At 38.0% G+C, this 124,767-nt stretch overlaps 4 protein-coding genes across 6 annotated transcripts; 2 read left to right on the plus strand and 2 right to left on the minus strand.

The window, feature by feature from the left end:
* The first annotated feature begins 42,977 nt into the window (after nucleotides 1-42,977).
* On the plus strand, nucleotides 42,978-74,367 carry rpgrip1l (RPGRIP1 like). Of its 2 annotated transcripts, XM_051951886.1 has the most exons (26): nucleotides 42,978-43,098; nucleotides 43,916-44,011; nucleotides 44,712-44,856; nucleotides 46,216-46,529; nucleotides 49,140-49,239; nucleotides 50,063-50,206; nucleotides 52,239-52,344; nucleotides 53,484-53,630; nucleotides 53,817-53,890; nucleotides 55,099-55,238; nucleotides 55,413-55,519; nucleotides 57,220-57,270; nucleotides 57,355-57,531; nucleotides 57,959-58,076; nucleotides 59,872-60,324; nucleotides 61,184-61,314; nucleotides 61,900-62,236; nucleotides 63,422-63,699; nucleotides 65,054-65,149; nucleotides 65,291-65,362; nucleotides 66,156-66,300; nucleotides 68,527-68,624; nucleotides 70,033-70,219; nucleotides 70,482-70,566; nucleotides 71,392-71,525; nucleotides 71,855-74,367. In XM_051951886.1, the coding sequence occupies exons 2-26, from the start codon at nucleotides 43,924-43,926 to the stop codon at nucleotides 71,956-71,958; spliced, it is 3,831 nt and encodes a 1,276-aa protein (XP_051807846.1). In that variant the 5' UTR covers nucleotides 42,978-43,098; nucleotides 43,916-43,923; the 3' UTR covers nucleotides 71,959-74,367. The 2 variants fall into 2 exon arrangements, 1 of the variants encoding a protein (XP_051807846.1); XR_007943698.1 differs by lacking the exon at nucleotides 71,855-74,367 and having other exon boundaries at nucleotides 70,482-70,626; nucleotides 71,392-71,515.
* Nucleotides 74,368-75,088: 721 nt separating this feature from the next.
* nox5 (NADPH oxidase, EF-hand calcium binding domain 5) lies at nucleotides 75,089-101,629 on the plus strand. Its single transcript, XM_051951887.1, has 17 exons — nucleotides 75,089-76,196; nucleotides 82,207-82,348; nucleotides 83,917-84,067; nucleotides 85,106-85,316; nucleotides 87,062-87,299; nucleotides 88,592-88,745; nucleotides 90,047-90,219; nucleotides 90,292-90,474; nucleotides 91,154-91,286; nucleotides 92,510-92,652; nucleotides 92,733-92,918; nucleotides 94,548-94,592; nucleotides 95,218-95,342; nucleotides 95,440-95,524; nucleotides 95,609-95,708; nucleotides 98,918-99,084; nucleotides 100,505-101,629. Exons 2-17 carry the CDS (start codon nucleotides 82,229-82,231, stop codon nucleotides 100,634-100,636), a joined length of 2,346 nt encoding a protein of 781 aa, XP_051807847.1. The 5' UTR covers nucleotides 75,089-76,196; nucleotides 82,207-82,228; the 3' UTR covers nucleotides 100,637-101,629.
* Nucleotides 101,630-101,654: 25 nt separating this feature from the next.
* On the minus strand, nucleotides 101,655-110,901 carry dnaaf4 (dynein axonemal assembly factor 4). Of its 2 annotated transcripts, none has more exons than XM_051951888.1 (9): nucleotides 110,651-110,901; nucleotides 109,625-109,769; nucleotides 107,431-107,564; nucleotides 107,193-107,349; nucleotides 106,937-107,082; nucleotides 105,823-105,935; nucleotides 105,579-105,732; nucleotides 105,230-105,335; nucleotides 101,655-104,345 (listed from the first exon to the last, which is right to left on the minus strand). In XM_051951888.1, the coding sequence occupies exons 1-9, from the start codon at nucleotides 110,771-110,773 to the stop codon at nucleotides 104,203-104,205; spliced, it is 1,221 nt and encodes a 406-aa protein (XP_051807848.1). In that variant the 5' UTR covers nucleotides 110,774-110,901; the 3' UTR covers nucleotides 101,655-104,202. The 2 variants fall into 2 exon arrangements, with proteins under 2 accessions (XP_051807848.1, XP_022071792.2); XM_022216100.2 differs by having other exon boundaries at nucleotides 107,154-107,349.
* A 3,398-nt stretch (nucleotides 110,902-114,299) lies between these two features.
* Nucleotides 114,300-121,477, minus strand: sycp3 (synaptonemal complex protein 3). Its single transcript, XM_022216101.2, has 8 exons — nucleotides 121,292-121,477; nucleotides 120,259-120,340; nucleotides 119,929-119,963; nucleotides 118,842-118,959; nucleotides 118,416-118,515; nucleotides 116,590-116,688; nucleotides 115,838-115,942; nucleotides 114,300-114,756 (listed from the first exon to the last, which is right to left on the minus strand). Exons 1-8 carry the CDS (start codon nucleotides 121,416-121,418, stop codon nucleotides 114,703-114,705), a joined length of 720 nt encoding a protein of 239 aa, XP_022071793.1. The 5' UTR covers nucleotides 121,419-121,477; the 3' UTR covers nucleotides 114,300-114,702.
* Nucleotides 121,478-124,767: the final 3,290 nt, after the last annotated feature.

Genomic DNA, 124,767 nt, shown 5'->3' on the forward strand with positions numbered 1-124,767 from the left:
TGTCTTCCTGCTTTATGTCTGCAGTCAAACATTTCCTCTGCTTCTCTTCACTGAACCGGGTTTGGTTCTGCTTTAGTTTGTTCTTCAGGCTTTGGCTTGCAGCTTCCAGCAGTAAAATCCTCTTTAATGTGTTTCTTGGTGTGTTTTAGGGCTTTGTACTGGATAGTTGTCTTGGTAAATGTAGTTCTTTAGCCACAGTTAGCACATGGTGCTGATGTGTGCAGTGATTAGTGGATTTGGTGCAGCTGAGTTGTGTCTTTATCTTGGCTGTAGTGAGTCTTTAGAGGTTTTTGGTCAGACACAGGGGCCGTTTATACGAGGACCATCCTAACAGAAAACGCAAAAGTGGCGTCTTGTCATTTCACGTTTAGACGAGCGGTTTTGAAGGAAATCTGCGTATATACGGTGACTCTATAGTGTGTGGAATTCGATTGGATATGCATGCCAGGCAGCTGAGTGGCGCTGTGATAAAACTCTGCCATGTCTACGCGCATGCTTACTATCTCCCTTTTCGGATCTCCGCTGCAGTAAATGTTCATGAATGGAATCTGTACAGATTCTGTACGTTTGTTGGTACGACTCCTGTAGTGTACATAGAGCTGCCAGAGTTGCTTGAAGGTAGGAAGGATGGAAATAATCACACATCTTTGTTTACGTCCTTGTACCGGCCGGCAAACCAAAGCACGTATGTGACGTAATCGCGTACGCGACGTGGTCAGATCTCGGCAAAGTTTTGCGTTTTGCTGTTTAGACGGAAACGTAGCAGCGGAGCGTTTTCTACTTTTCCACTCTGAGGCTGGTTTCAAATTTTTGCGTTTTCAATCCCCCAAAACGCCGTCCTCGTATAAACGGTAGGGTGTTTTGTTGAAATATTTTGCCGTGTTCACCTGCAAGCGTCCTCGTGTAAACGGCCCCACATTCTGTATTCTTGTTTGTGAACTATTGTTGGTTGTCCAGAAGGTAAGAGTTCCTGTCCCAATTCTCTGTTTAAAGAGCTTCTCTGGTAGGCTGTAGGAGACTTTAGACTTTCGGTTGTGCTAGTTTGGTTTTTGTACGGTTTCATTTGGACGACTATCTTGAGGCCCCTCCAAGTGGTTTAGTGAGGTTTTCTGGAACAGTTCTACAAAACAACAAGGCAGAAGAGACTTTGAGAGTTTTTAGGAAGTTCTGGAGACCAGACTTTAGAGCAGCAGAAACATTTGTCAGCAGTTTGAGAAGGTGAAGGTGAGCTTCAGAGTAGAAATGAGAAGGAAACCTTCTTGACCTGTGTGGTGAGGTCCTGTACCAAGAGTTTGAGCAGGTTGTGAAGAGTCTGTAGTTCTTTGGTCTGAAAGCACCAGAAGAGTCTACTTATTAAAGGAGAAAACAGGAGATATTGTTGGTTCTTCTGTCGCTCTGCAGTTTCCTTGGACTGAATATCAAGTTTCTATTTTAAATGATTTACTGTGAGCCCAAGAAGACTTCAATAAACTCCCTCCATCCCCTGAACACAACACATTTTATTACCATGATAGACCTTTTTATGTCTTTGAGTTTTATAATAGTTTTAGCATAGTTTTTTTCCCCCTCTTTGCTTGTTTAGTTTTGTCATGTGTGTGAAAGCTGCTAAACAAATAAAGTTGAATTGATAAACTGAATAACTGACTAACTCATGATTGTAACAACAGAAGTATTTTCATTGTGATTTAAGGGTTTGTTTCATTTCTAAGGTTGGGGTTAAAATCTTGACAAAAGATTAAAGAAATAAACTACATTAAAAAACAATTAAATCAAAGGAAAAAACATTTAATACAATAAAACTTTTAAAAAGAAAATTAAACAAAATACAATTAAATTATATTAAACAGACAATATTTAATTAGATAATTAAACAGAAGATATGAAACATGTAATTATGAAATTAAACATTTTAAACAAAAATATTAAACATTAAAGATTACATTTTTTAGATAATTAAACATGTACAAATACAATAAAACAAAAAGATTAAACATTAAAAAAATACAAAACATTTCATTCAAAAATTAAATGTTTAATTAGAAAATTAAATCTTAAGACAATAAAACTTTAAATAGGAATTAAACAGAAAACACAATGAAGCATTCAAAAAGAAAATTAAACATTAAAAGGTAATAAAACATTTAAAAAGAAAAACCTTAAAGATTTAATCAGAAAATTAAGCATTGGGAAAGAAAAGGAAATTTTTCAAACAAGCCGATAAAACATTTGAAAAAACAACAAACATTAAAAAGACAAAACATTTCAAAATCAAATCAGACATTAGAAAAAAATAAAAGGTGAGAAAAGAACAAAACTAAACATTTAAGAAGAATCAAACTAAATACAAAAAATTTGAAAAGACACCAGTTAGGCTCTAGAAGATCAAATTAAACAGAAGAGATGTTAAAATAATCAAAAAGAGCAAAAACAGATAAAGGTCTTAAAGCGTTTTCTAGTCTGAAATGAAAACATCAAGTTGTTTCTTCAAACATTTCCTCTTTCTATGTTCTTGGTTTGATTGTAGACAGATTTACTAAGAACTCATTTCAGAAAACTGCTTTCCAGATAAAGTCTAGTAGTAGTTGAAGGCATCGATCAAACTGTTACCTTCTGATCTCCACAAACTTTACTGTTCAGTGAAGAGAATCAAAGTTTGTTCAGGATTTCTAAAGAACCCACAGGTGAAGGTCTGAAAAGAACTCAGATGGATGGTCTAAATGTGAAATCAAGACTCATGGTCACAAGTTTTAAGGCTTCTGTTAACCACAAAGTTCAAACTAACACAGAAGTACAGAGAAACTTTTAAAACTTCAGTCCTCAGACTGTCTGAAGGTTCAAACTAACAGAGAACTGCTCAGAAACTTAGAAGATTTTAGTCCTTGGACTGTCTGAAAGTTGAATCTAACAGAGATCTACTGTGGGACTTAGAAAATTTCAGCTCTCAGACTGTGTGAAAGCTCAGGTCCTGAGGACTCGGGAGGTGTGGAGGCTTTGGAAAGTCTTGGAACTGAGGGTTCAACCCTCCAGCACAGGGGTGTCAAACTCAGTTCCTGGAGGGTCACTGTCCTGCATGTTTTAGATGTTTCCCTCTTCCAACACACCTGATTCAAATGATCAGCTTATCATCAAGCTCAGCAGAAGCCTGATAACGAGCCTGATCATTTCAATCAGGTGTGTTGGAAGAGGGAAACATCTAAAACATGCAGGATAGTGGCCCTCCAGGAACGGATCTTGACACCCCTGCTCCAGCACAAAGGCTGAAATCCAACCTGTTCAGAAAAATAAACCTCGAAAACAACAAAAAATCAATGATAAATGTGCAAGTGAGTAGCTCAGGTGATAAGAAGAAAGACTACCAAGTGGAAGGTAGCAGGTTCAAGACCCACCATTGGCATTTTTCTTTCTATGTCTAAGTTTTTCAAAAAATTTAAGAAGGGTCTGGTCTGTGAACCAGCAATCTGCAGCTCCATAGGTAAACCCTTAACTCACTGACCTACAGATGAGATAAAAAGAAATAAACTCGCCGTCCCTTTGACATCATAGTTTCTGTTCCTAATAAAGTGACCACATGGGTGGAGCCAAGGCAGAGTCTGGGTGGAGTCAGGGTGGAGAGTAGGTGGGGAGGTGGGTGGCGGCCTCCCCCCTCTACTCCCCCACCTTCCCCCCACCACCGACCACACCTTCCCCCACCCTGTTTTTGCTGTAGGTTTATCTGTTCATTTAGCTGCTTTATATGACTCTCACTGCATACTAAGGTCTCTCCAGGACTAGCTGCATCACTAACTCTCTCTATGACTAGCTGCGTAGTTAGCTCTCTTTATGACTTTAGCTGTGTAGTCAGCTTTTTGCTATAAGGTTAGCTGTGTCATTAGCAATCTTTTATTGACTTGACCGTGTAGTCAGCTTCTTCAGTGACTTTAGCCATATAGTTAGCATCTTTATGTGAGCATAGCTGTGCCATTAGATCATTTCTTTGACTTTAGCTGCATATTTAGCTGTGTTTATGTAAGCTGCAGAGTTAGCTCTGTTACGTGACTTTAGCTGTGTCGTTTGCCGTGGTTCTATGTCTTCAGCTGCATAGTTTGTTTTTCAGTACCTTTTGTTGTTTCTCTATGATTATGTAGTGAACTGTCATTCTGTGACAGAATTTTTTCACATAGTACAACAGATGTCTAATGTCAGATACAGGTGAGTTCTGGACACATATTTCCTTTAATTCTGTGTTTTGTCTCTGTGCAGAGACAGCAGAGTTAGTGTCTGACTAGGCAGGTACTGTAGCGGCTGAAAAAGACAGGAAATGTGCCAAAAAATCAAAATGAGCAGTGAAAAGAGGCTAAAATGATCATAATTGTCTGAGAGTTGGTGACTGTGAGCGACATTTTTCACATCAGATGTCTCAGTCTGCAGTCATCCTGCCTCCTGGTTATTCTCTGCCGGTTTTAATGTCAGTCACTGCTGGTGACATTCTGCAGCTCCATCAGTGAGCTGAACTCCGGCTGGCTGTCAGTCAGCTGCAGTCATACAGCGATATGTTTGCCAGTGTAAAGGTGTGCCCAGCAGGCCTGCAGAGAGCCAGGAGTGAGGCTCTTAATGAGCCCCAGGCAACGTCCTGACAGGCAGCGCTGATTAAAGAGGACGGCTGGGCCTGGACACCGTCGGCGCTCAATGTGACGCTCTCAGCTGCTGCCAGACGGGAGGAAATCAGCTCGCAGAGAACCGTCATCAGGCGCTGTCAGAGAAAATAACACTTCCAGAAAATAATTTGTTTTCTCACCGTGGAACAAACTCAGCTGAGGAAGCCGGAGCAAGAGGTGTGACGGGATATTATAAACAAGAATATAGAGTGAGATGCAGTAGGGGACACACCAAATTCAGAATAATGATACACTTGGAATCACTTTTGGTGGTTTTGAGTAAAATTAGAACCTCAGAGTGCATGTTATAATGGACATAGAGAGTTAGGATGCCACTCATGGACTTGAAAGGGTTTTAGGAAATGGAAAGAGTTCAGGAGACAGAATAAATTCTGATGACAAGTTAAGTTCAAGTCCAAGAGACTGGATGAGTCAAGTTCAGGAAAGTGGACATTTCTTGAAATGGGACAAGTCCACGAGACCCAATGAGTTCAGGATGAGTTCTGGAGACCTGACAAATTCAAGAAACCAAACAAGTGTACGGGGTGGGATGAGTGAGATGAAATTCTGGAGACAGTAACAGTTCAGGATGAGTTCAGAAGATGGGACAAGTTTAAGAATTAGATCAAGTTCAGGAGACAAGATGAGTTCAGAACCAGTTCAAGAGACAGGGCAAGTTGAGGAGAAAAGATTTCAAAAGAGTTCAAGAGATGGGACAAGGTCAGGAGACAGGTCAAATTTACAAGATCAGTGATGAGTTCAGAACCAGTTCAGGAGATGGGGCAAGTTCAAAAAACTGATCAAGTTCAGAAGCAGAGACAAGTTCAGGACAAATTCAAGAGATCCAGTGAGTTCAGGATGAGTTCTGGACACCAGATGTGTTGAGGACAATTTCTGGAGACAGAACCACTTCAAGACAGGACAAGTTCAAGAAACCTAACAAGTGTAAGGGATGGGATGAGTTCCAGACAAATTCTGGACACAGGTTCAGGACCAGTTCTATGACGGGACAAGTTCAGAAGACCAGACTAGTTGAGGTTAAGTTCTGGAGACAGGACCAGTTTAGGATGAGCTCAGAAGACACAACAAGTTCAAAAATTCAAACAAGTTCAGGAGACAAGGTGAGTACAGAATCAGTTCAAGAGACAGGACAAGTTCAAGAGAAAAGATAAATTCAAGAGATGGAACAAGTTACAGAGCAATACCTGAGTTAAGTGATTGATTCAAGACCATTTCAGGATGGGCTCATGAGCTGTGACAACTTCAAGAAACAGAACAAGTTCATCAAACAACATGAGTTCAGGACAATATCAGGAGACAGAATCAGTTCAGAACGAGTTCAGAGGACCAGACAAGTACAAGAAACCTAATTCATGCAAGGATTCAGAATGAGTTCAAGGGAAAGGACAAGGTCAGAGCCAGCTTAGGACCAGCTCAGGAGAAGTTCAAGAGATAGAACAAGTTCAGGAGACAAGACGAGTTCAGAATAAATTCAAAAGACAAGACAAGTTCAGGACAAGTTCTGGAAATAGGACAAGTTCAAGGAACTAAACGAGCTGAGAAAACAGGATAAGTTCAGGACATGAGATGAGTTCAAGAGAAGTTGAGATCAAGTTCTGGAGATGAGTCCAAGAAATGGAACTAATTCAGGAGACAGGACATATTGTGGAAAAAGAACAGATTGAGGATGAGTTCAGACGACAGGAGAAGTCTAGGACGACTTCTGAAAACAGGAATTTATAACAAAGAATTTTTACAGGGAGTGGTGCTTTGTAAAATGACCTTCAGCATCATGTGACCAAAATGCAAACACACATCGAGGCAATATTTTGCAAAGATTAGACAGGTCAAGGTGTCTGAGGTCCTGACAGGTCCTTGTCCGTCCTTTTCTGGTTTAGCATTGATGGATCAGAAGTCAGGTTTGCCGCACATTTGTCGTCGTCACAGAGGAACTGTTTCCACAGCAGCTCATCCTCTAATAGTTTCCCAAAGCCTGCTGCTGTACTCGACGATCACAGAAACCTCCAACATGCAGTAAAGGTTTATGAGAGATGACAGGCGAAAATGAAAGCGTTTACATCCTCAATAGGAAAGTAATCAGAGCTCCATTATGCGCCGCTCTGCCTCTGCGGTTAATGCTCGCTGAAATACCTCCAGATTTATATGAGAGCTGCGCATTGCCATTTGCTTTCTGTTGTTGGGAAGATTAATGCACAAAAGCAGCCATGCACATAGAAATGGTTTTTATGTAAGCAGAAGAAATGCAGCGCTGTGGTTTCAGCAGCTGACTGACAGACGGAGGCTGATCTGATACTGCAGACAGCAGCAACATGACCGTCCACCATCTTCATCACAGCTAAACCTCCATCTGTGAGAATAAAAGCAAGAAATAATCTGTAGCAAGCATCCAGACCTCAGGATCTGATTATCTGATCTCAGATTAGAAGCTCATACAGCCACAAGAATGCAAGATGGAGGTGATTTTCTGAATCCCAGTCTCTTCGCTGTCAAAATCTCTGCTCTCAAAAAGTTGTAAACAGAAGAGAGTAAACAAAGAAACATGCTGTTTGTAAGCAAGATTAATCAAATCTGGATGCTTATTGCAGTAGATATTTTAAACCTTCTTTATAGAGCTCTACTTCAAAGAGTCAGAAAGGCTACAAAAGATGTAAAATGTCTACAAGACCCAATGGTGCAATGGCTACAAAGAGACTAAAATGGCCACAAAGACACAGAAACATTTCAAAGAGACACAAATTAGCTACCAAAATGCTCGTATCTGCTACAGGCAGAAAAAAGATAGAAAAAAAGGACAGCAAAATTACTACAGAGATTCAAATGACTACAAAGAGACAAAGTATAGCTACAAAGAGATGTAAAATCTACAAAAAGACAAAAAAATACCTGAAAAGATACATAATGCAACTACAAAAAGACACAATCGACTGAGCAAAAACCCAACCTTAAATGACACATGTAGAATGAAGTTATTTTGATGAAATATCACCATTTAACTTGAGGCTTGGTTCATTTTCCTGATGGAACGGTACATCATGTGACAAGTGATACATTTAAAGACTAATGGAAAGTTGAAAATTTGACTATTCTTCATATTTTTATCATTTCTGGCTGATAAATGAAATCATTTTGTTAAATTTAAAAAAAAAGAGAGAGAGAGAACATGACTTCATTCTGTGTGTTTTTTTGGGTTCAGAAGGTTAAATCTAATTACTGACAGTGATCTGATAAAAGGTCATCGGTGAAAGCAGCCTGAAAGCGTTCCCACATTCCTGCAGAGGGACGTTAGAAAACACAGGAGTATTTCCTGCTCTGTCCTGAGCTGGTTAAAGATCAATTAAACTTGGCAGCTCTGCTTTGTTTTCCAGCAAACTGTGGCTCAGTCGAGCATGTGATTGCTGAGCGGCGTCCAGGCCAACACTCTGCTGATAAATATCCCCATCCAATTACAAGATGTAATAATTTTGCACTCAGGTTGGTAATGAGGTCTAATGCCGGGCCTGAATGATAATTCCCCCGCCGGATGCCGGCCTGATCAGATGTTGAGCTTTGTAATTAGACTGGCAGAAAATCATTATTTGGTGTTCAAATAGAAAATGAGGTTGGTGGAAGTCAATTTGGTGCGGCTCTGTGAAGCGTAGACAAGAATTTAATGATTTAATTACAGTTGTAAGCTCCTTGGATGAGAGTGGAGTGGAGCCGAGGCTTTGGCCGGGCTGCTGCTCTGAGCCTGGAGGCTGAACTAACCGAGCTCCTGACATCAGTTTAGAAATGACACGGAGCTCCGACTGCAGACCGACCACATGAGATCCATCAGAGAGCAAATTCAGTCTGCCGCTCAGAGCTTTAAATATCGCCGTCCATCTGCAGGGGGTCAGATAAACCTTGGAAATATGTAATATTTAATGTAATATAAGGATGTTCAGATTTAATTCAGATATTTAAAGAGCAAATTCAACTTTAGATTCCACCACTAGACTACAAAAAACACAAAATATGCTGTTAATCAGTGAAATCTGCTCATTTCAAGCAAAACAAACTGGAAATCTGCAGGATCTTTTAATCAGCAAAAAAAAGCAATTTAAAATGTAAGTAAAAACCAAAGAACACCTAAAAACAAGAAAAAAATATATCTGCCCAGTAAGTAGATTTATATAAGAAAATCAAAACTGAAATTCAGGTTAAAAACATTTAAAAATGGATTTTCTGTCTTTACAGTCATCTCAGTTTAAGAGTTTAGATCTTGAAATAAGAAAGTAACTCTTAAACATGACATTATTTGACAGTTGGTCTATCAGAAGAAGAAACTTGGCCACTGCAATGCATTCTGGGAGTTGTAGTTCATTTGCTTCCTTCAGTTTTTCAATACAGTTTAATTTTTAGCAAATAATCAGACTTTTTCTGATTGAACTGGTCACAAAAACTGTTGGTTCCGTCATTGAAAAGCATTAAACTCCAAATTTGTCTGATTTTCCAGCAGGGGTTTGTGGGTAATGTAGTTGTCGCTGGATCAGCCTCATTAAGATGATCAATACTAAACTTGATCTAAATGATCAAATCTGTCCCAAACTTGTATTTCTTGATTGAACATTGATTTTTCGCTGTAAGTCTTCAGCTGCTGGAATAAACTCGAGGCCAGACGCAGAATCTGAGACTTGTACCAACAAAAGACTGTTTGTGAAAACCGATGCGACTTTCATGTGATTTTCAAAGAGTGCGTTGACATATTGTTGCCGGTCCACCGTCTGCTGGTTGGCTCCCGTTGGCTCCACTGAAGTTATTTTCTGCCGAAACTCTCAGATTCTCAGCCTCCGTCCATATGCTGTTCCTGCCGAATGCAGGACACAATATGTCGCCGCTCATTGGTGTCGCATTCAAAGCGCCATTTTTTTGGAAATCATGTCTCAGCAGCTTTTATATCCGGCTCAGACTCGGGGCAAACATCCAGACACAACACTGTAGGTTTGAAATAGCTGTCCTGAGATTACTTTAGTGAGACACATAAGCTCATAATTCATACTTTAATTTGTGGTTTGAACATGTACAATTTTTGTCTCTTTAAGGGAATTGCAGTTCAGTTATTCCAGTCTAACCTTTTCATGATTCTGATTGGTTGTGGTTGTCACATGATGGCGAGAACCAGGAAGTGTTGTTTTTAAGTAGCTGAACAGTAAATTGTGGTGCTAAAGTCAGCCATTGTGCTTTTTCTCCTCAGAAAATGGATCTAAACACAACTCGACGAGCCCTCAGTAGAGGGCAGAACCACGCCCTCTACTGGCGAAAACCCTGCAATGCATGATACTCTATCAATTTTGATAATCCTATGTATATCCCTTCCTACTTGATCTGCTGACCTGTAACTCCATAAGTGAGCAGGGGACCTTAGACTGATCTTCAGTGCCAAGTTTGATTATCCTGACTTCAGCACGTGCAGAGATATCTGACCGGACATACACACACACAAACATACTTACCCAGCCAGCCAGACACCGAAGCAAATGCAGTAACCCCGCTGACGTACGTTAGGCGTGGTTAACAAATTCACAATTCATAATACTCTTTCATTGATCAGACCTGCAATCAGACAGTAAAAAGACTTTAATTTACAGTTTCCATCATTTCAGACTGTCATAACTCTTGTAGTTTAGTCGATTAGAGCCTCTTGCTGCTGTTTATTAACACATGGAAAGACTTAATGGGAAAATACTGAAGAAAGGACAAATCAAAAAGTGACTGAGTGAACAGAAAGGCCAAAGTAACAGATAGATGGTTGAAATAATTAGCTAAAACTAAAGAAAAGAAAACATCACTTCTGTGTTGCGAAGCAGAGAATGTTGTAGGGGTTTAGCTAGCAATGGGCCACCATGACAAAGACTTATGTGATGCTTAATGACCTCCAGCAAGAGCTCATTGTTATATGCTGATGGCATTTGTAACAGAGCTGCATATTTGGCCGAAATTATATGTCTATTATAATAAATTTATTATTATTATATGTCTGTTGACTAAAATACAACACTAATATGTGTTTTAGACTCTCACAGCTCTTATAGTTTGATAGATTAGTGCATCCTGCTGCTGTTTAGGGATACATGTAAGGCTGGGAAGCAAAAATACAAAATAAACGTCAAATGGAAAGTGACTGAATGAGCACTGAGGCCTAAGTAACAGACTGTTGAAATAGTTAGATAAAACTAAAGGCATTCAAACGTCACTTCTGTGTCACCAAGCAGAGGGCGTTGTGAGGGTGCAGCTACCAATGGGACACCATGACAAAGACTTATGTAAAGCTTAATGAGGTTTAAGTAATGGATGAGTTGTTGAAACAGTTAGCTAAATCTAACGAATATCAAACAGCTCCAAACCTGTCAAACACTGTAGTGACCAGAGGAAGCACTAATATGGACTACAAGCAGTTTCCTGTTGGCAAGCAGAGAGCATTGTGGGGATATAGCTAGCAATGGGCCACCATGACAAAGACTCATGTGATGCTTAATGACCTTCAGCAAGACCTCATTTAGGTGCTTCAGTGGTCACATGTGGAAATGAACACAGGTTTTTTGTTAAGCCACAACAACACAATCATCGCTCTCCATCCACTTTACACACCAGATTTGACTCCTTGTGACTAAATCCTCTTCCCTAAAATTAAATTCAGGTAAAAGGATCAATACTTTGACACAGTTTAGGAGATCATGTCAGGGCAGGACTTCCAGCATTAGAAGCACTGCAGGAGCACTTGGAGCAGAGTGTTGCAGCACAAGGACCTATTTCGTTTGTGATGGACGCCAAATTTAATCAGGTTTTGGATTTTTATAGACAGTCTGAACTTTTTGATCACAACTCATAAGTAGAACTCAGTGGATTAAAATGTGCTGCCAAGAAACAAAAAATGGCTTTTAGACAGGCCAAGCTTTTGATTAACTGAGCATCAATATCTGATGTAGTCTCTGTCATGAAGCTGAATTTAGTTCCATGGACCAGAACATTCAAAGAATAACACATTAAGAACACAATAATCTTAACATTTGTCAGTAAACAGCAAAAACTACACATAAAACCAAGCAAACGTCAAGCTTCGGCTCTTATTGTTGTGATTTCAAGCAGAGCCGTGTCAAACTGTGAAGATTCAGAGATTACACATCTGATTAAAATTTTGCGCGTTCTTAAATGCGACCGTATGCAGTAGTGTGTCTGTTTGTGTACCTATATGTAAGTGTGTGTGTTACAGAGTGTGTGAGCTCAGTGTAAATGGACTGTAAAGCAGAAATGCACCGTGAGATCCTGAGAGAGTCCATATCTAATGCTGTTTCCATGCAGCTGCACGCCTCCATCACTGCGTAATTACTGGAATTAAAGGAGCCGTTTGCTGGATCCTCTGCTGCTCTGAGGTTCAGGGGCTAATTTGTTAGATTTGTGTTGTTTATTTAGTGAGTTTGTGCTGTTCACAGTGGATCTATTTACTCCTCCCCAGTGTTGATGCCTCATGTGGGAGGAGCTTCACCCACCTGCTGCATCACCTGATCCTCACTGTTCATCCTACAGGTGTCTTCTCCAGATTGTTCCGTGTTTTACAGCCGTGATTTTTAATGACCTGTTTGTTTTGTGGACACGAATGAACCATGTTGGGAACAGAGCTGACAGATGTGTTAATTTTGTATTCATAAGTTGTAATAGTTCTTTAACCCTCTGTACTCTGAGCAGTTTCTGTCACATATTTCCTCACCGTGGGTTCATTTTTCATTACAATCTAAAGTCCTGTATCTCTATGGAAACAGCACAACCAGGACTAGAACTCAGAAATGTTTTCTGTGCAGTATGACACAGCTAGAACGACATAAATAATACAAATTTAAAAAATAAAGTTGATTATCTATTACACAAATTGTTAAATACATGGTATCAACATGTGCAACATTGCAGTGTCTGCAGGTGTTACCAACATGACAAAAATGGTGAGTCCAAATGCTACAGACATTTAAATATTTACATTTTTCAACCTCTGTGTTTTTCTCTTTAATCTGCTTATCCGCTGTAGAAAGATGTTTCTCCATGCTGAATGTATCTCCAGCAACTTGCTCCTGTGTTCACTGTTTCTGAGCCATGCTGCATTTACTTTATTGATCCACTATGTTTTCCCTCTAAGTCTAATATTGTCCAAAATGATGAAAAACATCTCCAAAGTAACAGAAAATTTCCAAAAATTAAGTAGAAATTTGTCCAAAATGACTTGAAAGCTCTCCAAAGTCACATAAAACTCTCCAAATTGAGGAAGATCAAAGCTACTGGATGAATAAATAAATGCAGCATGGCTCAGAAACAGTGAACAGAGGAGCAAGTTGTTGGAAGATACATTCAGCATGGAGAAACATCTTTCTACTGATGATGAGAAGAGTCTACAGAGGTTGTAAAAATATAAATAGCTAAGTATCAGGTATTTGTAACACATGTGGAACTCAAAATTGACCAAAACATGTCCAAGATGACTTGAAAGCTGTCATTTTAAACAAATTTTGAGTCATTTTGAATAAGTTAAAAGCAGTTTTGGACATTTTTAAAGATATCTTGGGCATTTTTGAGTTAGAGTGAGTTTTATTTTTTCACAAAACTATTTAAAAAAAAGCCACAAAATGGCACAAACAAGACAAAACAAAACATAATAGTGGATCAATAAAATAAATGCAGCATGGCTCAAAAACAGTGAACAGAGGAGCAGGTTGTTGGAAGATACATTCAGCATGGAGAAACATCTTTCTACAGATGATGAACAGAGTAGAGAGAAAATGTTTGTAGGGGCTGGAAATATGTAAGTAGTTAAATATAGATAAATGTGGAAACAAAACCACAGCAAAAAGACACAAGATGACATAAATAAGACACAAAATGACATAAAAGGAAGACAAAATGACAAAAACAAGAGACAAAGGAACAAAAATGAGACACAAAATGACAAAAACAAGATAGAAAACTACAAAAAAATCTAGAGATAAAACAACACAAAACAAAACAGACATGAAACTAAGATGACAAGAGAGAAACTGAGAGAAAAATCACAGCTATTGGATAAATAAAGTAAATGCAGCATGGCTCAGAAACAGTGAACAGAGGAGCAAGATGTTGGAAGATACATTCAGCATGGAGAAACATCTTTCTACTGATGATGAGCAGAGTTTGTAGAGGTTGTAAAAATATAAATAGTTAAATATCCATAGTATGTGGAGCCCATTTGGATTCCAGTCTTTGTGCTAAGCTAAGCTAACTGCAGCTTCATATTTACACTATTAATCTGAACACGTGGCTCCAGTTTCGTCAGAGTCAGCTTCCAGATGTTGTATTATTATGAGCGAACTACGAGGTTAAAAATGACACTTAGAGGTGAAGAACAGGAGAACATTCAGTGGGAAACAGACTTTCATGAACTGTTTATCAGAAATACCGTGGTGTTTTGTTCTGCGGTCGCCTTATCACGGCCGATGTTAGCGACTGATAGAGGAGATAAAGGAAACAATGGCTCAGAGGATTAGTGGAGGATCAGTGCAGTGAGGAGATGCTCAGAGCTGATAGGCGAAGAGCTTCAGGCTGCTGCTCATTTAAATATTAAACCTCCGTCACCTGCTCTGGATTCTTACCGTTCATTTACTGGCAGTTTTCAGGGTTTCGTTTGGTGTTTTATGTCATGAAGAATCTGGAATCAGTGCATTTTTAAGTCTTTATCTCAAAATTCTCCCTTTCTATTTTTAATTATGTTTGACTTAAATTGGAATTTTATTTAAAAGAAAATTTTCATATCTCAGAAGTTTAGTGTTTTTTCTCAGAAATTTGGCTTTGACAGTTTTAACTACTATTTGAACTATTCAGGTTGAATTTATGAAAGGTTTACAGTGTAAAGCACATTTAAAGTGTTTTTAGGGTGTATAGAATAGAATAGACATTTTATTGTCAAGCAGAACATACACTAGCTTTTGCACATTTCAATAAAATTCCATTGCAAAAACTTGCCATCGGACTGGTTAAAAAAACAAACAAAAAAAAATTTAAGGGTGAGATTAAGATGTGTTTAAGGGATACCAAAGGGCGTTTTAAGGTGTAGTTAAGGTGTATTTAAAGCATTTTAAAGGTGTATCTAAGCCATATTAAAGGAGTATTTAAGGCAAATCTAAGGTCTATCTAAGGCGCATTAAAGGTGTATCTAAGGCACATCTAGGGTGTATCAAAGGCATATTATAGGTGTTTTTAAGGCATATTTAAGGAGTGTTTCAGGCATATTGTAGGTGATTTAAAGAAGTATTTATGGTATATGTAAGGCATAGTAAATGTATATTTATGGTGTACTTTGATGTATTAAATGTGTATTTAAGGCATATCTAAGGTGTTTTTTAGGTGTATGTGGAACACGTTTAAGATGTTTTTACGGCACATTAAAGCTGTTTTTGGCAAATATTAAAGGTATAATAAAGGTTTATCTAAGGCATATTAAAGGTGTATTTAACACTAGTTTAGGTGTATTAAATGTTTATGAAAGGTGTGTTTAAGACATTAAATGTGTAGTAAATGTGTATTTACTATGTACTTTTGATGCGTTTAAGGTGTATTGAAGGTGTATTTAAGGTGTTTTTAGGTGTATTTGGAACGTGCTTAAGGTGTTTTTGCAGCACATTAAAGTTGTTTTTGGGGCACACATTAAAGGTGTAATAAAGGTATGTCGAAGGTGTATTAGAGGCGTATTTAAGGCTCTGTTGGCTGTCTAAGGTGATGTATGCAGACGGTGGAGGATCCTGATGGAGGTAGAGATCTAACTGGTCCAGAATCAGCTCCAGCAGCAGCAGCAGCTAATGTGGCACGGTGGCGGTGTTGTCATCATGTGGCATCAGGCTGTTATTTACTGTTTAGATTAATGCATCTGAAGGCTCGTTTCCACTCGTTACCACGTCAGGCGGAGCGACTCCAGCGGCTCCACCTCGCTGCCTCTAACAGCTAAATTATCCCTGGTCTGATTTATGGACTGGTGGCTTCAAAACGCTGCTTCCTAATGTCACTCTGGAGCAGTTAACCAGCAGATCTGCTCAGTCTGCAGACGATTAGTGGAATCTGACTAATGATCAGGAAAACATTGGAGCATGCTGAACTGAGCAGAGCGTGGAGGATGTCGGGCCTCGGTCGGGTCAGCGGACGAAGCTCCAGGCGTCAAAACATCTCAGAGAGAGAGATGGGAGATAATAAAAACACAAACAGCTGAATATTAATGCTGATTCTTCCTCTGGCTCAGAGATGGACTGTTATCAGGACATCAGGAGTTTGTGTTGGAGCTTCACTCTTTTCATTTAGTGATTTCAAATAGAACAATGTGTAGAAAAAAGAGCAGAAGTTTCCTTTATTTATATATACAGACGCAATAACAGAGTTTAGAGTCACAAGTCAAGTTTTCTCAGCTTCCTGTTCAAATATCAGCAGTAAAAATAAGTTAAAACATATTTCTGGTATATTTAAGGTATTTAGGGTGTATTATTAGAGTATTTTAAGCTTAATTAAAGCATATTAAAGATGAGTTTAAAGTTTTTTTACAACCTTAGAGCATATTCAAGATATATTTAAAGCATATTACATACTTCAAGTGTATTTAAGATTCATTTAAAGTGTAGTTCAAGTGAATTACAAAAATTGTCATAATTTCTGACTTATTGACACTGTTTTTATGATACATTTTAAATCTAACTTAAGGAATATTTAAAATGTATTTAAGGCATTTTTAAAACTTAATTTAGGACATATTTAAACTTTTTTAAGGTATATTTACACCTTGTTTAAAGCACATTTAAGACATATTTAAAGCTTATTTAAGGCATATATTATACTGTATTTATGGCATATTTAACCCTAACGTATGGGATATTTAATGCATATTTTAACCTTTTTTTACAGTACATTTTAAAACCTCATTTAAGGCATACTGATGCATATCTAAACCTCACTTAAAGCTCATTTAAACTTAAGGCATATTTAAGACATTTTTAAATCTTATTTAAGGCACATATTCTATTTTATTTATGGGATTTTTTTAACAACTTAGGGTGTATTTAATGTATATTTAAACCTTATTTACGGTATATTTTAAAACCGCATTTAAAGCATATTTAGGACATATTTAACCCTTAATCAAGGCACATTTTCACATTTTGGGAATTTTAAAATTTTATTTAAAATTTAAAGCCGTGATTTAAAGCATATTTGAACCTAACTTAAAGGATATTTAATGCATATTTAAACCTTATGTACCATATATTTTAAAATCTAATATAAGGCACATTTAAGGACTATTTAAACCTTAATTAAAACAGATTTAAGGCATATTTACACCTTATTTAAGGCATACATTATAATTTATTTAAAGCATATTTCAACCTAACATATGGGATATTTAATGAATATTCAAACCTTATTTACTGTATATATTACAACTTAATTTAGGGCATATTAAAAGCATATTTAAATATCATTTCAGGCACATATAAAACATATTTAAACCTCATTTAGGGCATATATTATATTTTAATTAAGGCATATTTTAACCTAACTTAGGGGAACTGAAGGTATATTTACACCTTATGTAATGCGCATTAAAGGCATATTTAAACCTTATTTAAGGCATATTTAAATCTTTTTTACGGCATATTTTAAAACCTCACTTAAGGCAAATTGAACTCATATTTAAACTTTACTTAAGTCACATTTAAGGCATGCATAAACCTTACTTAAGGCAAATTTAAACTTTAAAACACATTTAGGGCATATTAACAACTTATTTAAGGCATATTTAAACATCTTTAAACCTTAGTTAGGGCATATTTACACCTTAATTAGTTAATATTTAGGCCAGTTAAAGTGTATTGAGTTGCTGTTTAATGTGTATTAAAAGTACTAAATAAATATTGCAAATAATTATAAATAGTAAATTTTATTTGCTTCATGATGCATCATAAGTAAAGTATGACCCATGTGTCAAACATAAAATTATTCTGATATTTATACTGTGTATCTGAATCTCTACAACAGAAGGTGAATAATACAAAGTTAACACGATCCATAGAGACACATTAATGGTAAATACATCAGGTTTAAATACAGCAGAATGATCCTTTAATGTTAGATTTGTGTTACTGTGGCTCTTCTCCTATTGAAATGTGACAAACACATTAACCTCCTACGGTAATGAGTGACGAGTCTTTTTAAACGGAGACAGACCTGCTGTCACGCCACTAAATCAATCTGACTGCTAATTAATCAAAGGAGATAAACAACGCGGAGCTCAAATATCAAACACAATGAAGCGTCCTGTCGGCTCGTCTCTCTTTATCTAACAGGAATAAAGACGCAGAATTCGTTTGCTTCCTGCTCTGGCAGCTCGTCAAGGCCTTCTGGGGCCAAACATGGGGAAAAAAACTCTCAAACACAATGAAGGTGGAGGCAGGAAGGCGGCGTTTGGCTCAGAGCGACGGCCGACTCAGACGGTTATCGCAGTGAGGCAGAGACGATGAGAAAAGACAAAGACGAGCTCTGATTTATCGATGGAGGCGGTAGAGAGGGCGGCCATTTAGGGAGGTAAGGTGTGAGGAAATGTGAGAATAAAGGAATTACTGAGGAGGAGTGACGGCAGGTGGAGGATAGAAGTCTGCTGAGGTTCACCGACGATAGAAATTAGCTTCAGATTGCAGCTTTTACATAAACAGGGCCTTTATTTATCACTTCAGCAACCTACAGGGATGAAAAATTAAACACAAGTGTCCCGATGTAGCTGGTGCCTTTAGCCTTTCTGCTACATTTATGTAGCCCTGTTTTGCTCTTGAAGACTTACTAACAGTGCTTTAGGTTCGTTACTACCTTCTGTGGGAGTCCTGCGACCCCTAATGATTACAGTGACTGTGGGACATTTCAGAGGAATTCACACGTACACACGAATCATGCTTTAACAACCTGCTGCCGTTTATTAAACACAGCATCAACACGCAGTTAAACTGTAAAGTGGGCCCACGTTTAATTAATACCTCTAACAAAACAAAGAAAAGAAAAAGCCGGCTAATATAAAAGTCACCCGGGGAGGGTGTATGTGAGGGGAGTGCAATGGCGGACTTTCCGTGCAGCCAAAGATAAGATGGCAGTTACATGATCAGGCGTAGCCTACTCACTCACAGTAAAAGTTAAGATGGCAGTTACATGAGCAGGCATACTCACTCCTTTCCACGCACAAATTCATAGGAAGATGGGTCCGACCTGGTGAGGTGACGGTCTCCTCCGCTCTGTGCAGAAATATCGCTGTGACGAGCTAAACAGACTTTAGCTCGTAGCTAGCTCGTAGCTAGTTCCTCGATGGAGGCAGGCGTGGCCAGTTTCCTCCTCAAAACTCTTCCATTGCGGGTAGCGTCTCTTCCGCACCCGGAACCAACCCCATGTGCTGCTGGGCTCACAAAAGCGTGCTGCTCAGCTCACAAAGCGCAGGTCGCGATCCGGATCGTCGCCGCCATCTCCTGCCTCATACACGTCCCTCTCTCTTCCGTTCAGCCCCGGAATACGTCATTCCCTTGCCTTTCATCCCGCATCAGGAGTGCATGTGTCGCTTCCAGTGGCCAATCCACTCGAGTTAAAGTTAAAACAGGTTAGGATGTCCTCATTTCTCATTCTCCACACCATAGATTAGACAGTCCAGAAAAACGCGATTATGCGATCGCATGAATTCCCGCATTAATCACCAAAATGCCGCTGATTATGCGGGGGTCAATTATTTCCCAAAAGGCCACATAATCCCCGCAAAACAGCGCATAATTCCCACAAGAATCTCACATTTCCACGAATAAAAACAGAAATATGTGGGTCCCGCTTGATTTCACAATTTCCGCATGAAATGAGAAAACTATAACCAATATAAATGGAGTTGTCAGTGAGTTTTTATGTGACGCCCGGGCATTCACACACACACACACACTAGAAGCACGAGCTGATGCGGAGCACGGCGCCAGTGTTGACAACTTAGCGACTTTCTCGCTAAATCTAGCGACTTTCCAAAGTGTCCTCGCGACTTTTTTTGTCAAAAGCGACTAGCCACAAATCTAGCGACTTTTTTTTGCCATTTTGGAGACTGACAGGAAAACTCGGATCATTCTGCATTTACAGTTTTCAACAAGCAGCAGGTGCTGCTGTGAGCTTCTCCCCCTCCCAAAGCACAGGCTGTCAGTCCAGTAACCCCGCAGCAGTTCCAGTGTCTGATTAGAGGACACATCCCTCCACGAATCGCGCATATTTTTGCATATTTCACAACTATTCGCATACTTTTCAACTTTCCGCAATTTCCCCGCATAAAATGGCATAAAAAGCCTGCATATTTATTCACATAATCAAGGATTTTAGCCCGCATTTTCCTGGAGGGTCTAATAGATATCTATGCTCCACACTCTCGAGGTGCATTCAAGGTAAACAGGAAAAAATATTATTCACCAATACCTACATTCTAAGTAATACATATTACTGGATCTTAAAGTCAGCACAGGAATACAAAAAGTGCAGTAGATATACTAAGTCAACTGAATGTTTACATGAGGAAATAAACAAAAATACTACTTGGTTAAATGAACATTTACATGAAGAAATTAAATAAAAATAATAACCCAGGGGCTATATTTAGTTAGCTTTGACTAGCCACACATAGGTCATGTGAGGTCAAGACAAAAACCTTTAGCACTTTTTTCTACTCCCCATGTCTCCTATTGGCACCTGTCAGTAATCAAAAGCTCTCATTAGCTCCAGTTAGCTCAGTCATGCTTAAGAAGCATCTGTTAGCTTGTAATAGCTGTTATTAGCAACAGAAAGCCCCTGTTAGCTTTAGTTAGCTCACTTGTCGTCCAGATAGCTCATGTTAGCTTGTAATGGCTGCTATTAGCAACACAAAGTGCCTGTTAGAGATAGTTAGCTCAATTGGGCTCCAGAAAGCTACTGCTAGCTTTTAATAACTCCTGTTTCCTCCTATTAGCAACAGGAAGCTCCCTGTACCTGTTCTATTTACCTCATTTGGCCCCCTAATGGCTGCTATTAACAACAGAAAGCCCCTGTTAGTGACAGTTAGCTCAACTGTGCTCCAGAAAGCTACTGTTAGCTTTTAATAACTCCTGTTTTCTCTTATAAGCAACAGGAAGCTGCATTTAGCTGCTCTACTTAGCTCATTTGGATCCCAGATTGCTGCTGTTAGCTCCCAATAGCTCCTGTTTGCTCCTATTAGCACCATGTTAGCTCCAGTTAGCTTATTTGGACTCCAAATAGCTCCTCTTTGCTCCACTTAGCACCTTTAGGGTCCAGATAGCTCCTATTAGCTCATAATAACTCCTATTAGCAAGGGGAAGCTCTCATTTGCTCTAGTTAGCTTTTTTGATAGATCTTTTTAGCTTCTGTTTGCTTCTGTTGCTAAGCGAAAGCTACTGTTAGCTTTAGTTAGCTAATTTAAGCTCCAGATAGACTGTTAGCCTCTAATAACTCCTGTTTCCTCTAAATAGCAATAGAAAGCTCCCTTTTGCTGCTCTAGTTAGCGCATTTGGGCCTCAGATTGCTGTTGTTAGTTGCTAGTAACTGCTGTTTGTTCCTCCTTATGGTCAATTTGTGTCATTTTGTGTCTTGTGGTTGTTTTGTGTCTCTTTATAGTCACTGCATTTTTTGTAGTCATTTTGCATCTCTTTGTGGTCATTTTATGTCTTTATGCAATCGTTAGTGTCTCTAAGGAGTACTTTTGCGTCACTTTTGGTCAATTTCTGTTTCCCTGTGGTTGTTTTGCATCTCTTTGTCATTTTGGGTCTTTAGGTGGACGCTTTGCATGTCATTGTGGAATTTTAGCATCTGTTTTTTGTTGTTTAGTATCTTTTAACACATGCTTTTTCTTTTCATCTGGTCATTTTGCACCTCTTCATGGTCATTTTACATCTTTATGCAGTTGTTTTGTGTCTCTTTGTGGTCAATCTGTGTCTCGTTGTAGTCATTCTGCATTTTTTGTAGTCATTTTGCATCTCTTTGTGGTAATTTTATGTCTTTAGGCAATCGCTAGTGTCTCTAAGGAGTACTTTTGCATCTCTTTTTGGTCAATATCTTTCTATGTGTTTGTTTTGCATCTCTTTGTGGTCATTTTGGGTCTTTGTGTGGACGTTTTGCATGTCATTGTGGAATTTTAGCATCTGTTTTTTGTTGTATAGTATCTCGTTACAGATGCTTTTTCTGTCCATCTGGTCATTTTGCACCTCCTTCTGGTCATTTTATGTCTTCATGCGGTTGTTTTGTGTCTCTTGGTGGTCAATTTGTGTCTCGTTGTAGTCATTCTGCATTTTTTGTAGTAATTTTGCATCTCTTTGTGGTGATTTTATGTCTTAATGTAGTCGATGACTGTGTCTCTGGAGCACTTTTTCATCTCTCATTGGTCAATTTCTTTCTATGTCGTTTGCGTCTCTTTGTGGTAATTTTGGTACTTTATGTGAAATTGTTTTTGTTGTTTTTGATTTTTTTTGTTGTTTAGTATCTCTTAACAGATGCTTTTTCTTTCCATCTGTTCATTTTGTGGCTCTTTGTAGTTTCGCCTAAACATTTCTGAGGTTAAGGCTGCTCTGGACACATTCAGGTGGACAAACTGGAACCAAAGACGTGAATAATCAGTCATCCTGACACTGATGTTTGTCAGGTGAGCTGAACACGGCCGGTCCGGAGCTGTTAACACGCTGCCACCGCTGCTGCCGTTGCCGCCTTGCTCAATTCCTGTCACCACCTGGGCTGTCTAATTACTTCTCCTCCTCCCCCCCGACGGGCAGCTAATATCTGGAGGCCTCCCCTGCTCTCGTTAGTGGCCCAGTGACGGGAACTGACAACGGATATAATCAGGACGGCCACACGGCGCCAAGCCTCCATGCCCCACTGATCACTACCTTTACCGCCATAAATTATTAATGCTGCCGTCCAGAGCAGGTGTGATTTTATTTGTAGTGGCAGTAATAAGTGGAGGCGGCGGAGATGCGGTTAGAAGTTCATCACAGCAGAGAAACAAACAGCAGCTGTCAGCGGCCGCTAATGAAATGCTTGATTTGTTTGTTTTCCCTGCCGACACACCTCACGTGTCACATCCGGCCAAACAACCGGCTCCCCATTAGCGGGGCTAATTAACTCTGCAACTGTCAAGCTAGCCGCGGCTAACGAAAGTGACAGCGAGGAGCGGCGGCGCTGAAGGCTGCTAATAACTCAGGAGGCTAACAATGGCTGACACCGCCGGGGAGAAGAAAGGGACGCCGTCGACATCAAACCCAGTTATCTTCCCCGCTGGAGGGGGGAGGCAGGGGGGAGGAGGAGCAGCCAGGCTCCCTCTTTAATGCTAGTTTTTGGCGGCGGCGAGCAGCTTCGTTCCCTCCTCCGCCGATGATGAATGGTGGCCTGGCAAGGAGGACAGATTACTCCCCTGAGAGCCTCCATGATTCATGACATATTTATCTGACGGAGGTGTCGGACCCCAGAAATATGAGCCTGTAATTGTCAATCATGGAGGAGACTGAGGGCCACCGAGAGCCAAGGAGGTTCCCCTAATGATTGTATGTAGGTTCAGACCTCCCAGTCCTCACTGAGAATCTAATTTATAGCACAGACTGATGCGATAATAATGTCCTGACAGGTGAATCTTTGTGGTCCTCTTGAGGGTTCATTTTGTGTGTTTTTGTGGTTGTTTTCTGTGTCTTTGTCATAATTTTGGTTGTTTTGTGGCCCTTTTTGGTCAGTTTTTGACTCTTTGTGGTCATTTTGAATCTCTCTGCGGTCATTTGGTGGTAAAATGTGGTCAATTTTGTCTCTTTGTAATCATTTTGTGTGTTTTTGTGGTTGTTTTGTGTCTCTGTGATTGTGTTTTGTCATGTAGTCATTTTGTGTTATTTTGTAGTCATTTTGTAGCCATATATAAGGAGCACCGTATCTTTGGGCGCATGCTAAAACAAGGAAATGGAAGCAAAACAGTGAGTTTGGTTGAACTTTATTCTACTACGTATTTAAAAATACACTCACATTATTTTTTGATTAATCTTTTGTCACAAATCCATCAAACTCCTCATCTTCTGTATCTGAATTGAACAATGTCGATTTTTGAGAAAATTCAAGGCTTAGTGTGCCTTATACTGCGGCAAATACGGTACTTATTTTGTGTCATTTTGTGGTCATTTTGAGTGTTATTGGGGTTGTTTTGTGTCTCTTTGTAGTAATTTTGGTTGTTTTTCACCCCTCTGTGGTCATTTTGTGTCTGTGTGTGGTTGTTTTGTGTCTTATTGTGGTAATTTTGTGTGTTGCTGTGGTCATTTTGTGTCTCTGTAGTAGTTTTGCTTGTTTTACATCCCTTTGTGGTCATTTTTTCTTCTATTTCTGGTCAACATTTTGCATCTTCTTGGTGATTTTGTGTGTCTCCGACAATTTTACATTTCTTTGTGGTTGTTTTGCATCATTTTGTGGTCATTGTTTCATTTTTGTCATTATTTTTGGCCCCTTTGCGTTTATTTTCTCTCTCATTTTAATCATTTTCCATCTCTATGCAGTTATTTTGCAGAACTTTCATGTCTCCTTTGGTCTCTTTGCACTTACAACCCCAATCTTTCATTGTATTTCATGTTCTCATGAAACCAAATTCATCAGATCCAGATGTCAGAGTCTCTGCCAGCTCTGAAGAATGAAGAAGACCTTTCTATAGGAACCATTAAAGAGGCTTAGAGATGTAACGTGGGCTCACTGACATCTGCACCTGCTGGTCTCCTCCCACATTTATGGATGTTAACATGTTCAGGAGAATCCACAGACAGCAGAATAAAAACTGTATTTTACTCCTTTTATTTCATATTTACAGCCGTCATCTGTGTGTTAATGCTGCTCATGTATCTGGCTAAATGACAGACAGGATTTAAATGACATGTCGTCCTCAGAGAGCCAAATAAACAGCGTTAAATAAAAGACAAATCCTGGAACAACGATCTGATCTGAGCGCACAAACGATGCAATCACGAGTTTGCAGAATGAGCGCATTAGTCTTTTTAAAGTTAGAGTAAACTGCTCCATTGATTCCTCCACATATGAGGGCGAGAGACACCGAGACAAACAGCAGGAACCAGAGAGAGAGGAGCTGGCAGAGAGCCTGATTAGAGGCAGAGCAGTGGAGTGGAAAACTCATTAAACAATGTATAAGCCTCTTAATCAAATCAATAGCTAAAGTAACTCCAAACTGATAACTGTTATCAAAGCTGCAGCCTCGTTGCATTTTAATTACAGCCGAGGAGACGGACTTAAGGCTGGAAAACAACTCAGGATGAACATGTTTGTCTTCTTCTGCTTCAGAGGAGAAATAAGTCATTTTATTCCAAAACAACTTGTCCAACAAAGACAAACACTGTCCTTATAAACACGAGAGTCATACGAGACACTAAACAACCACAAAGAGATGCAAAACCACAAGAAAGAGTCACAAAACCACCGTAAAAGACACAAAATCACAACAAAGAAACATTAAAAGAGGCAAAACCACCTCAAATAGGCAACAAACAACTAGGAGGACATACCAGAAACTAAACCACGCCAAAGACCTCAAAACCATCTAACTAGACACACAATAACTACAAAGCAACAAAAAAGTACCATGTTTTTCAATGGTTTAATGTTGTGAAGCACTTTGTGGTGCGATTTCATCGAATGAAAAGTGCTGTACAAATAAAGATTGATTGATTGATTGATTGAGACAGTATGCCACCATAAAGAGGAATAAAACCTCCTCACAAATGGACACAAAATCACCACAAAGAGACACAATAATACACAAAAGAACCAGGAAAAGACACAACTACACATAACAATACCCCAAAGAGACAGAAATTATATCTATAACTTGTCATAAAACCATCATAAAGAGACATACATCAAGAAGAAGAGACAAAAAGGCACAAAACCACCACAGAGAGACACAAAACCATCATAAAGAGACACCAAACACGACAAAACCACCTAACAAGACACAAGATAACAACAAAGCAACAAAAACCACCATAAAGAGACACAAAACCATCATAAAGACATACAAAAGAACAGGAAATGGCACAAAATAACAACAATGCAATAAAACAGTACCACAAAGAGACACAAAACCATCATAAAGACACACCAAACCACCACAAAACAACACAAAAACACCTCAAAGAGACACAAAACAACTACAAAATGAAACAAAACAACCACAAAGAGACAAAACAGCCACAGACACAAAACATACACAGACACAAAACATCCACAAAGAGACACAAATCAACCATAAAGAGACATAAAACCACCACAAAGCCACAAATGAACCAGCGACCAGTATCAGTTTGTGATTCTATTGTTATTGTGTTTGTTGAACTGGTGTTGGTGAACTGGGAGAACTGGTAATGAACTCACTGAATCTGCAAATGTTTTGTGAGGACACCCCCCCCCCACACACACACATGTTTGTTTATCTATGCCGGTGGGGACCTACCATTGACTAGCATTCATATCTAACCCCTAACCCTAACCTTAACCAAGACCAAAACAATGCCTAACCCTAAAACTTTTTTGCACATTTTTTAGTAACAACAACATGGCCAAGAAAATGCTGTTGCCACCCGTGGGGACCTCATTTTAGGTCCCCACCGTAAGACGAGTCCCCACCTATATAGCACAGAGTCAGGTCAAAGTCCCCACCGGTATAGCAGAAACAAGTACACACGCACACACACACACACACACTTGAGCTGTGAGCTTTAATTAATGGAGTCAGATTACACGGTCGTCCAGCCGTGCAGTCAGTCATCAGCAGCCATTACACAGCCATCAGACGCCTCTCCACGCTGTCGGCTGCAATCTGAGGACGGCTGCAGGCGGAGGGTGTGAAGATTTAGAGCTGGGGGGCAGCGGGGCAATTACAGGAGGGCTGAGGGGTATTTATAGCAGCTGGATAGACGAGTTCGTGTTCACCGGCAGCTGGACGACAATAATCCCAGTTAATCTGCACATCTGGACCAACTGAACTCTGCTCTCCTGTTTTTCTGTTTCTGCCTCCATCAGATCTTTGTTTTTTAAAGCGGAATTAGACATTTTGCAGCAGCTGTTTCAGACCTAATTTCTCCATTTAATGCCCTGAACTGTTTTTTTCTTTAGCTCCTGTCACGTTTTTACTCACTGCCGGTTCATTTTTCTCTGCAGTATAAAGTCCTGAACCTCCATGGAAACAGAAGAGCCGGGACTAGAAGAACACTTTTAAACACGAATATCAGTTTTACCTCTATTTTTTTATTTTTTTAATTATTATTTACTCTAATTTTACAGATTTTCTACTATTTTGTTAACACTTGATAAAATCACAGAAAAAATAGACGTATTAATTGAAAAAAAAACAAAAAAACAAAGCACCCAGAAAACAAAGAACCGTTTGAATAACCACATGAAAAATCAGTATTTTTAGGGATAATATTTTTTTTAAATTGACATTAAAGTTACACTGTTTTAAATGTATTTAAATTAGAAGAAAACTATTTATATTTTTTTTCATTTTACATATTTATTTTTGTTTCATGTGTACTTGCTTTCATTTGAAAGAAAAAAGTGCATTAATTAAGGAGTAGGTAATGTATTTTTTGAAACTGCTAATTTACTGATTTTCCTTTCTTTTTTACAAAGAATAATACGATGACAAATATATTTATATTTTTTTGTGATTAATGAGTAAATTTTTTTAAAGTGAAACAAACAGGAAAAATATGTAAAATTACAATTTAAAAAATTATTTGCCATTTTTCAGTAATTAATATAGATTTCCTTCCAAATTACCAACTAATATCTTTAAATTATTCCTTTTTTTGCTGATTTTAACTAGTGTAATTTAGTGTAATACACTGTAAATAAATATTTAGCAACTCTTTTGATGACTATTTTACAGATTGTAGCCAATAACTTGAAAAATGACCGGTAGAATTATTAAATTACATGTTAACTTAAAAAAGAAAACAGACCAATACTGTAAATAGCAAAAATCTTTATTTTTCAAAATAGTAGTTAATTAATTTGCAATATTTTTATGTAAAATAGTTTTATTTTACAACCAAAATTTTAATTAATTTGATAATTTTTTTCTGTTGTTTTTCTGCAAATATACATAATTTTTTTTAACCCCAAAACAGTTAGATAAAGGATTTACCATTTTTCAATTCTTAGTATATAAAGTTTTCCTTTCAGATATTGGCAAATATCAGTAAAATAATGATGGTTTTACTATTTTTAATCGACTAAAACGTGGCTAAATTAATTCCAGTGTGCGATTGAAGATGCATCTAAGACTAAACTGAGATGTGACAGAAACGATTTCAAACCCAAACCTGTTTTCTTCTATTTTATCAATGAAGGCACTGAACAGGATGAAGAGCAGAAACAATAAATCCAGTGTTCGTGTGTGAAAAACGTCCATCTTGAAGCTCTGATATGATCTAAATAATTAGCGACAGCTGAGTGAAGCCTGAAGGAGGCTGAAGAAAGCGGAGATGTTTATCAGGATGTAACGCTTTATTATCCACGCGCCGCTGAAAACTGTGTGACAACAAAGAAACACAACAACACAGGAGAGGAAACAAAGACGCTGCTGCCGGTGACACATTTACTCTCTAATGAGGTGATCGACCCTCTGAAGGCTCCGGATTATTGCAGTGAAACTCGTCAGAAACCAGCAGAATAAAGAGATTTAATGCAGGGAAATCAGACCTGTGGTGGATTTAATGGTGAATTATTAATCAATCGATATATACACAAACATTAATACTACTTTTAGTGCTGATAAATAAATGATCAGTAACAAAGAGTTTAACAGTTAATGAATAAAACAAGCAAAACACACAGCAGATGGTTTTTTCCACCACAATAAAAGTTTCACTACAATTAAGCTGCACTCCGTGAACAATAAAATGAAAACAATTTTTACTCCGCCAAGGAAAAGAGTTATGTGACGATTGCTGTATGTTTGTCTGTCCGTCTGTCAACTGATAAGATTTTGGCAGCGATGCGAAATTTCTAAAAAAATTATTTAAATTTGTCCAAAATAACTTAAAATTTCCCCAAAGTCACGTAAAATTCTCCAAAGTGACTTGCAACTTGAACAAACTAACTCAAGAATTGTCCTAAACAACCCGAAAAAATATCCAAAATTACTTTAAACTTATTCAAAATGACTCAAAATTAGTTTGAAATGCTGACTTTCATGTCATCTTGGACAGTTTTGAGTTCCACAGGTGTAACAAATACTCTGCTCATCATCAGTAGAAAGATGTTTCTCCATGCTGAATGGATCTCCAACAGCTCTCTCCTCTGTTCACTGTTTTAGAGCCATGCTACATTTACTTTATTGATCCAGTAGCTTTGATTTTCCTCTCAGTCTCTCTTGTCGTCTCAGTTTTGTGTCTTATTTGTGATTTTGTCTCATTTGTGTTTCTCATTTTTTTGTAGTTTTGCATCCTTTTTTTTCAGCAAGGAGTATGATCGGTGTACGTTTCTCTGTCTGTCTGTCTGTTCGCAACATTACTCAAAAAGAGACTAACAGATTTGGATGAAATTTCAAGAAAAGGTCAGAAATTACACAAGGACCAAGTTATTAGACTTTGGCAGTGATGCAGCTTATAGTCTGGATCCATAGATTTGTTAAAGATTTCTGTATCATTGCCAGATAGTGGCATCACTGTAACCATGACAACAAGTGAACACTACACCAGCTGCCTGCTGACGATCACATGATTGCGATCCTACTACAAATCCACCGCTGTGGACTTATCATGACTTATCCATCAGATATGATACAAGGAACAAATGATTAAATTGTGGGGGCGTTTCTGAGTCCCATCAACTCCCGTCATCCGCTACATATTTAGGTGACATGATTCGGTATCCGTACATAACGTACACATGTTTAACACACACTTGTGCTCATCGCAAGATCATTTTGTTTGACACTCTCAACCTACAGCGATTCATCGTTGCATCGTTCGTATTCATAGGCGGATACTTGGTTTACAACGCACGGCGTTTCGGCGTTCTGTCAGAACTGGTTACATGGAACTAGTTGGAGAGCAGAGAAGACGAACATGTCGTCACGTGGCGCTATGAGACGGCTTTGTTTACATTCACCGGTTGTGCGTCACCTTGGATTGTGTGGTAATTATGACTTTTCTGAAGAACTGATTGATATCGTGATGACCATAGCGCCTTTGTTTACCTTTTCGTTGGTGAAAATGTCGATTCCCAGAACTCCAACGTAAGTCGAAGTCCCCCTGTATTATCAGATGCTGTGTTTTAGAGGTTTTTCAGGAGGTCTAGTTAAAGATTTATGATCTCATGTATAAAACAAAAGGCTCTGCAGGGTTAATTTGTTGTTTTTGCGTAGTGGAAGAGACAATCAGCAAACTGAGAACAAAAATATTGACGACCAACGTGTTTGTTATCTCTTTACGGCCGACTGTGACACAAATATCAGCCTTTAAACACAACGTTCAGACTTTATCGGTCCAACAGTGTCAGTAAACAATTTTGTAACCCGACAAAGCAGCAGAGATAATTGCAGCTGAGTCCGTCAGTCTGTCTGTTTCCTGACGTTCGTGTTTTAAAAGCATCCTGACAGAAACATGGCGGCTTGGCGTTGACAGCGGCGGTAAATAAACACCACTTGTCTGTCCTGTTAGCGCGACGCAGAACGAAGCCGCTGCACTCCGGCGACCTTTTTCATGGAGAAGACAATTCAGCGGGGAGCGTTTTAACAGATCTCAAAGTTTAATCGCCTCCATTTTGAAGTTTTTTCCTTTAATTGACACCCTAGTCGTCGCTAAAACGCTCCTCCCTGATCCCCAGAGGAGCAGATTAAACACCGTTTCAGCTGCAGCTCCTCTTTGAGGAGTTCGACTGCGATCTTGAAAGCAGATTAGAGTTTAGAAGTGAGAGTAACCCGCCGACTTCTTCTCCCAACTTGAAAGGTAAAATAGTTTCCTCGGTAACTTGCTGAAATGACAGAACGTCTGTCGTTTTGTAGTTTTTTTTGGGAGGATTCAGAACCCTCGGCATGATTTGAGGTTTGTGTTTTCACGACGGCGACATATTTGTGTCACCGCTGCTCTGACTGTCACAGTTTTAGACGTCAACGTGTTAAAATATTCACTTAGCTTCCATTCTTCTGGGCCAGACGGTCACTTTGAGGCCCCGAAGACATCAGCAGACTGTAAATGAGCATTTAAAACACATAATATGAGGTGATGAGCCACATTTACACCATTTCCAACCAAAACTTACAGAAATAACATCTTTAACTAGATGCATTTTCAACTAATGGAAGTTTTTATTTTGATTTGAGTGTTACTGATCAATTAGAGCTCAGAAACCTGCACCAAAAATCTAGTTTAAACTCCTAATAACTCAATAAACAACTATTTTGATCCTCGATTAATCAGTTTGAGTCATTTTTAAATATAAAAATGTATAAATTCTCTGTGTTTGGCTTCTTAAATGTGAATGTTTTCTACTTTCTTTCCTCCCCTGTGACAGTAAACTAAACAGGAAGTAAACAGTGAACATAATTAATGATGAAAATGATGGTTAATTTAATTTCAGCATGTTTAATTTCTCTTTACACTTGATTAGAAATCAAATATCATCTTTTAAACACACATCGGTGTGACTTTATTGTCCCAAATTGTTGTTTGGTTGCCGACGAAACAAGATATTGACCAACATTTTGACAATTTATTGACCAAACAACTCGTCGAGACACTAATCAACAAGGAAAATAACTAATATTTGCAATCTTATTGTCATTGTAGGGGCTCTTAGATCATCAAATCTTTCATTAGAATCAATATTGAGTTTGTAAGTTGATGATTTAACACTAATAGCAACTTTATAACTTTATTCTGTAATATAAAGTTTAATGGCACAAGAATGTGTGAACGTTTAATATTTTAAGGTGCAAGACAAAAAATATGTGGCTACCTGTTATTCTTTATTTAACCATTTGCAGGATTACGTTCTGTTTGTTTTATTTTTTTTATTTCACAGATTTTTAATAATTAATATTTATTTTATTCACTGTTATTTGAAATTAAAAATGTGTTAAGGATTAAATTATGTAAATTATTTAACCTTTTTATTTTTACATATCTTTAGTCATTATTTATTTTAAATTTTAAAATAAAAAATTTACTAAGGATTAAATGATGTTCATTTTTTAACCATTACTTTACAGATTTTTTCTGTTTTGTCAAATTACACAAAACGTCTACTAAAATCACACAAAAAACAAAATCAATTTCCACCTTAATCTTAAAAGAAGGTTGTTGCTACAGGTACGGACCCGTACCTGTAGCCTGTGGACTACGGATACGGCACTTGCCATTTGCCAATCAGATACGCGAGATCTGGTCACGTGACTCCCGGTAGACTCTAGCGGTACGGACCCGTAGCATCGGTACGACAGGTACGGACCCTAACACTAACCCTTACCTTAACCTTTGCTTACCTTTCAACAGTTTGCAGTGGTTAGCAGCTTCTTGACTCGCGAGACTCGCGTACGGGTCCGTATCTGTCTGGCAAATGGAAAGTGCCGTACCTGTAGCCTGTGGGCTAGGGATACGGACCCGTATCCATAGACACTACCTTAAAAGAAAAAAAATTAGAATACTTATTTTACAGTTTGTGACCATAAAATTACCTTGTTGTGCTGCATTTAAATCCACTTAAAACATTATTTTACAGATAATTACTGTTATTTTCATCTGTTTTTTGGATGTTGCAGTGTTCCATCATTTTTAAGATATTTTTCCTGAACGTTGCTGCCAGATTTTCACCATTTTTTAATGTAGTTTTTCTTTTTTTACAGCATAAATAATGAAAGAAATCCAGTGTTCTTATGATTTAGTGCATTCTAACTGAGTTCTCTCTCCTTGGTCATGGTTGTTCTGTTTCCATAGAGGTCCAGGACTTATACAGGACCAGAGTGCAGAGAAAATGAGCCCACAGTGAGTAAAAATGAGACCTTTCTGAGATTTTGCAGCTGAAGTTTTGTGAATTGTTCTTTTTTTCTGCTGGTTTTCTGCTCGGCTAAATAAAGAAAAGACGACAGGCGGAGTGTCGAGTCTGAAGCTCATCAGAGTCCCATCATTAGTTGACTCTGAGCTGATTACTTTCCGTTAGCGGAGGTCGGCTGAGTCACGGCGGTGTAATTAAAGAAAATCAGAGCGCTGCTGCACACAGATGGCAGACTGACCGACTGATCCAACGTCAACCCACATGAACCTGCAGAGTCCAGCCGCAGGTTTCTGAGGATTTACACCTTCAGTCAGATGACAGGATGGCGATTTACACAGAAACGCACAGAAAAATAGAATAAAAATCACTCTGAAGCACAGAATCACCGCTGAGTGAGAGTAAAGTTCAGGTTGTTTCATGTGATCGTTTATCATGTTTGCAGCAGAGACGTCATCTAAAAACAAAAAGAAAGGCAGAAAAACTCTGAGAATTGCTGTTTGCTGTTTTAAGTGGATGTAAATACAGTAAAACTGTAAATTCACACTTTGCAAAAGAATACGTTACTGTTTGCAAAAATACAGTTTTAAAAATATGAACAGTTTTTACAGTGTTGTCTGTTTTTCTTTCTTCAGAGTTCATGAGTAAATGGATACTTTATTTCTGTAATTTTACTAGATATTATCAGTAAAATAACAAAAGAGAGAAAATCTGTAGAATAACCGTGAAACTGTTTTCAGTCTTTATTACAGATCATCATCCTTTTAAATATGACCAATTTTTGTGAAAAATTGTTAAATTGCAAACAAAAAAATGTAAAATTGTTGATTTAAATACAGTAAAAATAGTTACATTTTATGGTCAAATATATATATATATATATATATATATATACATAAACGTGTCTATTAATGGTTTCGTTATTAGTAATTTGATAAAAAATGGAAAAATCTGTAGAAGACATTGTATCCTTTTTATGGGTAATTAGTGATATTTTTTCTTTTAAATAATGAAAAATATTTATGCAACATATTAAAATTGAAAACAAAAATTGGTAAATAAATAGGGCTGCTCAGTGAAGTAGTGGTTAGCACTTTCACCTTGCAGCAAGAAGATCACTGGTTCAAATCCCGGCCTGGGCCTGGGATCTTTCTGCATGGAGTTTGCATGTTCTCCCTGTGCATGTGTGGGTTTTCTCCGAGCACTCCGGCTTCCTCCCACAGTCCAAAAATATGCTGAGGTTAATTGGTTACTCTAAATTGCCCGTAGGTGTGAATGTGAGTGTGATTGTTTGTCTGTATATGTAGCCCTGAGACAGACCGGTGACCTGTCCAGGGTGTCCCCTGCCTTCGCCTGAGTCAGCTGGGATAGGCTCCAGCACCCCCCATGACCCTAATGAGGATAAAGCGGTGTATAGAGGATGGATGGATGGTAAATAAATAAAAATGTTGAATTAAAATACAGTAAAAATACTCTAATTTTACAAATTATCATTTGTAAAAATCACACCTTAATATTTAAGGTTAACATATAAATTCATTTTTTCTGTGATTTTATTAGTTATCTGTAATTTTGCAAAACGAGCACAATTGATGAAATATAAGTAAACTGTTCCAGAAATTACAGTCAGCTGTTCATGTTTTTACAGTGTGTGTACTCAGAGGTTTGCTTTATTTATACTTCATTTACTGTATATTATCTCTGTTTCTGTCTAACGGAGGTAAAAGTTTCCCTGCAGACCTTCAGCTTGGATCACATGAGTCTGATTATCATAAACTAAATATTTTCCGTCCAACAGGAAGCTCAGTTTTCCCGCTGCAGTCATGGCGTCGTCGTGGTAACCGCCATCAGCTCTGGGCTCTAATTGGCTCGGCGGCGCTGCCAGCAGCGATCACCTGTCACAGGAAACCACGGCTGCACCTGTTTACACGTCTGTCGCTGGAGGTCGCCCCGACAACCAAGGTCACATGTCCTCAGAGGAAGGTCCTGAGGGGCGTCAGGAACAGGAGGGACGGACTCATGACCCGTTAATCCATTTAAATCAGAAAAACAAACAGCTGACCTGCTCAGCATCAGATGGTTTTATGTTATCTCAGTTAATTTAATGAAGCCATGTAAACTTTTGCCTTCATGCTATTTTAAGTTATATTTATATTAATATATAGTTAATATTTGAAGTTACAGAGGAGGATCTGAACTGATGGTTAATCTTTGTGTCCAACGGTTCTAAATGAACCTGGAGTCACATTTTCATACCAGTTATTTATAATTTAACAAAACACAGGAAAATCTGTAAAATAACAGTTTATTTCCCTAAAATACATAATATTTCTTTTGAAGAATGATAATTTAAACTGGATGGAAATACAGGAAAATTGTTGATTTGATGATCAAAAGCTGCAAAAATGACAAATTATTATTTGTAAAAATACATATTTTTGATTTATTTACAATTGTAGACATTTTCTAAATGATTAACATATAAATAACATAAAAAGTATTTTATTTACTTTTTATTATTATTTTGTTGTTTCCACACGTTATCAGCTGCGTAACAAAACAGGAACATGTATTTTAATCCTTAACATTTCATCCTATTTAATACACTTGCTTTTTTATTTTTGACGTGAGAGCAAAAAAGAATTAAAAAATTATTCTTTTTTGCTAATTTGACTACAGTACAAAATGGTGTAATTCTGTGGTCACAAATTATACAAGAACAAATTATTGTTGTAAAAATCTAGATTTTTGATGTGGACTTTTTAACAGACTTTTTCTGTAGCCGTAAAATAGCTGTCAGAACAGTTGGTAATTGTTTGAAAAAATACAGTGTAATTTACTAAATTGTATATATATAAAATCTATATGGATATAATAAAATTTAAATCATGTAAATTGTAAACTGAAAATTTTAAAAATAGAAATTTGTAAATTGTCAACAAAAATATGAAATAAAAAATGTAAATTTGATATTGAAAATTGTAAAAAAAAAAAATTATAAAATATATGCCAATTGTAAACTGAAAATTATTTTAAAAAAATGTAAATTGTAAGCTTAAAATTGAAAAAGAAGAGGAATGTAAATTGTAAACAGAAAATTGTAAAAATAAAAATAATTGAACTTAGCTGTCAAATTTGAAAGAACAAATTCGGTTTTGTAAAAAAAGATTTCGTGTGAACATTCTGTAAGTATGTAAATGAATCCTTTTTTCTACAATTTTTCTAGTTAATATGTGGAATCTGAAAAATCTATAAAATTGATGTTTCTGTTGTTAATATACTACATTTTTTTCAAAATAACTGCAAATTGTAAGCAGCATAATTTCTAAGTTAAATACAGTAAAATCTAATGTAATTCCACTGTCCAACGCTGTAACTAAAGACAATCCAGAGGCGGCTGAGTCGTTCTGAGCTGAATATTTACATTTATCGGGCCTGATGTGTCGCTTTTCTCCTGTTTTTGTAATATTTTCTGCCCAGATAAACCCCAGAGCGTCCTGTTTCCTCCCTCTGACCCCCCATCCTCTGACAGGACCAGCTGTTCCCCAGCGCTCCTCCAAACCCCCAAAACTCTCCAGATTGATGAAATTTTCATAACCTTCAACATAATTAATGAGCAGCTCCGGTGTTTCATCTGATCCAGTCCAACAATCTGAGCTGCAGACTAAATCCTCCGGTGAATCTTTGTTTAATCAGAACTCCACACTGACACTAAAACAACTCAACAAGCTACGACAACAGTTGTAAAAAAAAAAAGTTGAATAATACAGTTTGAAAAGCTCCGAGAGGTTTTCCATGTAAAGCCACTTCTGGATAAAGAATTGTTTTTGTGGTCAATTTGTATTCCTTTTAGTGTTTCTGTCTATTGGTGGTGTTTGTGTCTTTTTCAAGTTGTTTTGTGACTTTTTCTAGTTGTTTTGAGTCTCTTTTGTATCAATTTGTGTCCCTCTAGTTCTTTTTTGTCTCTTTGTAGTTGTTTTGTGTCTGTTTGTAGATGTTTTGCAACTTTTCTGCTTGCTTTGGGTCTCATTGTGATCTTTTCCTGTCTATTTGTGGTCTTTTTGTGTCTCTTTGTGGCCATTTTCTGCCCCTTATTTATTTTCTTTGTCTTTTTGTGGTTAGTTGCATCTTTTTATAGATGTTTTTAGCAACTTTTTCTGGTTGTTTTGTGTCTTCTTGTGGTCATTTGGTGCCTCTTTGTTTTTTGTTTGTTTATTTGTGCCTGTGTTGTGGTTCTTTTGTGACTTTTGTGATTGTTTGTGTCTCTTGTAGGTCATTTTGTGATGCTGTGCTTCATTTTATGTCTCCTTGTGGTTATTTTCTGTCTTTTTGTAGTTGTTTTGTGCATTTTTTTGTGGTTTTGTGTCTCTTTTGTATCAGTTTGTGTCCCTCTGGTTATTTTTTTGTCTCTTTGTAGTTATTTTGTCTCTTTTTGTAGATGTTTTGCAACTTTTCTACTTGCTTTGAGTCTCATTGTGATAATTTCCTGTCTCTTTGTGGTCTTTTTGTGTCTCTTTGTGGCCATTTTCTGCCCCTTATTTATTTTCTTTGTCTTTTTATGGTTAGTTGCATCTTTTTATAGATGTTTTGCAACTTTTTCTGGTTGTTTTGTGTCTTCTTGTGGTCACTTGGTGCATGTTTGGTTCTTTTTTGTTTGTTTGTGGCTGTGTTGTGGTTCTTTTGTGACTTTTTGTGATTGTTTGTGTCTCTTGTGGATCATTTTGTGACGCTTTGCTTCATTTTTTGTCTCTTTGTGTCTGTTTTCTGTCTTTTTGTTGTTGTTTTGTGACTTTTTTGGTGATTTTTTTGTCTCTGTAGTTTGTTAGTTTTGTGTCTCTTGTGGGTCATTTTGTGACACTTTGCTTCATTTTTTTTAGTCTCTTTGTGGTTGTTTTCTGTCTTTTTCTAGTTGTTTTCTGACTTTTTGTGGTAATTTTTTTTCTCTCTTTGTAGTTGTTTTGTGTCTCTGTTGGGTCATTTTGTGTCCCTTTGCTTCTATTTTAGTCTCTTTGTGGTGGTTTTGTGACTTTTTGTACATATTTTGTGCTTGCTTTGGGTCTCATTGTTAATGAGGTGCAGCAGAGCATTCTTCAGGTGTGGCTTGCAGCCCATATTTCCTGTCTGTCTGTTCACTGTTTAATAAGAAATAAATAAATCTTTAGAAGAATCAAACCCAGAGAACAGAGACTCTGCTGCTCTCTGAAGTGAAACTGAACACTGGAGTTGTCTGATGTTTGAGGAAACGCTTCATTCATCGCTGTCAAACTTCAAAAAGTCTCTGACCGAAATCCACAACCTGAAGGAAAACCGAGCAGCAGCCAGAAGGTTTAAAACATACTATATCCTGGATCTTTGTTTAATCAGTGAGAGTTACAGGAAATTAACCATTAGCACAGTGGTGACATGAAAGATGTTTTATCTTATTGTGGTTACTTTGTGTCTCTTGGTTTCTTTTTTTTTTGTCTCTGTCTGTCTTTCTTTTTGTCCATCTTTGTGGTAATTTTATGTCCCTTTGGTCCTTTTTTGTCTCTTTGTGTCTGTTTTGGGTCTCTTTTATATCTTTTTCTAGTGTTTTCTTTTTCTTTTTTGTGTCTTCATGGTTGTTTTGGTTCTATTTGAGCTTTTTTCCCCCTTTTTGTTCTGTTTTTGCATCTCATTTAGTTTACTTAGGTCTTGTTATAGTGGTTTTGTGCATTTTCGGCATCTTTTTTTGTCTCTCTGTGGTCATTTTATATTTCAATAGTTTGTTTTTAGTCTCTCCATCGTTGTTTTGTGTCCCTTTGTGGCCCTTTTTGTATTTCTTCATGGTTGTTTTGCATCTATTTTTGCTATTTTTGTGCTTGTTTTGCATCTCTTTAGGTGGTTTTGAGCCTTTACAGGTTGCATTGTTTGCCTTATTGTGTTTTGTTGTTGTCTCTTGGTTTCTTTTTGTCTCTTAGTGGTTGTTTTCTGTCTATTTTTGGTCTTTTGTGTATCTTTGTGGTCATTTTCTGTCCCCTCAGCTGTTTATTTGTCTCTTTTTAGTTGTTTCATCTCTGTTTTATCTTTTTTATCTTTTTTCTTATCTTATTTGGTGGTTTTGTGTGTTTTGGTGTTTGTTTTTTTGTCTTTTATACCAATATTATGTCTTTTTATGGTTCAGTTTTTATCTTATTGTCTCTTTTGATTTCTTTTTTTGTCTTTTTCTGTTTGTTTGGTGTCTCTTGACTTTCTTTGTCCCTTTGTGGTCATTTTGTGTCTCTGTTGTTTGTTTGTTTGTTTTTTGTCTCTCCATCGCTGTTTTGTGTCTCTTTGTGGGCAGTTTCTCCCTCTGCATATTGATTTTGTTTCCTCTTTGCGTATGTATCTTTTTGGTTTTCCCTGGACAACATAAGTTTAAATTAAATCCCAAAAATGTGTTAAACGGTTTTAAACCAACAACAACTCTGCTGCTTTTCCATGTGTGTCGTCTGATTACCTGAGAGATGAAGCGGTTCTCCACCTTCATCACTGTAATGCAGCCGTCAGAGGATCCGATCAGCTGCTCAGACGTGTCGACCAGCTGCCACCTAGTGTCACATCTGGACATTCACTGAAAAGCATCACACATTCTACACACCATTTGTTTTTTTAATTGTTTAGAGGACACCTGTTTTTTTCTGTCGTGAGCTTTTATGTATGAATCTACACACTTTTGTTGCCTGTTTTAATGTTTAACTATGCTGGTATTCCTCTGTTTTAAATGATTTTACTGTGAAGTTTTGGTATTTTCTGTTGTAAGTTTGTGTCTTTTTGTATTCTTCAGGGTAACTTCATGGTTGTTTTGTGTATTTTTGTGGTCAGGTTGAGTCTTTTTGTGGTTGCTCTGCATCATTTTTGTCTCATTGTATCTGCTTTGTGTTGTGCTGTGTAGTTTTGTGGTTGTTTTGTGTTGCTGGGGCTGATTTGATTTCTTTTGTGGTCATTTTTCGTCTATTTGTGGTTGTTTTGTGTTTCTTTGTTGTCATCTTTTGTCACTCTTTGATCATTTTATGTGTCTTTACAGTAATTTTGTGTCTCCTTTTTGTTGTTTTGTGTCTCTTTATACTTGTTTTGTGGGTCTTTGTAGTATTTTTGCATCATTTTGTGATCATGTTGTGTTTCTTTACAATGTTTTGTTTCTGTGGTTGTTTTGTGTCTTTTGTCATTATTTTATGTCACTTTATGGTTATTTTTTGTTTCTGTGTATGTTTTGTGTCTGTATTTTGTTATTTTGATTCTCTTTATAATTCTTTTGAGTGATTTTGTTTTTACTTGTATTTATTTTGTGGTCAGGTCGTGTTTTTCTGTCAATATTTTGTGTTTCTATGGTCATTTTGTGTCTGTTTGTGGTCATTTGGTGCCTCTTTTTAGTTCTTGTGTGTCTTTTTATGGTCATTTTGTGTGTCTTTTTTGTAATTTTAAAAATCTTTTTATAGCTATTTGTTCCTCTTTGTGGCCATTCTTTTTGGTCATTTTGTATCTGTTGCCATTTTGTGTATTTTTATTGTCATTTTGTGCCTTTGTTTTGGTCATTTTGTGTCTTTTTATGGTCATTTAGCGTTTTTAATGTCGCTTTGTGGTTTGTGTACTTTTCTTTATTGTCAGTTTGTGCCTCTTTTTGGTAATTTGGTGTCTGTTTATGATTATTTTGTGTCTGTTTTTGGTCATATTGTGACTATTTATGGCCATTTTGAGTAATTTTTTTGTAATTTTGTGTCTATTTGTGGCCATTTTGTGTATTGGTATTGCCATTTTATGCCTCCTTCTGGTCATTTAGCGTCTTTTTATGGTCATTTAGTGTTTTTAAGGTCGCTTTGGGGTCAGTGAACATTTCTTTATTGTCATTTTGTGTCTCTTTGTTTCCATTTCGTCTCTTTTTACGGTTGTTTTTTCTTTTTGGTATTCTTTTGTCTTCTAATGGTAGTTTTTTGTTTCCTTTTGGTCATTTTTTGCCTCGTTCTGGCCATTTAGTGTTTTTAATGACACTTTGTGGTTGTTGTGCTTTTATATCATTTTTTGTCTCTTTGTGGCTATTTTGTGTCTCTATTTGGCCATTTTGTGTCATTTTATGGTCATTTTGTGTCTCTATTTGGCCATTTTGTGTCTTTTTATGGTCATTTTGTGTCTCTATTTGACCATTTTGTGTCTTTTTATGGTCATTTTGTGTCTCTGTTTGACCATTTTGTGTCTTTTTATGGTCATTTAGTGTCTATTAATGGTCATTTTATGTTGCTTTTTAGTCATTTAGTGTTCTTTAATGTCCCTTTGTGTTCATTCTGTGTGTCTGAGCAGTGATTTTGTACTAATTAGCATTCATTTGTGCTTGCTTGGTATATTTTTATGTCACTTTCTGGTTGTTCTGCATGTCTTTGTGTTTGCTCTGAATCAGTTTGTTGCCGTTTTAAAGTCTGATGCAGGGAACTCTTGACACTTCGGGCCCAGTCGGTCCCTCAGTAATCCCACAGTAACGGTGATCTAACAGATGTGTGCTGGTGTCGTGTCAGACGTCTGTATATATTCAGATTAAACTGACAGAACTGTGATTCCAGACTCTGGCCTGCCCCCCTCAGCGGCTCTCATCTGAATACAGCGAATAAAAGTCGTGACAGGGGATGTTCTGGGGGAAATCTGCCTATATTACAATAAGAGGGGAGAAGGGCCTCTATGCTGGTCCGATCATGCGCTTGACAGTTGTTGCTCGGCTGTGGGTTACGGCCTGCTGAGCAGAAGGTCGGCAGGCATCATGGGCTTCACCGACAGGCTGACTCGCTGACAGATCGCCGCTCGCCTCGGCCTGGAGAGACGACGGCGAGGAGGAGGAGGGTCAGAGGTCACGGCTGGGCGAAGCGGCAGTGATGGGAGACTGTCACGGCCCGGCGGTCTGCGTGAAGACGGTGAACTCATTCTGTCCGGCTCATCTCAGGGTGCTCAATTAGACCCGCTGCAGATTCATGAGCGGCAGACGTCTGACAGCAGCCTGACAGCAGCGTCTCAGCGCCGCTCATAAATACGCCTACATGTAAAGTCAGATTGGTCAAACAGCTGATGGGTTTACACCAGGGACATGAGGGGGAACTGAAACAGACACATTCATTTCTGATCAATTTATGTCTCTCTCAAGTAATTGTCTCTTTTTGGTCATTTGCTGTTTGTTTGTGGTTGTTTTGTGTCTCTTTGTGGTCATTCGTTGTCTCTTTTTAGTTGTTTTGTGCCTCATTTGGCCATTTTGTGTCTCTTTACACTAATTTTGTGTCTCTGTTGGCCATTTTATGTCTCTTTAAAGTAATTTTATGTCTCTTTTAGGTCATTTCTTGTCTCTTTGTGGTGTTTTGCGCCACTTTTGGCCACTTGTCTCTTTTCGGTCATTTGTTGTCTCTCTTTAGTTGTTTTGTGTCTCATTTGGCAATTTTGTGTCTCTTTACAGTAATTTTGTGTCTTGTTGTGTCTCATTTTAGTCAATTCTTGTCTGTTTTTAGTTGTTTTGTTTCTCTTTATAGTTGTTTTAAGTCTCTTTTTGGTCAGCTTTTGTCTGTTTTCAGTTGTTTTGTGTCTCTTTATGGTAATTTTTATGTGTCTGTTCGGTCGCTTGTTGTCTCTTTGTGGTTGTTTTGTGTCACTCTTTGGTCATTTTATGAGTTTTTTGGTCTTTTTGTGTCTTTTTTGTTGTTGTCTGATTTGTTTTGTGTCTGTTTGTGGTAATTTTGTGTCTCTGTGGTATTTTTTTAGTTCTTTCCTGTCTCTGGAGTAATTTTAGAACTCTTTTGGTTGTTCTGTGTCTCTTTGCGGTTATTGTGTGTCATTTTGGGAAAATTTTTGTCTGAAATCATTTTGTGTGTCTTTGCTGCCTCTCTGTTTGGTCATTTTGTGTCTATTTTTTTGTAATTTTTTGTTGTTTGCCTCGCTTTGTCATTTTTTGTGGGTCTTCACAGCAATTTTATGCAGTTGTTTTGTGTCTATTTTTAGTCACTATGTTTCTCTGTCATAATGTTCTCCTCATTTTGAGTCTCTGTGGTTGGTTCATCTATTTGTGCTTCTTTCATGTCTCTTTTTAGTTGTGTCTTTTCTGTTGTGATGTGCCCCATTGTCATATTTTTATGTTTGGTTTTGATTATTTTGTTTTTATTTTTGCTTGTTTTGTGTCTCTTTAAAGCAATAAATAATTCTGCCTTATTAGAGGGAAAGTACAACGCGTTTAGAGTAGAAAACAAACAAGGTGAATCACCTAAAGCTGCCAGTTCAAAGAAAACTACAAATCCCACAAATCTCTTGGCACAGCGCATGCGTTGTTGTACCATAACGACATGACGAGCGGTTGTTTTCAGTAGCAACCGTAATTCCGAACTGACTAAAGTTGGCGTAATAGGTAAGAAATGATTCACAACTAAGCTTTAAAGGGCAGTTTGATAAAATACGGAGCTTCCGGTGTCACAGCTGTCTCATAATAACTTCATTAGAAGGCTAAGCTAACCTGTTAGCCGGGTCAAGATGCTAACTACAGCTACTAACTCAGTTTGAAATTTGGATGGAGATATACTAAGCCAACTATTAGTGCTTTTCAACCACATGTCTTTAATTACCTCAATATGATGTTTTCTTTTCTCTTATTGCGAATATTTTCAAAAAATAAGTGTACAGGAAGTGACGCCAGACTCCGTTTAAATTCTGCAGTTTTTCGTTTTTTCTGCTGAAAGAAACACTACACACAATTTCAGGCATACAATTAATAAAACCGAAGAATTGGAAATAGGCAGTTTTCATTTCGGCACGTTTTCAACACACCAAACAGATTGTAGTTCAGTGAAATTCCAAATTGTTGAAGCTGCTTGCGTCAGGTTGCTGGCTTTTGTACCAAGTGATGACAGCCAAATATAAAGCTATAAAACTATAAATAATATTAAAATTGCGCTCTGTTGACGTGTCACATGTATGCCGAATACATCACAAGACCCGAGCCTTTACTTAAATGCGATAAGTGTTGTTCTGCTTTGTGTGTTTTTAACCCCACACGGAGAAAAGTTTATATTAGTGGACTTTTAAAATGAAGTTTGGCAAGAGGTTGTTCAGAACGGTTTACATTAATGTACTGTCCCAGGACTGATCACTAAACCTATTCTCAGCATCTGACGGGTGAAAATAGATGTTAAAGCCTTTGGATTTAACTAAAGAGCTCTATTTTTCAGATTGAAATATGTCCTCTGTACTGGATGAGACAGCAGCAGATATACCGGTCAAAGACATCACAGTCACCCTGTCCAGACTTACAGCTGCTGCACAAGGTTTGTTAAAATATGTGACCCACTGTTATCGTGCTTTTCTGTGAAACAGATGTCAAACTGAATACACCTCTGTGTAATATTAATTAGATATTAAAGGATCCAAAACTGACTTTACAGTAATTGCACCGATTCTAAGATGACCAGTAAGGTATTTATTGGTAGATACTGATATTTTATTGCTGCATATCAGCTTGAAATTATGCCATGTAATAATAAATGAGCCTTCCTAGCTGTATTTGTGCATTTGCTGTTGACAGTAGAACTACAATTTGATATTTAACGATCATAAAATGCCCTCAAAGTCGTATTTTTTTTTACCGTAAAAGTTCCTAAATTTTAAACTGATGCCTTTTTTTAAAATTAGAAATCGCATCAGTAAGTGTATATTTTATGCTATAAGCATATTTTACTCTGCTTTTCTGTTCCTAAGTTAGCAAACCTTACCTTGAAACAAATATTGGTTCCGTAGAGTTTAGTTTCAGACGTGTGTGTTGTTTTGACAGATTTAAATGGGATTTTGCATGTTGGTCAGGTGGAAATACAGATCAGTATCAGAAGTAAATAAACGTTGATATCAGTGTTGATTTAAAATAGCTTCTCAGCTACAGAAAGTTTATTAAGTCATCCTTGTTTAAATCCTTCAAAGCTGTGATTTTGGCATGGCATTAGGTCTTCATGCTTTTAAATGTGTTGTTTTCAGACTCGTCGGTGTACCAGCATGCTCGGGCGCGACAGGACATCTCCCGGGTGTCCAGGGAAGAGCTGGAGGATCGATTCCTGCGTGTCAACGAAGAGACGCTGCTCCTCAAACAGCACATTAACAAACAGGACGACAAGATTAAGAAGTGAGACAAACATTGTGACACAGAGCTGAAACAAACAAATACAGGAGGTTTTATTTCCTGACTTCATCAACAGCATTTGAAATACACTTTTCAGAAAGTCTAAAGGTGTTTGACAGACTTTATTTAATTTACACAGGGTTTTAAATATATTTTCATGCTTGTTTCTGACACCAACATGAGCTACTCAAATGCTTGTTGACACATAGTGCTGCTTTTAGTGAAAACCCTTATTATTATACATTTTAAAAATTTGATTAAACAGTACATCATCTCTCTGTGTCTCTTTAAGGTTGTCTTGTGGTATTTTTTTGTTATTTTGTGTCTTGTTTTGGTAATTTTTTGTATGTTGCCATGTTCCTTCTTGTAGTAGTCATATTGTGTCTTTTTTTGGTTGCTTTGTGTCTCTTTTTAAATATTTTACATCTCTTTGTTGCCATTTGGTGTCTCTTTGTGGTTATTTTGTGTCTCTTATTGGTCATGTTGTATCTCTTCTAGTTGTTTTGTGTCTCTTTTTTAAATGGTTTGTGTCTCTTTGTTGTCATTTTGTTTGTCTTTGTGATCATTGCTGTCTACTTGTGGTCATGTTGTGTCTGTTTTGGTTCTTTTGTGTCTCTTTTTGGATGTTTTGCACCTCTTTGTTGGCAATATATTTCCTTTTGTGATAGTTTTTGTGTATTTGTGGTCATTTTGTGTCTCTTTGTTGTCATTTTGTGTCCTTTTGTGATAGTTTTTTTGTCTGTTTGTGGTGGTTTTGTGTCTCTTACTGGCTATATTGTGGTTCTTTGTGTTCATATTGTATCTCTTTTGGTTGATTTTTGTGTTGCTTTGTGTCTCTTTGTGATTGTTTTGTGTAACCTTGTGCTGGGTTTATGTCTCTTTGTTGTTGCTCTGCATCTCTTGTTGGTCCTGTTATGCATCTTTCTCGTTAGTTTGTGTCTCTTACTGGTTATATTGTGGTTCTTTGTGTTCATATTGTATCTCTTTTGGTTGATTTTTGTTCCTTTGTGTTGCTTTGTGTCTCTTTGTGATCGTTTTATGTAACCTTGTGCTGGGTTTATGTCTCTTTGTTGTTGCTCTGCATCTCTTGTTGGTCCTGTTATGTATCTTTCTCGTTAGTTTGTGTCTCTTTATTTTAGTTTTGTGTCTGTTTTGTGTCATATTTTTGTCTCTTTGGGTTCTTTCACAGATTGATAGTTTCTTTAATTAGACCAAACTAAACTTTTAGAGCTCCCAGCAGTTTGTTTTCCCAAATTGTGCAACATACCACTCCTGATGAACTTAATGTATAACTTTCCAAATGTCCTTTTTACTTCCACACATTCGCACTGTAACTCTGCTTTAATCCTGCGTCTCCTCCAGACTGGGCACCAAGCTGATGAGGCTGGTGAAGGACCGAGGCCGGATGGAGCAGCTGGCAGCCGGAGGAGCTCAGCCGCTGTCCAGGGTTCGAGACGTGGAGATGGAGGAGATGATAGAGGAGCTGCAGGATAAAGTTCGGCGGCTACAAACCGAGAACGAAGGACTGAAGCAGCGCCTCCTACTGGCCAAGCAGCAGCTGATCAACTCTCAGAGCCACAGGCCGACGCCGTACGGACACGTCCAGCCACGAGTCAACTCTGGACTGAAGAGGTTAGGAGACGGCGCCTCGTCTCCTTCTCAGGCTCGACCGAAAAGTCAGTATTTTTTCAATATAAAGCAACTACTTGGACTGTTTATTAATTAGTTAGTCGTCTTAAAAATGTCAGAAAATTTATAATGACCTCCTAGTTTCCTAGTTTTTACTCTGTCTACCGAAGAAAACAGAGAATAATTGCATTTGTGCGGCTGAAAACACACAAATTTTACTGTTTTCTTAAAAAGTTACTCTCAGCGATTCATCAGTGTCAGGCTGGGTGACTTGGTTATTGAGTTACATGACCTACAGTTTCTTTTTTCTCTCTCTCTCTCTCTACATCAGGGGTGTCAAACTCATTTTAGTTCAGGGGCCACATTCAGCCCAGTTTGATCTCAAATGGGCTGGACCAATAAAATTACAGCATAATAACCTATAAATAACACCAACTCCAAATATTTTCCTTTGTTTTAGTGCAAAAATGTTCACATTTAAGGAATGATCTTTTTACTAAACATTATGAACAACCTGAAATTTCTTAAGGAAAATAAATTCCAGTTTATCATTTTCACGTTACAAGCTACAGATGAGAGTGTCAACAAAGGCACAACACATTTAGTCCCAGGTATCTGGAACTGAACGATACAGTATTTTACTTTATGATGAAAATGACAATTCAGAAAAAAAAAAAAAAAACAGGACAAAATGTTACACAAATGAGATACAAAATGACAAAAAGCGACAAACAAAACGACAAAAAATGAGACAAACGACACGTATCAAAGCATAAATTTGGACAAAACCGTTACATAGCGACAAAAAAATGTACAAACGACGACAAGACAAAAAAATTACACAAATGGCACAAAAGAGACCAAAAATGACAAAAATGAGAAACAAAAAAAATAAATTAAAGCTGCAAGCGGGTCCTCGCATCTTTGCTGGTCAGCGAATCCACACATGTCCAATAGGGGGCGCTGCGACCGAGAGTGCATTTGGGCCCATTGATGTCATCAGGACTGGACTCTGATCACACATGTAAAGGTTCAGGCAGATCGGCGCATGTACAGCTAGTTATACAGCATTTCCTGTCCATCCACCAGGTGGCGCTATGACTTTGGCTGTATATCTGCATGTGACTGTCATCAGGGCAGGTCTCTGATCATACATGTAAAGTTTCATACAGATTGAAGCATGTTCAGGGCAGTTACACAGCATTTCCTGTTTCATGGTGAATTGTAAATCTCCAGGCGTCGCCATTTCTACGCCCTGAGACTTTTACGAAGCATTCTGATAACTTTTGATCAGCTATGCCTGCTGTACATTCTGACCAAATTTCAGCTCTCTGTGTTACCCTGTTTGAGTATAGCTTTTGAAAATAGTCAAAAATGACCCAAAATTGTCAAAAATATGACCCATAATTCAAAATGGCCGACTTCCTGTTGGGTTCTGGGCATGGGTGTCAATTACACTTTTGTGCCTTTTAACCAGTTACTTATATCTACCAAATTTCATAGCTGTAGGTGACAGGTACTGACCATAGTAAATGTTTGAAATTTTTCAGGCGGCGCTATGGAGTTGTTTTTCCACACACATATGCAGTTCATTTAAAATATCAAATCTTCAGCAGTCCTGATGTGTGTGGTAATTTTGGCGAGCATTTGAGGGTTCCAAACCTGTCAAAATGTACTTTGTCATGGAATAGCACACATCATGAAACAATTCCCTTGGTGTCTGCATGCATTCACGTTCAATGGTTGCTCTCAGTTCAGTGACTGTTGCAGGTCTCATTGTGTAGACTTTGTCTTTTAGGTATCCCCATAAAAAGAAGTCTAGTGGTGTGAGGTTAGTTAGTTATCAGCTGCTAAAAGATGTATACATTTTTTTGTGGGACACCCTGTGTGTATATGTGTATGTCTATATTTATATATAATGTCATATATATTTTATTCTATATTATTAAGTTTTAAATATTATTTAATTAAATGTAAATTTTACCTGTAATGACTTTAAGAGCCAGCAGGTGTCAATGTGGAGCGTGTCAGCACCTGTACCTCACCCACAGATACTGTTGCCTGTACAAAACAACAAAAGAGCAATGAACAATCTAGTATTTTACTTTATGACCAAAACAACTTGTCATGGTCCATAAATTATTTTAAATTTATAGTTTTACCAGTGTACAGATGGCAGTTAATGTCTTCTCTGTAATTTTTACACTTTACAAAGTCAGGTCATATTGGACTCTTGAGCAGAGTGATTTTGGCCTGTGGGCCGCATGTTTGACACCCCTGATCTACATGAACCCAAGACATGTTCCACAATGAGTTTTCTGTTTAAAACTAACCATCGTGCTGGTTTCCATGTCTGCAGGGATGCACATAAATTTAGTCACTAGAACTCTGATTTGTGATTTGAAACACTCCTGTTTTCACTGTTCGTGTCGATGTGTTCATTCTTCTGCCACCAGAGTTACTGCAGTCTCTTCTCTGCCACTAAATCTAGTTTTACTTCCCCGTCTCCTGCATCTTCCTCACTGACCCTAATTACTTCATGTTCATCCTTCATTTGTTTGTCTTTTTCCTGCAGTGTTCTCTTAACCAAGTGTCTCCACATTACTGGTGAAAGTCGTGCTGTTTTATCAAATGGTCTGTGAATCTGCCTCCTGCAGGTACGAGGAGTTTGGAGGGAGGCGGCAGACCTCCGATCGGTCAGCTGCCTCGGTATGGACACAGTCTGCTGGAGGAGGCGAGGGCTGAAATACGAAACCTGTGAGTCCCGAATAATGTCGTCAGGTAGCTGTGCTTCACAGCTGGGTGATAGTGACTGGTTTGTGGTCACTGAGAAGAAAGAAACCAGAAAATATTCATATTTAAGACGCTGGAACCAGAATTTAGATGGTGCTTCTTAGAAAAATTACTCCATTAGATATCAGCTTAGGTGTTTCCTGTGAACCCGTTAGCTTCACTTTGTAGCCGTCTTTGCTTGTTTTTCTTTCCTGTCGTCTTGTATCTGTCTGGTCTTTTTTTGCATTTCATCTTATGTTCCTTGGTGATGTTTTGCATCTCTGTTGTTTCTCCATCACTTGTGGCTGTTTTCTGTCTCTTTATAGTTGTTTTACGTCACTTTTTGGTGGTTTTACATCTTGCTTCCAAGTCTTCGTAGTTGTTTTGCATCTCTAAAGTTACTGTGAATCTCCGCTGTCCATTGTAGTTCTGTATCTTTGTGGCCGTTGTCCTTTCCTGTTGCATTGTATCTAATTTTGTGTCACTCATTGGTCTTTGCTGTTGTTCTAACTGAACAAAAATTTAAAGAAAGTGTGTTATTTCTCAAAAACCAAGATGACAAAAGTTGAGTTTTTTCCACAACCCAAAGATGTTCAGTTTACTGCCACAGAGGAAGAAAGAAACTGGAAAATATTCACGTTTAAGAAGCTGGAATTACAGAATTTACTCTGTGTTTCTTCAGAAAATCAATCAAATCATTTATCCACATCACTGCCGTTTAATTAAATAGCCGTGAGCTAATCATTTCATTCTAGCTCCCTTTGTAATGAGGGTAAATAACTGCAGAATTGTGACTTTGTGTGTCCAGAGAAAACGTGATCGAGTCCCAGCGGAGCCACATGGAGGAGCAGGAAGGAATCTCAGAGCTGCTGAGGGAGGAACTGAGGAAGAAGGAGGCCGAGTACGAAGAGAAACTCCTGCAGGTTCGACAGCAGCAAACCTCCAAACTCAGGTAACGTGTTGGTTTGTAATGAGGGCAAACTGACCCTTTAATTAAAGCTGTTCTGTGAGCAGAAATGCTGCCAGTGGGGGAGCAGTGTGAACGTTAATTTACTGTGTGTGTCTGATTTTCTACATAAGTAAAAATATGTCCAAGACCAGAAATTCTACTTATGGAAGAATCTGTGCATTATTGTTATTTTCCACATCCAGAATATTTTTTTTCTGATTAGCCCCATATGGAAGAATTAGTACTTTGTATATTTTTGGTTTATTGCTATTTTCTGCTGATTTTCTTCACACATTTGCTTTATCCCCTTTGCAGCTGTAACACTGCAAATTTGGGATTAAATTGAGAAAAAAAAAAAACCCAAACGTTTCTTCTTCTAGAAATGTTACTAGAAGTGGGAGAGTTCAGTGTTTGTCCGGGTCATCTTAAATGTGCTTCTTTGCACAGAGAAGTCTGTAAGAAAGTAGGTTTTCGTGAAGAAAATTCTTCAGTGGAATACTGTTTGCTCAAAAGAACATTCACAGTCGTCTCTCAAGTCAAAGCGAATATTTTACTTGCGACAAGGAATCAACGTGAACAAGTGACTGGCAATATAAAGAAACAGTTTAGCTTTTATACAGGCGCATAAATAAGTTACATAACCATGATTTACAGGATGTTTCAACCAGCTGCTTGCAAGACCAACTTAGTAAATTTTCATGATTAACTCTGGCCATGAAAATATAACGAGTACATTGTTTTATGAGTTCACAGTCACACAGTTATGCAGTAATTTGAAATCATAAAGAGCATTTAATCATAAAATTCTTACCATTTCATAACAGTTTTAGATTTAGAAAACAGCTTTTGTTGGTTTTACTTGTATCTGACAAACTTTAAAAGCTTTAAACATTGCCCCCAAATGTTGTGCAGTTTAGGGCTCATAGTCCAACAGTGAAGCAAGTCTGCCCCTGTTTGCCTACATTTATGACAAATTCAGAACCTTTCCTATTATTGATAAATGAAATGCTTTATTTCAGGTCTGATGCAGCCCCCTCTCTGTCTGTCGTCTCAGAAATATCTCTCAAGCAGCAAAAACTGAGCAAGAAACACAGACCAGGAAATTTAGCTTCACTCACTCGCTAAAGGCAATGCTAATGCTAATGCTGGCGGCTAAGTTAGAAGGCAGTGGTAGATTTACTTCAAACACAGTCTGGAAAACGATAATAATAATTTAAGATCTGGACCTTAGCGGACAATAAAAGTGATAAAACAGTGAAATATTAAGAAAATAGAGAAGAACACCAGGAGACAAACTGGTCAGTTGATCCCATAGACACAAGATTGACCATGAAATGACAAAAAGCAAAACAAATGAGAAACAAAACAACCAAAAACGAGACACAGGACAACCAAAAGGAGAGACAAAGTGACCACAAAGAGACAAAAACGTGCCAAAGACAAAAAAATGACCAAAATGAGATAGAAAATGACAAAATTAGCCAAGAAATGACAAAAGACAACAACAAACGAGACACAGAACAGCACAAATGAATAACAAAATGACCACTCATATTTCTATTTTACATATTCAATTATGCTCACCCTTATTAATATAGAAATGTAGATATGAATGATGGGTTCTCTGCTGTCACATGCTGTCAAAAACACTTCATTTAATCTGTATTGCTTTCAAATATCAGTTATCGGGATTTCTCGATTGCCTATTATCGCCATTAGTATTAGCGGAAAACAAATCAGTTGTTCCGTGTCAGGAATATGCAGTATTTCTGGGAAGATTTTGTGGAGTTTTGCCTTTGAATAATGCCGTCTGTGTAGGACTTTAACTGTATTAGGAGGCGCTGAGAGTTTTATTATCTCAGCTTTTGTCCTTCATTCATCAGCACATAGAAAATGGAGAATCTGCAATTTTGTCTCAGTTTGACTTCAGCCTGAATGTGATCCGCGCCGACTGTGTTCGGTTCAACCTCTTCATTAAACAGACAGAGGAGACTCCATGTTTTCTGAGCTGTAAACAAACCTCTCCTCCTCCCAGGTCTCACGTCAGCAGCAACGTGACGATGATCAAACTGCAGAAGCAGCTGGAAGACAGATCCAACGCCGTGGCTGAGCTGGAGGGTCGATTCCTCCAACTGCAGGAGGTGAGGCGCTTCCTCCTCGCCGGAATCAACTCACAGGGAAAAATAATGAGTCCAGCAAATCAATTTCACCTGTTGTCTCCCAGATAACAAATCAGCAAACAGTCTGAGGCGAGTCGACATCATGTTATGGTGCTGATTTTCCCATCAGGCTCAGTTTTCTCTGTAACCGCTCGGGTTCAGGGGATCAATAATCCAGCATCAGATCCTCTTATCACATCCAAACACTTTAAATCTCCTGTCAAATCTCATTAATTCTAGATTTATTTCTGTTTTTAAGAAACTAGAGTCTCAGATTCGACTCAGTTCAGTCATCAGCTGTTTATTTACAGCTGCTAAATGAATGAACACAAACATTATTGGATTCACATCAACAGACCTGAGCAGCAGGAAAATAAAACGCCTGCTGACATTTTTACAAACCAGATCACAGAGGTCCTGGTTCTCAGCTCTGAGCCTAATGAGCTCCACATATCGATCTGCTGGACAAACAGTGGAAGCTCCTTTTACATAAATACAGCCGGGAAGAAGACGTGATGAACGGCGAGAGGAGGCATCAACAAACAAAGTGTCAGGGTTTATTGTCACTGATTGCTGATGAGATGAAGAATAGAAGACCCTCTGAGCCAAAATGCATTGATTTATCCGTGCATATTAATAAAACATCTGTTTGTAATAAAGAATTTAGAATACTTAGAATCAGGAAACCTCTAAAATCGGATGCTCTTTCATTAATAAGATGTGTGACAGTTATTATTTTTTCATCTTTAGGGACTCAAATGAGTATTTGAGCATCATAATAGGACAAAGAGTTCTTGTGCACTAATAAATTAATTAAATAATCACTGAAGCCGCAAACTAAATGTTCTCTTAAGTGAACAAATTTATGCCACAAATTCTAAAAACGAAGTTCTGTACACGTCGTAAGATAGGCAAGAGCAAAAATATGTGCAGAAAGCCCAATTAAAATGCATGAAGTCAATTTCTAAATAAAAAAAACCTATAAAATGCTAAAAAAAATTCAGACATAAATGACAACAGAGAAGAAAAAATGTCGAGTTCCACATCACAGTGACCTGCATCTGCTGTCCTGAGGTTTGCAGTCGGTAAATGAGTTGAGAAAGTGAATCTGTGGTTTCCAGAGTCAGCAGACACTGAAGGCCAGTCATGAAGCGGCGATGGCGAAGGTGGACGAGCTGTCGGCTCAGCTGAAAGACGAGCGCCTCAAGAGTGTGGATCTGGAGAAGCAGCTGCAGAGCTCGAGCATTTCCAGGCTGAGGGTGGAGCAGGTGAACGTTTTGTGAAACATCTCAGTCAGTCTAGTTTTAATCGTTTTATGCCTTCAGAATGCAGTCAGGCTCTAGCAGCGGCCGTGTTTGTTGTGTACGGTTACCGTGGTTACAGGTTAATACTCACCTGTCGATACCTGCAGGACGGCTGAGTTCTTACTTTTCTTTCCTTTGTTGTTGTTGCAGCTGCAGGAGAGAATCGGCGAGCTGGAGCAGGAGAGAGACCTGCTGAAGGACAACTATGACAAACTGGTCAGCAGGTGAACAGCACATCTTTATGTTACCTGGTTTGGTTTACCTGAACAACTGCAGACAGGCCACACAAAGCTGGTTGTCTACTCGATAAGTTTTGCAGGGCTTCTGAACTTGGTTTTGAGCACACTGGACAGGTTCACAGACATGCAGATCTAGAGCTGCAGATTTATCACAGGAAGAACAAAATACAATCCTAAACCAATGTGAGGAGTTTACAACTAACAAACTGCTGCGGCAAAGTCAGGAAAGAAAGCTGCAATAAACTGCAGACTGTGTAAAAGCAGAACTTATACACTTTTGAATGTCACTGTCCTTTTGTATATAAGTTACTTAGATGTAGTTTTTTTTTTTTAATTAAGATTTATAATTCTGCATTACAAGACCAGATAGTGAAGCTGCTGATTGAGTCACTTTATAGCTCTCACAAAGAAGACAAATTGCTTAAAGAATCAATAATCAAGTAATGAAAATAAAGCTGTTTCCATGTTGATATTGAGGATGAATTCAATAAACTCAGATTCAGTCTCATTCTTATGGCGTCTAAGATAGTTTTAGCCTTATTCTTTCAGATGCTTGTTCAACTGGAGCAAGTAAAGAACAAATCTGAAGAGTAATTCAAGCTGGTGAGCAGACTTCCACTAGGGACGCCCTCGAGTTTCTTTGATTGACTGATTTTTTTCTCAACTTATCAGTTTCTGCAGGAACCTAAAACCATCTAAGACAGATTATTTATTTACATCTACTGTCACACAGGTTTCCCATTCTTAATAAATCTTTTAATGCGTTATCTTTGAATGTGGTGCAAAGAAAGAAGAAAATATAAAGAAGCTGCTTTAATGTGAACATTTTAGACTATTTAGAATTTAAAAAGTTACTTCTACAGACAAATTGATTATCAGAATAATAGAATATGCTTTATTATGCAGTGTATAACAAGATTGGAGAGCTTCTCCTTTTCAGTGCAAATGAATCTTAAGATAGTGCAAACAGTCTGTTTACAAATATGAATATAAATATCAGAGTGAATGAGGCAGTGGTGTGTATTGTACTTTTCACATTGTGTTGTTGGCTGAGTATGAGACATAGTCACATAATTGACAACTATTCCATTCATTTCTGCAGCTCTAATCTGCACTCGGCTGTCACTCCCTGCATATTCACCGTCGATGCTTGTGAATCAGATATTTACGCCCTCAGTTTTGTGTGTCTGCAGCGCCTTCGATGTATCTCAGCAGCAAAAATGGCAGATTCAGGAGCAGCAGCTGAAGTTACAGATCTCTCAGCTGGAGACGGCGCTGAAGGCCGACCTTGTCGACAAAAACGAAATCCTGGATAAAATCAAGGCTGAGAGAGGTACGTTTAGATGTTTAAGTCTTCTATTTCCAACGTACAACCTATGATTAGGAGATTTACCTCCAGTAACATGAAGCGTATGCTCCTCCTGCAGAGTGGAGCGTAAATCATGATATTTATCAGAAGTAATAAGAAATAGTAATAATATGGATTAGCCTCCGATTCTTTCTTCAGATACAAATGAGAAGCTGATGGAAGAAAATAAGAAACTTCAGATCCAGTTTCTGGAACAGAAGCAGCAGCTGGAGGAGCTGAACGGACGGATGAAGTTCTACGACAGAGTGAGATGAACTGAGTTTACAATAAATACCCCGATCACAGAGTTAATACAAATCAATAATAATTAATATGTCCTGCACAGTGTCACATTTTTCACGTTTGCTTTTGTACCTTTAGATCAATCATTAAAACCAATTAGAATATGTTGTAAATGTAGAAGCTACAGCCATGGCCATAAGTTTGGACACAACATGACTTATGTCTGTTTTGATGTCTATTACAGAACATAACTAATATTTTTTGACAGCACCAGTTTAATTAGTCAACAAATCAACAAGGGATATAATATTATCAATAAATTCCAACAACTGGAAGAACTTTGTTCCCAAAACATAATATTAGAAGAAAATAACAAAAAAAATGCAGTACTTTCGCAACCGAATTTGGTAAGAATAACAAAATGACACCAAACTCTTTTGATGTTTTTTTAAATATGAAACTTAATATAGTTCTCAGGAGTTGTGTACTGTATTGTAAGTGACAATTTTGTGGTATTTTCTAAGATTCACAAGCGTCATGGTACTTGTGTCCAAACTTATGGCCATGGCTGTGCAGCTGTCATTTTAGTTTGTCAGATACATGTTTAGTCTACAATTAAGTATCAGATCAGTCTCAGTATCAGAGATGTTAAAGGACAACGTTCACACTGGAAAAAATGCCCCTCTTAAAACAAGTGAAAGTGAAAAATGTTTTGGTAAGATTTCTTGAAATAAGATATGATATGTAGAATATTGAGATCTTAAAATTAGCTGGAAAAACCTATTTTAAGCAATTTTTTTTTACCAGGATTGTCAAGCTTAGGTGTCTGAAAATAAGTCAGATATACTAAAAAAAAGTAGTTTTTTACTCGAAAACTGAAAATTTTTGCTTTCATGTAATCTCCTAATTTGAGATGTTTTAATCCTCCTCTTGTCTTCATTTACAAGCACCAAAAAATATTGTTTCCTTGTCTGAAAAAAAAAAAAAAAAATCAGCAAAACAATCGCCAAATTTCTGAAATTTAGCAAAAACTTTCAGGAAGAAAACTCCAATAATTCCTTAAAAATTTGTCTAAAAGTTTTATCTTTAAAAAATCCATTGAATTCAGCAAGAAAATTCTTGTAAATATTTTCAAAAAATTAGTAAAAATCTTCCAAAAAAATCCTAAAAATATCTAAAGTGATTCCATATATATCAGTCAAACTTCCTAATATTTTCTTTAAGAACATTCACATAAAAATCTGCCAAAATCCTGCAAAATTCGCTGGATTTCGGTTGATTTTTTTGTGTGAATGTTCTTAAGAAACATTTTTACCATTTCTTTTTTTTCACCAAAAAATGTTCAAAAATTTCCCAAAAATGTTGAAAATGTGGACATTAGAAGTTTTACTGTGAAAATATTTATTTATCACATTTTCAAACATTAAAACGGGTCAATTTTGACCCACAGGACGACACGAGAGTTAAACTTATTTTGAGTTTTCTTGTAAAGTACAACTCAAAACAAGATAATTTCAAGATTGTTTGACTTAAGAAGATATTTAAGATGCATTGTCTTAAAACAAGTCCCTCTATCTTGCTGAAATGTTATTTGTTAAGTGAATTTGTCTTAAATCAAGTGGGATGAGACATTTTGACTAAAAATAAGACAACTAGACTTGGTAAGATGTTGAGTTTTTCAGTGCATCGCTGTTTCTGACATTCATCGCTGTTTTCGTTAAAGGAGGGAGATTACGACGTGGCTGAACTCACTGAGGCTCTGCTGCTGATTAAAGTAAGTGGAACGTCTTTGTTTTTGTTCCCTCACAATGAGTTATCTCATGTCTTCTTCCATAACGTCACCACGTCTCCTCCTCAGACCCGTAAATCCCAGAAGAATGGAGATCTGGGCTTTCTGAAGGAGGTGGAGGAGGAGGCGAACGGCACCGAGAGCTCCGTCAGAGAGCTGAGAGCCGCTCATGCTGAAACCATCCAGGAGCTGGAGAAGACCAGAAGCCTGCTGAACGTGGAGAACAGGATCAGCAAAGACTACAAGGTGGAGGGAGAACATGTGGAGCCGCAGTGTTTAGGCCTAATCCCAGTCTGCACTCTCATATAGCAGCTGCTTTAGGATTAAATAGCTGAAGTTTGCTCTCAGGAATTCAGATCACAGCAGCAGTTATCAATAACATCATTATGACTAGTTAGACTTTTTATTACAGATATCTATAATGTCTGTCTGACCAGTGAAAACAAGCCACAGTAATTCAGTTTGAGCTAGTCAGAATATCAGGATGTTTGTGGATAAGATTGTTATAAAATGCTGTGAAATAGAAGGAGCTCATCAGCCAGGAATTTGTTGCAGAATGTGACCTTAGTACCTCAGTTTCTTAATACGACTTTGTTCTAATAAGAGTCTCGGCTCGCTACCTGAAATGTAAGCATGCTCAGTGAAGTCTGTTTTGTGTTGTCATGGTAACGAGGCGGAGCTGGACGCGGCGCTACGGAAGAAGGAAAGTGATAAAGTCGAGTACGAACAGAAGCTGGAACGTCAGGCTCAGCTGCTGGACACCAGGGCGGCAAAGATCAGGAAGCTGGAAGGTATCCTCATTTGAACAGAACTACTGAGGAATCAGGTTCAAGTTTAGTCAAACTTTTGATATTTCCTCTCATAAATTCAGATTTTTGTTTGTAATTTTCACTCAGTAAATCAAAGTTGCACTACCAGTCAGAAGTTTGGAAACACCTTCTCATTCAGCGGTTTTTATTTCATTATTTTCTACATTGTAGATTAATCCTGGAGACATCACAACTGGAAAAGAACACATGTGGAATTATGTTGTAAAGAAAGAAGTTTTGATCTTCAGTATTAATCTGCAATGTAGAAAATAATACAAATAAATACAAAGCATTGAATGAGAAGGTGTGTCCAAACTTTTGACTGGTAGTTTTTGTTCTCGAGCTCATATTTTTCGTCGCTTCATATTTCTGCAGGTTAATTGACAACACTCCTGCAGAGCCCTACAAGGGTCACAGGGAGAGGTTTTTGTTTTGTGTTTCCTTGGAACACTTTTATGTGACTTTGTAATCTGCTTTACATTTCGTCGCATCCATATAAAGTTGTGTGTCGGTTCAGTCCAGTCATAACGCTCTTCCAGCTTAGAGAAACACTTTGCAGATACAGACAGGAGACATGATGTGACGCTTAATGCATTTAGTGATTAATATTCATTTTAAAAGTTGATCTCCAGCAGTGTCCACCTGCTGGTTGTGAACGCAGCTGTTCAAAACCGGGACTGGAGATGTAGCAAAAATGTTGTGAGGGAACACAAAACCATTGTAAAATAACAGAAATGTACTTCAATGGAACACAAAACTTACCGCAAGATAACGCTCAAGTACTCCTCAAAAATTCTCCGCCTTGCCTTCAGATGGCCACTGAAGTGTCTGATTAAGCCTCAGTGAGCAGAGTTATTGTTTTTGGAGTGTTGTTTTCAAGAATTTGATCATGAACTTTAAATCTTACTCATTTTTTGCAGCTGCAGTTGTGCTGTTTAACAGCTGCACTGTTTTGTTCATCCATTGTTGTCTGGTGTTTCCACAAACCACCAATCTTAGATGAGCAATTCTTTTATGCCGACAAAGTGAGTAAGGGTGAGTTCTTTACCTTGCTGACTTGTTTCGACTACGTCTGCAGTCTTCCTCAGAGCATCATCTGACGTGTGATGATGTCTTTTTTATCATGTGGCCGGTCTGACAGATCTGTCAGGCCGCCGTCTGATGGTTTCCGGAGGAGGGCGTCCCAGGTGTGTGAGAGGGTGTAAGCCTCTTCTACACAGGATTCAGATCATGCAAGAAAACATTCATAGGCGAAACAGGAAGAGCATTCAGTATAAGATAAAAGGAACACCAGACAGAATGTGAAAATAGAGACGACTGACAAGAACACTAAAAGAAAAAGCTGATCAAGAAAACAAAAAATCAGCCGTCACAGACCACTGCATGAGAAACAAACACATTATGGACTGGGATAAGAGCAAACTTTTAACATTGAAGACCGACAAGCATAAGAGGTGGATAAAGGAGGCCATTCAAATCAGAAAGCAGAACAATAATTCCATGAACCGGGACGAAGGTAAAAAGTCACCTTTACTAACTTTGTCAGCAAAAAAGAATCACTAATCTAATCTAAGAAAACGACAAAATGAAGATAATCAGCCACCAATCTTAAACAGACGGCAGCAGTATACTGTGTCCAACATGTTATCACAAATGATCTTAAATGTTTGAATTGATGTGGTTAGTTTTGATCATTTATTGCTTTTTCTGTCTTGATTGGTCGTTTGTAGTTTTGATTATCCATCACCTGAAGCTCTTTTCTGTCGCTGCTCCTCAGCTCAGCTCAGAGAAATCGCCTACGGCACCAAAACCTACGTCTTTAAACCGGACGTCACTGATGAAGACGAAGCAGGCGAGTTCAACGAGACTCTGCATCTAGAACGAGGAGAAAACCTGCTGGAGCTTCAGATCGTCAGCGCCGCTCTGTCTCCGTCCGCCCTACAGGTTCTGGAAGATGCCGAACCCACCACCTTCTGCACGTATTCCTTCTACCTGTTCGACCTTCACTCCACTCCGGTGGTGACGGGACGCCAGCCCAGATACGGCTTCACCTCCAGGTACGTGGTGAACATGGACGACAGCTTCCTGGACTACCTGCACAGGTACTCGGTCACGGTGGAGCTGCATCAGGCGCTCGGTCTGGACTGGAGGACGCTGGCGAGCGGACAGCTGAGGCTGCAGCAGCTGCTGGAGCAGGACGGGAAGATCCACGGCAGCATACCGCTGGTCGGTGAGTGGAATCGGATAGATAATTATAACGGTGGTGGTAAATAATAAAGTCAAACAGTATAAGAGCTGTAGATCATGGAGACACAAAGTTTAAACCTGCACTAAAAAGTCCTGCACCTCTGTGGAAACAGAACAACCAGGATGAGAAGGAGAGAGAGCTCCACTATGTTTTCTATGTAGTATAAAATGTTAGAATAGCATAAATCATACAAAAACAAAAAATAAAAGTTTAATTTCTTTTATTATTTATTATACAAAAAAAATAAAAACATGGAATTAACAATTGTCTACAGGAGTTAATAGTGCTGGAAAAAATGGCTTCTTCACATACTATAGATAAATAACAATTTACATTTTTACAACCTCTACAAACTCTGTTCATCGTCAGTAGAAAGATGTTTCTCCATGCTGAATGTATCTTCTAACAAGTTGCTCCTCTGTTCACTGTTTCTGAGCCATGCTGCATTTATTTCATTGATCCAGGAGCTTTGATTGTTGTCCTCTGTCTCTCTGTGGCAACACTGCCAGCAGTTCAACCTCAAAACCCTGAATTTTTGTAGCGTGACTGTTGGTGACAGCTGAGTCAGTCATGGCTTCATGGTTGTGCAAATACTTTATTTTTGGCTTTTTTTTTTTTTTTTTTTTACACTTTCTAGCTCATGAATTGCATTGTTTGTTTGTTTTTTTTTCCCCTTTTTTCTGTGATGAAATAAAGATAACGTGCCTTTTAGACCAGTCGGCAGGTGTCTGGGTTGGGAGTGTCAAAGATCTATTTTAATGGCGATAATTGATTTTGATGTCTTTTCTCAGTTTATTTTGGTATGCAATGACAGACACACGTGCATGTAATTCCTTCTTAGGAACAAGTGAGGGGTGTCGGTCCTTTGGTTCAGTGGATTATTGGCTGAGGCTGAGGATCCCCATGACAGAAACCATCCAGCTGTTTAAGGAGAAGCTGAAGGCTGTAGGATACATCAGTCAACCTGCACAGGTACCTGAGAGTTAAAGGACATCTACAGCTTATTATTTATCAGTTGTATTAGTTGTAATAAACTGGGCTACAGCTAAACATTCTCATTATTCTGAGTTCACATGCAAAATATAAATTGACTGAAAAAATGCTCTTCCCATGTTCAAAGCTAACAAATTCAGACTGGCATTAAAAAAAATGAAATCAGGTTAATATTTGGCATTTCTGCGTGGGAAAATAACAATATTACCTTTCAATGAGCAAGAATACATTGAACCTGCTACATGTTTAATCAGACAGTAAACTCATGTTGTAATTAACTGTAGTTTTAATTTAAAGTGTCACTTTGCCTCTTAAAACAGACTTTTAACGGAGAGCCTTTGCTGATTTTCTTCACTTTTACCTTCTTTTAACCTGTCTTTCATTACTTTTTGACTTCTTGTTGCCATTTCTTGCACTGTTTTGGTGTTCACAAACTGAATTGTGTTTTTATTTTGCTGCTTCGTGAAGCACTCAGGTTTTGTAAAGTGTTGTCTAAAACAGCTCCACATCTGACGGTTCGGTTTTGTATTTTTTTTGTCTTGTTTCTGTTTCGTTGCCTCCCAGCTGCAGCCGTCCAGCAGCAGCAACAACGAACTCTTCATCACCGTCCAGCGCTGCTCAGACCTCCAGTCCAGAGGCTCTCAGCTGCCAAGTCCCTACATCGTCTACAAGTTCTTCGACTTCCCTGACTACCCGACCTCCACCGTCCATGACCGCTGTGATCCGACCTTCAACGACATGAAGTCCTACGCAGTCCTGATGGACGTGGATCTGGACCGGTACCTGCAGTCTGACCTCCTGCAGTTCTACGTGTTTGACTACAAGGAGGAGCAGATGGATACCTACCTAGGGAAGGCCAGAGTTCCTCTACTGGGACTGGTCCACAACCAGAGCGTCACTGGTGAGGAGTTTACTGTTTATGTGTGAAAACACAGTCAGCAACAGCGGCATTAAACGTTGTTATTCAGTCAGTTGTTCATAAAAACAGGCAGTTATATTCAAGTCCAAGACTGGAAACAGTTAGCTTAGCAAAAGACTGGAAATAAGGAAAACAGCTAGCTTAGCATAAAAACTGAAAGCATTAGAAACAGCTAACTTAGCTTAGCATAAAAGCTGGAAATAGCAGACACAGTTAAGATAGCATAGCATAACGTCTGGAAACAGAAGAAATGGTAAACTCAATTAAGCATAAAGATTGGAAATAATGAAAACAACTAGCTTAGCTTATTATAAAGGCTGGTAAAACAGGGTTGAACAGTTAGCTTAGCATAAAGGCTGGAAATAGCCGACACAGTTAAGATAGCTTAGCATAAAGTCTGGAAACACAAGAAATGGTTAACTTAGTTTAGCATAAAGACTGCAAATAAGAAAAACCGCTAGCTTGGCTTAGTATAAAGACTGGAAACAAGATTAAATGGTTAAGTTCGTGTTGTATAAAGACTGGAAATAAGGGAAAATGCCTAGCCCAACTTAGCCTAAAGACTGGAAGCAAGGTTAAGCAGTTAATTAACTTGGCATAAAGTGTGGAAACAGGTTTAAACAGTTAACTTAGCTTTGCATAGAGACCGGAAATAAGGAAAATGACTATCTTACCTTAGCATTGAGACTGGAAACAGAAGAAATAGTTACCTTAGCCTAAAGACTGGAAATAAGGTTGAATGGTAAACTTAGTTTTCCATAAAGACTAGAAGCAAGGTTAAGCAGTTAATTAGCTTAGCATAAAGTGTGAAAGCAGAGTTACACAGTTAATTTACCTTTGCAATAAGACTAGAAGCAGACAAAACAGTTAGCTTAGCATGAAGACTGGGAAATATGGAAAACAGCTAGCTTAGCATAAAGACTGGAAACGGGGTTAGATGATTAACTTAGCTTTGCATAAAGACTGGCAAGAAGGAAAACAACTGGCTTAGCTTAGCATAAAGACTGGAAATGGGGTTAAATGGTTAACTTAGCTTTGCATAAAGACTGGCAAGAAGGAAAACAGCTAGCTTCGCTTAGCGTAAAGACTGAAAACAGGGTTAAACAGAGACATGGAAACAGTTACAGTCAAGTCCAAGACAAGTCATTCTCCTGTTTTCTCTCTCAGGTGTGTTTGAACTGGTCGATGCCACTGGTCTGCCTGCCGGCCACATAGAAATCACACTGAAGTGGAAATCCACTTACCTCTGTCCACCAGAATCTATCATGGCTACTGAAGAACCCAGATTTATTCCAGAGGAGATAACTGTAGAGGAAACATCAGGTCGAGAGCAGAAGAAAGAGACAGTGGAGGAACAGAAGAACCAGTCACATCCGAAAGATGTCAAGGAGAAAGACAAAGACCTCGATCAATCCACTTCTCAACCTCAAGCAGCTGCTGTTAAGGTCAAGGCCATTCATTCATACTAATAAAGACTGGAAACGGCTCGTTTAGCTTCTGGGAAAGGGTTAATTTATCTTTGTATAAAGACGGGGCACACATTAAACATCTAGCTTAACATAAAAGACTAAAAAAACAGATAAAAGCAAGCTTACATTAGTTTAAAGACTGGCAACAAGGGAAATGGCAAGCTAAGGTTGGTGTAAAGGCTGGACACAAATGAAACAGCTAGCTTAGCTTAGCATGAAGAATGGACGCATGGAAAATGGTTAGATTAGCTCTGCATAAATACAAGACACAAGGGAAACAGCTTGTTTAGCTTAGCATAAAGACTATAAACAGGAGAAACTGCTGGCTTAGCACAAAGACTGGATGTAAGAGAAATTGCTAGCTTAGCCTAGCATAACAAATGGAGGCAGGGAAAATGGTTAGATTAGCTGGGCATAAATACTAGAAACAAGGGAAACAGCCAACTTAGCCTAGCATAAAGACTGTAAACATGGTCAAACTGTCAACTTAGGCCAGACCAGAGACATGCAAACAGTTAGCTTAGCACAAAGACTGGAAATAAGGGCTAGCTAAACTTTGCAAAAAAATGGAAAAGAGGTTAGGCATAATGATTGGAAATCAGCTAGCTTAGCTTAACATAAAGGCTCAACACAGTTATCTTAACTTTGGATAAAGACTGGAAACAAGGGAAACTGATAGTTTTTCTTAGCATGAAGACTAGACACAGGAGAAACGGCTAGCTTAGGTTTGCATAAAGACTGGAAACAGGGCTAAATGGCTAGTCTTGCTTTGTCCAAATTAAACTAAATCCACCTTCCAGCTCCTCTGAAGTTCTGATTAAAGTATCCAGTCTGGTTTATTTAACTGGCAAATAAACCAAAGTGGGAAATTAAAATGTTCACATTGAGTTTTTCAAATAGTGTTGGAAAAAATCCTCTGATCCTTTGCTATTAGTAAATCTAGAAATGTAAAACACACGAAGGTGCAAGTAAAAGTCCTACATTTCAACTTCTACTGAAGAAAGAAAGTAGGTATTTAAGTAACTACAACCAACAAACGTTCTTGCAGAATCAATGCAAAATAGTCCTCCTTCTATGTGTTAAAATATGGAAAACTTCAAGACTGTAAAGGATATTTTTTAAACAATTTTTCAAAGAGTAAAGCAAGTTATACTTTTATTAAATGTGCTCAGAAAGTCACTCCTTACCAATACAAGGAGACTTCATTATCCAACCTCAGCAGCTCTGACTGGCCTCATATCTGAAACACTTGCTTAGTTTTATTCTCAGGAGCTTTAACCTGTAATATTTCTTCATATTTTATAACCTCTGACTGTTTTGTGACCATCAGGCTCCGCTTCCCAAACTCAGAATGAAGACACTAGTAAAGGAAACACCGGCTGCCAAAAGAGTCACATTTGTAGAAACGGCATCTTCAGACAAACAGGTGGGATTTCTGATTGAGACGTTAATTACTGTGACCTGATCCACCACGTCAGCTTCACTCCAACTTTATCTACTGAAACAAATAAGAAGTGGGAACATTTTCCAGCTGATCTAAACCAGTTTCTGTGTTTTTCTTGCGTAGCTGGAAGAACGAAGCTCAGCAGCTTTTATTAAGTCTGCAGAGAAGAGAGAAACATCACCACCTGCTGTCAAGGTAAGCCTAACGTGTTTTATTTATAGAGATTCTTCTCTTCACCCAGAAATTAAACCAACATTAATAAGCATCATTTAACAGCAGGTTGTTGTGGAAAGGTCTCTTTAATAATTGATTTTACTCTGAACCAAAGTCGAAGCAAATTGGATGCAAAATGCCCACGGAAAAAGGAAAATAATAACTGGATACAAGACAACCACAAATAAATGTAAAATGACCAAAATGTGGTTTGAAATGACAGTAAAAAAATGTAAAACTACCCAAATATCATGCAAATGACAACAAAAATGTCTAAAAAGACCAAAACTAGATGCAAAATGTCCACGAATTACCAAATGGAAAGCAAAACAAACACAAGAAGATGCAAAGTGACCTAAATGTGACTCAAAACAACAACATGAAGACGTAAAAGGTCCAAAATGTGACACAAAATGGCAACAAAAAGGTATAGAAATACCAAAATTGGACGTAGAATGTCTATGAATGATCAAAATGAAAAGCAAAACGAAAAGAGGATACAAAATGGCCCAAATGCGACTCAAAACGACAGCATAAAGAAATAAAACGTCCAAAATGTGATGCAAAAGAACCAAAATGCAATGAAGGATGACCACAAATTGTCAAAAGGGAACACGAAATGGGATGAAAATCACAACAAGAAGATGTAAGAAGACCAAAACGTGGCCCAAAACGACTTCAAAATATGCAAAACGACCAAAATAATTGTTTACACTCTGGAATGAAGTTGTCTCCTGCGACATTTCTTTGTGAAACGTTTTTTTTGTGTTTGCAGGTTTTGTCTAAAGCTCCTCAAAGCGCCACAGAGAAAGACGATGATGATGAAGAGGAAGAATCCCACGTCTCTGAGGGACAGCTGGTCCCAGCGAGCGCTCAGTCCGACTCTGACGACTCAGAGATCTCTGAGGAAATAGCTGAAGGTCGGAAGATGCTGATCAGAGTCTCACACTAATTTAATTTTAACAGATAAAATATACTCACACGCAAAAGAAACGCAAGTTTCTTTTACCCAATGAAAAATTAAATTTGGTTTCCCAAAACAAAAATGCATTTGGTACTTTGTGGTGCATGGTGTGTTCTTAACATTTTCTGTTGCGTTTTGTAAGGCTGGTGTGAAAACGGAAAACGAATCGTCGCAATACACCAATGCATTGATGATGTGGACATGATTCACACTTTGCACGTGCAATTGAGTATGCATGATTTATCGACACCTTCAGTGGGTATAAATTTCATTCAAGATCATAGGCATTTCACTTGCTGTTTAACTATGCCACGCTTAAACCAAATTGAGAGGAACCAAGCCATCGGACGTCTGCAAGCTGGAGAGTCTGTCCGAGACATTGCCCGTCACTTTAATGTCAACATCACCACCATTTACCGTCTCCAGCGTCGATACAACACCACACAGAGCACCGATGACCTTCCCCGAAGCGGACAGACTCTCCAGCTTGCAGACGTCCGATGGCTTGGTTCCTCTCAATTTGGTTTAAGCGTGGCATAGTTAAACAGCAAGTGAAATGCCTATGATCTTGAATGAAATTTATACCCACTGAAGGTGTCGATAAATCATGCATATTCAGTTGCACGTGCAAAGTGTGAATCACGTCCACATCATCAATGCATTGGTGTATTGCGACGATTCGTTTTCCGTTTTCCGTTTTCACACCAACCTTACAAAACGCAACAGAAAATGTTAAGAACACACCATGCACCACAAAGTACCAAATGCATTTTTGTTTTGGGAAACCAAATTTAATTTTTCATTGGGTAAAAGAAACTTGCGTTTCTTTTGCGTGTGAGTATATGTTTTCTTCTTCAAAGTTTTCAGCTTCTGTCATTTTCTTTTCTCTTTACAAAACTACGCATCCCATTTAAGGCGGACAAATAAACAAGAGAAGTTCATTGATGTTAGTGTGAGAATGTCGTTAAGCTACTGATTAAAATCACTCATCATAAGATTAAAAGGTTCATTACATTAAAAGATATAAAACTGAATTGGGTGACAAACTTTAAATTATGAGATAAAAACTCAAAATTGAGATAAAATGTGAAAATTCTTGGAGAAAAAATTAAAATCATGACATGAACACACAAAATTATGAGATTAACACTGAAATTCTAAAATAATAACCTACAATTATGAGATAAAACCCATTAAAAAGTGTCAAAATTAAACTAAGAAAATTGAATTGAAGTGATAAAAATCCAATTTTAAGCTAAAAAGTTAAAATTGTGATTTAAAAAGTTGTGGTTAAAATAGAACAGGTGCGGATTTCAAGACCAAAACTCCAAGTCATTAATTAAAAAGTAAAAATTCTGAAACAAAAATACTAACTTCTGTGATTTAAAAGATGAAATTATGAGAAAAAAATCAGTTATTTATGAAAATTTAAAATTATGAGCTAAAAACGCAAAACTAAAGCTAAAAGGCAAAACTTTCAGATTAGAAATGCAATTATGGATAAAAGGTTAAAATTCACAATTGAGATAAAAGCTAAGTCATTAAATAAAATGTAAATATGGAATAAAATGTTAAAATTCTGGCATTTAAACATTGAAATTGTTAGATAAGTTATGAATTTGTATGATGAGATAAATACATATTGTTGGTTTCAGTTTCATAATGTGGACTTTTGTCTCATAATTTTATCAAAATTCACTTTATTTTGTTGTTTGACTGTGACTTTTCTTCTTTGTCTCATCTCTTACTGGTGTAGAGGAGCTTCCAGACAAACCCGGTGCTCTGCTTGTTATCAGATTTGTCTGTGGAGAGAAAACCGGCATCGACTCTGTTGGTTTTTAATCACAGGTCGATCTGCAGCTCCCTGAACGCCTCCCTGAACCCTGCTGTTGTTTTAGCCTCCGACTTAAAGCTGCTAATGTTATTGTTTTCCTGCAATGTTTCCTGAGCAGAGCCGTCGTAAATATTTAATGCTGCTGCCAATAACGCTCAGATCAGACTTCATAAATGTTAATGACGCCAAACATCTTGTTGTTACCGAGCATCAGCGGGGGGCGATGTGTTCAAATCATCTGTTTTGTTTTTTTCTTTTGCTTCTCAAACAGCAGAACCACATTTTTTTTTGCATCCTTCATTGTCTCTCTTTGCTGTTTGTTTGTGTTCGTCTCCTGCTTCCATCCAGATGTTGAGGAGGCTCCAGCAGCTGCAGAGGATCAGAGCGAATCGACTCAGTCCGACAGCGATGACTGCATCGTTCACGGTCAGGCCACAGGGAGGAAGGTCAGTGAACGCCTCGCTCTGTTTACCTTCCTCACAGCAGACTTCGGTCGGTGTTGTGTTGTCGGTTACAGAGACTTCATGTCCAGCTGTGGGGGGGGGGAAAGCTCATCTCGGCTCATGTTTTCACCGTGGAGTCATTTGTGAAGGTGTTTTGTTTTTGTTTCGATTTTATTTTTTCTCAATCCTGACTGAGTCTGTTTGTTAAAAACACAAACTTCCACATGAAGTCTGTTTTTTTTTTTTTTGTGATTCTACGTAGAAGGCGGCATCAAGTCGAACCAGTCAACAGTTAAATCTGGAGAGACGATGATGGAGGCTGCAGCTAACGGCTAACTTCTGTATTACTAAATCATTAGGCCGATGTTTCGATGAGGATTCTGCTGTTCTTCATCTGATTTAAATTTAATCCAGAGTGTTTGTTTCCAAATTACCGAGGTTTGACAGTTTGAGTGAGAGTCTCTTTGTAATTTCAAGGTGCCCAGTTCACCAGTTCACACCTAATGAGCCATGTTATACCAGCGTGAGCAAACAACCATAAAATGTTGCAAAGCAGCCACAGAAACATGTAAAACTACCAAAATGTGACACAAAGCTAAAACAAGATGCACATGACAGAAAATGACTGCAGAAAGATCTAAAAACAACCAAAACGAGATGTGAAATGAAAACAAAAAGATGCAAAACACCCAAAATGAACACCTTCAAACAGATGTACAACGATCAACATGTTACTCCAAATCACTCAAAATTACCTCTAAAAGATGTAAAGCGACCAAAGTGTAACTCACATTGACCACAAAAAGATGTAAAATGATGAAATTTGATGCCAAACTACCAAAAGCATACGTAAAAGGACCAAAACTGGATGCAAAGTGACCTCAAATAAATGTAAAATGATCAAAATGTGATTTGAAATGACAACAAAGAGGTGTAAAATGACCCAAATATGATGCAAAATGACAACAAAGCAGTGTGATAAGACCAAAATTGGACACAAAATGTCCACAAATGACAAAAACAGAAAGCAAAACAACCACAGAAAGATGCAAAATGACCCAAATGGGACTCAAAACAACAGCATAGAGGAGTTAAAGGTCCAAAGTATGATGCAAAAGAATGAAAATGCCATGAAAATTGACTGCAAATGACCAAAATAGGGCCCAAAATGACCTCAATGTGATGGAAAATGAGCACAAAAAATAAAACGATAATAACTGGATGCAAAACGGCCACAGATAAATGTAAAATGACCCAAATATAATGTAAAATGACCCAAATGTGACTTAAGACGACAACATAAAGAAGTAAAAGGTCCAAAATGTGATGCAAAAGAACCAAATAATGATCCCATTGTGACACAAAATGAACCAAACACTGTTTGATAACTTGTGGTCCGGTGCTGTTTCAGCCGTCGGAGCGTCTGCGGGTGGAGATCGTCTCTCTGAGCCTGAAGCCGGACTCTCGGGTGTCTCAGGACGTCAGCGTGGTTCGTCTGTTTGTCGAATACTCCATCCTGGACCAGCCCACTGAGGAGACCCCCCTCTCTCTGCCCAAACCTCCACCGGGACGGAGCATCAACTACAACTACAGCAAAGGTACCAAAAGTCTGTGATGCAGCGTTAATGCTTGATAGATCATTCAAAATGTCAGGTAAGATGCTCCTGGTGGATGTAACCAAATCCTGGACCTTAAACTCCCTCGAGCATCATAAAGAAGCAGCTGTGTCTCTATGAAGTGTTATGAAAACATCTGTGAAGGTGACAAAGTTTTACCGGCTTACGTCACGTCTCACAGAGAGTCTTTCTGTTTCCTACAGAACCTCAGCATTAAGATCAGTGTCTGTGTTTGTTTGTTCAGTGATTCCTGTCGACGCTGAAACCAACGAGGCGAGGCGGCGTCTGCTGAGGGGAGTCCTACAGGGTCGAAACCCTCAGATGGAGAGGTGAGGACAGGAAGACGTGGGCTAGTCTGTTGGAACACAAAATGAGACGACCAGATCAGTGTACGACAACGGATGACCCGAAAATCAATGTAGAACAAGTCATTTTTGTTTTATTTAAGCATCTTTTTCTGTCGTTTTTGTGTTATTTTAGCATCATTTTGTGTCTTTTTCATTTAAGCGTCTTTGTGCATCATTTTTGTGTTATTTTTGTGTTTTTTTTAAAGCATCTTTTGGGTCATGTTTTGTCTTTTTGTGTTATTTAAGCACCCTTTTGCGTCATTTTTTTTGTCATTTTGTCTTTTTTGTTTTATTTTCGGCGTCTTTTTGTCTCATTCTGTCATTTTGTGTGTTTTTGTTTCATTTTTGTGTTATTTTAGCTTTCTTTTGTCATTTTCTTTGTCTTTTTGTGTTGTTTAAGCACCATTTTGCCCCATTTTTGTTTGTGTCATTTGTGATATTTTAGCATCCTTTTGGCATCATTTTGTCTTTTTGTGTTATTTAAGCACCGTTTTACGTCATTTGTGTCTTTTTGTTTCATTTTTGTGTTATTTTAGCATCCTTTTGTGTCATTTTTGTGTCTTTTTTGTTTTATTTAAGCATCTCTGTTATGTCATTTTTGTGTCTTTGTGTCATTTTTGTGTTATTTTTGTTTTATTTAAGCATCTCTGTTATTTTTTGTGTCTTTGTGTCATTTTTGTGTTATTTTAGCATCCTTTCTCCTGTTCTGCATTAATAATTCTAACAAAACCAATATTCAGTGTGACAAAGGATTGAAATAAACTAAGACCGAGTTTAAGTGAAGAAACTCTGACTTGTTCCCGACAGGATCCGGTTCACGGTGGTCAGCGATCCTCCAGAGGAGGAGCAGGAGAAGGAGTGTGAAGACGTCGGCGTCGCCTTTCTGAGGATCCCTGAGATCCTGGAGAAACAACGAGACCCGATGGAGGCCAGTCTGGACGGTCAGCAAACACACAAACACTAGGATTAAACTATGTCCAGTTTTACAAAGATAATAAAAACGATGAGGCTTTTTACAAACGCCCTTAAACAATCACTTTTATCAGGAATTTCTGTCAGTTTTCTACTTGTATGAAGCACCACAGGCTGAAGTTGAAGCTTTCTTTACTTCACCAAGGAATGTGTGATGATCGCCATACGTTTGTACGTCTGTTTGCAACATTTCTCAAAAACAGACTAACAGATGTGGATGAAATTTTCAGTGAAGGTTAGAAATGTCACAAGGACCTCTTTAGTGCACATTTTTTATTTGTGTGTCTTTCTGCTGCAGTGTTGGACATTGAGGACAGCCGTCAGCTGATCGGATGTCTGACCGTCTCTGTTGAAGGACTGGAGGCTCTGAGATCCATCATGGAGGCCGACGACAGTGACTGAAGCTCCGCCTCCTCACCGTTTACATCACTGCGAGGCAACAACAGTCAGATCTCACCTCACAGTCAGGCAGCTGAGGCTTTAACACTTTTTATCAAACACCGGTTCAGACTTTACAGTGTTTGTATTTTGTAGATATTTAGAAAACAGTTGGAACATTTTACACTCAAAGACTTTTATTGTTTGCTAAAATAAACACAGATAAAACTGTTCAGACTGAAATATCTCAACACCTGCTGGATGGGTTGTCAAAAATCAGGTTTTTAAATTTAGTTTCCACCAAAACAAGACTGGAAGAAGTTTGATTAAAAGAAGGTGCTAAACCCCAAAACCTCCTGTCAGTTTTAAAAGTGTATTTATTGGAGAGTATCACCAAAATGACGCCATCTACCCGTCAGAAACTGTAGGAATAGAAATAATCTCCAACTTTCTGATTGTCCTTGAACTGATCGTCACATGGGACGCACAATTCCTCGAGAAAAATTAACCAAATCTCAGTTTGAAATTATAAGATTTCATCAAAATCACTTTATTCTACATGGTTTATTCAAAAATTCTCCAAAAAAAAAGATTTAGCACCAGATCCCCTAAAAACACAAAAATTCTGAGCTCTTCGGAGCAACAAGATGAGCATAACTGTGACGAACAGACAAAAATCAAAGCTGCTGGATCAATAAATAAATGCAGCATGGCTCAGAAACGGTGAACAGAGGAGCAAGTTGATGGAGATACATTCAGCATGGAGAAACATCTTTCTACTGATGATGAGCAGAGTAGAGAGCAAAAGTCTGGAGAGGCTAATTCATATTCAGAATGACTCAAATTTGGTCCAAAATTACATAAAGTTGTGCAAAAATGACCTGAAAAGTGTCTGAAATGACACAAACTCGCATGAAATGACCCAAAAATGGTCTAAAATGGCAAAAAAAACAAAACAACCCAGTGTAGAATTCTTGGAAACAATATTAAAAAAAATGCCTCAAAACTTGTCCAAAAGATCACAAGAGAAAAATGAAAGCTACTGGATGAATAAATAAATGCAGCATGGCTCAGAAACAGTGAACAGAGGAGCAGGTTGATGGAGATACATTCAGCATGGAGAAACATCTTTCTACTGATGATGAGCAGAGACTCAAAACTGGACTAAAACTTGTCCAAAATTACAAAAAAAAACTCCACAATGATCAGAAGTTGTAGTTTTGAACAATTTTAAGTCATTTTGAAGTGGTTGGAAGTAATTTTGGGCATTTTTCAACTTATTTTGGGCAATTCTTGAGACAATTTAGACCTTTTTTGGTAAAATTCTGTTACTTTCACTCAACAGTGAACAGAGGAGGAAGTTGTGGGAAGATACATTCAGCATGGAGAAACATCTTTCTAAAGATGATGAGCAGAGTTTGTAGAGGTTGTAAAATGTAAATAGTTAAATGTCAAGTATATGGAGCCACCACAGCTGTAGGAACATAAATAAGTTTTTGTGTTTTTATTTTTTTAAATGATTTGTGGTGTTTTGACGGCATCATTCTGCACAGACAACACTTCTGAATCCTCTCTACTTCTAGTCCTGAGTGTTCTGTTTCCATAGAGGTGCAGGACTTTAGATTGTAGTGAAAAATGAATCGACAGTGAGGAACAATGTGACAGAAACTGCTTGGAGTTCAGAGGGTTAAACTTGAACCATCACTAGGTCACCTGCAGAACAAAATACTTTGACCAGAATCAGCTGCATTTACTGATAATTATCTGACGTTAGCATGATGGACGATGATAAACAAGACACCTGCTAACGTTAGCGTGTTAGCATTTAGCTTACAGCGCTGTTGATTCTGCAGGAGATTCTTTCAGAAATCAAGGTTTCTTATTACATGTTTCAGCAGCATTTCACTGGATTTTGTTTAGATTTATTTAAACAAAAAAATAGCCTCAATGTGAAACCATTCTGACTAAGAAAACTTTACATTCTCACCTAATTTCACCCGTTTATATCGTCTTTTAATCAAATCAGTTATCTGCTGGAGGCTGAGACAAGACGGTAAAGGTGTCGTCTGTCTGTGGATAAACTTATTTAAGGGGCTAATCTGTGATCAAATACATCTGCTGAGGTCTGTATTGAATGTAAATTAAGTTATTTATTTTGTAGAGCTTTGTATGAAGACTTGGAGTGGCAGGTTTGTAGTTAAACTGTACAGCAGTGATCTGTGTTTAAGGTGATTTAAAGTGTTTAACGTGTTTCAGGTTTTAGTTTCACCTGCAGGTGATGAATTAATCGTCTGACAGGTGAGAAACTCTGAACCAGGTGAGTCGACTCTAGAGGCAGTCAGATGTTTTAAATGACACAAACAGAAATGTGCCTTAAATTTGATATTTCCTGTATGATGTTTTGTATTGTGCTCTAATAAAGAGTTGTTTTTACGTGTTTGGTTCATAAATACTATTTAATGTTGGTTCATTTCTTCTCAGTTTGTGTCCATCAGTGGAGGAAAACCAAAAGAAGAGAAGCCAAGTCATGAGATTTAGGAATAATTTGCTCAGTTTTTAGGGTTTTACTATTTCATCTCAACATTTAGAGAGTTTAATGTTGTAATTTTGACTGAAATCAGACAAAATTGCAACTGAGAAGTTCAAAATGTGTTAAAGTCTAAATTATCTGTAATAAAAATTCAAAGTCTAAATATTTAACTTTCCTTCACAATGTTTCCTCTTTTCTCTAATATTTTTTCTGTTATCTAATTATTTTTCTAGTATTTATTTTTTAGTAGTTTTCATATTTATTTAATAATCTTTAACTCATATTTTTTGCCTTTTTATCTCCTGATTTCTACTTTCTTCATTTTTATTTTATTTCCTTTATCTCTTATTTATTTTTCTTTATTTCATATTTTGTGTTAAATGTTTTAAAAAGTCTAAATTATCTGTAATAAAAATTCAGTCTGAATCTTTTCAATTTACTTTTTGTGTTATCTATTTTTTCATATTTTTTATTGTCTCTTTTTATTTAATATTTTTCCTTTTTATTTGGTGATCTTTAACTCATATTTATTGCCTTTTCATCTCTTAATTATTTTTTCATTATCTTTAATTTTTGTCTCCTGTATACTTTTATAGCTTCATTTTTTAAATATTACTTTCCTTTTTATCTTTTTTATTTTTCCTTTGTTTCATATTTTGTCTCATTATTTTGCATTTTTACTTCCTTATTTTGACTTTTTAATTTCTTAATTTTTTAAAGAAATATTTAGTGTAATTTTTAGTTTTTCTTTTTATAGTCATAATTTGCATCTAACATTTTTGCATTCTCTAATTTTTTTCCATTGTACTCTTAATTTTTATTTCACTGTTTTCTCTTCATTTTTCTTTTTTTCTCAGAATCTTTATCTAGTAATATTTGTCTTGTAAATTTCTCTTTTTTATTTTAGATTTTCCTTTTCAATCTCTTCATTTTTGTCTCATATCTTCTTTTTCGAATTGACATTTTTCTTTCCTTATTTTTCTTTATGTCTCTTAATTTTTTTATCTTATAATCTTTCTTGTAATATTGCCTTGTTATATGTTTTTTATTATTTTCAAATTTTTCCTTTTCTTATCTCTTCATTTTTATCTGTTAATCTTTCATATTTAAATAGACATTTTCATTCATTATTTTTTCTTTATATCATAGATTTTTTATCTCATATTTCCGTGTTATTCTTGATTTTTTTTTCCTTTTTATCTCATAGTTTATTATGTTTAAATAATAATATTTCATTGATTTTTTTTGTTTGTGTCTGTAATGAGCCTTCAAACAGTCCAGCGGTAAGACTTTAACTTCTGGATGATCTTTGATGTAAATAGTTTGAAGAATCCGTACTACAGTAATAACATTAAAATCTGTATTAATAGAAGGTTCATTAAACAGAATGTGAACCGTAAATTACAGTTCTTCCTGAATTTAAATCCAGAACTGGTCTCCAGCTGAGGATGTGACCTGATCCAGTGCTCCTCCTGGATAATAAAACTGTGATTTTAGGTTAAAACTGTTGATTTCTAACAGAGGTTTCCTGTTTCTGCTGCAGACTGAGGTTCAGCTTCACTCTGGGTCTGTGTTCGTTGTGTGTCTCTGCTTCCTCGGCGTCCCGGTGAGTGTGGAGGTTTGGGTGGACGAGGTTTGATGTCAGATCCAGCTGACGGAGCTCAGAACAAGAGGAGGACGAGACGGAACAGATTCACAGCAGCTGAGGACGGACGGAGCGCCACTCCTTCAGGTAAAACTCTCATTACTGCTTCTGATTACAGCCTGTTTACTCTGTGGTATCATTAAAAAGTCGTTAAAACTCAGAGTTCAGATTGTAAAAGTATTTTTCCTTCCCTGCTGTAGACTTTGACATTAACTTTAAATATTTCTTTATGTGGTTTTGGGCTCTCAGGAGACTTTCTGAGAGAAATCTGAAAACACTTTCACAGAAATTTAAAGATTTATTTTCCGTTTTTTTCTAAATTCTCAGCAAAACTACTCCAACTTCACAAAATTCACACTTTGTCACAAATAAACAACATGTTATAAGCCTCTCATTAGTGAATACAGTCATTAATCTTCAACCTAATTCTTAATTTTCTCATCATCTCTCACTATTTTTGTTCAAATTACAAGACTTCAGAGGCAAATCCAAAATGAAAATGATGTTTTATGTACAGATGCTGCTGTGTGGAGGATAAAAACATGACTTAGGCATGCTAAAGAATTATTAAATAAATATTGCGTAGTTTAACACTCTGGAATCCAAGTGGTTTTCTGCTCCTGTGCATTTCATTTTTCTCACTCTTTGCTCATTTTTCACTACAACGTAAAGTCCTGGAAGTAGAGAGAACTCAGAAATGTCTTCTCTTGCACCATGACACAGTTATAATTACACACATCATACAAAAAAATAAGGAACATTTTGTTAATTATTTATTTAACTAAATGTAAAAACCTGGAATCAACATGTACAGTTTTCCAAGTGCCCACAGGAGGCACCAATACTGGAAAAAAAGGCAACTCTACTGACTAGAGATGTTTTAATAGTGACATATTTTTCCAGCTTCTTCTCTCTCCTCTGTTCATCATCTGTAGAAAGATGTTTCTCCATGCTGCATGTATCTTCTAACAAGTTGCTCCTCTGTTCACTGTTTCTGAGCCATGCTGCATTTATTTTATTCATGCAGTAGCTTTGAATTTTCTCTTAGTTTCTTTTGTCGTCTCACTTTTGTGTCTTTTTTTGTCATTTTGTCTCGTCTGTATGGGTTTTTTCTTGTTTTTTTTGTTGTTTTCTGTCTTCTTTTTCTCATTTTGTGTCTCATTTTTGTTACTTTTTTCTGGCTTTTGTCACTTTTGTCCGCTTTTTATGTCATCTTGTGTCTTATTTTCTTTGTTTTGTGTCTCTTTGTGGTGGTTTTGTCTCCACATTCTATTAATATTTATCTATTTTCATGTTTACAATCTATAAAACTGTTTCTGTCTGCTCATACTCAGTAGAAAGATGTTTCTCCATGCTGAATGTATCTCCAACATCTTGCTCCTCTCTTCACGGTTTCTGAGCCATGCTGCATTCATTTTATTCATCCAGTAGCTTTGATTTCCTTCTCACTGTCTTATGTTGTCTCAGTTTTTTGTCATTTTGTCTCGTTTGTGTTGTTTTATTTCTTGTTTTTTTTGTCGTTTTGGTCGTTTTGTGTCTATTTTTTCTCAGTTTGTGTCTCGTTTTTGCTGCTTTGTTTCTTGTTTTTGTAATTTTGGTGCCTTTTATGTCATTTTGCATCTTATTTTTGTTGTTTTGTGTCCTATTTATGTCATTTTGTGTCTCTCTGTGGTGGTTTTGTCTCCACATTCTATAGATATTTAACTATTTCCAGCCTCTACAGACTTTTCCTCTCTGCTCTGCTCGTCATCTGTAGAAAGATGTTTCCCCATGCTGAATGTATCTTCCAACATAATGAGAATTCTAAATGGATATGTAGTTTGGATGTTTTCTTGTGTTTTACATTCTTCACTGCTTCCTCGTATTTCATTATTTAGAGAATAATCAACAAATGAGCTGTAATGATGGATCTGCTCAATCTGTTTGATTAAATCACTAAAACTGAACCTTAACAAACAGCAGCAGAGACTCAAAAACAGGAAACTCTTCACTCTATTTTCGTTGATTTTGGTTCTTGTCTAGACTCTGAGCTTGAATCATTTCTCATCTCAGAACTTTCAGCTTCAGCGTGTTTGTTGTTTGTGTCTCGTTCTGCGACTGACATCGCCATGGCGACGTCCTGAATGATCAATAGCCGTCGTCGTGTCGGAAAACAGCAGGACGTTCGTTCAGGAGTTCAGCTGTTCATGAAGGCTGGATGTTCCTCTGAGCCGCACAGCAGCTTCTCTCTGTGGCTCATAAGTAATATTGATGATCAATCAGTATGTGAGTAATTTAGTAAATCAGCTGCTTAATCGATTAGAAAAATGTTTATTTTTCATCACCGACTCTCTGAGGTGTTTGAAAGTGAATCCAGAGATTCAGCCACTGTGACAGAACATGAGGAACTGCAAAACACACATAAAAAACACCATTTTAAAATGTATATATTCTAGACTAAAAAAATGAAATAGAATAAACAGACTGAAACAGCTTTATTATACAGTCATGGAAAAAATGATTAGACCACCCTTGTTTTCTTCATTTTTTTGTTCATTTTAATGCCTGGTACCACTAAAGGTATATTACCTGAAGGATACAATGAACACAACAGGAAATGCAGCTGATTTATGTTCTATTTGACATGCTTCAGCTTCATTGTATTCCCAAAGTATAGAAGAGGACCTTTCAAAGGTCTAGAGTGATTTCCTGCTGACATTCAAGCTGTAACAACTCAGAAGTTGTCAGCTCTCACATAACGCCTAAAACTGAAGAATTATGTGAAGCCACAAAGGCAGCCATCTTGGCACTGCTGGAAATTGCCATGAGTGAGAGACAGGTAGTGAAAACACTGAAGATCTCCAAGACAGCCGTTCGTTACAACAAGAAAAAAACAAGCCCAACATGGTTCTACCAAATTGCTAGCTGGTCGTGGCAGGAAACGTCTTTCTACCCATCAGATGACCGTCACTCATCCGTTCCTGTGGCAGGAATCATCGTCAGACCTACAGGGACATTAAAATAAGTGGGCACTGTGGAGAAATGTGACTTGTTTGGCAAGGACAGTTGGAAACCGACTTCTTGAAACTGGTCTGAAGTCCCACAGGGCAGGAAGAAGCCCTTCATCAAGGAAAGGCAGAGGAAAGCCGGCTACTCTTTGCTGGGATCACAAGGATTGGACTGTTGATGATTGGGCTAAGGTTCTCTTCAGGGATGAATCCAGTTTTCAGTTGATGTCCACTCCAGCCAACTTATTGTTTAGGAGGAAGCCTGGAGAAGCTACAAACCAGACTGTCTGCCCCTACAGTAAAACATGGGGGTGGATCAGTGACCATCTGGGGTTGTTTCAGTCTGGGTGGAACAGGGCCAATGAACCAGGTCATGTACAGGACTACTCTTGAAAACAGTCTTCTTCCATCAGCTGGAAAACTCTTTCCTGCTTCCAATGACTGGATTTTCCAACAAGACAAGGTCAGTTAAAGCCTGGATGGAGAACCAGAACATTGGAACCATGCCTTGGCTGCTCAATCACCAGATCTAAATCCAATTAAAAACCTGTGGAAAATCATCAAATGCAAAATGGAGAACCACAGGCCCAAAAACAAAGCAAATTTGTTTGAATTAGTGCAACAGTAATGGGTTGCTGTATCAGCAGAACAATGTCAGAAGCTGGTGGAGAGCATGCCAAGACGCATGGCTGCAGTCATCAATGACAATAGTTATGGATCAGTACTAACTCCTGTGTGGATCATGGGACTAAAACAGACAGAAAAGAAAACATGGAATCCTAAAAGCTGTTTTTGGCAATACAGTGCCATAGACAGAAAAGAAAACATGAAATCCTAAAAGCTGTTTTTGGCTTAAGTGATTTTGGTTATTGTCAAGAAAATCATGGAAAATGGTGAGATATCAGCTCTTAAACTCTTATGAACTATTTTTGTTGTTTTCATTATGTTTGTCCAAACAAATGTACCTTTAGTTGTACCAGGCATTAAAATGAACAAGAAATTAAAGAAAAGGGCGAATCGTAATTTTTTCCATGACTATATATAATAATTATTCAATTTAAATGACAACTGACGTCTAAAGGTTGGATTGTTTTTAGACAAAATGGAAGAAAAATGTCACAAGAGCATGTAAAATTGCACAAATCTTAATTGATAATCAGTCTAAATGTGTCTGAAATATAATATTTCACAACTAAATACACGAAGTTGAATACAGACTGTTAACACATACATTTTCATCATTTTGTTTTTGTTTACCTAAAAATCACCACATTAACGTATCACAAATTAAACATGATCTGCCTTTTCAGCAGTGAATAGACAGATGATTAACGGACTAAAGCAGAGAACATGTTGATGTAGGACTGTGATTTACAGATAAACCAGAAAGAGATTAAAAAAGACAAGAGTAAAATTAATTAAAGTTACATATTCATTTAAACCCAACAGACATATTTTATCTCCTGATTCTGTGCAGGATTACAGGACGTCTGAGATTTCCGCTTCCAAAAAAACTGACCACAAAGTATTTAGTTTTCAGAAACAATAGAGGCAGAAACCCAAACCGAAGTTGTCTCAATACCAGCAAAGAAAGAAAACAAATATTATACTAGTCATTTGAGGTTGACTGACCCTTAAAACCTCAGTGGGACATCTGGGCGTCGACTGAATTTGGGTTCTCAGGACGAAGCTGGTTTATCTTGGAAATGATTCCAGTTTTAAGAAGAGTTCGCGTGAGAAATCTTTGTTCTGAAGACATTGAAAAGAAAATTAGGTGCAGCTGTGTTTCTATTGAACAAAGAGCTTCACATCTGGACTTTTCAGCTCAGACATATGTTCAATGAGTCATTAAAACAGCAATAACATGAAATATGTAAAGTCAAGGCAGGTTCACTAATCAGGACTTTAGGTTTTTCTGTTTCACAGTTCCTTTCAAATAAATTACATTTAATTTTTATTTTTTCAGTTTAATGTACTTTATTTGAATTTTTTTATCTTGTATTTTTGTCATTTTTGTTGTTTTATTAACATGTGTTTCTGTTCTTAATTCCTTGTATGCTGTAGTAGACAATGTGTTCATGTTCTTTTACTGTACTTTTACTACTAAGTAAAAGTACAATAACACTTTATTTTACTTGTTTTGCATTTTTCAGTTTATTTTCCCCATAAATTCTTTAAAAATCAGCAGCTGTTCAGCAGTAAATTACAGCATGTTTCAAGCAAAATCTGGCACAGTTTGGTAATAAATTGTAAGGAAATGTTGGAAATTTTATCCCACTCATTCATTTTAAGCAAAACTAAATTCATTTAGAAACCCGAATAAAGGAGTTGGGATTTTTCAGAATCAGAAAATGTCAATAAATTAGTCTTAACCTAAATTCTTCACTGAAATGTGTTATTAGATAATTGAAGATGTTAAATAAACTTACATCATATGATTCTTCTAATCAAATATAGAGGTAAATAAATGACAAATTTGAGAGAAAAGTGTTTTAATAAAAGTTTTTTATTTGTCTACAAATAAATCTTTTTTAGGTTGACGAAACATTTTAAAACATGAACTGAAACCTGTTATTTCAAGAATCTGTATTCTATTTGTATGGATTGTTGGGTAGTTTCACTCATTAAAAAGAGTTTAGTATTTAAAATCTCTCTGTATGTTTTGTAAAAATATTAACTATAAAGTCAAACAACTTTAGTGACATAAATGATATAAAGTATAAAATGGCATGAAAATAAAGATTCAGGTACATACATGCAGTGATGGAATGCAATTAAGTACTTTGAATCATCTTTTTACTAAAAGATGCTCTACAGCTAAGTTTGTGATTTGAACTTTGATTTTTCGTAACTTAATCAGAAAACTATGAGAATCTAAGAACCAATCAGTTTACGACAGCTTTTACCTGAACATAAAACCAAGCATCATCACCGTAGAAACGAATAACGACAAACTGCGGCCCAAAGACAACATCTAGAGAATAAACCAGGACCAAGAATTGATCCCTGAGGAACTCCACACCTTAGAGGAGCTCAGAAACAAATATTCTGCTACTGCCAGAAATCAATAAGATATTCCAATCAGTAACTCTGTTGGTTTTGTCCTCTAGTTGCAGCACCAGAACCAGAATCATGAGTCTGGACGAGGATGCCCGATGGCTGGAGTGGGTCACCAAACAGTTCGAGACAATCGCCGGAGATGACAAAGAGATCGACATCGATGAGTTTAAGACGGCTCTCAAGGTCAAAGAGGTGAGAAGACAGTTGAAATGAAGTTTTCAGGTCTTGTTTGGAGATGATTTTCATGCAGAGTTGACAGAGATGATTTGAACTTAAGCTAAAGATGAACAACTATAGGCCTCGATAAACAAATCATCCAAAACGTGCCCTCAAAGATCAATACTTAAATTATCAGTGTAAAATTTGACACTAGAAAGGACAACAGATTCCATCAAAGTGAACCTGATATTTTCTCTGATAGAATTTAGTTGTTATGTTAAGTACAGTTTAAATGTAGGGTTGACGGATACAGTGTACGGGCTACACAGTGTAAGACTTTCTGAGGTTTTATTTACTGTAGCAGTGAAAACCTTGGACACAGCTTTGTTTTCTTATACTTAACTTGTTCTACAGTGTAGAAGACATCAGAGCTGTGACATAACATAAATTTATATAGTAAACAAAAAAGTGTAGAAAAAAACAAAAACATAATGTTTTTAATATGTTGAATTCTTACAGTAGCCTCTGTTTGGAATAATGGTATCTTAGCTTAGCTTAACTGTCTCAAGATGAAACTTGAAAATTTCTAAAACATTTTGAGTGTTCCAGTGCTGCTACTGCCATTATGCTGTTATCTCATATGGATGTCAGTGAGGTCCAGTTAGCTTCTTTTAGCTCCCGATAGCTCCTGTTCGCTCCTAATTGTGCTGCTAGCTCATGTAAGCTATATAACATTACACTTAGCTGCTGTTAGCTCCTAATAGCTTCTGTTTTCCTCTAATTGCAATGCTAGCTCATGTTAGCTATAGAAAGTTACACTTAGCTGATGTTAGCGCCTAATCGCTCCAGAAATCTTCTGTTTGCTCCTCATCGCTCCAGTGATCTCTTACGTTAGCTACAGAAAGCTGCAGTTAGCAGCTGTTAGCTCTAAATGTTTCCTATTAGTTCCTAATTGCTCATTTTAGCCCATGGTAGCTACAGAACGCTCCAGTTAGCCGCTGGTGGTTCCAGATATCTCCTATTTGCTCCTAATTGCCTACTCTCAGATGTACGCCACTTTGGATAAAAGCGTCTGCTAAATGAAATTGTTGAATTGTAGAAGTGTAATTGCTACTTTTCGCTCAAGCCTGTTACAGGAATCTCCTGATGTTAGCTCCAGATAGATCCGGCTAGCTTCTAATCACTCCTGTTTGCTCAGGTTAATCACTGAAAACTCCAGGTAGCTGCTGTTAGCTCCAGATATTTCCTGTTCACTCCTATCAACTCATGTTAGCTACTGCAAGCTCCAGTTAGCTACTGTCATCACCACATAGTTGTGTAATTGTGATGGTTCCTGTCAGTTCCTCTAAGTGTCTGTTAGCTTAATTTTGCTACAGCAGGCTCCAGTTAGGTCCTTTCAGCATCTTTGAGCTCCAGCTAGCTCTTGTTAGTTCCTATTAGCTTCAAATAACTCCACTTGGCACATGCATGTATCAAATGTTTCCATAATCCAAGAATAATGGAAAAGTTCCCTCATTAAGTTTCATGCTGCTTTACGTGATTGTTGTACAGGATAGGATAGGAGCTAAATGAAAATAATTTAACGTGTATGTTGTGTGCAGTCTTTCTTCGCCGAGCGTTTCTTCGCTCTGTTCGACTCAGACGGCAGCAGCTCCATCAGTCTGGATGAGCTGCTCGAAGCTCTGGACCTCCTAATCCACGGCAGCGAAACCGACAAGCTGAGATTCCTGTTCCAGGTCTACGATGTGGACGGTCGGTACTCACCGTGCAGAAACACGTCTTCCAGTATATCCTCAACCTGCTTCATGTTTCTACAAACTGTTCAGATCTTTTTTGATGAATGATGTTTTTGGTTCGTAAAAGTTACAAAAAAATTTTAGTTTTATCCGGCCAAATCCCAACCTCCAAATTGATTTTTTAAAAATATCTAGTAATTCAAATAATTACAAAGAAAATACAGAAAATTTGCAGTTTTTGAAAAATTTCAAAGATGTGAATGTTTGATGTCTAAGTTGTTTTTCCATCCAAAGGAGTTTCAGCACTATTTAGTTTGGAACATATTCCTAAAATATCAGCCATACGTGTTCTACACGAGAGATCTCAATTCGAATCCCGGATAAGCCTCCATTTGTCACAGCCTAGCTCAAAGATCTTGAAAAATTACTAGACTTAGATAGTGGCTAAGAAAAGTTATTTACCTCCTGAAAAACAAAACAACAACAAATGTGTACAAATCTGTGGTTTAATCTGATCTATAATTGAGGCCGATGGCAATCAGTAGCATTCAGAGTTTTAATTCATTATAAAGCATCAGGTGTTTTCAGCTTTTCAAAGAGCTTTTTTATGTGAAAACAGTGCAGTAAAAGTCCAGTATTTCCTTCTGAAATCAAATGACTCATATAAGTGCAAGTACCTGTACAATGCAGTAATTCAGTAGGTGTATTTCTTGGTATCTTTTGTCATATTAATTAACTTTCTATCTGGTTCTTAGAGGCTCACCATGTTTGCTACTGCTGTGTGGTTCTTTTCTAAACTCACTGATTCTGCTTCTTCTACTGAACTCTCACATGTTTTCTGGAAGGTTTGTTCATGTAAAATAACTACTGAATAGGATTTATGTGATAATAGACAGCTGTTTAGGGTTCAGGTTGAGGTAAGGGGATTTCAGGACTTCACTTCCATGAATCTCCTCCTGAAATTTGGACTACATGAAGTCATCATGTTCTTCACCAGATTTCTTCTTATGTTTGCTTTTGGTTTCACTTTCTTCCTGGTTGTTTCTCTTTGCAGGCAGCGGTTCCATCGATCCAGACGAACTCAGGACGGTTCTGAAGTCCTGCCTGCGAGAGAGCGCCATCTCCCTGCCGGAGGAGAAGCTGGACGACCTGACGCTGGCGCTGTTCGAGTCGGCCGACAAAGACAACAGCGGCTCCATCACCTTCGAGGAGCTCAAGGCTGAGCTGGAGAACTTCCCAGAGGTGATGGAGAACCTCACCATAAGGTAGAACCACCCACCTGTCCTCTGTTATCGTCTGTATGTTTTGTTATTAAAAAACAGGAGGGTCATTCTGTCTCAGTTCACAGAATGCTCCACTGACCATTGTTTATAAAGTGGTGAATGTTGAGGGAGTTGACCATATGTGAAATCTGGGCTCATAGGTAACATTAGTTTTGACCAAAGTTGGTTGACCAAATTTAAACCATCATATAACTGGTTTGTATTATTCTATCAAAGTAGGGTTGTACGTAGGGCTGGGCGATATGGCCAGAAAATAAAATCTCGATTTTTATTTTTTTATTTATTTTTTTAGTCATCTTGGACAATTACGATTTTAATCAATTTTTGTTGTTTCTTTGCGGTCTGTTTGCTATGGCTAATGCTAGCCATGCCGCACTCCCGTAGCTGCGAGCCCTCTTCCCATTCTTTAGGATGACTCTGCCGGAGGTGCTGAAAGAGGCTAGTTGTGCTGCTACTCTTCGTTTTCACAGTACTTTTGCAAACGTTGCCCATGACTGTAGTTTGCTCTGTGTCAGTCTTGTCAAAGCCGAACCACTTCAATATAATCAATGTAACATGAGGCCCTTTTCTCGTGACCAACTCTTCATCTGCTGTTGTGTCCGCCATGACGGGGGTGTGACTGTTTTGGCGGAAGGAGATGAGAGGCGGAAGAAAACGCCAGTGCACAAGTCGTGAAAGGCAGAAGAAGAATCTGTATTGTTATATATTTAAGCTCGCCTCAATTTTACGATTTGGCAAATTTTCAAATCGTCCAGTTTATAAAAGGTGAATTAATCAAATTAATTTGATTTATCGCCCAGCCCTAGCTGTACCACTAAAGATCATATGTACATATCAATGACTCTGCTAAATTACAGGACTCAAGCTGCATTATTTGTCAAGTTATGGCACTTTAAACATTGATCCACAGCATGGTACTGCCACCACCATGCTTGGCAAAAATCAACATGACCACACCTTAAATACTAATGTTACTTATGACCCCAGATTTTACACAGGTTTTACTAAATAACACATGTATAAATGTGAAAAAAAATCAGACAAATACGAGATGGTCAGATGTGAACTTTTTTTAAAGTTTGGTAAACTGAGATTAAATGACCATAAATGCAAAAAAATGTAATTTTAATATTTTCTCATAAAGTATGCTTCTGACTGGCATGATACTCTGCATTTTTAAAGCTCCTATTGGTTTCAATCACCAGAAAAAAAATCAGCATCGTAGGGTGAATAATACAGGTTTTAGTGGTTGGTGGAATATCGGTGTAGACAGAAACATGGAGATCTTTTGACCAAATTTGCGCCATCATATAACTGGTTTGTATTATTCTATCACAGCAGGGTTGTACTACTGAATATCAGATGTATATATCAATGAGCCTCCCACATTTCAGGACTCTAGCTACATAGTTTCTCAAGTTATGGCACTTTATCATTGATCCACAGCATGATACTGCCACCACCATGCTTTGCAAAAATGAACATGACCCACCTTCTTTAAGAATATTTAACTCAGAAACTAATGTTACCAATGAGTCCAGATTTTACACGTTTTACTAAATAACATACGACAAATCTGACAAATGTGAGACGATCAGGTGTAAACTTTTTTTTAGAATTTGGTGACTCGACGTAAAAACGACCCAGGAGGCAGATGATCATAAAGGAAACGTGACTGAAAGGTTAATTCCAGCATATTCACCCGGCTTTAACCGTCTCCTCCTCAGTGCTGCTAACTGGCTGAAGCCTCCAGAAGTGGACCAGAAGAAGCGTCAGACCCCTCGGTACCTGACCCGGGTCTACTGGCAGAACAACAGCCGGAAGCTGCTGTTCCTGTGCGTCTACGCCCTCCTCAGCCTGCTGCTGTTTGTGGGTGCCATGCTGCAGAACAGCCACGGCGGGGCCTGGTTCATGGTGGCCAAAGGCTGCGGACAGTGTCTCAACTTCAACTGCACCTTCGTCATGGTACGACCGCAGCCGGCCCCTAAATACTCTACAAAATAATACCGCAGTACTTCACAGAATAATATTTTAGAAACAAAACGTCTGATTAGTTTGTAAAAGCTAACACTGCTGCAGATGAAACTCCACCGCAGGATTTAAAGTTGTTAAAATGAACTTCAGCAGCTGTAACAGTAAAATGCTACTAAGCTATGCTAAGCTAAGCCCTCTGAAAGGACAAACTATCCAACCCTATAGTGTATAAAATAGTGATAAAAGATTAATCTCTAACTGTTCTGACAAATTATTGATCATTTTTCTAGTAAAATAAGCATAATAGCACGACAGCTAATTATTTTCAATGTCAGCTTATCTGTTCAATGTTTTTTCTCGATTAATTGTTTGTTGTTCAGTTTCAGTTCAAAATATTAATTCAAGCAGTTGGTTATATTTTTATTGATTTATTGGTGCAGCTTTGAGAACACACAATGAATTTCACCCCTGAAAAGCAAGAATTTGTCGAATTTCTTCTTCCGAGCTGGACGATGAGTTGAATCTGGTTGGCTTTTGAAAAGACAAAATCTTAAACAAATTTTTCACTGTTCTGCCTTTAGCCTTTAATAAATTAATAATTGTTGTTATTGTGAATTAAACTCAGCAGAGTGTGATGTGTTTCATTGTCCAGCAGAGGGCAGCACAAACCTGCTGCTGCCAAATATAAAGCTGTTTCCGTTCAGGTGGAGGTGAGACGGAACTCTGTGTTTCTGTCTCTGTTCTGTTGGTGTGTGTACTCGAGGAAAGCCTCCTCACTTTATTTTCTTATCTTAACAACAGCAAAAATACAAATACAGAGTTGCCATTTTACAAATACAGAATAGTCATTTACCACATTAACAATGTCTAGTCTCGATTTCTGATTAATTTAATGTTATTGTCATTGAAAAAAATTGCTTTTCTTTCAAAAATAAGGACATTTCTGACCGCAAACTTTTGAACGGTAGTGTAAGACCAAGTACATTACATTGGTTTAGTACTTGAGTAAATGTACTTTTTCGGTATTACATTATGTACAGCATGCAGTAACATCTTTTAACTCAATCACCTGATTCTTTAAAGGAGCCTCTCCAGATGTGAGTTCATTGTCCAGCCGTTGTTTCTGTTCCTTTCTAAAGAATCAGAGGGTTTGACACATGGAGGTTGTAGATTAGACCATCAGTCCACTGAGGCTCCACTCAGGTTACTGGATCGAGGTTCTGAGAGTCGTGCTCTGTACAAACTGAGGTAACTTTGTGACATTGTGCTGTTTCTGTGTTCAGTTGCTGATGCTGCGACGCTGTTTAACGTGGCTGAGGGCGACGTGGGTGGTGAGAGTCCTGCCTCTGGACCAGAACATCCTGCTGCATCAGATTGTCGGCTACGCCATCCTCTGCTACACTCTGGTTCACACCACCGCCCACATCTTCAACTTCGGTGCGAACACACACACACAAACACAAGTCTCAGGTAGATCCGACACTTGGACACGAGTCTGACTCAGAAATGTACAGATATAAGAGACCACAGGAGTAAAATGTGGCCTTTAAGGAATGTGACCCCTGAATTAAGATCATGTTCAGACAGAAATTCATCGAGGTTCTTTTTGATCGACTGTATCATTGATCTGAATGTTCAACGAGTTTCTGTCAAACTCTTTGAGATGTAAAAAAACCCCTCTGATTCTAGTCATCTGTAGGCCCGAGACCCACCTTGGACAAGTCCTCTAGAAACATGAGACTTGATTTAGACATGTCAATAAATACTTGAAACTTGACTTTGACCACTCTTCTTGAGTGCCAGGTCAAAAACTTGAGACCTGACCTGGCTTGGAGTAGACCATCAGAGACCTGAGACTTGACTTTGATTAGTCCTCTAAAGACCTAAAACCTGACTTGGACAAACCACGTCATAACATGAGATCTGATTTCGACACAAGACTTAACTTGATTTAGTCTCCTTAAAACTAACACTTGACTTGGATATGTCTACAAATATTTGAAACTTGACTTTGACGACCTTTCTAAAGACTTGAAACCTGACTTGACTTGGAGTAGACCCCCAGAGACCTAAGACTTCATTTTGATTAGTCCTCTGAAGACCTGAAACCTGACTTGGACAAACCCTATAATGACCTGAGACCTAATTTGGACATGTCCTCCCAAGACTTAACTCGGTTTAGCCTGTTGAACACATGACAGATGACTTAGACTAATCGTCTAAAGACCTGAGACTTGACTTAATCTAGTCCTCTAAAGATGTGACTCATTACTTGGACTAGCCCTCTTAAGACCTGAAGCTTGAATTGGACCAGCCCTCTAAAGACTTAACACATGACTTGGACTAACCCTCTACAGACCTAAAGCCTAATTTGAACTAACCCTCTAAAGACATGAGACCTGACTGGACTAGTCATTTTAGACCTAACTTGGATTAGCCCTCTAAAAACTTCAGATTTGACTTGAAGGTGTCCTCTAAAGGCTTGACTTAGACGACCCCACTAAAGACTTAACAGATGATGTGTACAAGCTTTGTAAAGGAAAGACCTGAGACGTGACTTCAACGAACCCTGTAGAGATTAGACCTGGACTAACACTCTAGAGATTAGACTTGCACTAACCTTCTAGAGATTAGACCTGGACTAACCCTCTAGAGATTTGCCTTGGACTGGTCTCTCTATACATCTGCCTCCTGACCTAGACTCGGCGTACTGACTCGTGTCCTGTTTCGTGTCCCAGTACACCTGTCAGAGAACAGTACCTTCAGCCTGTGGGAGTACCTGCTGACCACCCGTCCAGGTATCGGCTGGGTGAAGGGGACGGCCTCTCTGACCGGAGTCGTGCTGCAGGTGGTGATCTGCCTCATGGTTCTCTGCTCCAGCACCTTCGTACGACGCAGCGGACACTTCGAGGTGAGAGTCCAGGAGACCAGATCATCATGATTATGCTACTACTACATATTTAATAGTTCTATTTCTCTACAGGTGTTTTACTGGTCCCACTTGTCCTACATCTGGGTCTGGTCTCTGCTCATGGTCCACTGTGCAAACTTCTGGAAGTGGTTCCTGGTTCCTGGTCTGGCCTTCATCCTGGAGAAGATCGTGGGAATCGCAGTGTCTCGTATGGGAGGTCTTTACATCGTGGAGGTCAACCTGCTGCCGTCCAAGGTGCTGAACACAAACAGAGCCGACTCTCCTGGATCTAGTACTACTAGCAGTGCTATTATCAATAATAATAATACTAATATAGCACTTTTCAAGACACTCAGATGAAGAAGTGTTCAAGCACTACAGGTGAACAGGGCAAAAAGTTTAACCGAAGTAACCTTCAGAATAAAGCTGGTAAAGTGCAGATTTCTGTGTCAGAGTATGAGAAAAAAACTCATATTTTAAAGATATATGCCATGATTGACAACTACAGACGCAAAAACACAAAATGTAGTAAATAACGGGTGAAAAAGGATGAAATGAACAAAAAAGTTTTCAAAAATAATTTAATTAAAACCTTAATCACAAGGCTAACAATGATAATAATAGCAGTAATAACAGTAAAATAAAAAAATGTGAATAAGTAATGCATAAAAGATAATAAAATGAATAATAAAGTTTAAAAAAATCAATTAGGTGATAAAATAATAGACCTAAAAATAAAATAACCACCATTGAGCATCCTAGATATTAATTACTTTCTTTAGAACCAAATAATTTGCAGTTAATTTTCCTTCTACTTTAGTGTCTTAGTGACGCATCTCTGGTCTAATATATTAAATTAGTAGTAATTCTAATAATGAGGCCTCTACAAAAGCATCATAATCAGAGTTTTATTTGTGTTTTCGTCTGTTTCCAGGTGACTCATCTGGTGATCAAGCGTCCTCAGTTCTTCCAATTCAAGCCTGGAGATTACGTCTACATCAACATCCCAGTTATCGCCAAGTACGAGTGGCATCCGTTCACCATCAGCAGTGCTCCGGAGCAGTCAGGTATCCAAATCTGAGACAGGAAAACCTTTGACACATCTGTTTAGTTCATGGTTTGAAGCTGCAGAGTCAATTCTGACATGATCTGAGAGTTTTTTTGTAAATCGGAAATGTTTTGTTTTGCGTGAATTTTTCCATGAGGCAGAATAGAATAAAGTGATTTTGATGCTGAGATCTGGTTCATTTTCCTGATGGAGCTTCCTGTCACACACGATACATTTAAGATTTGAAAGTTGAAAATTCATACATTTCTAAGCAAAAACACAAATGAGTCATTAGTATTTATTACGCTGAAAACTTTGCTTAGACTTTCTCAACTTTTTAAAAATTTTTGGGACATATTTTTCTACTTATGTTTATCTATATATTTTTGTACTGCTTATATTTGTAAGATTTTGGATGGGAGCAACTTTGTAAGATTTGACTCGGACATGTCTACAAATATTTAAAACTCGACCTTGACTACCATTCTACAGACTTGAGACCTGATCTGACTTTGATTAATCCTCTGAAGACCTGAGACCTGGTTTGGACATGCCCTCCCAAGACTTAACTTGGTTTAGCCTGCTAAAGACTTGACAGATGACTTGGATTAGCCCTGGAAGAGCTGAGACTTGACTTAATTTAGTCCTCTAAAGATGTGACTCCTTACTTGGAGTAACCCTCTTAAGACCTGAAGGTTCACTTGGACCAGCCCTTCAAAGAGTGAACAGATGACTTGGACTAATCTTCTAAAGACTTAAAGTTTAATTTGCACTCACCCTCTATAGATGTGAGACCTGTCTTGAACTAGTCAGATGACTTGTACAAACTTTGTTAAAGAAAAGACCTGAGACCTGACTTAGACTAACCCTCTAGAGTTTAGACTTGGACTGGCCCTCTATACACCTGCCAGCTGACCTGGATTCGCTGTACTAACTTGTGTCCTGTTTCGTGTCCCAGTGCACGTGTTACTATTTGTTACACTGTATACTTTCTTTTTTTCTTAGAAGCAAGTGCATTTTACACTTTATGTTTATACTTTGAGTTTCTTTTTAATCTTTAGGACGTATTTTTCTTCTTGTTTTTATCTGTATAGTTTTTGTACGGCTTATATTTTTAAGACTTTTAATGGGAGAAACAACCCTTCAGGGATCAATGAAGTATTTCTACAGCTTCTGGCTGATACATGGTTTCATTTAGTATCGTAGAGTTTTGGGGTTCAGATTGTGACCTTGACCCTGCAGATGCTTTGTGGCTTCACATCCGTTCGATGGGTCAGTGGACCAACCGTCTGTACGAATACTTCAGACAGCCGGAGACTGAGACGGTGAATCCCAAGCGACTGGCGACGAGCTTGAGGAACCGCCAGCAGCTGCTGAAGGCTCAGGTTGAAAATCAGACGTCTGTAAATCATTAATCGTCTCCGGATTTTGGTTCTTTTTCATGTCTCTGTGTGTTTCCTGGCAGGAAGGTCTGTTCAGCTCTGCAGACTGTAACGCAGACGTAGCGTCCAACGAGGACGACGCCATCGAGCTGACGATGTACCGACAGAATGGCTCCAGTGTTCCTCCGACATCGACGTCCAAACCTGCAGAACCTCTTCCAGACGAACCAGGACCAGCAGAGAGAGGAGAAGCTCCTCCAATCAAAGAGGTCCACACCACAAATACTGCATGTATCAGCTGTAGATATAAATATAAAGTAAATTCACTATCGTTCTACAGTTTGGGTAGCCTAGCCATGCTACACCCATGTTTCTGACGGCACAAGGGTCTAGGGAGCTCGACAGGGAGGGAGGCGGGCTAAAAGGTTGTCTATCAAATCCCTCTGCAGCAATTGGGTAGGTATACAACCAATCAACGCAACGAATAGGCTGACGTAGTTCCGAGAGCACCGGCGGATTGTGGCTAAGTCCCATTAGCTTCCCAACCAGCGGAGCCGCGGAGCCAACTGGTATATTAAGGATTTGCCATATCCCGTCGGCATAAGTCCAAATACGTCTTTCTTCTCAATGAAACACTTCAGTGCCGTCCTTTGTTTATCTTTCAAGTTGAATTTTAGCTTCAAATCTTTAAGGGCTGTGGCCAAAGCGAGTCGAAAGATAACTGTTTATTGTGCGCCGGTTGTTTCTGCCAGAATCGTCACACCTCTGTCGTCACTTCGTTACGCCTGCCTTCTGACTCTACACTTCATGGTGATTGGTCCGGCCAGTTTTAGGAGAATCCAGCCTCGAGCCTTATGGAGGGTAACTAGACCCTCCCTGGCAGAGAATTAAATTCGTTGCCGTGGGTTGTCTAGCGCGGTTAGGCTACAGTTTGGGGTCATCCAGACAATTTCATATTTTTCATGAAAACTCACACTTTTATCCATGTGCTAACATAACTGCATAAGGGTTTTCTAATCATCAATTAACCTTTCCACACCATTAGCTAACACAATGTAGCATTAGAACACAGGAGTGATGGTTGCTGGAAATGTTCCTCTGTACCCCTATGGAGATATTCCATTAAGAATCAGACGTTTCCAGCTAGAATAGTCATTTACCACATTAACAAAGTCTAGACTGTTAATGTTATCGTCATTGAAAAAAATCTGCTTTTCTTTCAAAAATAAGGACATTTCTAAGTAACTTTTGAACGAGGGTATGAACTTATAGCACTATGTTGATGAATTTCATCCACTGGAAGTGATATGTCTGAGCAGCCTTGACGGAGAACTGCACTCTCTGAGTGCTTTTCTTGTCTTTAAAAAGTCGCCAAAATGGCACCGTTTATTGGCCAGAAAAACTGTAAAAACAGAAGAAATCCTCAGGTTTTCAAATGTGCAGTGGTTCTTGAACTCATCACGTGGTGTGGTTCCATTGGAAAAACTGATTAAATCTAAGCCTAAAGTTGCTATCAGGATCTGCATTTTCCACGTTTCACATGACAAGTCTCAAAAATAAACCATTTGTCAAACCCTCAGATCCCAAAATCTGTCGGAAGGTTTTTCTTTCACCACACAAACCAAAAAAAAGTGCAAAAATGACACCAACACAAAAAATTGTCAGATGTTCAACTTTCTAAGGGTTCGTATCATCTGTAGCGTGTGGTTGCATCATAAGATTTAACCAATTCTAAGCTTAAAATTGTGATATTTCATCAAAATCACTTTATTCTGCATCTCAATACTGAACCGTTTAACTATGGCACGATGAAGAGTCCAGAATATCATCAGAAACATCATTTTTAGTGCTCATGTATGATCACGTGTGTTATTACCTGGTTTTCTTTGTGCCTGCAGATGTCTGCCAAGCTTGGTGAGAACCACAGATTCTGCAACATCAAGGTGAGAATTTCTTTAAATTAATATGCATCAATAAACTTTCATTTTTGGCATCAACATCATCATGATGCTGCCACCAACCTGCTTCACGTCATGATGCTGCCACCACCATGCTTTGTGTCATGATGCTGCCACCACCGTGCTTCACATCATGATGCTGCCACCACCATGCTTCACATTGGGAATGGTGTGTTTATTGTCAAACAAACATAACTTCTAGTCTGATGATGAAAAAGCTCAGTTTTGGTTTCATCAGACAAAAGGAATTTTTTCCAGATACTCCACCTGTCTTCTGGTGAACTGTAGTCCAGATTTAATTTGAGCTTTATTCAACTTTGTCTTTGTCTCCCATAAAGCTTTCACCGATAAAGAACAGACAACAGCTGTTATCTGAATACTCTCTAACATGTCAGACACTGATGCTTGTAACTCCTTCATAGGAATCATAGGTGTCTTGGTGGCCTCCCTGACTAGTCTCTTTCTTCTCAGCCAGTTTTTGAGGACTTCCTGCTCTAGACAGATTTATGTGTCATGTTCCTTCCATTTCTTAATGATGGGTTTAACTGGACTTAAAGGAAAATCGTCATTCAGACACATATTTACTGTGTAAGTGTGTATTTTCTGTCAGTGCTACGTTGACGGACCTTATGGGACTCCTACACGACAGATCTTTGCCTCTGAACACGCCGTCCTGATCGGAGCTGGCATCGGGATCACGCCTTTTGCTTCCATCCTGCAAAGCATCATGTACAGGTGAGACGTCTGTTCCACTCTTCAATCCATCCATCAGTCTCTCTGGTTCATCTTCTGGTTCAGTAAAATAATAAAAATAACTGTTTGTTTGACTCAGGTACCGCAGGAGGAAGCAGAACTGCCCCAACTGTAACTACTCCTGGTGTGAAAACATCAAAGACAGCGAAATGAAGCTGCGCAAAGTAAGAAAATACGCAAAGATGTAGTTTAAGGAAACGTGTTTTCGTCAAAATGTCGATATTATGATTGTGTTGTGAACTCTGCAGGTCGACTTTATATGGATCAACAGAGACCAGAAGTCGTTCGAGTGGTTCGTTAGTTTACTGACCAAACTGGAGATGGATCAGGCCGACGAGGAGCCCGAAGGTGAGAGGAGGCTTTAAAAAGAGAGAAAAACACTGTAGACTGACTAAAAAAATAGTTCAAACCTGGCAGCAAGGGAGCCAAAAACACAGGTTAATAAACAGTTCCATTTAATTACGGAAAATGTTTTTAGCAGATTTAAATACAGTAAAACAGTGTCATTGCACAGTTGTATATTCCGCATTTTTCAATTATTAATATATACATTTTTTTTTCTTTCAAATGTCAGTAAATATCTGTCAAATATTTATATTTTTGAGGATTTGAATACAGTGGGAGAATAGTGTCATTTTTACAATCAAATGTTGTAAAATAACAAAATGCTGTTTGTAAAAATACAGATTTTTCATGTGAGAATTTTATGTTTTTTTTTTAAAAGTCAGCCTTAAATTCAAACATTTTTCTGTAAACTACCAGAAACATAAAATTTGCAAAATAACTGTAAATGATTATTTACCGTTTTTGAATCCTTAATTTACTTTTTAAAAATAAATAACAGCAAATATCTCTAAATGTTACGATCCAACCTCTAGGGGGTGGCTGGATGCAACAAAATAACCAGACTGCATTGGTTTAGGTTAAGGGATTTACTGCTTAGTAGTAAAAGGGAACGGAAAAGGTGACAATGAAACACAAGACTGGTGGATGGTGCCAACACAAAGAACGGAATAAAACATAACAAAGGCTAACAGAGTTCGAAACTAAGCTAAACACAAAGAAAACAACTAAACTCCTTAGCCAAACCGAACTACAGAAGCAACACCCACCACCAGGAACAAAAACTAATACAAAAGGTGTACAAAACAAACTAAACAAAACTGGTGCCTCTGATTAAAGTATACACACTGAGCACAGTTCACAAAAGCTCAGTATACGAAGTGGCTTCTACACGTAATTGGCCGACTACAAAAGTGGAGCCTCAGTCCCCACTGACACAGAGGCCTCCACACTAAACTAAAGTCGCCAACATAAAGGTCAAAGTTGTCTGTGCACAACCACAAGTGCTTCCAGACCGAAAGACCACACAGAACGGTAATACACAGAGAGCACCAGGGTGGACTGGTCAAAGTACCAACCACCAAGACTGATGGTATGGTGGGGCTTTATAGGTCGCAGGTGTGGTGCCTGGCTGCCTCTGGTTGATTAGAGGAGGAGGAGCTGGAGGGTGGCCCAATCAGGACGGTCGGAGGGCGGGGAGAACCAGACGGAAGTGCAGGTCGTCATCAGCTTCGTCGTCAGCTGAAACGGCTGGCAGCTGGGGCTCCAAAAGGCTCTGCAACAAGCCACAGCTGAACCCACACACAAATTACTCCCAACAAAGGCCCCAATAAAACACCACCTCAAAACAAGACTGCGCACCAATACTGGTGGCCGTAACACTAAAGTATTACATTAATATATTTTACAATAATATATCTTACTGCCAAGTGTTGTTAACAAGATAACATTCGCAAAAATACAGATTTTTGATGTGGAAATTTTGTACAGTTTTATAGTATTTGTAGTTATTTTTTACAGTCAGTGTGTAAATTAGAGTGTGTTTTATATGATTTTAATAGATTTTATTTGTAATTTAACAAAACAGGCATTGTAAATAACTGTAAAATAATTATTTACCATTTTCAATCCTTAAAGCTCGTGTCCGGAGTTTCCGTTTGTTTTCAGTCTATGTATCATTTTTTAACAAAGCTTAAATGTGTTAGTCTAGTTCGATACTATAATATAAAGTTAGTATAACGCGATATGAAAATTTATTCCTGAGCTCCGCCTTCCTCTCATAGACCCCCATGTTATTCCAAAAAGCGCCGGTTGCTGCCGACCAATCAAGTTCGAGCTTCAGCTTTGTCATGCTGTCAATCAACGGTTACGCGCACAGCAAGCAAGCCCATGCAGAGGTGGGCGAGCTACGGACTACGCAACCGCACGCACATTTGTTTTGCTTGTGGGAGGAGAGAGCATCAGGGATCAGCAACTTCCAGAAAAGTTACCAATCCCACGGCTTGTCAGGCCAAGAGACTGCAGGACGTTTTTTGGCTCGGGGTGCTCGCGTCGCTCCCCGACCACGGCCTCCATAGCCCGCCTGACGGCTTCGTTTAGATGCCCGACCTCTGGAGGAAGATGTTGGGGCGTCTGGGACATACTCTTCGTCAGAGGAGTCATGCAATTCTGAACTCTAGATAGAAATAAATAAACAATCTAACACATATACACGCGTAAATGCACTAAGTTTGATAAACAACGTCATCGAGAGGGATACACGAGTGTAATCACATATTGAAACTTTACTGGTTCGTCCTAGCAGATTCATGTTATTTTGGTATTAGGACAAGTTAGACTCAATACAGCATTCTAACGTAATTCCTTTATTATTTACTAAATGTACTAAATGTAGAAGAGTGGAAAACAGCAAAACAGGCAAGATGCTGCAGCACTCCGGGCACTCCTCTCATGTACTGCGCGCGTGCACAAATAAAGGGGTGAAATCAGAGGGAGGGACCAACAGTGTTTTGGGAGACGCTGCGATTCAAACTCCGGACAGCAGCTTTAATGTGCTTTTATTTAATGAAAATGTCTGTAAAATATCATTTTTTTCGAACCTGAATTAAACATTGTTTTAAAAAAATCTATTTGCAAAAATCCAGATTTTTCACACAGACTTTTTTATTATTTATTTTTTGACAGTATTTTACAATTGACAATATGTAAATTGAAACACTTAGTGATTTTACTACATATTACCTGTAATTAATAAAAAATAAATAAATAAAAACTGGGAAAATACAAATATTTTTAAACAACATTTAAACACATAATGAACATTTTCTGAAATACACATTTTTGATGCGATTTTCTTTTTTTTTTTTACAGTTTTAACCTTTTTTGCAGTATTTTACAATTGACATGTACACTGTAAAAAATATTGTGCTTTTACTAGGTGTTGCCTGTAATTAATAATGAAAAAAAGAAAATCTGGAAAATAACAGTAAATAGTTCTTTTTAAATGTAAGTTAAAAACTGTTAAAACTGTAACTGTTTACAGTGTAGACGACCTGTGGAGACAGACAGGATTATAAACAGCATTAAAAACAGATGGAATGTGCTGATAGGAATGTGAGTTCTTCTTCTCCTCCTCCTCCTCCTCCTCCTCGGTGGTTCCAGATGTTTTTCACTCCATCTTGTCTGGTTTTATAATCATGTATGGCCGTTTTCAGGTCGCTTCCTGGAGATGCACATGTACATGACGTCAGCTCTCAGTAAGAACGACATGAAGGCCATCGGCCTGCAGATGGCGCTGGACCTTCTGGCCAAGAAGGAGAAGAGAGACTCCATCACTGGACTCAGAACCAGAACCCAACCAGGACGACCTGAGTGGGGGAAGGTGAGCAGCACGTCAGAACTCTTAAACTTTTTGGTGGATTTTCTGACCTAGTTTCCAGAGACATCTTCTCTTGTTCTGTCTGTAGGTTCTGCTGCTGCTTTAACTGTCTGGTTTTAAAGTCTTTACTTACTTTACTTACTAGGAGGGATTCTAATGAGTAGGAAACGACAGATTATAGTGACATCTGAAGGTAAGCTACAGAACAGCAGATTTCTTCTGCAACTGAGAACCTTTAAAGCAGATAGAAGCCGGCAGGATCACGAAAACTTCCAGGAGTAAACCCTTAATTTGACTTTCAGCCTTTCTGCTTTTATTGTGGTGTAGAGTCCAGCAGCTTCAACTCCGAGTGCACAAAACAGCAGCTAGTAGTAGTTATCATACTAAGATATTTACTGCAAAATGAACCCGAGTTTCATTTCTTTGTGCTTTTAACATGTTTGAATGACAACAAACTGAACTAATTAGACAAAACTCTGATTCTACGAAGACGTAGGAAATAGAACAATGGAAGTTTGTTATGTTGGTTTATGTGGAGAATTAACGTTTTTGATGATGTAAATCTGTGCCATGTAATTAAATTTGAACTGAATTTAAATTGAAAATATACAAACTAAAACAAAAAAAATCCCAAAATGTCACATGATACTGTATGTCAAAAACCTAAAAAATCTAAACAATGTCATAGTATAGTATGTCATTAAAATAAAAAAAACCTCATAGTACAGTATGTGTTAATGATCATAGAGGTATGACAATTAATTAAATTAATTTAGGAGGTTACTGGCCCTAGGATCAACATATGATGTAAAAACATAACAAAAGTCCAAAAACTGTCATAGTACAGTATGTCGTAGAAATATAAAAAAATCGAAAAGTCATAGTGTAGCATGTCGTAAAAACAAAATGTCATAGTATAGTATGCTGTAAAAACATTAAAAAAATTAAAAACCATACTATAGTATTTCATAAAAACATAAGAAAAATCTAAAATATGTTGTAGTATAGTATAGTATGTCAAAAAACATAAAAAAATAAAATGTCAGAATAGTATGTTGTAAAAACATTTTAAAAAATCCCAAAAATTTCATAGGTGTCTATAGTATGTTATAAAAACGTAAAAAATTTAAAATGTCATAATATGGTATGTCATAAAAATATATTAAAAAAATCTAAAATATCACAGTATAGCATGTAGTAAAAACATAAAAAATACATTTAAAAAGTCATAGTATAGTATTTTGTAAAACAAAAAAATCTAAAAAGATATCATAGTATGTCATAAAAACAAAAAGTGACATAGTTTAGTATGTCATAAAAACATTTTTAAAAATTTTTAAATGTCATAGTAAAGTATGTCCTAAAAACATCTAAATCAAACTGAAGTGAAGCTGTTTAACGCTGATGTGTTTTTGTGCTCCAGGTGTTCCAGAAGGTGTCTGAGGAGAACAAAGGGAAAGTCCACGTGTTCTACTGCGGTTCTCCAGCTCTGGCCAAAGTCATCAAGGCTCAGTGTGAACACTTCGGCTTCCACTTCTACAAGGAGAACTTCTGACGAGGTCCAGGCTGCCGACACACAGCGCCTGCTTCACTTTTACACCTGAACCGGTTAAAGTTTTCCTCTGAGTGTAGCTCTGTGACACCGTTTACATTCTGACTAAATGTGTCGGTGCACGATGCTCGCTCTGTTTTTGCTGCTGCAGCTTCTCATCTTGTTATTGTCCAGAATTCTGCACTGCGAAGTCAGTTCAACGCAGGAAATGATTTGGTTAAAGGCCGATTTAAATCCAAAACTCTAAACAGAACCAAGTTAGCTCCACAGCACCAGTTACCATGGAGATCTAACCGGGTAAAAGACCTTCATAATGCTGAAAACTCTGACTTTGAACCCACTAATCTCAGTTCGTAGTTCAGAACTCTGAAGCTGCCTTCACTGCCTGCAGGTCCAGAATCTCTTCAGGAGTTTGGTTCCAAAGTTTGACTCTCCTGACGCCCCTGAAGCTTTGATTAAAGGTTAAATCCTCTGAAGTGATGACTGTATGTTTGGGTTTTTACTCCCAGCAGCTCTATAACAACCATCTGCTGTTATTTCCGCCTCTCTGTGTCCCAACGTCCCCGAGGATCATCCTGTTTCTGTCTCTGATGAATCCAACACAGACTATAAGAACTATCGATCTCCTCTGGAAGTTGGTGCACTCGTTCAACGTCAATTTAATTCGACATGAAAGAGTCTGTTTTTGTTAAAGCCAAATTAAATTGATCAAGATTAAGTGTTTAAAAGCAGTAAAAAGAGCGAACAGCAGAGTAGATCAATGTTTAATTGACTTTTGAAGTTCATGGAATATATCCCGCATACATTTTTATTGAAAGTAAAAAAAACTGTTTTTATGTTCATTATGATCATGTCTTTACAAGTTCCAGAATTATGATGTAAACAATCACTTATTAATAAAAAAATGACAGGATATCACTAAACAACTGTCCAAATTTAAAAACAACCACCTTCTAACTAGCTAAACAGTAATAAAATGACTTTATTCAAAAACTGCTTTGATTGTGTTGTTTTTATTTAGTTGAGATAATCATGACAGATTTCTTTTTTGGCAATATCTCAGATTTTATATGGAAAATAACAAATTGTATCTGTGTCTGAGAAATCACTTCCAACTAAGTTACCCATTACAGAAAGAGAAGAAAAGACTGACAAGACTCCTGAGTTGTTTAATATTATTTAATAAATGGACACATTCTATGTTGTCATGATTTCTGCTGCAATTTTTTTCCAGATTTCATCCGTCGGAAATCAATCGACTGAGCAGCCTCAGAGGAGTACTGTGCTCTGAGTGCTTTTCCTGTTTGATGTATCGCTGATCTTCACTCATGTCCACACGTAGAGAATTAATCAAGTCATAATGTCTGTTTTATCTCCTCTTACTAAATGAGAATTACCTCCGATCTCTGCATGAATATAGTATATCGTAAAAGCATTCATAAATAAAAAAAAAAAAATGTCTTTATACTATTGCGTGAAAACAAATCTAAAAAATGTCTTAGTATCATATGTAGTTAAAACGAAATAATGTCATAATACAGTGTGTCGAAAAATCCAAAATATGTCATAGTATAGTACTTCGTGAAAATATTTAAAAAATAAAAAAATGTCATAAAAATAAAAATGTCATAGTATAGCATGCTGTAATTTATTTTTTAATGTCAGTGTAGTATGTTGTAAAAATAAAAAAAATGTTGTAGTATATTATGTCCTAAAAATATAGAATAAATAAAAAATATAGTACAGTATGTCGAAAAATCAAAAAAATGTTATAGTATAGTATGTCGTAAAAACATAGAAAAATAAAAAGTCATCGTATAGTACAGTGTTTCTCAAACTTTTTAAACCAAGTACCACCTCAGAAAATACTAGGCTTTCAAAGTACCACCATCATCCATCCATCCATCCATCCTCCATACACCGCTTTATCCTCATTAGGGTCGCGGGGGGTGCTGGAGCCTATCCCAGCTGACTCAGGTGAAGGCAGGGGACACCCTGGACAGGTCACCAGTCTGTCACAGGGCTACATATACAGACACACAATCACACTCACATTCACACCTACGGACAATTTAGAGTAATCAATTAACCTCAGCATATTTTTGGACTGTGGGAGGAAGCCAGAGTACCCGGAGAAAACCCACGCATGCACAGGGAGAACATGCAAACTCCATGCAGAAAGATTCCAGGCCCACCCCGGGATTCGAACCAGGGATCTTCTTGCTGCAAGGTGAAAGTCCTAACCACTACGTCCACTGTGCAGCGCTACCACCATTATGACCAAAGTAAAAAAAAATACAGAAATGTGGCCCCAATAAACGTTTAATTTTGTCAGCTACAGTTTGTACAGGCATAACACTAGAGCTGGACTCCAGGCCACACAACTGTCCATACTTTGATACACCAAGGGGCAACCATCCCTCTGTTTCTCTCTCACATGCACTCTCACTCACATTCACATTACACACACACACACACTTACATATACAGAACTGTTTGAACATGTTTAGACTAAAGACAGATATTATAAGTTGACCAGTAGCCAGCAAGTTGGTGAGTTATGTTCACTTACACACCTAATGTGAAGGGTGTCCCTGCCTACGTCCAGCAAAGTCCGGTTCAACTGACGTCAGCTTCAGTCTCAGGTCGGGCTCGGCGTCCATCCTGCTTCTGTATTTGGTTTTGATGGCGGCAAGCGTAGAGAAGCCTTTTTCGCACAAATATGTCGTTGTGAAAGGAAGGAGAAAGCGCACAGCCTTATCCGAGAGCGCAGGATACTCGCCGCGTTGCTTTATCCAAAAGTCCAACAGCGAGTGATTTTTGAAAGCAGACTTCAATGTTTCATCACAAGACAGTTCTGTCAAACTTTCCTGCTCACAAAGAGTGAAATCATTGGGCATGTCAGAGGTCTCGATGCTGAACGGATTTCTCATCCGGGTGGTTTGCTTCGGCCATCACAGTCGGTCGTCAATAATCTTTTATTGAGTCTTCGTGGAAACGTGTCAAATATCTAAAGGTTTCAGCTCTCAGGTGGTTTGAAATTTACCATTTTTGGACAAAGCGAGACATTTAATGATGGTTTGAAGTGAATATTCTTGTTACAGTTTTCAAACATTGTATAGATCATGTGGTTGTGTCTCATCGTATCTCGTTGTGTTTTATTGTGTCTCTTTACATCTCCTTGCATCTTATCCAGTCTCTTTGTGTCTCCTTGTGTCTCCTTGAGTCTTTGTGTCTCTTTGCATCTTATTTTGTCTCTTGGTGTCTCTTTTTGTCTCTTTGTGTCTTCTTGTGTCTCTCTGCATCTTAATGTGTCTCGTTATATCTCATTGTGTCTCTTTGTGTCTCATAATGTCTCTTATTGTGTGTCACTGTGTCTTGCAGTGTGTATTTGTGTCTCAGTGTGCCTCTTTGTGTCTTATTCTGTCTTATTGTGTCCTTGTATCTCATCGAGTCTCTTTTGTTTGCATCTCTTTCAGTCTCATTGTGTCTCTTTGTGTCTTACTGTGTCTCATTGTCTCTTCATGTCTCTTTGCATCTTATTGTGTCTCTTTGTGTCTGATTGTGTCTTATTGTGTCTCATTGTGTCTAGTTTTGTCTATTTGAGTCTCTGCTGCAGATCCTTGTACAATTTCTCTGATTCTCTGAGTGTCGGCCTGCAGAGCTTCATTGTGAGGGTCGATCTTCAGAGCAGCCTGAAAGTCCTGCAGCCCTGAAAACAGAAACAGGTAGATCAGCTGAATGTCACCTGTTACCTGGTCACATGATCACCATAAAGTCCTTAGTCATGTACTTCTTCAAGCTTAACAAGTCCAAAATCAAGGGTAAGACCAACATCCGAGAGTCAAGAAGAACAATTTCTGACTCCCAAATCTAGGCCACAAGGTCCTGTGTCAAGTACCAAGTCAAATCCTGAATCACAAGCAACAAGTTCCAACAAGTCCCAAGTCAAGTTTTTAGTTAAGATCAATGTTACAAATCAAACCCCAAACCAAATCCCAAGTTAAACCCTGAGTCAGAACCAACAAGCCCCAAGTAAGTCCCTGATCATGACCAACAAGTCAAGACTAACAAGTCCTTGATCAAATCCTTATTCAAGATCAACAAGTCACAAGTCAAGCCACAAGTAAAAACCAAGATTCCTGGGTCAAAAGCAACAAATTCTGAGTCCCAAATCTCAAGTTGTGTGACAAGAGCAGCAAGTACCAAGTCAAGACCAACAAGTCCTAATTCACGTCCAAAGTCAAGAACAACAAGTTTTGAGTCAAGAAATAGACGTTCTGAGTCAAACCTCTAGTTATAACCATCATCTCACAAGACAGATTCCATGCCAAGACACACAGTCTCAAGTCAAGTTTCTAGTCAAGATCAACATTTCAAATTAAATCCTAAATCAAGTCCCAAGTCAAAACCAACAAGTCTCAACTGACATCCAAAGTTGAGAACAAGAAGTGCTGAGTCAAATCCGAAATTACAACCAAAACGTTCCAAGTCAAGCCCAACAAACTCCAAGTTACAACCGACAAGTCCAAGGTCAAGTCCTAAACAGGTCATTTAGGGTGACTTATTGAGTTACTGCCATTGTAAGCAGCAGACCTTCTGCGTAGAGTTGCAGCTGGCAGAAAGCAGACCCTCGGCGGACGCTGGCTCTGGCTCTGGCAGCTGCATTTGCTGGGACTGGTGGAGTCAAAAGATCGAGAGCCTGCAGAGACACGTGGCCAGATGGTAATCAAACATCTGCTAAATCTACAATCAATACCGCTTTGGTATCAGCACATTCACAGAACAGAGTGTACAGAAACCAATCTACTGACATGATTTTGAAAAGTTTGTTAGAACAGAGGTGTAGGGGAGAAGGTACCAGTTATGTCATAGACAACATGATGAACTGATTATTGATAACATGATTAGCAGATAACAAAGACAGCAACAGGTGAACACAGACCTGAGAGGCGTCTTCAATGGCCTTGTGAAAGTTCCGTAACTTCAGGTGACATGCTGCTCTGTTAGAATACAGAGCTGGGATCTTCCTGTTGAGTCTGATGGCCAGACCGTAGGCGTTCACAGCTCCCAGGTAGTCACCGCTCGCAAAACACTTACTGCAGGAGAAAGTCCTTTCAGTGAATCTGAGGCTCAAAGATGATAAATACAAGAACAGCTTAACAGATTAGAGATCTGGATTCACTCACTCTCCTTTGTCCTTCAACCAGTCGGGGTTCTTCTGCTCCTCCTTCAGGTCCTTCAGCTCCTCTAGCAGCTCTGAGTTTACAGCTCGTCTGGCTTCAGCTTGTTTATTCAGCCACTTATGTTTAAAAAGAAAAATTATACACATTTGTCTGTTATCCTGTTAATTACAAATGTTACCTAATCTAAAGAGAAAAAACAGATCCATCAAGTCCTGACCAGTGGGTTACAAGTCTAGTTCCAGGTCCATATTAGCAAATTGTCAAATCAAGCCCTAAGTTAAGACCAGCCAGTTCAAAGTCAAGGACCATGTGTCAACCAGTAAGTGCCAAGTAAGATCCTACGTTTAGACTACTAAGTCCAGACTCAGGACCAACAAGTCCAAGTTTAAGTCCCAAGTCAAGACCTCCACTAAGACTAACATGTGCCAAGTCAGGTCCTTGTTCCAGACTAGCAAATCCTGGTTTCAGAACCAAATTAGCAAATGTCAAGTCACGTCCTTAGCTAAGACCAACAATTCCCAAATCAAGTCCCAAGTCTCAGGTAACAGATGCCAATTAAGTTTCCAGATTCAGACAAGCAAGCGTCAAGTAAGGCTCCAAGTCAAGATTAACAAGTAGCAAGTCAAATCACAAATGAAGACTAGCAAGTCAAATCTAAGGTCTAGTCCAGCAAGTGGTAAATCAGGTCCCAGGTCCAGACAAGAAAGTCCGATGTCAACATCAACAAATCCTAAGTTAAACTAACAAGTTCCATGTCAAGTCCCAAGACTGGACCAACAAGTGCCAAGTCAGGTTCTGGGTCCAGATTAGCAAGTGTCAAGTCAAGACCCAAGATCAACAAGTCCCAAATCAAGTTTGAGGTCTGGACCAACAAATCACAAGTCCTGTTCCAAATAAAGACCAACAAAACCATTGTAAAGTTGCAGATCAAGACTAAACAGTCACAAGTCAAGTCAAGACTTTTAGTTCTAATTGTGGCTGTGAAACACTGATTTTTACCCAAAGTGTGATGTATTTTCTTGTAAAATTGTTTCACATTTGTTCAATGTTTGTGTTTGTGTACTGGAAAATGCACTTGTAATTTATGCTGCTGTAAACGTTCAGAAAAGCAGATCACCTCCTCCTCCTCTGCTACTCTGGACTCTCTGAGGGCTGTTGGGAAAACTCTTGGCGTGAAAGTGATCTGAATGTTTCCGCTCACTCTGGGAGGAGGCGGCTCGGTTTGTTTCTTGCTGCTCTTTGCTTCACTGTTGGTTCTTTGATCTGAACGCAGGAATATGATCATTACAGTCAATCAGTGTTGGAGCACAAACCATCACCAGGACATCACTCACCCTGTTTAACTGACAGTGTGTTTTCCTGCCTCTGTTTACCGGCTCGCTGCTGGTTTTGATTTCCTCTCTGATTCAGTTTAGCGTCTTCCTCAGCTTCCTGTTTCTGCCTGAGCTGCCATGCTGCCAGCTCTGACGTGGTTTTCTCTTGCTCGGCGTCCTTTATCTTCTGGATGTTCTCTCTTTCCTCCTTTTCCAGCTGACACCAAGCAAAAAACACTCTAAAAATCTAACTAAATTTTACTGCAGCTTGTTGTTGACACCATTTATGAGATTTTACCTTCATCATCGTCTCCAGAGCGTAATTTTTCTCTGCTTGCCGTTTCTCTGCTTTTTGTCTGGACTCTGAGCAAAGCTTCTCCTGGTACCTCAGCAGAGCCCTCTCTCTGATCTCCTTCTTCTTGTCTTTATCATCTGAAACACATTTATGTTGCTATTAAGTGCAAAATTATTACGTTTAAAGTCACCTGTAGTCTGACTTCCATTAGAGCTGCAAGACAGTTAAACTGGGTCTGAAATATTGTATATTTTCCATTTTATATATTATGATATAAAAAGTCCAGAAATGATCATTTCTAGAGAATGGATCATTCTGGAATGAGTGTCCAGATTTAACCTGTATAAGTATGGTGGTTTTTAATAAAACTCCCACGTGGTTTGGTGGGTAAATGAGAAAAAATACCTCTGTTGTGTCATTAAATATAAAATTATACTAGCAATAAAGCTAAAGCTGACATTTTCACATAGAAACATTTTAATTCCTGTAGCGCCAACAGACAGGAATTTAAAAGTTTCTTGTCAAACCATATAGCAGGGGTGTCAAACATGTGGCTCATGGGCCAAAACCGGCCGGCCAGAGGCTCCAATCCGGCCCACAGGACGACTTTGCAAAGTCTAAAAATTATCGAGAAGAGATTAAATGCAGATTGTAAATTTGTAAAACTCTAATTGAAAATAATTTCTTCACCATGACAAGTTGTCTTGATCCTAAAGTAAAATATTAGATCGTTCATTGTTCTTTTGTCATTTTGCGCCTTGTTTTTGTAATATTTAGGGTCCGAGCACCGACGGTGTCGAAGGATCCTATTGAAACCCTAGGGTTTCTTTTCCTTCTTCTTCACTCTTTTCCCGTCTTTTCAAACTCCACTTTGGCGGCCTAAATATACCCCAAAATGCGCCAAACTTTGCATGCACATCAGGACTGGTCTCTATCGTCACAGTCATCTGGGATAGACTCCAGACCCTCAGGACCCTAATGAGGATCAAGCGGTAGATAATGGATGGATGGTTTCCAGTTCCTTAAAATTCTTGTCAAATAAATGATCAAACAAATGTAACTTTCATTTTTTTGGTCTGTCTTTGTTGTACTGCAACAAATACCTGTTTTGAGCTCTCTCTGCTCTTAGCCATCACAGTTGTGTGTCATTCCAGAACTGGAGGACATTTGGGCTTCAAATTTTTTTAAAAAACTTCTCTTTGAGAATTGTCTGCCACATATTCACAATAATCAGTAATAAACTATCAAAGGCTTGATTGGCTCAGCTTACATGAGTGGTCCAGTTTTTTCCCCCATGATTTTATTTGTTGTTTGCTAACCCTACTCTGATCACAGTAACAGGGTGGCTAATCCATGCTAATATTAGCTTTTCTCAGCAGTAGAAGCTAGATATTAAGCTAGCTGTTGCTGCTGACCAAGAGGACAAACTGACTGATGTAAAACAGTTCAGAAAAAAGTCAAACGAATTTGTCATATCCTGGTAATATGAGGTAGAGTGAGACGCTCAATCAAGGCTGACAATGTGATGAAAATATGAAAAATAGAAGAGAGGACATAGCGTTGCTCTACCCATTCTTTAGGAAAGCCGATGATGTTAATTCCAGCGTTTCATGTGATTCACTGTTTTCTTCTTCTACCGGTTAAAAAGCTTATGCTAACAGGGTTGCATGCATGTTGTGGGAAACATGTTCCACGCATAATAATTTTTATTTAATTTCATCAAAATTCATAAATCAAACACGCTGTTGTCTTTGGATAAAGACAGCAACCTCAGAAAGTTTAGCCCATAAGCATTTAAATAGGACCTTGTTTAAAGCGATCTATGTGTAAAAAACAAAACAGTGAAATCTCTCTTTGTTGCATTTTCACAAACAGAATTGAGGTTTCACAAAAAAAAATGTTTATTTTAAAGGTTTTATTTTAAGACCAGATTTGACCCTACTATTGGTATTTTTTCACTTGGAACTCATCTAAAGTGGTAAACTTTTTATATGCTGATTTAAATAAATAAAAAATGTGGATGCGGCCTGAATACAGCTTCATATGCAATGATGCCATTATAGACAAGCTGTGAGTCAACAAACCAAAAACTACATAAATATAAAAATAGGGCCAGAACACTCAACATATGGAACTACAGTACATAATATAGACTGTATCAGTAACTCAATACTACACACACAGAACTAGCTCTGACTTGTTATCATCAGTTGATCCCACTGTTTGCTGGTCCTCTTTGGTAAGCTGATGAGTGCGACTCCATTTCCAACCTTCGCTGAGCTTCTGTCTTCATCAACAGGTTCAAACAGGAAGGCTTCAAACAGGTACGGAGGAAAACTCACCTGTACACAAACAAAACAGAAAACACGTTATTTAGTCAAACAGCACCAGGTCAACCGCAAGACCAACAAGTCCCCAGCAAGACCTGAGGCCCTGTTCAATCCCCCAAATCCCCAAATTTCTGAAAACTTGCAAAACCTTCAGGAAAAAAGCTTCCCTTGAAAGTTCTATTTTTAAAAATTCCCCCAAATTTGGCAAGAGAATTCTTGTAAATATTTTCAAAAAATGAGTAAAAAACTCCCCAAAACATCTAAAGTAATTGCGAGGACATCAGAAGTTTCACTGTAAATTTTTTTTTTCCACATTTTCAAACTGTTAAACGGGTCAGTTTTGATCCGACACGAGGGTTAAAGAAAATATTAGAAGCTATATTGATATATATGAAATCATTTTACATAGTTTTAGGATTTTTTTGGACGATTTTTACTAATTTTTTGAAAATATTTACAAGAATTTTCTTGCCAAGATTAAATCAATGTAATGTAATTAAATATAATTTTCTTTATTAAATCCACCGGGTTATTTTTATGATATTTTCGAAGAATTGTTTGTCTTTTTACCCTGTTCACCTGAAGAGTTTCGCCATAGCATTAAAAAAAATGGAATAATAATCATCTCCTTTAAACTACCAGGATTGAAAACTAGCTAGCTAACCCAGAAGTGTGTTTTTCTGAATATCTTTCTCATTCAAGTTGATTAACTCGTCTTTAATTATTCAGTTATTCAAAATAGTTTCGATCTGGACCTGGTCTAATGTGGTCTAGATGAAGCCACTCTTCAGATCTGGTAGCATTACAGGTAACAAAGTGATATAAATAAAAGACGTAACCCTAACAGACGGTAAAAGATGACCACAGTCTGTGCTGCTGTTTGATAACTTTACCTTCAGGTATTCGTCCGTACAAACTATGTCCACTTTCACGGCTTTAGCCCCCTTTAGCGGCACGTTAATGTGAACGGTGGAGTCGTTCTGGGTCCAGGAATAGTCCGACACGAGTAGCGGCATGTTGGGTTCAGTCTCCTTCCGGTGGCCCGCTGGACGGAGAAGCAGCAGCAGCTTGTGGTTAAATGAAATATCGACGTTTTCAGGTGAAAAACTTTACGACAAACGGTCAACACCAGCGGAGCGTCCCGTTGCTATGGTAACTACAGACAGAGTGGTGCCTTCACGCGTAGCAGAAAAATCCGAGTTTAGAGCTTTCTCCAAATCCACAGTTTAAAAAAAATCATTTCTGAACTCTGTACCAACAGCAGTGGTACAGTGGCATACAGAACAACATCCTGGATTAAGTAACTATAACATATCAGTAATACTGCACATTCAGAAAAGCAGACCACAACATTCTTAAAGAACAGTTTTATTTACTTTATCAGAATAGAGTTAAACTGTTGCATTGAAACATCTGGAAAATCCTGAGTCAGCATTTCTGTACAATTTTATAGTTAAATAGACTTCACTTCTTACATTTTTGCACAGCACAGCAGTATCTCATAGACAAAGAATACTTACAAAGTTAAGTATTTTAATTTTCAAAGTGCACAGGTATTCCTTCATCACAACCAGAGCTAGTGTGAATAAATAAAGGAACAATCCATTAACAATCCAGTTTTATCATAAATTATCTTGCAGTGGGACACGAAATACAGCCAACCTTAATTCTTAAATCTGAGACCCTGAAGTTGCCAACTCAAGAGCTCAATATTTACTATGGAGAATCAGAAACAATAGAAAAGAAAAAAAATTAGAAAATGTCACAGCATAGTATGTCAATTTAAAAAAAAAAAAAGTCATAGTATAGTATGCTCTAAAAAAATAAAAATGTCATAATATAGTATGTTCTAAAAATAAAAAAATAAAAAAAATGTCATAGTATAGTATGTCATCAGACTATAGAACAATCAAAAAATGTCATGGTATAGTATGTTGCAAAAGTGTAAAAAAAATCTAAAAATGACAGTCTGGTATGTCGTAAAAACAAAATAATCCAAAAATTTCATAGTAATGTATGTATGTAAAATCAAAAAAAAAGTCACAGTACAAAATGTGGTATAAACTTTTTAAAAATAGCATACTTTAGTAGTTTTGGTTCTTGTACTTTTTGGTTTTTGTTTCTTGTTGAGAATGTCTCCGTTGTGTTGATGCAGACGGCTTTGTTGTAACAGTTACACACTCACTGATCCACTAACAGTGAACAGCTGGACGTTCAGGAATGGAGTCAAGTCTTCTGGTGTTTGCTGGATGTGGAGCTCATACAGGAGGCAGCTGGATGTGGTTTTGGTTCTTTAAGAAGGTGAGACTTCCTGGTTCTGACTATCAGGTGGAACCTTTGAGGTGTGAATGTTGGTGAAGTTGTCTGAGCAGGAAGTCAGGACTGATTAGGGCTGCAGAGAACCAAAGTCAATCCTGGTGAACTGAAATCAAACCCGCGGCTCTTCTGCTCATCGACCGGTTGCCGGGAAACAACATCCTCAGGTTATCTGCAGCCTTATTAGCCTAAATATACATAATAATAATAACAACAATCTTATTTACATAGCACCCCTAAGAACAGCATTCATAAAGTGCTTTGACAGACGACGATAAAATAAATTAATAGCTAGATTAGCACGCAAATCAAACATAGTTTGAAAATTAAAGATTGAGAGTTAAAATTAAGTTAAAAATTAGAGAATTAAAGAATTATTAGAGACAACATCGCACCAAACAACAGGCCGCTAAAATTTAAATGAAACAAGAGAGAATATCTAAAATAAACAGGACATAAAACAGAATAAAACACTAAAACTAAATAAAGCTAAACGTAAACTCCACATAAAGCCCATAAAAGTGGGTTTTAAGAAGTGGTTTAAAAGAAGAAGACAACTCTGCAATTCTACTCTACATATTAATGTGGCATTAAAAAAAAAAACTCCAGTTTGACATACAAACTGAACAGTGAACTAGTTTTAGGCTCTTTTCCAGGTTGTTTTCTCCTCACTAGATCCTTGCTTGGTGAGATGTAAAAGCTTCTGCTCAATGAAATGTGGAGTTGTTTTAGCAGCAGGAGAAATCCTCTGAACCTGGTTATTTTACACTGAAACTGTAAGAACAGACCAGAGTGCATCTCAGCATAATCATTTATCAAACAGAACTAAATCAGCTGGTGATCCAGTAGAAGAACTACTGAAGAACACAAAGACTAGTTAACTGTTGAGCTGTGATGTTTGCAAAGTTTACGGTCCACTTAATGAACACGCCAACATTTTGAGTAAACATTCGTTAAATAAAAGGTAAAGCTAGCAGCTACCAACACACACCTTCCAACCATAAAACCAATAAATAAATAATCCACGTGTGTCATTACGGCTGTTAAAATGCAAATATATTAGCAGTCTGCGTCTCCTAAAGGCCTGTACTGAAACACCATGAGCAGGTCTTAATCCATGCTGTCAGATATTGTACTGCAGTATATTTTTGTACATATTGACGTTTGCATATTGTTTCTATTTACACTTTTCCTTCTCTACGAGCCTATTTAGCACTGATCTTTGTATGGAGTGATGGTTGCTGGAAATGTTCCTCTGTACCCCTATGGAGATATCCCATTAAAAATCAGCCGTTTCCAGCTACAAAACTCATTTACCATATTAACAATGTCAAGATTGGATTTCTGATTAACCCTCGTGTCGTCCTGCGGGTCAAAACTGACCTGTTCTAAAGTTTGAAAATGTGGGGAAAAAAAAAAAATTCGTCCACATTTTCTATATTTTTGGGAAATCTTTGGTGGAAAAAAAGAAATGTTAAAAATATTTCTTAAGAACATTCACCAAAAAAAAAAAAAAAAAAAAAAAATCAACCAAAATTCAGTGAATTTCGCTGGATTTTGGTTGATTTTTATGTGAATGTTCTAAAAGAAAATATCAGAAGTTTTACTGATATATATGGAATCACTTTAGATATTTTAGGATTTTTTTGGAAGATTTTTACTCATTGTTTGAAAATAATTACAGATTTATTTTTTGCCAAATTTGGGGGATTTAAAAAAAAAAAAAAAAAAAACTTCTAAGGGAAACTTTTAAGGAATTACTAGAATTTTCTTCCTGAAGGTTTTTGCAAATTTTCAGAAATTTGTGGAATTTTTTTTCTTAATTTTTGGATTTTTTTTTCAGACAAGGAAACAATATTTTTGGTGCCCGTAAATGAGGACAACAGGAGGGTAATTTAATATTATCTTCACTGAAAAAAATGCTTTTCTTTCAAAAATAAGGACATTTCTAAGTGACCCCAAATGATAGTACGAGGAGATCTTAACTTTTCTGCACCTAAAATATTTCACATACTGTTCATAATCTTTATGCACTGCTCTTGTGTATTCAGATGTGTTATATAAATGTATTCTGTACATACAGCATTACACACAGAGACAGAATTAATTGTACCGATAACTAATTGCTGCATATGACAGTAAAATCCTTTAGATCCACCTCTCAGAATTGATAAAGAATCTGTGTGGACTCTGATGGACATTTTAAAATGACTTTGCTCCAAACTCCATAGTACAAACATCTTATTTATTTATTTCTCTTACAGAAGCTCGATAGAATTTTCCAGATTTAGACGTTTTTTTTTCCCCCAGTGTGAATTCTGAGTCGTCTGCTGAATAAATTACAATCCACACAAAACGTCTGTAACAGAAACACGTTTGTTTCAACTCTGTCTGAAATTAATCGTAACTCATCTTTAAAAACAGTTAAATAACAAAAACAACAAGTAAAAAGTTTCTCAAATCTCCAACAAATCAGAGAAAAAAGGTTCAGCCTAAACAGGACCTCTGGAAATGAAGCCAACAGTGCGTAACCATGACAACCCTGCAGTTACACAGCTACAGTAACCACGGTAACGCCAACCTAGAACTGCACCCTTAACACAGGAACCGTCGCCGCGGTAACAGCAGGCTAGAACAGCATGGAGTGAAGAGACTTGCGGACGGTGGCCATCTCCTGCTGTTGCTATGGAAACAACAACAACAAGTTTTATGATCTATTACTGCAGTAATTTGTAAACACACTTTGATTTGTTTTCATACTTTTACAAACAGCACAGGAGGCATCTGATTGGTTAACTCTCAACCTACAGCAGATGCTTTGGTCCCCAAGGAGCCCAGGGGCCACTTTTAAAACATTTTAGACTTAAAATCTAAAATTTGTTTTTTCTAAAACAAGTCTCCATGGCAACAGGTTAATCAGAATATCCCAGACGTCCCACTCGACTTCCAGCTCGATTTCAGGCGTTCCCAGGACAGATATGTGATCGCTCCAGGTCGTTCCATCTCAGATCATTAATTCACCTTTTATTTTCTGCTCGACCTTCTCAGATTTCCTGGAATTTTTTGCAGCGTAAATTATGGATATTTATAAAGATATGTGTGAAATTTCAGTTTGATATATCAAATACTTTCTAAGATACAGTCTTTTAAAATTTGACCCATTTACAGCGCATTTTCCGCACATTTAACTTCCACACACGTTCTTTTAGTCTGAATGTTGCCGCTTGTAATCAGAATCCTGTTGCTGTTAAACGGTGTAGAGTCAAACAGCTTTGTGCAATGGCTAAACTTAGACGTCCACCTAAAGTCTGAACATGAGTTAAATTAGTCAAAGTCTGTCTTTGAGAAATCGCCCGTGATCTGAGCTGCTTCATGGAGTCATGTCAGGGTTACAGGAAGTAACAGAAGACACTGAGACAGACTGAATTAACAGGAAAACTGAGATCAGTTCATCGCTATGCTGCTCAACAATCCATCAGAGGTTTACAACTCATGTTAGTTCCTGAATTAGTTCAGAATTCTTCTGTGTTGCAAATAATCTCAATACAGCTACAAGTCAGTGATGCACAAGTTTCTATAAAGATCAAACAAAAATGACTCTATATTTGTAGTTGATGTTGTTGTTTTTTTTATTTAAACCTGCATTTCCTAAATCTATCCTCCTCTGAAAAATTAGAAATTCCCAGAGATTTAATTTTACTCCTCAGGCTGCCTGGTAAATTGATCTTATTCCAGTCACTTGTTTACCAACAAACTGAGCTCACCGTGTCCATGAGGATCTTCTTCTGCAGGGTGGCCATCTCCTTCTTCAGCTCCTGTTGCGCCCCCTGCAGGAAGGCCTCCTGACTCTTCTCCATCTCCTCCATGTTCTACAGGAAACACATTTAAACACTCAGAGGTCGGTTCAAACACAAACTGTCTTCATCCACACTAAAGAATATTTAGCAAGTAGCATCCGTTAGACTGTAGAAGAAAGTAGAACAGGTTCCTGATAAAAGATCATCAGCCTGGAAGAAGAGTTCTGGATTTTTAGATGTTTAGATTTTGACTAGCAGGAGTCAAACATCCATCAAGAGTCCTGATCTCAGCATCATGGAGCCTAAGATGGTGAGAAAAACTTCTTCATGGCTGTAATTTTGAAAGAATCCTTACTTCACTTTATAAATCTTTCGCTGCACGTCTTTCCCAGGTGAGTGCAGTAAAGTTGTCCCACCATAAAACACCAAATATGAAGCTACTCAGATGTCTTTCAGAGGCGTTCTATTCGGTAAATCTCTTGTAATTCCAACCATTTGACAAACAAAAAAACGAAGTTGTTAAAACACTTTCTCGTTGCAAAGTTTTATTGTGATTGTGCTGCTAAATGCTCTTTGGGCGGCACCAAAAGTTCCCCTAAGCAGGATGACAGTGTGTACGTCGACTGTGTACGAGTAACGACAAACCAAATGCAGCGTGAGTTTCTTTTAACAGGATGGAATGGTTTTGCAGGTAGATTTGCGTTCAGTCAGGTCTTTACCTTCACAAGCTGCTCGTACAGCTCTTTGACGGTTTTCAGCTTCTGTTTCTGAGTGTCTCTGGCCTGCTGCAGGATTTTCTGATGCTGCCGGAACAGATTCTGTGAACAAAAAGAGCAGAGCGTAAACCTAACGAGCTCCAGAGGCCACAGTCTAACTGGAGTTAATCTGAGGGGAACGGATTCTGGGGGATTACACTCATCAGTACACTGAAGATGTTCTGTCAGTGATCCTTTTGGAGCGTTCTACTTTACATTTCAGTTTGCCGGACGTCTATTTAAGGCACCAAAACATCACACAACGAATACAGAAACACCTGCTTGTTCCCTGCTTTATACATACAGATTTGGGACGATTGAAAAATGCATCAAATCCACGTTTTTAGTTCATACATTACAGTTCCAGCCGTTTACTGCTGCTACAAACTAGAATCAGACTCAAAAAGCATTGATTGTTCATCCCAGTCTGCTTAGAAATAAAGATCTGAATCAGCTGTGTGCACGCTGCATTTAAAAACAACAAAAAGTGTGTATTTGTGTGTATATATATAAATATGAACTAGTGGTTTTAAAAAGTGTCTCTAATTAATAAGAGGCTTTGTAAATTATTAATCGCGATTAATCTCATTTTTGTTAAATAGCAATATTTGACACAATAAACAAAGTTTTTCAATTCAAACGTTTTGGTTGACGACTGATTCAATGAATGGACATACAGCTGATCTTAAACAACAAAAATGCTTGTGCCAATTCTATTTATCTTCTATCTTTCAACGTCTTGAAAAGTGGTCTATTATGGGATGGCTACACTGTTTTCCAGTACCAGGACTGTCGTAGCTAACGTTAGCTCTGGTGCTAACAACAGCATGTTTTGCATTGAGGTGATCAGAAAACTCTTTGTTGCACAATTTGCACACAATCACGCTTTCATCCAAGCTGCCATCTGGAAGATTTTTAAAGGAAAACATTCTGCCCAACAAACTCAATGTGGGCTCGTCTTCCTTCACTGTTCACTCAATTTACTTGTTGCTGACATCACTCAGTGTGTCCCGTGTATCTTCTTCACGGCTGGAAAACAGACTTTAGGTTCATTACCGCCTCCTACTGGACTGGAGTGTTCATCAGTGTCACCAGTGCCACAGAAATAAGGGAACTGAGAAAGATGTGATTAAATTCGCTATTTTTTCTGTAATTACTTAATCGTAATTAACATGTTAAAGTCTCAGCACTAATAAGAACATGATTAACCCTGTGACTCCCTGACAAGCAGGTTTTAAAGGGAGGCTTTCATCAAATAATTACATTTCAAAGAAATACTAAAATTACATCAATTATCAGAGACAGAAACTGTAAAAATAGAGAGCATCGTTTGATTTTCTGCTTTCCAACGATCACCGAACAAACTGTGTGTGCAAAACAGGCCAGCAGCAGATTGGTCCCCCCACATAAAGAGCCGGGTTCTGCTCAGCGTTTCTTCCCATTAAAAGGGAGTTTTTTCTTGCCACTGTCGCCTTAGGGCTGCTCTGGGGGTTCAGGTGTGTGGGTTCTGTTCCGTTTGGGACAATCTGACCTGTAATTGGTGCCCTATAAATAAAATTGAAAACTATATCATCTAATATAGAGTATAATAATAAACTACAGGATGTGGATTGCAGATATCTATAATGAGAAACACACGAATGGTAAAAGTGATGTCATTTGTCCTGAAAAAATGATGATGTGGAGTTCTGAACAGGGAAGATTTGAATTACTGATGTCTGCAACATATATCCAGTCTATATATTGATGTTAAAATGCTAATATTTAACGAAACAAAGGAGTGAACTGACGTTGAGCTTCTCCTCCTGCTCTTCAGCTCGTACGGCTTCGGTTTCCCACTGCTGCAGCGCTGCCGACACCTGCTCAGAGTACTGCTGAGTTATCTTCTGTCTGCAAACACACAAACACACAGTTTTCAGCATAAAAAACCCAACAAACATATTTCTGCTGCAGCATGGAAAGCAAATTTCATTTTAATAATCTACTTATTGTTTGACTAAATGATCTCTTTAGCTTTTGTCTAAATTATTTTGCTAAATTGAGAATTTTTAAAGCTAGAAAATCATTATTTAACATGCATCACTGCAAGCTTTACAACAGAATTAATGGAGAGTGTTTTATCTGTTGAAGAATGATTGCACTTCATTTCCTTTCTCAGTCCTCAAAGATTAAATCAATCAATAGTTTGATGAGGTTTCCCCTGAGGAAGGACAAACCTCTGGCCGTGATGTGTGTTCCACAGCTGCTCCAGTTTGTGTTGACCTCCCTTCATGTAGTTCTTCGTCAGACACTCCAGACGTTTCCTCTTCACCTGCAGCACCTTACTGATGTCAGCTGGAAGCAAATAACACACAGAATAGTGAAGAGCAGAAAAAAAATAGCCACTGAGACACAAAAACACAACCTGCCAGACAAAAAACATCCACACAGATACAAAGCAACCACAAAAAGACACAAAATGACAACAAAGAGAAAAAAAACAACCTCAGTGGCAAGAAAAACCCACAAAACAACCAATGCTACAAAGAGATGAAAACCAACCACAGAGACAAGAAAAACCTACAAAATGACTACAAATGACCACAAAGAGACAAAAAACAACCACAAAGAATGAAAAACAATCAAAGAGATAAGAAAACCCCACAAAAAGACACAAAATGACCACAAGGAGATGAAAACCAACCATAGAGATGAAGAACAACCGGAGACAGGAAAAACCCACAAAGAGACACATGACTAAAAAGAGATGAAAAACAACCAGAGAGACTAGAAAAATCTGCAAAATGACCACAAAGAGATCAGAAAACTCCCACAAATTACCTCAAATGACCACAAAAAGATGAAAAGCAACCACTGAGATGACAAACAACAACAAAGAAACAAGAAAATACCACAAAAGATGCAACATGGCCCCAAACAGACGAAATGACGACAAAGAAAATTCCACAAAGAGACACAAAAGGAACATGAAGAGGTGGAAAAATGACCTCAAAAAGACGGGAAAAAAAACCCCACACAGATGAAAAACGACCACAAAGAGAGAAGAAAACTCACGAAAAAGACAGAAAATGACCACAAAGAGACAAAAGATAACCACCAGTGTACCAGATAAGCGACGAAAAACAACAGTTGCCAACAACAGCAGCAAAAAACACAGAACTGGATACAATCAGAATTTAATAATAATGTGCAATTTCTATTTTTTTTACAGAAACCTGTTAAGAGCAATGTGCTCAAATGTTCTGTAGAGATGCTAGAAGTACTTATTTCTTCAGAGCAAATAAAATGAAAACAGCTTCTTACCTCCAAATTTCTCCAACATTGACTGCACCTCATTTCTGGATGTGTGTAAAGATAAAAGTCACTTATTGTATGAACTGCTGCATATCATCAGAACACATTCTGTACAGCTAAATGACGCATGAATAAAACTAAGAGCTGCAAAGATTAATTTATTAGTCTTGTAAGTGAAAATTAAACAGCAACTGCAATGACAGCAGAATAATATTTTAGTCACATATTTGCTGTTTTGAGCTTCTAAAGTATGGGGATTTCTTTGTTTTCAAGATTTGTCTGTGGGACATTATAACAGGTGTAGCCAAAATGATCAATTAATAAAGAAATAAGTCGTACCCGACAGCACAGCTTGCTTCCTCCTGTTCAAAGTCAGCTGCAGATCTTTTCTTCGCCAGTTTTTCTACTATTGGAGTTCCATCTGGAACAATAAAAGTCAACATTAAGGTCTTAAAAAGCACTGCTGAGTTAGCTTTATGTTAAATGCTCTTTATTATGTAAAACCTGAATAGAAAAGAAGAAAATACTGGTAACATCCAAGGTAAAACAAATGCCAGCGGACAGTGTACATTAACAAAACCAGAAGACATTAAGCATGAATAAAATAAATCAAAGGAGGAGGACAAACTTATCATCTTGACATCTTCTTCTTTTTGGAGGAGACAATGGTTCTCATGTATTGCTCGGTTTCATTTACAGACTAAATAAGATTTTGGGCATTGTGGATATGAAACTTTGCTCAGTTAATAACATAATATTCTCCGATTTTACAGCTACAGTCTTTATTTAAACCAAAAAGCAAATTCTCTGGTCATCAGAGTAAAAAAGATCCAGCGTTATCAATGACAAAAATCCCTCAGGTCGTTCAGGATAATATAATAGGGTAATAATATAATACACAAAATCCAACAGGACACATTTTGTCTATTTGAAATAGAAAATTAGAGCAACATAACCCTTACAGCGAAAGGAAGCTTAAAAAAATAGTAGTTCTTGAAGAGTTGCAGAAGATCTATTTAGAAATTTAAGATCCTCGGTGCTGAGGAAGGTTGAGTTTCAAAATCAAAAATAAAAGTTGGACATTAGAAGTACTGAAAATATCTATGATAAAGAATTGAATCTCAGTAATGTTGCACTGAGTTCTTCCTTTTGAATTTTACAGCTGAGCAAAAATCCAACTGTTCAAATGATTACTGTAAGATAATACAGTCCTGCATAACTTGATATTTGGTTGATATGCACAGGGTTTTTTCCTATCTGTTGTATACTGTACTTCTAGTGTAATTTTGAGTGATAAAAGCTAATCTGACCCACAAAAGTGTGTTCAGAATTACCAATATTGGCTCTAGCTAGCTAACATTACCTAACTTACTTTCTCTGGCCTCGTCGTCTGAGCCGCTCAGGTCCTTCTTTACATCTTCTTCAGTAAAATCATAAACATCTTTTTTAGATTTTTCCTCCAGAAGCTTCTTCTTTATCTGTTTCCTGCCTGTAGCCATTCCTCCTGGATGCTCTGTTGGCAGAAATTAGGTCTTAGCTGGTACAGGACAAACACCAGGCTGTGCTAATGGTGGCAGCTAACGGCGAGCTAATGCTAATATTAGCTGTGGTGGCTAAAGCATCAAATCACTACTAATGGCGGCGGCTAACGGCGAGCAATGCTAATATTAGCTGTAGCTGCAGTTAATGGCGACTGTTTCGCATAAAAACCGACACAACTCGGTTTTATTCGGTCTTAAACTCAAACGGACCTGTCGTCAGTCTTCAAGATTTCGCTCTGAATGAGTAAACTTATATAGCTGATAAATAAACTAACCTGAAGAAGTTAATCTGCTAGTTTGTTGGACCGCAGTGCGATTCCCGCCACAACTTGCCGAAAACCTCCGGTTTAAAGGGCAATACATGTTTTTACCACTGAGGAAAATATTAACAATACATGTTTTAGATTTTTTTGTGTGTGTATTTGTTTGACATTTCTAACTTTTTCTTGGTGATCATATGGGCTTAAGGATTACAGAAAACAAAAAGTAACGTTTATATATTAAACACATATTTGTCACAATGAATCAGCATTTAACTGAGTGCAGTCAGCTTCAAGGCAGTGAATTTAATGTTATTATTGCCAGATCTCATGATGCAAACAAGCAACCAGCTCTATGGAAACAAGCCCAACAGCTGAACTGCCACATTTTGTAAATAAGAGGCCTCTTGAAAACAGTACAAATATATACATTTATATATGTTTGCAGTAAATTGACTCTAAAAGCATGAAAACTTTGAATATTTTTTGTTGTTTCTTTCTTTCTTTACTGACAGTGAGAGAGAGACAGGAAAGTGAGGAGACAACCTCCAGCAGGGCTGGATTTGAATCTATGTCCACTGCTTATGGTTCGCCCACTCACTTTTTGGTGTCAGCATGCTGTATTAAATCTACATGGTTGCTTTTTCTTTGGAGCTGCTGTAACAGTGAACTTTCCCCACTGTGGGATCAATAAAGTTGATCCTTATCCTTACTCAACTTTTATTCATATATAGATAGATATGCATCCTGTCATCACTGCATTATAAGTACTACACCCACATCTAGCTTTAAAGTCTTTTAACATGAAGCAGCTGATGGAAGTCTGTTTTTTATTGCATTGTTTGTAAGTTGACAATGCTCAGGATGTTTTAAACATTGCTACTAAAGTTTCTGAACCTTGTACTGAGACATACAGTTAGGTTCATATATATTTGGACAATGACAAGTTTTTTTTTACCTGTTTACTGAAACATACTCCAATTATAGTGATATAATGGACATGGACATAAAGTGCAAACTCTCAGCTTTCATTTGAGGGTCACATCCAAATTGGATGAAGGGTTTAGGAGTTTCAGCTCTTTAACATGGGCCACCCTCTTTTTAAAGGGACCAAAAGTAATTGGATAATTGACCAAAAGGCTATTTCATGGGCAGGTGTGGGCAATTCCTACGTTATATCATTATCAATTAAGCAGATATAAGGCCTGGAGTTGATCTGAGGTGTGGTGCTTGCAGTCAGAAGATTTTGCAGTGAAGACAACATGCGGTCAAAGGAGCTCTCCATGCAGGTGAAACAAGCCATCCTTAGGCTGCGAAAACAGAAAAAAAAACATCAGAGAAATTGCTACAATATTAGGAGTGGCAAAATCTACAGTTTGGTAGCCTAGCCGCGCTAGACAACCCACGGCAACAAATTTAATTCTCTGCCAGGGTGGGTCTAGTTACCCTCCATAAGGCTCGAGGTTGGATGCTCCTAAAACTGGCCGGACGAATCACCATGAAGTGTAGAGTCAGAAGGCGGGCGTAACTAAGTGACGACAGAGGCGCGACGATTCTGACAGAAACAACCGGAAACAACTAGCCTAGCCGCGCTAGACAACCCACGGCAACGAATTTAATTCTCTGCCAGGGTCGACAACAAAAACGACAACAGTCGTTGAGCTCCATTAGCACCGACTCTGAATAATCTTTCTGTTGACATGTCTGTAATATACTTGAGCTTCACCCATTGACTGTATAAATAAGGTTTCACCGAACTACCGCATCCTCTGATTTCCGGCGCTCAAGGAGCCTATTCGTTGCGCTGATTGGTTGTATACCTACCCAGTTGCTGCAGAGTGATTTGATAGACAACCGTTTAGCCCGCCTCCCTCTCTGTCGAGCATGCCTAGACCCTTGCGTCTTCAGAGCATGGGTCTAGCGCAGCTAGGCTAACAGTTTGGTACATCCTGAGAAAGAAAGCGAGCACTGGTGAACTCAGCAACGCAAAAAGACCTGGACGCCCATGGAAGACAACAGTGGTGGATGATCGCAGAATCATTTACATGGTGAAGAGAAACCCCTTCACAACAGCCAGTGAAGTGAACAACACTCTCCAGGAGGTAGGCGTATCAATATCCAAGTCTACCATAAAGAGAAGACTGCACAAAAGTAAATACAGAGGGTTCACTGCAAGGTGCAAGTCACTCATAAGCCTCAAGAATAGAAAGGCTAGATTGGACTTTGCTGAGAAACATCGAAAAAAGCCAGAATCATTCTGGAAGAACATTCTTCGGACAGATGAAACCAAGATCAACCTCTACCAGAATGATGGCAAGAAAAAAGTATGGCGAAAGCTTGGAACAGCTCATGATCCAAAGCACACTACATCCTCTGTAAAACATGGGGGAGGCAGTGTGATGGCTTGGGCATGCATGGCTGCCAGTGGCACTGCGTCACTAGTGTTTATTGATGATGTGACACAGGACAGAAGCAGCCGGATGAATTCTGCGGTGTTCAGAGACATACTGTCTGCTCAGATCCTGTCAAATGCAGCCAAATTTATTGGGCGGCGTTTCATTATACAGATGGACAATGACCCAAAACATACAGCAAAAGCAACCCAGGAGTTTATTAAAGCAAAGAAGTGGAATATTCTTGAATGGCCAAGTCAGTCACCTGATCTCAACCCAATTGAGCATGCATTTCACTTGTTAAAGACTAAACTTAGGACAGAAAGGCCCACAAACAAACAGCAACTGAAAGCTGCTGCAGTAAAGGCCTGGCAGAGCATTCAAATGGAGGAAACCCAGCGTCTGGTGATGTCCATGAGTTCAAGACTTCAAGCAGTCATTGCCAGCAAAGGGTTTTCAAACAAGTATTAGAAATGAACATTTTGTTTTCAGTTATTTAATTTGTCCAATTACTTTTGAACCCCTGAAATGAAGGGATTGTGTTTAAAAACTGCTTTAGTTCTTCACATTTTTATGCAATCTTTTTGTTCAACCCGCTGAATTAAAGCTGAAAGTCTGCACTTGAACTGCATCTGAACTGTGTCATTTCAAATT

This window comes from Acanthochromis polyacanthus, chromosome 8, assembly GCF_021347895.1.
Source record: "Acanthochromis polyacanthus isolate Apoly-LR-REF ecotype Palm Island chromosome 8, KAUST_Apoly_ChrSc, whole genome shotgun sequence".
NCBI classification, from domain to species: domain Eukaryota; kingdom Metazoa; phylum Chordata; class Actinopteri; family Pomacentridae; genus Acanthochromis; species Acanthochromis polyacanthus.

Coding starts and splice junctions, on each gene's coding strand:
- rpgrip1l (XM_051951886.1), top strand. CDS start 43,924: ATGTCCTCTGTACTGGATGAGACAGCAGCAGATATACCGGTCAAAGAC. Junction 57,271..57,354: donor AGGCTCTGCTGCTGATTAAA/GTAAGTGGAACG, acceptor TCTCCTCCTCAG/ACCCGTAAATCCCAGAAGAA. Junction 65,150..65,290: donor CGGCATCTTCAGACAAACAG/GTGGGATTTCTG, acceptor TTTCTTGCGTAG/CTGGAAGAACGAAGCTCAGC.
- nox5 (XM_051951887.1), top strand. CDS start 82,229: ATGAGTCTGGACGAGGATGCCCGATGGCTGGAGTGGGTCACCAAACAG. Junction 84,068..85,105: donor CCAGGTCTACGATGTGGACG/GTCGGTACTCAC, acceptor TTCTCTTTGCAG/GCAGCGGTTCCATCGATCCA. Junction 92,653..92,732: donor AGCAGCTGCTGAAGGCTCAG/GTTGAAAATCAG, acceptor GTTTCCTGGCAG/GAAGGTCTGTTCAGCTCTGC.
- dnaaf4 (XM_022216100.2), bottom strand. CDS start 110,773: ATGCCGCTACTCGTGTCGGACTATTCCTGGACCCAGAACGACTCCACC. Junction 109,770..110,650: donor GTACGGACGAATACCTGAAG/GTAAAGTTATCA, acceptor GTTTGTGTACAG/GTGAGTTTTCCTCCGTACCT. Junction 107,350..107,430: donor CTCTGGAGACGATGATGAAG/GTAAAATCTCAT, acceptor GCTTGGTGTCAG/CTGGAAAAGGAGGAAAGAGA.
- sycp3 (XM_022216101.2), bottom strand. CDS start 121,418: ATGGCTACAGGCAGGAAACAGATAAAGAAGAAGCTTCTGGAGGAAAAA. Junction 119,964..120,258: donor GAAGCAAGCTGTGCTGTCGG/GTACGACTTATT, acceptor ACACACATCCAG/AAATGAGGTGCAGTCAATGT. Junction 116,689..118,415: donor AGCAGGAGGAGAAGCTCAAC/GTCAGTTCACTC, acceptor TTTTGTTCACAG/AATCTGTTCCGGCAGCATCA.